General features: G+C 41.1%; 16 protein-coding genes and 2 long non-coding RNA genes across 35 annotated transcripts in view; 10 read left to right on the top strand and 8 right to left on the bottom strand.

The window, feature by feature from the left end:
- LOC144018774 (uncharacterized) overlaps positions 1-2,423 on the top strand; it is a 22,042-nt gene extending 19,619 nt beyond the window's left edge. Inside the window, exons 2-3 of the long non-coding RNA XR_013283512.1 lie at positions 454-537; positions 1,124-2,423. This is a non-coding gene — a long non-coding RNA (uncharacterized LOC144018774). The remainder of the gene's footprint in view (positions 1-453; positions 538-1,123) is intronic.
- Positions 2,424-5,480: 3,057 nt separating this feature from the next.
- anapc5 (anaphase promoting complex subunit 5) lies at positions 5,481-16,440 on the top strand. 3 transcript variants are annotated; one of them, XR_013283678.1, is made up of 18 exons: positions 5,481-5,962; positions 6,040-6,119; positions 7,097-7,206; positions 7,293-7,539; positions 7,621-7,687; positions 9,085-9,186; positions 9,261-9,451; positions 9,526-9,607; positions 9,693-9,785; positions 10,562-10,743; positions 11,616-11,751; positions 11,860-11,934; positions 12,011-12,132; positions 12,207-12,314; positions 12,427-12,574; positions 12,653-12,815; positions 13,747-14,057; positions 14,246-16,440. XR_013283678.1 is itself a non-coding variant. In XM_077522536.1 (17 exons), exons 1-17 carry the CDS (start codon positions 5,765-5,767, stop codon positions 13,968-13,970), a joined length of 2,325 nt encoding a protein of 774 aa, XP_077378662.1. In that variant the 5' UTR covers positions 5,481-5,764; the 3' UTR covers positions 13,971-16,440. The 3 variants fall into 3 exon arrangements, 2 of the variants coding, with proteins under 2 accessions (XP_077378662.1, XP_077378661.1); XM_077522536.1 differs by having other exon boundaries at positions 13,750-16,440; XM_077522535.1 differs by having other exon boundaries at positions 13,747-16,440.
- Positions 16,441-26,867: 10,427 nt separating this feature from the next.
- ggt1a (gamma-glutamyltransferase 1a) lies at positions 26,868-37,735 on the bottom strand. Of its 2 annotated transcripts, none has more exons than XM_077521307.1 (13): positions 37,586-37,735; positions 35,225-35,395; positions 35,014-35,144; positions 34,852-34,941; positions 33,273-33,465; positions 32,180-32,340; positions 31,912-32,061; positions 31,450-31,586; positions 30,574-30,761; positions 29,490-29,617; positions 28,374-28,486; positions 28,181-28,294; positions 26,868-28,090 (listed from the first exon to the last, which is right to left on the bottom strand). In XM_077521307.1, the coding sequence occupies exons 1-13, from the start codon at positions 37,705-37,707 to the stop codon at positions 27,944-27,946; spliced, it is 1,845 nt and encodes a 614-aa protein (XP_077377433.1). In that variant the 5' UTR covers positions 37,708-37,735; the 3' UTR covers positions 26,868-27,943. The 2 variants fall into 2 exon arrangements, with proteins under 2 accessions (XP_077377433.1, XP_077377434.1); XM_077521308.1 differs by lacking the exon at positions 37,586-37,735 and adding an exon at positions 37,252-37,477 and having other exon boundaries at positions 35,225-35,318.
- On the top strand, positions 29,223-36,557 carry LOC144018770 (uncharacterized). 3 transcript variants are annotated; one of them, XR_013283509.1, is made up of 3 exons: positions 29,223-29,634; positions 32,165-32,261; positions 35,912-36,557. It is a non-coding gene; the product is annotated as an uncharacterized LOC144018770 (long non-coding RNA). The 3 variants fall into 3 exon arrangements; XR_013283508.1 differs by having other exon boundaries at positions 35,762-36,557; XR_013283510.1 differs by lacking the exon at positions 35,912-36,557 and adding an exon at positions 34,671-35,747.
- On the top strand, positions 37,601-50,280 carry lrrc75ba (leucine rich repeat containing 75Ba). Its single transcript, XM_077521309.1, has 4 exons — positions 37,601-38,255; positions 41,854-41,982; positions 43,860-43,972; positions 47,192-50,280. Exons 1-4 carry the CDS (start codon positions 37,968-37,970, stop codon positions 47,754-47,756), a joined length of 1,095 nt encoding a protein of 364 aa, XP_077377435.1. The 5' UTR covers positions 37,601-37,967; the 3' UTR covers positions 47,757-50,280.
- A 902-nt stretch (positions 50,281-51,182) lies between these two features.
- On the bottom strand, positions 51,183-61,458 carry ggt5a (gamma-glutamyltransferase 5a). 4 transcript variants are annotated; one of them, XM_077521993.1, is made up of 13 exons: positions 61,220-61,458; positions 60,309-60,644; positions 58,652-58,779; positions 58,453-58,548; positions 57,341-57,542; positions 56,918-57,078; positions 56,264-56,410; positions 54,720-54,847; positions 53,903-54,087; positions 53,735-53,826; positions 52,287-52,393; positions 52,073-52,183; positions 51,183-51,995 (listed from the first exon to the last, which is right to left on the bottom strand). In XM_077521993.1, the coding sequence occupies exons 2-13, from the start codon at positions 60,593-60,595 to the stop codon at positions 51,849-51,851; spliced, it is 1,791 nt and encodes a 596-aa protein (XP_077378119.1). In that variant the 5' UTR covers positions 60,596-60,644; positions 61,220-61,458; the 3' UTR covers positions 51,183-51,848. The 4 variants fall into 4 exon arrangements, with proteins under 4 accessions (XP_077378119.1, XP_077378120.1, XP_077378118.1 ...); XM_077521994.1 differs by lacking the exon at positions 61,220-61,458 and adding an exon at positions 61,181-61,202; XM_077521992.1 differs by having other exon boundaries at positions 60,309-61,458.
- On the top strand, positions 53,005-70,156 carry asphd2 (aspartate beta-hydroxylase domain containing 2). 7 transcript variants are annotated; one of them, XM_077521998.1, is made up of 6 exons: positions 53,005-53,192; positions 61,204-61,369; positions 62,080-62,156; positions 63,966-65,149; positions 66,741-66,854; positions 66,995-70,156. In XM_077521998.1, exons 4-6 carry the CDS (start codon positions 64,285-64,287, stop codon positions 67,123-67,125), a joined length of 1,110 nt encoding a protein of 369 aa, XP_077378124.1. In that variant the 5' UTR covers positions 53,005-53,192; positions 61,204-61,369; positions 62,080-62,156; positions 63,966-64,284; the 3' UTR covers positions 67,126-70,156. The 7 variants fall into 7 exon arrangements, with proteins under 7 accessions (XP_077378124.1, XP_077378126.1, XP_077378129.1 ...); XM_077522000.1 differs by lacking the exon at positions 62,080-62,156; XM_077521999.1 differs by lacking the exons at positions 53,005-53,192; positions 61,204-61,369 and adding an exon at positions 61,809-61,931.
- Positions 70,157-70,906: 750 nt separating this feature from the next.
- On the top strand, positions 70,907-78,279 carry cabp1a (calcium binding protein 1a). Of its 2 annotated transcripts, none has more exons than XM_077522768.1 (7): positions 70,907-72,074; positions 76,526-76,556; positions 76,692-76,835; positions 76,917-77,026; positions 77,103-77,177; positions 77,252-77,324; positions 77,396-78,279. In XM_077522768.1, the coding sequence occupies exons 1-7, from the start codon at positions 71,187-71,189 to the stop codon at positions 77,419-77,421; spliced, it is 1,347 nt and encodes a 448-aa protein (XP_077378894.1). In that variant the 5' UTR covers positions 70,907-71,186; the 3' UTR covers positions 77,422-78,279. The 2 variants fall into 2 exon arrangements, with proteins under 2 accessions (XP_077378894.1, XP_077378895.1); XM_077522769.1 differs by lacking the exon at positions 70,907-72,074 and adding an exon at positions 73,131-74,407.
- Positions 78,280-79,322: 1,043 nt separating this feature from the next.
- mlec (malectin) lies at positions 79,323-88,005 on the top strand. Its single transcript, XM_077522617.1, has 6 exons — positions 79,323-79,757; positions 80,114-80,366; positions 82,095-82,273; positions 82,361-82,537; positions 83,969-84,026; positions 85,185-88,005. The coding sequence occupies exons 2-6, from the start codon at positions 80,156-80,158 to the stop codon at positions 85,427-85,429; spliced, it is 870 nt and encodes a 289-aa protein (XP_077378743.1). The 5' UTR covers positions 79,323-79,757; positions 80,114-80,155; the 3' UTR covers positions 85,430-88,005.
- Positions 88,006-89,132: 1,127 nt separating this feature from the next.
- LOC144019189 (uncharacterized) lies at positions 89,133-93,549 on the bottom strand. Its single transcript, XM_077522087.1, has 5 exons — positions 93,520-93,549; positions 92,471-92,568; positions 90,852-91,198; positions 89,607-89,751; positions 89,133-89,529 (listed from the first exon to the last, which is right to left on the bottom strand). The coding sequence occupies exons 1-5, from the start codon at positions 93,547-93,549 to the stop codon at positions 89,223-89,225; spliced, it is 927 nt and encodes a 308-aa protein (XP_077378213.1). The 3' UTR covers positions 89,133-89,222.
- On the bottom strand, positions 93,498-100,313 carry hps4 (HPS4 biogenesis of lysosomal organelles complex 3 subunit 2). The gene is made up of 12 exons (XM_077522867.1): positions 99,993-100,313; positions 99,478-99,568; positions 99,241-99,384; positions 99,054-99,161; positions 98,699-98,815; positions 98,055-98,149; positions 97,865-97,934; positions 97,278-97,396; positions 95,820-96,354; positions 94,282-94,408; positions 94,027-94,138; positions 93,498-93,864 (listed from the first exon to the last, which is right to left on the bottom strand). The coding sequence occupies exons 1-12, from the start codon at positions 100,022-100,024 to the stop codon at positions 93,693-93,695; spliced, it is 1,722 nt and encodes a 573-aa protein (XP_077378993.1). The 5' UTR covers positions 100,025-100,313; the 3' UTR covers positions 93,498-93,692.
- A 944-nt stretch (positions 100,314-101,257) lies between these two features.
- LOC144019412 (uncharacterized) lies at positions 101,258-102,992 on the bottom strand. Its single transcript, XM_077522450.1, has 5 exons — positions 102,653-102,992; positions 102,414-102,470; positions 102,237-102,331; positions 101,695-101,763; positions 101,258-101,623 (listed from the first exon to the last, which is right to left on the bottom strand). Exons 1-5 carry the CDS (start codon positions 102,915-102,917, stop codon positions 101,486-101,488), a joined length of 624 nt encoding a protein of 207 aa, XP_077378576.1. The 5' UTR covers positions 102,918-102,992; the 3' UTR covers positions 101,258-101,485.
- A 961-nt stretch (positions 102,993-103,953) lies between these two features.
- Positions 103,954-105,771, bottom strand: cox6a1 (cytochrome c oxidase subunit 6A1). The gene is made up of 3 exons (XM_077521963.1): positions 105,619-105,771; positions 104,332-104,474; positions 103,954-104,249 (listed from the first exon to the last, which is right to left on the bottom strand). The coding sequence occupies exons 1-3, from the start codon at positions 105,713-105,715 to the stop codon at positions 104,160-104,162; spliced, it is 330 nt and encodes a 109-aa protein (XP_077378089.1). The 5' UTR covers positions 105,716-105,771; the 3' UTR covers positions 103,954-104,159.
- Positions 105,772-106,216: 445 nt separating this feature from the next.
- Positions 106,217-112,639, top strand: LOC144019212 (uncharacterized). Its single transcript, XM_077522127.1, has 12 exons — positions 106,217-106,373; positions 106,623-106,703; positions 106,784-106,867; positions 106,956-107,024; positions 107,105-107,152; positions 107,278-107,417; positions 108,148-108,263; positions 109,240-109,318; positions 110,933-110,975; positions 111,043-111,199; positions 111,310-111,437; positions 112,463-112,639. Exons 1-12 carry the CDS (start codon positions 106,274-106,276, stop codon positions 112,585-112,587), a joined length of 1,170 nt encoding a protein of 389 aa, XP_077378253.1. The 5' UTR covers positions 106,217-106,273; the 3' UTR covers positions 112,588-112,639.
- Positions 112,638-117,824, bottom strand: prkab1b (protein kinase, AMP-activated, beta 1 non-catalytic subunit, b). Of its 2 annotated transcripts, none has more exons than XM_077522129.1 (9): positions 117,185-117,824; positions 116,317-116,376; positions 115,833-115,972; positions 115,390-115,559; positions 115,226-115,319; positions 114,559-114,673; positions 114,352-114,485; positions 114,203-114,271; positions 112,638-113,720 (listed from the first exon to the last, which is right to left on the bottom strand). In XM_077522129.1, the coding sequence occupies exons 3-9, from the start codon at positions 115,953-115,955 to the stop codon at positions 113,643-113,645; spliced, it is 783 nt and encodes a 260-aa protein (XP_077378255.1). In that variant the 5' UTR covers positions 115,956-115,972; positions 116,317-116,376; positions 117,185-117,824; the 3' UTR covers positions 112,638-113,642. The 2 variants fall into 2 exon arrangements, with proteins under 2 accessions (XP_077378255.1, XP_077378254.1); XM_077522128.1 differs by lacking the exon at positions 117,185-117,824 and adding an exon at positions 116,472-116,917.
- On the top strand, positions 116,976-119,712 carry rnf181 (ring finger protein 181). The gene is made up of 6 exons (XM_077522131.1): positions 116,976-117,398; positions 117,667-117,758; positions 118,553-118,683; positions 118,951-119,066; positions 119,162-119,236; positions 119,312-119,712. Exons 1-6 carry the CDS (start codon positions 117,276-117,278, stop codon positions 119,369-119,371), a joined length of 597 nt encoding a protein of 198 aa, XP_077378257.1. The 5' UTR covers positions 116,976-117,275; the 3' UTR covers positions 119,372-119,712.
- Positions 119,713-119,956: 244 nt separating this feature from the next.
- On the bottom strand, positions 119,957-128,413 carry LOC144018885 (transmembrane protein 150A-like). Of its 2 annotated transcripts, none has more exons than XM_077521513.1 (8): positions 128,349-128,413; positions 126,797-127,091; positions 126,192-126,239; positions 125,978-126,064; positions 125,786-125,853; positions 124,478-124,605; positions 124,235-124,412; positions 119,957-123,424 (listed from the first exon to the last, which is right to left on the bottom strand). In XM_077521513.1, the coding sequence occupies exons 2-8, from the start codon at positions 126,859-126,861 to the stop codon at positions 123,123-123,125; spliced, it is 876 nt and encodes a 291-aa protein (XP_077377639.1). In that variant the 5' UTR covers positions 126,862-127,091; positions 128,349-128,413; the 3' UTR covers positions 119,957-123,122. The 2 variants fall into 2 exon arrangements, with proteins under 2 accessions (XP_077377639.1, XP_077377640.1); XM_077521514.1 differs by having other exon boundaries at positions 127,699-128,372.
- A 2,271-nt stretch (positions 128,414-130,684) lies between these two features.
- LOC144018884 (potassium voltage-gated channel subfamily V member 2-like) lies at positions 130,685-134,564 on the top strand. Its single transcript, XM_077521512.1, has 2 exons — positions 130,685-132,139; positions 133,625-134,564. Exons 1-2 carry the CDS (start codon positions 130,811-130,813, stop codon positions 133,889-133,891), a joined length of 1,596 nt encoding a protein of 531 aa, XP_077377638.1. The 5' UTR covers positions 130,685-130,810; the 3' UTR covers positions 133,892-134,564.
- Positions 134,565-137,199: the final 2,635 nt, after the last annotated feature.

The raw sequence follows: 137,199 nt of genomic DNA, 5'->3' as shown, positions 1-137,199 counted from the left end.
TCTCTTTCCCAGCTCCCGTGTCTTGTCTGTATTTGGGTCTTTAATTGTGCAACTCACGTGACATCAAATGTGAAATTAATTATTTTTTTTATTTTTTTTTTATTTTTATTTTAGCCGCCTATTTACACAAATGTGTCTGTTTGCTTGCCATTCGGAGGTTTGGACAGATTTTGATGTAGTAGTAGCTAACATAATAAGACTCCCACACCAAGTTTCTCCATCCGTGACTTGGCAGCTACGCCGAGCGAACAAAAGCTGCCATTTTCAAGCTACGCAGCAGCACTATGATGTTGAAAAAAGTGAGAATAAAATCATGCTTTTACCTCAACTTTATGGAGGCTCGGATTTTTCTTTATACTCTGTTTGAGAACAAATAACTGCTCACCTCGTAGCAATGCCCGAGCGCTGACCCCGGTCGTCATGGTAACAAAAGCTGTATTTTCCATTATATAGATAGGTGAGATGAGCAGTGGTTTTGGTGAGACAAAATCCTCCCCTGCCAAAAAAAGAAGAAATTTCAACCAGACATCCAAGTATGTAAGTGTGTTGTTTTTGTTGTTGTTGTTGTTGTTGTTTTTTTGTCCTATTTGCATTTTGATCGAGAAGGAAGCTCTATTAACATTTTATGATGAGCGACCAATCACTGATTTACTAAACCAAGATATTCAAAAAGGTTCGTCTCAGGTGATTTATGTCATGGTTACACCAAAGCACGTTTTGTTTTTTTGTTTATTTTTAGTTCTCGTTCTAATTTGCTCCATACGGGAAGTGGCTATGTGTTGATAAATGATATTAAAAAAAATCTTAGCTCTTGGGATAATGCAATGCAGTTCTTCACTACTACCGAAATGATCATGGATCATATAATTGATGGCAGCACATTAATTTTTCTTTGGCAGTCCAAATCAAAACTGAGCTTCTTTATTCACGTTGTCAATGCAGACGTTTTCATACAGCTGGAATATGGGATCACATTAGATTGTTGAGATACGGGACAGGATCGTACAAAGGAGAATAAATTACTTCAACTCACTTAGAAACTCAACTTATTTTCCATTCTTCATTTCTTTTCAAACTGCACACTAATCAGATGCTACTTTTTTTTTTTTTTTTTTTGTTCCAGGATTTTCCCTTGTGGCAAGCATGTCTTTTCGGCTGCCTCATTTTTTATCACTTTGAGGACTAATTACTTTTATTGCAAGAAGAGTAAGCAACATATTTCGGATATGCCAGGCATTGTATTTGTATTGTATTGTATTTATTATTTATTTCAGGCAATTTCAAAACACACAATGGGTATCAAGCTCCACCAAAGAGCAAGAAACCAACAACAACAAAGTGAAAAAAAGAAAGAAAAGAAAAAACCTAACAAAAAGTGAAGATAGAATCCAATCCTGCCTGAAAGGGAGTGGGAAGAAGAAATTTTATTTTATTAATCCCCCCCCATCTCCCATTCAAAATGTCAAGCTACTCTGCTACTGACTTTAACACTCAAAATTAAACAAGTACCCAGGGAACAATGAAATGACCAAGGGGGAAAAAAAATAAAAATACAAATGATATAGCATGGTGGCAGTACCATAAGAGACAATAAGTTTTACAATTTACAACACAAATACACAATTGTAAAAAATAAACAATACTGGCACAGATGTACCAGCAACGTTAATTTACAATATACCAACAATGGTAAGAAGAAACAAGCATATGTTTACATAGACAGAAAACACTGACGTCATCTTAACACAAAGTATTCTCAATGTATTGTGACCAGACCATTCTTTTAAATAACGACTTAAATCTATGAATACTTTTACATTGTTTAAGTTGTAAGCAAAGATTATTCCATAGTTTAACACCACAAACAGACACACAAAAGCTTTCCCGAGTAGTTCTAATTCTTAGTAACGTGAAATTTCCATATTCTCTCAGGCGTGAATAATACTTTGTACAAAATCATAGGCATTTTAAACAAAGAACATGTTGCATGTTCGCCAGCTTTTCAAGCTCTTTTGTTACTTATACAGCCTCATTATGTTTGAAACATACGTCTTTTCTTGAAAACCAAACCCATACATCCATATTCTATAGTAGGGAGAGCGGGGCTAGTTGTATCACGGGTCATTTGAGTGAGCGCTAAAACATCACATCAAAAGACTTCATTGATCTATAATTATATATTAAGAACACTGACAAATATTTATTACTACAGTGAAACTGGAAGAATCTTGAGGGGAAATGCCTCAAGTTTAGAAAATTGCATCAAAGAATGTTGACCCCGATGTAATTTTCCAGATGAATTAAATTGCTAAATATAAAAGAATATCAACAGGAAATAAAAACACATGCAACTGAAATAGACTGATTGAATGTGACAGGATCGCTCTCGATGAAAGGAGAGAATCTCATTGTTGAATATTAAAGTTGGCTGCTTTCATTTCAAGGTTTGTCTTCAAGCACCTTGTGATGTTTTTCCACGTGAACGATGCAAGGCTGCTTCCGTGACAGAATTCTTTTATAAAAAAAAAAAAAAAAAAGAGAGAATTTTTGTGTTTTATTTTGAGTGTTAAGACTATTGAAGAGTGACTGTGCTGGTTTTTTTTTGTTGTCAAAATTAAAGGAAATATATTTGTTTAAAAATATCTTTTAGTGATTTTTTTTATTTGTCAAAATGTACTACTGGTATCGGCAGTTGGTATCGGTGAGTACTGAGGGTCTGAGTATCGGTATCGGTCTGAAAAAAAGTGGTAGCGAACATCACTAATTATTACATAGTCTACTTTTTTTTGTGTCTGAATTTGTTTATTCTTTTTCCTATATATTTTTTTCCCTCACAAACAGCAGTAACAGTTCCACAGCATCCTCATGGGATGAAAAAAAAAAACACCCACACGTCATCATTCGAGGTATGCAGACTATGCAAACACACACGCGCGGGCACACGCACACACAGACTGATCAAACCAAACATTCCTCCCAGAAGAGAAAATCTGCAAACAAGAAAACAACTGTCATGTTTTTTTTGTTTATTTTTTAATTTTTTGTCAGACTTCTCCACCAGCCTAACGTGACTTTGCAAAGAAGCGCTGTGATTGAGCTCAAGGTCAATTCAAAGAGATCTGCAGATCTTTGCTGGACCATTCTTTGCAGTTGAGAGGCTGCATCAAAGCCTTCTCTATGCGCTAGCATAAAAAAACAAAAAACAAAAACGTATAAATACGTCTTTGGGACACTGACAACATTAAAAAAACGTATTTACACGTTATTGGGAGCAAATGAGTTAAGGAATGATCGAGGGCATGGCCACGTCCTCGATGAGGAAAATGGAGAAAGAAAGACGCAATAAAAGCAAAGTAAATCCCTGTGATAGCGCTTGGCAGACGGCGACTTGATACACCTCAGGCTGGATATTAAAAAATCTCCGATGGGCTGTCCAACTGACAACTTAATCCATTTAGAGTCTCTGAGTAAGCAGCGGGAAGCTGAGTCAGGGTCAGCGTGCGCAGAGGTCTGTCATTTCTCACACGAGGCGCAATAAGTTTACAGTATCTCTGCTAATCTGGAAAACACACTCGAGACACAAACAGCAGTGAGGCAGCAGGAGGAGAATGCAATCATCCCGTTGATACCGTCATGATGAAAAGGTGCCCCCGACGCGCAAACAAACCTCACAGATGGCGGTCACACAACAAGTGCTTGGAAAGAATGGCACTTTTTTTTTTTTCTTCTTCTTTTTTTTTTTGACGTTTTCACACAGCAGGCACCAGGAACATTGAACTGTATATTATATTATTATGAAAAATCCTTCAAGTGGGTAAGGTAGATAAGATGACCTTTCCAAAAAAGAGGAGTTCAATATGTTAATTAAAAAGGCCATGTTCCAACCAGGCAAAAGATCAACACAGGGCACAATGGTCTCTCTGACTTTCTTATTTTCATCGCAGGTAGAATAGAAGGTGACATTTGCAAAACAATTTTAGAATCGAGTTGTGGTGTGCCTGTGACATGAAAAAAAAGACAATTTGTGTGCCGTAATGAGAGAAAAGTTATGTGACTTCTAAACAATGACTCAACTGCTGAGTGGGATGCCGGACATTAGAAAAGCACTCTTCAATCTGTTAAGTGATATTCGCTATTACTTGTACAGAATGATAACTTAGCAAATTTAATTTTGCTGAACTGCTTGATCTTAAACTATAGGAAACCATCGTTTATTTATGAAGCTATAATATTGTGCTTATTTGCTCAGCAGGACGTCCTCTTTGTGAGTTGAAATTTGTGAAAGTCCATTTATCATACTTAAACAATAATGAAATATGTTGATTCAATTAAATATGTATGATTGACTGTTTAAATTCCAAAATCGATTATTGTATTATTTAAAGATTATTGTGATTATTTTGTATGCAGCGTTGAAGAGGAAATTGCTGTCAATTCTGTGGAGTTTTTGGAGGCGAATACACTGACTTTCATTTTATTTTATTTTAATTTTTTTTTACAATTTAGTAAAATCCTTAATATATCAAACCCTAGCAACTGCAGCTGGTACTGTTAGCTCACTGTGACTCACATATTGACAGAAGCATTTGCAGACAGTTTAGGCTTTGCGAAGAATGTCAACTCTGACAGGTGTCAGCCTCGTCAACTGCAGTGTGCTCCACAGACAGAGAAATGGAAGGATGAATGCGCGCGCCTGTGTGTCGTGTATGGAAAAGCTCATTAAAGTACATTAAAATCCAGACTTTGAGTTGGCAGTGCCATAGTGCCATCTCCTGGATAATTACCATCCTGTCATGACGCCAAACCTCGGGCACACACCGCCATTATTATTTTTTTCTTCTTTTCCTTTAATTGACAGATTCTGATTGGATTCAACTGTTGCTATAAATAGCTTTGAAAATGCAAAACAGTTGAACGGATTTATAGAAATAAAGTGTGGCTTATCTGCTTCCTAATTATTGTGAGAAATATTTAACATGATCGGTGTTTTTGCATAAATAAATGTAATTAATTGGTAGGAACGACTAAGGCTGTCGCTTAAAAAAATATATATTTTTAGAATTGATTATCCTAAAAAGGTAATTGTCCTATTTTGAGGTAGAAATGTTTGTGTCGACCGATTTGTTCTCCCACTAAATAATAACGTAAACATATGATGATAATAATAGCTTCTGATTAAATGTAATGTAAACAAATTTGTGATTTCAGAAGTTTGCATCAAACTGGTAGCCAAGTCGCCAAGACGTAAACACTGTAAGATTCATGTACTTTTAAAACTGCAATTTCTGAAGAAAAAAAGATTGATTATACCAAATATATTTGTATATACCTCGTGATCAAAAAATGTTTATAAAATTGTTTGTAAAATTCATAGTGGAAAGGTGTCAATTAAGCGTTATGAGTGACATTACTGGATTAGACGTAGCAACTGTTAACCAATGTGCGAAAAATAAAGTTATGACGAAAAAAACAGTGCGTCATAGTGACGTTTATTTAAGTGGACGAAGGAGGGTCGTTTGAAAGTAGAGTAATAGCTTTGTTGCGGATTTTATTTTCCTAAGATATATGCATTAAATGACGAGATAAAAGATATGATTTGATGCCTTATTTTTAAACGGTAACAATAAGCTGAAAAAGTGTCATGCCTTTCACTCGAGCTAACGTTAAAAAGTCGCGTTGCTAGCAAGTTAGCCACTGCTATCTGCTCGACGACTGCTCCGTGCTCGTTTCTCTTCACCGAGACACCGGCGAACATTTTGGAAGGATGGCAAGTGTACATGAAAGTTTGTACTTCAACCCGATGATGACTAACGGGGTGGTCCATGCGAATGTTTTCGGGATTAAAGACTGGGTCACTCCATATAAAATCTCCGTTTTGGCGTTACTCTACGAGATGACATCGTCGAAGATCACTCTGCCAGAAAGAAGACGCCTGAACAAGCTCATCTTACCCCTGCAGCAGGTAGTTTTGAATTACGTGGGCACATTACATTACAGTCCGCACCGGTGGAAATGTGAATGATTGATGCTGCGTTTCAGAGCTCGGACCTGTCTCTTGACCAGTTCCTCAAGACTGTGGCAGAGTGTTGTACATACGCTGCAAATTCCGTCAAAATAAGGTTTGCAACTGTCCCCAAAGCTGTACTTTTTTTTTTTTTTTAATATTCTAAAAATGTTTTGTCTCTATCGTATCGATCATGTAGCTACATAGGAAAGTTGGATATTAAAACGTCTAAGAATTATTTCTACAGAAACAATAATGTCACTGAACCATAACAACCTTTAATACAGTTGTAATATTTTACATTAGAAACCTCTCGACGCAATACTGCAAACTACATTCACAATAATACCTATTTTTAGAAGAAAATACAGTAGAAACTTTCTGACAGTGTCAGTTATAAATTTGCATTATTTACTTTGTAAAGGCAGAATTCGCGGTGCTGCTCTGGAATCGGACACATTATCTCTCATTGTATAGCTCAAAAGTTATATTGGTTGTTGCACAACATTTGCATACTGCGCGGATTTATTTTATATCTACAGTAATATTACACACACAGGTTTTGCATATTTACACACTTCTACCGGTACGTCATTTTTGTTTTTGTAATTGGTCTTTTTATGCTGATGAAAAAGCAATTTACTGCAGAATAAGTATCTTTACTTCCCTTCCATCCCACTTCAACTGAATAGCGCTTGCCTTTGTTTAGGTCGCAGGTGAGCTCGAGTTTCCCAGCTAACTTTGGAAGAGCACACCCGGGACTGGCTATCAAACAATTGCAGGCCACTTACAGCCAAGCAACCATTCACACGTAAAAGAACTTTGATGGACAGTTTTGCAGTCCTCAGTTAGCCAAACTAACTTGAAGAGAACCTATGCAAAGCACAATCACATGCAGAACATGCAAACGCCACACAGGAGGGCCTGAGATTCAAACCCAGAATTTGTTGGTTGTGTGGCAGACATGTTAACCACTTGTCGTTTTTTTTATAATTATATCTGAAAATCACAATGTTGCTTCTTATCCGAATAAAAGCAAAATCTGTGTAATGTCATATTGTTGTATTGTTTTTTTATTTTTTTCATTCAAAGGCTTGATGGAATGGCCGACGGCGAGCTGAAAGACATGGAACATTTCTTCTCCACTCTGCTCACTCCGTTAACGGCTGTTGATTCGGAGGCGTATAAAACCAGTGTTGTGGGTGGGTAGCACTGCAAAAAAAAAAAAAAAAAAAAAACATTACAATGGAAGTGATCCAACTTTTGTCTCTACTTTTATGTGTTTTAGGTCTTTTCATGAGGCACATGCTCCTAGCCTATAACAAGCTTTCCTTCAGTCAGGTGTACAAGTTGTACAAGTCTGTCCAGGACTACTGCCACAGCCTCTATTCCAAGCCCACGGAGGGCAAAGTGCATTTGGTGGTGGCATGTCCTATAAATTTGGATAATATGGATCTCACCAGCAACGAGGATACAGTTGGAGACAGACTCGACAGAGACGAAGGGGACAACACTCGCGTCGCGACTGAAATTCAGTACGAGTTCTATTCAAAGTATCAATTTTGTTTTGACCTGCAGGATAACTGCTCACTTGTATTACTCTGATGGGATTTTAGGCCTGAAAACACTCCAAGTCGAGGTCCCCTGTCACAAAAACAAGCAGAGTACTTTCTTGCAAAACAAGTGAGTTCCTAACTTGAGCATATCAGTTTGCATTTATTTTTTTTTTAGAACAATACATACCACAATCTTATACCATATTTGTAATTTCATGGGTATCTTGTGGCCAACATGTAGCACTAGCAAGCGTTAGGTACCGCATCGGATTGTCGTTCACGTCCTTTTCCAACTGTTTTTTGTTTTGTTTTTTTATTTTGTGCAAAATTTTACTCCAAGTTGGGTTGGAATTCATCGCGCTATGTGCGACAGGCACGTTCTTGAAAATTTGTTCAAACAACTGCACAAGGAACCAAAATAATTACACTAATACAATTAGTTATCGTCTGTTCTTGTATTAGAACTTTGCTTCTCACTTCAGCATTCCCACATGTTATTGTGATTTTTTTTTTATTTTTTATTTTTTATTCTCCACATAATACTTCCAATTTCAACTAGCTTCAAAAAATGATGCCTCCTGGGGTATATATCGCGTGACTCCACATTACTTACAGTATTTGCATAATTTAACGTTTAATATCAACTTTTCCCCATTCATTTTCAATGGGACAGTCATTCAACTTTTTTTAATTATCACTTTGCACACCCACTTCCATACATATAACTTATCATCGTTACCAGGTGTCTGATACTGCTTGGTGGCACAGTTGGCAAAGCTCATTGTCCAGTAACCAGGAGGTTATAATTTGATAATTTATCTCTCAATTTACTTCATAAGCATTCCACATGCATTCAAGTCTCAGCATTCAGCTTTCAGCATTCCCACGCATTTGCTCCAGAAATTGCACTTAGTTTAGTTTGTAATATTAATTTATTTTTGGTATTATTTAAACTTTATTAATGTTATACCTTGTTTTTTTTTCCCCCTCCGCCCTCTCTGGCTCATGTGTTTTAAATTCATGATGTTTTATTATTTGTCAGATTTTATTTAATTAACAATAACTGTTAAAGTGAATGTTCTTTTATAAAATTATTTTATTATTAAATAAATGAACATTTATTAGCACAAACAACAGAACAAAAGTGCTGAAAATTGGTACTGTTCAGTACCGGTATCGATATCCCGATACTGACAATTGGAACCGAACCAGTTCAAATACGAAAGGTACCCATTGCTATTTGAATGCAGTGCATGCAGTTTTTCCAACATCCATCCATGGTCCAATAAATGTAGCAAATACGTTCACATTTGCAAACTGTTTTTCATGACAGCGTAACATTTTGAACATTTAAATTCGGCACCCTTTCGTCCACCGCATGTATTATCGTCCCCCAACCCCATTTGACGAGCGCCTGACGAATATTAACGGGCAAAATTTAGGTCCAAGCGCTTCTCACCTTTTTCACCCCTGACCCGTTTTCATGGCTGGTGATGCACGATTGGTGTATGCGCGCGTCCGCAGGCGTACCTTCTGAAGAACGATGAGAACAAAGCTCTGAAGCCAGCATTGCTGCAGGAGGAGCTCAACAACATGCTGAAGTTTAACCCCGACTTTGCCGAAGCGGTGAGGCTCGCCGTCTCCACCGTTCCGATTTCCACCCTTGGATCCTTTCATGGATGGCTTTTCTCTTTCCTCAGCACTACTTGAACTACCTGAACAGCATCAGAGTGCAGGACATCTTCCTCTCCGCCCACAGCCTCTTACATTATTTCGACCGCCTCATCCTGTCCGGAAATGAGGGAAAAAGCAATGGAGAAGAAGGCTACGGACGAAATCTTCGCTATGCCACTCTAAACTTGGCCAGCCTTCACTGTCGCTTTGGGCACTAGTGAGTCCAAAGCAGTTGAACTCAACGGACAGCTCTTTGGGCTCCTTAAATGTTTCTTTTTTTCCGTTCCCTAGCCAGCAGGCTGGTCTGGTTCTGCAGGAGGCCATCCGCATTGCCCAAGAGTCCAACGATCACGTCTGCTTGCAGCACTGCCTGGTCAAACCAACTTTTTTTGTTTCATGTAAGCGGTTTTGTACAGTTATTAATCATTTCTTTTTCTTCTCGTACCCTGCATCATCAGAGTTGGCTCTATACACTGGAACAGATGAAGGGATGTGACAGCACCGCTTTAACGGAGGATTCTGTCAAAATGGCCGTTCATTTCTGCCTGCCGGTGAGTGCAACATGACCCCAATTGGGGGGGGGTCGAACACTGCCAAAACTCCTCGAATCCTCGTAACTTCATACTTGAAACTTGAAGCCACGCGGTAGTCATGTGGTTGGTAGTAGGAAGCGGAAGTGAACCTAAGTCCGTCCAATTGTGTTAGACCCACCTTGCTCAGCAAACAGAAAAGACGATTGGACTGAAGTACACTTCCGCTTCCTACTCCCAACCACATGACCACCGTGTGGCTTCAAGTTTCAAGTAAGAAGTTACGAGGACTCGCGGAGTTTTGGCAGTGTTCTAACCCACCCCCCCCCCCACCACCACCCCCCCCCCCCCCCCACCCCCCACACTCCACACTCCACCAGGCAGTTCTCCCTTGGTCCTGTGAGCGTCGCTGTTTTGTAATACAATGGGCCTTTGAATTGTAGTTTCAAAACAACATTGAAAACATTTTCAGTCTTTCAACCAATGCCTCGGGAAAACCATGCCAAAATGCCATTTTTGAAACTTGACCGTTTTGAACATCTGAAAATTTTTGGGTGAAACAGTGTAAAGTCAGACTTTAAAAAAAAAAAAATGTATGTCTTTTCTTAGCATTTTTTTTATTTTAAAGCTTTTTCTGTGATTTTTTTTTTTAGTCATTCAAAAAATATTTTGGGAGATTCTAAAAAAATTTTCAGTCATTCAAAAATGTTTTCTGAGATTCAAACCGAGGTTACGAGGTTTCAAACCGAGGTTTCGAGTATTGGCAGGATTCTGATTCCGTACTCTCTCCGCTACAGTACCTGGCATCGCTCGGCATCCAGTCTTTGGTCCAGCAAGGGACAACGCAGGGTAAAACGGCGCACAAGCTGATGGATGCGCTCAAGGACACGGACATCCTGCACTGGAAGCACAGCCTGTCGGAGCTGATCGAGATCAGTTTGGCTCAGACTACATCCATATGGAGGATGTACGGCAAAAGGTCGGTTTTGTTTACATTGGAACGCCGCTGTCAAGGTTTACGCTGCATTTCACAGGAGGACTGAACAAATAATTAGGGCCCGACCGATATGCATTTTTTGAGGGCGATACCAAAAAAACAAAAAAACAAAACAAAACACAGATTACAGCTTAATTTGCCGATTTATTTATTAAAAAATATATGTATATAATGTAAAAAATTAACTCATTCCCCAATTCCTTTTCAATGGGTGCCACTTTCGCACAAACTTTCACGATTAAGATTCTCTACTTTGAATGACAAGTCCATATCAAAAAATGTCATGAAGTATATAAGGTTATTGTATAGATGTATATGTCAGTAATAAAACCATTCTTACTTGTTTACAACTGATGTAAAGCATTAACCTTTTCTTGTATAGATTTTTATCTTGTGCTATTTTCACAATTCTCTTTTCTTTTTTTCTTTTTTTTGCTCCAAATTTTTTCCTTTCCTTGGTCTAAACCAGTTAATGTTACTGTGACTACCATTAAACAGCTTAAAGGACGCTTAAGGACAACAGAATAACATATGCTACAAACTTGCTAGTTGCTAATGCTACGTGAACAAAATGGTTGCGTTCAGAGTACTTTCACAGCATTGAGAGTCATGTTTGGTAGAATTTTGTTAAGTTGATGTAGTGAATGCTTAAAAGATCGCAAGTTAAAGTGTTTAGTAAGTTAATAACAAATATAATGGAAGCAAATCAATAAACTACCTTTCATACAGAGATGGCAAATTGAGACAATACATTTGAAATGCTCTAAACAGCAATAATGGTGCTTGAAATAACTCATAATGACATTAGTCTCCAAAGATGCATTGTTGTCCTCCCATTGTGTTTCCATGTGCAGCACCATGGCTGTGCAGCAGGCCCAACTGCTTCTGCACATGAGCAGCTTGGAGCCGGTCAATTATGGCGTCCAGCAGAACAACACGGAGGCCTTCGCCGTGGCTCTCTGCCATCTGGCTGAATTGCATGCTGACCAGGTAACACCTTTTGGATCTCGTATACAGTACGGGATGTGTCGTTTATGCCCTGCTGTTACACGTCTGATGTGCACGGCGGTTCGCACGCTACCTTTACTTGTGCCGCAGGGCCTGTACAACGCCGTCTCAGACATCCTCCAGCATCTGAAAGATCAGTTTCCTGCTCACACGCAGCACGCCAAGGTGCGCGTCCTCGCCCGCAAATCATTCCTCCGTAAATCGTGTACTGCTTTCAGCTTCTTGTATTCTCCCAATGCAGCTGTGGATGCTTTGTGATCTGAAAATCCAGTTTCAGATGTACATGATTGAGGGAAAATACAATTTGGCAGATCAGCTGGTCACTTCTATTTCTGCTTTAAACAAAACAGAGGGTCTCTACAGGTAATATGAAGGCACACGTGAAGTTCGTTCCCCCCAGTTGGAGTTCAAATTCTCCGTCTGTGTGTCGTTTCCAGGAAAGTCCAAGTTTTAAAAGTTCTCAATCGGACCACAGAGGCTTACAGCGTCTTGCAGCGACTGCAGCTGCACTGCGAGAAGACCAAATGCACAGAAATGGTCATCAGGTAGAAAGGCAAACCCTGTTCCAATGCAAAATTCAAAACTGTTAACATTTTCGCAAAGTGACTTTTGTTGGAGGAATCATCATCATCATCGTCATCGTTTTGTCTGGTGCAGAGTTCTGCTTTCCACCGCCGAGCTCCACTGGGAGTCATCTGGCTTCTCCACAGCGCTTCCGCTCCTCTTCCAAGCTTTGGCCCTGGCCCGACAGCACCACCTACAGGCGCTGGCCTCCGAGACCCTCCTTCACCTGACCTTTACGCAGGTCAGCCCAGACCCATTTGCGTTAAGTTGTAGTCAGTTCAAAGTGTACAAAAGTTTAGTTTTTGTTTTCTTGCCGCAGTTGATGCTGGGCGTACCCGAGCAGGCTCTTCTTGTCCTGCACGAAGCCATCGAGCCTGTCCTGGCCCACGGAGCGCTGGTGGACAAAGGGCGCGCCCTGCTGCTGGCAGCCCGCTGTCACATGGCTGTTGCCGGATTGTGGCCAAATCGACGAGGACAAGCAGGTAACACTCTGTGCCTCAGACGCATTCCTCTGGGAGGAGCTCTTAAGCCTCCGTATCCTTGATGTCCGTCTTAAGGTCCAAGGACGAGAGAGGAGGACCATTTTGGCCGACTGATAGTACACGTTACAAATGAGGCTAAACTGCACTCATTGGCAACTGTGTGCTACTAGTTTCATACTACTGGTGACATTCAAAACTTCTCACTCACTTCACTCGTAGGACTAGAAGTTGCCAGATATCAACTCGTGCACAGGTTTGCCTCACTTGTAATATTTTGTTGGACTACAAGTACGCCAAAATTGTCCTGCTGAAAATAAAAGCATCCTAAGTAACCTAAAAAAAAAAAAAAAAGAACTAGTAGTAGTTAGGGATGTAACGATATCCAAATATCACGATACTGTAGGGAGGTTGGAGATATTTAAAAAAGGTCACGATATTGTTAAAAAAAAAAAAGAGCTCATACTGAAAAAAAAAGCACAATATTGTGCTTTTGTACATAACAATGTTATATTATTATGTTATGTTGTTCACGCACGCACACATTAAGTTCCTCCACATATTGACGCTTCGCAAGCATATTGCGTTCCCCTTCATCTAACAATTCGTGTAGATTTTAAACATAGTAGGGCCAAAACATCCCTAATGAAAATTAAATTGCACTAAAAAAAGAAAGAAAAAACTAGCCACCAGAGGGTGCTAGAACTGCACAAATGGAAATCAACTTGACCGACGATATTGTGGCAGTCTCAATATCACGATATCATGATATCACCATTATCGTTACATCCCTAAGTAGTAGTAACCTAGCCCTAGTGGTGGGAAAGAAAAACTGTGAGGAAATAGAGCGTACTAGCATATGGACCTTACGTTTGGTAACGATCATTTGGAATGGACGCCCAGAGCGCGTTCCGTAAACTTGACCGTCTCCCAGCAGATTTGGACGTCGCGGCGTCGGCGGTGGACATGCTGAACGAGGCTGCAGTTTATTTCTCCAAGCTGAATTGCAAGGAGCGCATGCGACAGGTGCACTACCTGCAGGCGCAGCTCTACAATTCTCTGGGGCAAACAACCCAACGCAACAAAAGCGCCATGCTCTTCCGCGTGTTGGACCAGGAGCTGCAATCACCGGCACTGCCGCTCTCCATGCGCCTCTGACTCGCTTTCAACAAAGAAGACATTTTCACCTTTTGAGAGGACGCCTGGACCGGCCACTAGATGGCAGTAAAGCCCTGTTCCGCTTGGGTCTGTATCGCCCCTTTCACCTTGAACATTTATTTATACCAAATAGGTGACAATGTGAATCACCTGAAAGCACCATGAGTTTGTGTAGAAGCAAATTATAGCACCACTTCTCAAACCACAATTATGATTATGGTGTTTAATTATCTCCTGTAATGTGTTTTTTTTGTTTGTTTGTTTGTTTTTTTTAGCTTGCAATGCAACAGAAGCCCATGTTTATCAGACATGGCTCGAAATGGCCAAAGTTTCACGAGCTGTCATTCCGCTGTGGTTTCAGCTGCGGCGTTTTGATGAATGGCGGTAATCTTACAGTTCCACTGGGCCGGATTATTCACAGTCCGCCAGGAGAATACTGATGATGATTCCGCAGGAGGAGATTGTGATTGCATTTATAATGTAGGAGACCTGCCATGACATTAAGTAGACACCGACCGGATTCCACTTAGCTTTGACATGCTTTGTGAACATCTCTGTTCTCTGACCAGACATCTGCCCCACCACCACCAAAAATATATATACATAAATTAATAGTTTGGTCAAATGAGCGTACTTTGTTTTTGTTCATCTAGTCCGTAAGATCTGAGGACCATTAGAAGCTCTGAACATACACTATGCACCGTCAAAAGAGTACAACATCAAACGAGATGCATTTAAGCTTGTTTTCCATGTTTCTCTCCACTAACACACCTGATTCATGATCAGGATCATTTATCAGACTTCGTTGAAGGAGGGAGATGTGGGAAACAGGCTGGATAGGAGACTCGAGGCTCTTTGGCACCACTGATTTAAGGCTTACAACTGCCTTACGCTACTGTCTTATTGATCATGAAATGAGCTTCACTATCTATCCAGCAACATGAAATAAATCCAAAAATCAATTGTCTCAGCATCTTGTTTAGAAAAATCAGAAGAACATTTATGAGCTCATGTTGGAACCGAGAGAGACCCATCACTGATGTCTCGCCATGCTTCACCGTTGTACAGATTCTTCCACACCAAACCCACCAATTATGTTTTTAAGGCTCTGACGAGTAACACGGGCTGAGGGCTGAGCGGATGTCACCGGAAGTTAAAATATAGATGATGTCACTAACATGTATAATGTGAACCTGTGCCATGTATTAACAAATGAATGCAACGATGCAATGATTGTTTGAGATAATCGCTATGTCACACAAATCTGGTATGTCACACAACACTAGTCTGAAATGTCTTTGGTGTGGTTGTCAACTTCATTAGCGTTTAAACATGCCCCATAATTGGTAAATATACTTGTGAGCCAGCAGCCAGCATAAAACACATATACACATATCCATTTACGGTAACACAATTGCACACACTTTGCACACACAACACGCTCACATGTCAAAGCACATACTTAAATGGAGTGCGGGAGTAAAGGCCTTTTTGACATGTCGCCATGAGATTGCAAGAAACGTGGTTTTGACATAACATGTATTTTATTTGAGTGTGGTTTGAGTTTTATGTGCATATTAATCAGTATTGGTGTGGGGCATTATGAGTAAAAAGCTTTGAAGGGATTTTATTCACAAATGGGAAGTACAGTTTATTTTAAAGTCATGAATGTTTTGTCTGCATAGAAAATTGGACCTTGTCAACAAATGGGTTTTGCAAAGCTGTTAAGGTCGCAGTTTTAAGAGGAACTGAGAAGAGGAAGTAAACACCAGACATTTAGAACTCAGCAGTTCAAACTTTGGTACGGACTGACTGGAACACACTCATCTGTGCTTAGTCATGCTATGTTCAGCATCCCGAGGTTATAAATTGGCGGAGACAAAACGAGGCGTGCGTGCAAAAAAGATCGAGGCTCTCTCTCTGTCGAGAAGGGCATTTTCGTCTCTGCGCCCCATTTACCCCTATATGCTAAATGAGGAAGTAATTCTAACAATCAAAATAGGAGTAATTTGTGGTAGACACATTGTCTTGATTGGCTGTTAGAAGATAATAGTTCCCCTTGTTTTGATCAGTTTTATTAAATTAAACAGCCGGGGTAGTAAATGGTAAACTTCCTCAATTATTTTCTTTGAGCTACTAGTTTAGCTCAAAGATAATTAGGCCCAGGTGGTTCATCACAGAATAGCTACCTGTCGTGACCACCCAGCAAAGGAATAATTCTTTTTCAAAGCTTTGGCCCTTCTTTTTGTTTTTCTTTATTTTTCTTTTCTTTTTATTTTTTCGTGTTTCTTCAATTGATGGTCTGGAGTAAGGAGCAACAAATTTGTGAGTACATGTGATTCTGTTCTGTTTGAATTTATGATGTGACTCATTAATTTTTGTCATTAATCAACATATATTCATTATTGTACAAATTTTGTTTTGCTATTGGTTTGAACACTGATCGAGTAATAAATCAAGAAAGACAAGATGTGGTTTAGAGTTTTCATGTGTGTGGTCACATTAATCATTGATTTCTTGAACCCTACCTTCACTTTTCTACTTTAACCTGTTTCTCTCGCTATCTGAGTCATACTTAGGGATACCTTGTTATATAGATAACAGTTTCATCTACATGTTGGCCGCGTTCCAAAATTCCTGTAAGGTTATTTCGGCTTAAATGAACAAATAAAACAAGCCCTTGCGATTCTAACAAGAATAGCCAAACCCTATTTAGGTCATTCTAAGTGCAATCGATCATATGAAAAGGAGCCGCTGTAAAAAGAGTGTGATTAGATTTATATCCTTAAATCATTAAAGGTTACTCGTTAAGGGTGTAGTCTAAAGGAAGTCGGGGCTGACATTCTAAAACTAGGGCGGTGAGAACCTAAACGAATCCTTTTCGACGCCAGCTTGAAGCACCCCCGTCACCTCCGTAAATCCCGTGTTACTACGGTTGGAGCCAAAGGGGGGTCTTAACCCTTTGTAACGGAGAGTTGGCCAGGTAAGCCAGATCAGACACTTGGCGCCCGAACAGGGACGTGCAATTGATTAAAGTTAATTGATTCATGTCCGTAGGAAGAACCTGGACGGGGAGTAGCTGGGGTTGACTTCCCAGGACCTCGCTACCCCAGAAAGGACATAAATTTAGTGTCAGATAAGCTTAATTAGACATATAAACAGTGGCTGTGAGGAATAGAGTTTCCTGGAACAGCACCTGCAACATAAATATCCAAGAGGGAAATTGTGCTGTAGGCTACAACTGGAATAGGTCTAAAAATAGTGGAGATCAGTCTTAAAGTAACAAATAAAAATTTGTTTGGTTGTTTGAAAGCCTTAGGGTATATAAATAACACCAGTTTATTTGGGCTGACTGCTCAGGTCCAAAGTACGGCAAGGCGGGCTCAGAAATACGCCAAAAAGGCTGATCTAGGGGAATGTTGAAATAGGTATGAAACCTAATTGAAATATCCCACCACTAGTAGTTACTAATAAAAGTTAGCTAAAGTAATAGCCCTTTTGTTAGTAGAGAAGAAGTGACTCTGTAACCAGAGGCATTGAGTAACCAGAGGCTATAGTAAGTCCCTGACCCTCTATGCGCAAGAGGGAGGCAACTGAAAAAATAGCTTCGACCTACAACTATTGTAAAAACGTAAGGCAGCAGAATGCAAGGGCCAAGCGAATCCAGTGAAAATTTAGTGACCTCGGGTCAAGAAGGGCCTGAGGCACTGCAACAGTCAGTTCATGGACAACCTCATATTCAAACACGGCTTTTTCTTCATGGGCAAGGTATAGGAAATTGGCATCATGAAAGAAGAGAAGCAATTAACTGTCTAAACCCGTCTATCCCCCCAGATAAACTCGGAGGGTTGATAGAAGATACTATTCAGGATAAAGGCATTTTTTATGCTGAACTCACAGGACAGGGATATTTGCTAACTGCTGTAGTTAAACATCCAAGTGTTGGACAGACAAAAGAAAAAGGTGAAATATGGCTAAAATGGTGGGTGGAAATATTCAGCGAATATAATGTTGTGCAATTGGTCAGCACCCAACCAGAATTTGATCCGGTGGTAAAAATGCTCGCCGCAACAGCCCAGATAGAAGGGAAGTTGATAAAGCCTAGTGAAACGAGAGCTATGCCCCGCTTAAAAGAGTATCAACCACTATTGGATCAAATAACCGAAATAGCAGTATATCGAAAACAGGGAAATATACTGGAAAGTGGAAGTGAAATTGATTCAGATTATGAACTCACACCTGAAGGAATTACGATGGAAGATACAGACACGGAATATGACAACAAAGAAAGTGAGTGGCAGGCTAGAGAGGAAGTGAGACATAAAGCACTAACTCAAAAAATGAGTCCTCTTCGGCTGCAGCCTCCGCTAATTTCTTTGCCGGATGAAACCACCAAAAAAGTGAATGTGGGAAATGGTATAATGCTATGTCAATTCCATGGAAATGTGTGGGAGATTGGTGGAAGCGCTCTTATTGTTCTCACTGATGTAAAACTCAGGCCGTACAATAGTAAATTCAGGGCGAGTTTAAAATCATCAGCTGGAATAGAATTTGAAAGAGAGAGAAGAGACATACGGAGCCAAGCTCCAATTGAGGAAGTATCTGAGGCAAGGGAATACAGAATAACAAGTGGAGGAAGTTCTAACTTTTACATGATAGTTCATTGCCCAGGACAAAAATGGACTCCAGAATTGAATCAAAGAGTATATATGAAAAATGTGATGAAACTTTTGGAGAGAGCTATAAATGGAGCTATTGATCAGGAAGCTACGCGTGTCGTGATTGATGTAAACGGTATAAGATCAGGAAGAATGTTGTGGACAATAGCCGAGTCGGTGGCCCTAGGGGCCTTTAGGCTGCAGATCGCGACCCCTGTCACCCAGCTTCCAGATACAGAGTTTGTGGTGGCCATATCACAAGAACAGCATAACAGGAGGGAGACCGAGGCCATGGAGAGATGGACTGCACGAGCCTTGCAGGAGGCCAGGCTGCAACTGAAGGAGGAAGCGCAGCGTCAGAAGCGGCGCCTGATGAAATCTCCTGAAGGCGCCGGGTCACCGGCCACGGAACAAGGTATGAGCACTCAAAATGTAACCTTCGGCCCCCACCCTTCCTCTGTCACAGGTTCACTGGTGAGTGTTGCCAAGGAGATGGTGTCCGATGATGAACAACTCGGCCCCAGCGGCCTTCCCACCACGCCTTGGAGGCCCTCGCTACCTGGAGAAGGTAGGGAAAAATTAACGGAGATAAAAAAATCACCAGGTAGAAACAGCATGCAGGATGCTGTGACAGACCCGGGCTTAGCGGCCTCCTCGCCGCAGGGAGTGGATGACTCATATAGGGAGTTGCCTCCTCCGACCCCTGTTACCAAAGAGGTCATGGGTAGGAAAGCGTTGAAGAAAACAAACAGAGACGCTGAGTTGATGGCTCCGCCAATTTCATCTTCATCCGGCGAAGAAGAAGAGAGGATGAAGGGGACACCGGCCCGAGGGCGCCACCTGAGGATGAGAGAGATGACCTCGGGTCCTTGGAGTCATTTGCCCCCCCGACCAGCCCTAACCATGCTCAGCAGCCAAAAGTAATAAAAGGAGCGATCCGCAAGGGGACCAAAAAACAGCAGCCAGTTCTAAGCGTTTTGAAGGCCTCGGAAAGGATAGCCCTGGACACCCGGGTTGGTTACCTGCAGACTAAGGATGACAGGCGTGTGTATGTGCCGTCAGTAGGTCAAACAGAGTATCCTTATCCTGCTGCTTGGTTGGACAAACTCAGCGAAGAAGCATCCCTAACTGTGAAAACGAGTTATGGAGAGATAATTAATGTGTTGATGACCCCCGCATATCGTACATTAATAAATTGTACAATGTTGACTAAAAATTTCAGAGAAGGTTTTGTGACCGTGTTGTATGATGTTTTGCTTAAATTGGTGAAACAGGCGGCTTATTGCAAAGCTCAGACAGAGTTGAGAGAACAGGATGACTTCATAAATCAAGACGGGGCCGGAGTGGGGCCTGCTGGCGCTCAAGCAGGATATGCAACTTCCTCATTGCCTGTCTCAGTCACTGTTCCTCAGCAACAGCAAAACACGGCACAGCCTGTGTTAATAACACAGGCCCCAAATGATTTGGCTACGTTGGATGATCAGGAAAAAAACATGCGAGCATTTAAGGCCTTGAAGGCCATGGTTCGAGATAAAGACCCAAAAGAAACAGTGAAAGAGTATTTGTATGCTACTTGGCCCATGATCAAGGATGCCCCGGGAGGAGAAATAGCCAAAAAGATGTGGTTGCAATTAGTGATTTCCGACCCAGTGATGTCCCACGAAACCGCACAAGGAGTTTATGAACGATGGGTTGATGAAGACGAAGAAGATGAAGAGACTTATGTGACCCGGGCCAAGGAACAACTCAAAAAAGGGGTCACCTTGATGAATGTGTGGTACAAATTGAAGCAAATTATAACACCAAACAGGTACGTTAAAGTCCTGAGAATGCTTGTAGCAGATAAACCAAACCAAGCCATGTTTATTAAGATGGGACCGGAAAGTTCAGTTCTTAAGATTGAAGGGTCAATCAAACAATGGGACAGGCTGATGAAGCATTATAATGAAAGGAGAAAGGAGGCTGACAACCGGCGTGAGGGCGACCAGCTGCGTCAATCTACCCCGAAGGCACCCCAGCCTGTCCAGCAAAGAGACATTTATAGCCAGCAGCCTCGAAGAGCTGCGTATGCTGGCCCGCAGCACACTGGGGCTTCATCCTCAAACAGAACGGGAGAGAGGTTTGTCGCAGTCGCGGCAAAGTTGCCGGAAGCGCACAAGCAGGAGAAGTAACAGCAGTGCTAGAAGGGCTGTCGGAAGTCACAAAAAGACACATAAGTCATGTGCAGGTTATAACCGATAGCTTTTATTATGCACAAGCCCTCAAAAAAAAAAAAAAAAAAAAAAAAAAAGAAGATCTAGCCATATGGGAAGAAAATGGTTATGAGGGAGTGAAAGGTAAAATGGTAGCTCACAGTGAGTTATGGAAGAAAATAGCTGAAATTAGACTTTTATTAAAAATTGATGTTGTCCATCAGAAGGCACACCTGCGGGAAGGAAGCCACTGGCAAGGAAATGACGAAGTGGACCGATATGTTCAAGAAAGAAGGTTAATAGTTGTAGGAGCAGAAAACTGGAGCAGAACACCACAGGGAAAGGTGGTTCCAGACGAGTCCGTGCGGGAGGTGGCTTCGGCTGTACACTAAGCTATAGACCATGCTGGCCCCATCCCCACAAGGAAAGAGCTGGGAAAGCTGGAACTTTGGATTCCTGACAGAAACACGGTCCGACTGAAAAAAAAAGGAATTCAAGGCGTGGAGCAGCTTAAAGCTACATCCAGCTCAAGCCAGGAAATAACCAGGGAATCAGAATGGCAGCGAACATCGCCGACATCCCGCCCTTTATCAAACTAGCTTCAGTCAAGGGTGCGGTAATTACACGCCGCTCGCCAAGAGGCATAATGGCCGGATTGGCAGATTGCATTTTGGAAAATGCAAGGTGTGGATTTTCCACCACAGCAGTGGAGGAATGCTGGGGAAATCCTCTTTTAGAGGTAAGAGAAGCACAGCCACACTGAATCATCAATCACAAATTGATAGGAACAAAATGGGTGCATAATTGTTCAGGATTACTTGTGAATAATACTGTAAAAGGTGTTTTGCAGGTTTGGAAAGAATTTCGCACTCGTGATCTCGCCAGGACCTGGTGGGGCTTTCGAAGCTGGGAAACGAAAAAAAAAAAAAAGGGTTCTGCCTTGCCTTAATATGTCATTTAATTATTGGATTAAATGTCAATATTTGGCCACAGTGTATTCTAAAGAACAGGACACTTATCCAGGTACGTCGCTGTGGTCACCATATTTATATTTTGGCCTCAGGCCTTGGATGATGAATTGCAATTCCGAAAAAAACATCCTGTTTGATTCAGCTGGCCCGCGAAAATTGTGGATCAGTGCCAAATTGGGGTGGGTTTTGCAAAAATAAATATCCTTATGCAAATTTTAGTACTCCTGAAGGAGCCCTTTGGGTCAAATTACCTAATACCAAAATATGGAAAAGACGAATGCAAGCTGACAAACAAACTTGTCTTAAATGGGTGAATGATTATGGGCTTACACAAATTGAATATCCAAAATTCATGCCTGATCGACCTGATGCTTTATTGCAAATTGGGGAGGGACATGCATTTAGAAAGTCGCTTTGCCAGGGTAATCAAGTTTTAGGTTTTGATTGAATTGGACCAAACAAAATTTATAACAGAGGAACTTGTTTTTCCCCTGCTGAACATTGGCTCCAATGTGGACACGGCAGCGACCTTCATGACTGCACGTGGTATGAAAAAATTGAATTGGTATTTGTTCAAACTACAAGAGTTGTAATTGATTCCACATTAAATTTAGATTTAGATCAGATTTATTTTGTGGAACAAGGTCTTGAAACCATTGGTTCAGGATTGTGGCGTGCTATAAGTAAATCAGGGAAGTGGATTTTACTTGGTTTGTTTTTGCTTACAGCAGCGGCCACAGCCTGCCTCCTGACCAAAACATGCGCCAAAGAGCTGCTCCTTCTTATATAGGAGCGTTTTTTTTGTTTTGTTTTTTGTTGTCGTTCCACCCCAGGGAGAGAGTGATGTCAACAGAGCGCCGATTCTGGTGGCTCGTTCTGTCGCTTCACTGTCATCCAGAACTGAGAGGTCGCTTGAACCAGCCAGAATCCCTCATGATGTGTCTGTAACGATCCACCAATCTGGATGAACGGGGGTTCACCAACTGAACAGTACAGAAAACAATAATGATGAAAGTTGATTAAATAAATAGCCGAGAGAAAAAAAAAAAGAGGCTACATTTAACCTGCTGTTGCTCATTTGTTCTGTTATGATTTTATTTTGAGTGGTAATTTTGGTTTTTGTTTTAGAACCCTACTCCACGATGTATCCTGTGTGGAACAATCCACGTGAAATATGCTTGGCTGGTGGGGGACGTGATGATGGGAAACGGCTGTTTCCCCCTCTATTCCCACTCCAATTGGTTCTTCTGCGAGGGGCTGTTAAAAACGAGAATGAAGTTGACATACGACGTGACTTGGCACAATCCGACTTCCATACGGTGGTCTCTGAGTCCTCCGGCACACTGCAGTCGGCCCGAGGAGAGCCTCGGCATCCTGAGATGACATCCGTTGCATTACAACACACCTTGATGATGGCGCATGCCTGCTAATCTCGTCTCGGCGTTCACGCGCTGACTGGAATCCGTGGAGAGGTGGACCTCTCCCCTTGGCGCCTGCAGCCCGGCCGAGGGCTGTTCAACGGGATCCGCCGGTTGCGGTGGAACAGGTCGTTCCGGACGACCCTCACGATGGTGAGGTCACCCCTGCATCACCCGAACCAACTGCTGGGGAGCCTCCGGTTGGGGGTGCGGGTGCTGCTCCAACAGAATTGCTCGTATCCTCCCCTTCTCCTGAGACACTAAGTGGCTTAGGACTTCTCCCTACGCCATCGCCCCTTCCGCTCGATGGGGATACCTCGGCGTCCGAGGTGTTGAGGCGCCTCTTTGACTCTGATCTTTGTGCCTCCCCCCCCCCTCGCCTGGCGGCCCTGTCAGCTACCGTATTGATGGTCGCAGCGGGCTCTTGGTGCGTGTGTACGATCTCTCCGAGCTGGGTGAGGGGATCTCAGGGGCTGACCACAGCCCCATGGTGATTGATGAGGAGCGTGCGGTGAGCGGTTCATCCGGGGTTCAATGTGATGCCTGATGTCTATGCAGGACCTGTCTCTCAGCTGTTGTGTGTTCCCTATCTCATATCTCATGTGGGGGGTGACGAGTAACACGGGCTGAGGGCTGAGCGGATGTCACCGGAAGTTAAAATATAGATGATGTCACTAACATGTATAATGTGAACCTGTGCCATGTATTAACAAATGAATGCAACGATGCAATGATTGTTTGAGATAATCGCTATGTCACACAAATCTGGTATGTCACACAACACTAGTCTGAAATGTCTTTGGTGTGGTTGTCAACTTCATTAGCGTTTAAACATGCCCCATAATTGGTAAATATACTTGTGAGCCAGCAGCCAGCATAAAACACATATACACATATCCATTTACGGTAACACAATTGCACACACTTTGCACACACAACACGCTCACATGTCAAAGCACATACTTAAATGGAGTGCGGGAGTAAAGGCCTTTTTGACATGTCGCCATGAGATTGCAAGAAACGTGGTTTTGACATAACATGTATTTTATTTGAGTGTGGTTTGAGTTTTATGTGCATATTAATCAGTATTGGTGTGGGGCATTATGAGTAAAAAGCTTTGAAGGGATTTTATTCACAAATGGGAAGTACAGTTTATTTTAAAGTCATGAATGTTTTGTCTGCATAGAAAATTGGACCTTGTCAACAAATGGGTTTTGCAAAGCTGTTAAGGTCGCAGTTTTAAGAGGAACTGAGAAGAGGAAGTAAACACCAGACATTTAGAACTCAGCAGTTCAAACTTTGGTACGGACTGACTGGAACACACTCATCTGTGCTTAGTCATGCTATGTTCAGCATCCCGAGGTTATAAATTGGCGGAGACAAAACGAGGCGTGCGTGCAAAAAAGATCGAGGCTCTCTCTCTGTCGAGAAGGGCATTTTCGTCTCTGCGCCCCATTTACCCCTATATGCTAAATGAGGAAGTAATTCTAACAATCAAAATAGGAGTAATTTGTGGTAGACACATTGTCTTGATTGGCTGTTAGAAGATAATAGTTCCCCTTGTTTTGATCAGTTTTATTAAATTAAACAGCCGGGGTAGTAAATGGTAAACTTCCTCAATTATTTTCTTTGAGCTACTAGTTTAGCTCAAAGATAATTAGGCCCAGGTGGTTCATCACAGAATAGCTACCTGTCGTGACCACCCAGCAAAGGAATAATTCTTTTTCAAAGCTTTGGCCCTTCTTTTTGTTTTTTTTTATTTTTCTTTTCTTTTTATTTTTTCGTGTTTCTTCAATTGATGGTCTGGAGTAAGGAGCAACAAATTTGTGAGTACATGTGATTCTGTTCTGTTTGAATTTATGATGTGACTCATTAATTTTTGTCATTAATCAACATATATTCATTATTGTACAAATTTTGCTTTGCTATTGGTTTGAACACTGATCGAGTAATAAATCAAGAAAGACAAGATGTGGTTTAGAGTTTTCATGTGTGTGGTCACATTAATCATTGATTTCTTGAACCCTACCTTCACTTTTCTACTTTAACCTGTTTCTCTCGCTATCTGAGTCATACTTAGGGATACCTTGTTATATAGATAACAGTTTCATCTACATGTTGGCCGCGTTCCAAAATTCCTGTAAGGTTATTTCGGCTTAAATGAACAAATAAAACAAGCCCTTGCGATTCTAACAAGAATAGCCAAACCCTATTTAGGTCATTCTAAGTGCAATCGATCATATGAAAAGGAGCCGCTGTAAAAAGAGTGTGATTAGATTTATATCCTTAAATCATTAAAGGTTACTCGTTAAGGGTGTAGTCTAAAGGAAGTCGGGGCTGACATTCTAAAACTAGGGCGGTGAGAACCTAAACGAATCCTTTTCGACGCCAGCTTGAAGCACCCCCGTCACCTCCGTAAATCCCGTGTTACTACGGTTGGAGCCAAAGGGGGGTCTTAACCCTTTGTAACGGAGAGTTGGCCAGGTAAGCCAGATCAGACAGCTCTTATGCATCATTGGGACACGGACGGTCTTGCTCTAGAACACAAAATGCCTTTTCCCAAACTGTTCTGTTTCTCACATATAATTGCCTGGAAGGTCTTTAAGATTCTGGGGGAACCAGAATCTTAAACCATCTGATCAGAAAAGTGTCTTCATTTTTATGTCCAACTGTTATTTGAAAGGAAATGTTTGAAATGGGGACAAATAACAGCAGCTAGCTTTTTATTTGGCTCTATGTTGTTAGTGTCTTGTTCATTTTAGTGCACTTGCGTGAGTGAATATAAAAATCCTACTATCAGCAGTAACTCAGCTAAAAGGTTTGCTATAAATAGTCTCTTCTCATTGCTCTGAAACGTAATGAGAAAAAAAAAAAAAAACGCAGCCTGATATTTTGGTGGGTGACGTGTGTTCGCAGACGGTGAAATATCGCTTGCTACTTCGGAGCTTTGATTAGCAAGATAATTCCATGGATGAGAGATTTCTGCTTTGAAATGAACCAATTAGTGACTGTGCTCTTGCCTTTCTCCGTGTTCAGTGATTGTGATGAATCACACTGTAAGGTATCAGAAGCGATTCATCAGTCAGCGCCAATTAAACACTGACTAATACAATCTCAATGGCCAGTTTAGTACTTGCACTTGCCACACTGTTTTCAAACATACAGAATGCGGCTTGGGATCGTCTTGCTGAAATAGGCAGGGACGTCCCTGAAAAAGATGTGACTTAAATGGTCCAATATTTTGTTCCAATACTTGGATTTATTATCCTAACGTCCCAGATTTTGGCTTTTCAACTTGGTGCTGTTAACGATACGGATGGTCCTTTTTCCTCTTTGGCCTGGACGACATTAAGTCCACCGTTTCCCAAAAACAAATTGAAATGCTGACTCATCAGACCGCAGCACTTTCCCACTTGCTGTGACTTAGCGCCGCCACCATGAGCCACTCAATCCACAACGTTGATATGAGCTACTCGAGGAACAATTTCTCCCCCTCAAAATCATATTTCAATTTCAATAGATGGCGGCCACTGGCCAGTTCCTACGTTTGCTTCTTTAACTGCCGTTTCTTGCTTACTTTTCCCATCAAAATGCGATCATTGTTCACAATCCTAATGACAAACCTGATCACAAACACAGCATAAAGACGATGCGTTTTATAAAAAATATATTTACAGATGTTTTCAGAATCAACAATACATAAATGTAACAGCTACTCTATGTAAAACGTACAATTTACTGTGAAATAAGTTATTACTTCCAGTTGTTGTAAAGAAACATTCATCTTGTTCATCTTTCGACACATAACAGATGTGATGACAGACATTTAACAGGTAAACAACCTGAGGTGTCTTTATTTTATGTAGAGCAGCTGCTTGCAAGTCTGGTTTTATAACCACATTCAGTGTTAAGATGGCTACAAAAAAATAAACATTTGTCCAACATTCATTGTCAGTTATTTCGAGCAACACTTTGTAACTTGTCACATATTCTATAACTGTATTTTACATTATCATGATTTGTCGTTTGCATTTTGAAAAAATATATACGTCCAAAAAAAAAAAAAAAAAAAAAACACCTTTTACTTAAATACTGAAAAACATTAGTGGCAGTTTATAATCGACGTTTCATAACAGATGCAACTTATTACTAGGGATGTAACGATATCCAAACATCACAATACGATATCATGAGAAGAAGGTCACGATATGATAATTATCACGATATTGGGGGGGCGGGGGGGGGGGGGGGGCTAATGCAAATAAACCACCTACAATCTCTAATAATATTGAGGCACTTACTTGCTAATGCAAGCACACACTGATCGCTTCACAAGCAAATTAGGTTCCCCTTCATCTGACAATTAGCATAGATTTTAAACATAGAAGGCCAAAACATCCCTCATGAAAATTAAATTGCACGAATAAACTAGCCACTAGAGGGTGCTAGAACTGCACAAATGGAAATCAACCTTCTTTTTTTTTAACAGATGTGTTCCTTTTAAAAATTTGTGAACATGACGACAATATTGTGACACAGTTTTAATATCATGAAATCACGATATTGACCTTATCGTTACATCCCTACTTATTGCTTCATGAAACAAAGTTTAAAAAAAAAAAAAAAAAAAAAAGGCAGCAATGCTGGATATGTATAGCTTTTTCTCACAGAGGTATTAAAACTGAGTCATTCCTTGATATGTTTTTTGTTTGTTTGTTTGTTTTGGAAGCACATTCAGTATCCGGCAGGGTATCCTCCTTTCCTGGGGTCGGATTCCGCGCAGAGATGCTCTCCCTGTCGCATGACCACCTGAACCACAGAATCGGGATTCTTCTGCAGGTGTGTTACGTGGTTCTTCCAGATCAGACCTTCTAGGATTCTCTGGTGACACACGCACACGTGCATGCAAGTCTCACCACGTGCGGTTGAGGGTAGCCGCTTTATTATTGCAATTAACATCACATCGCTCACCTTTTCAAAATCCTGCTCCACTACTGTCACATTTGGATTGAGCTGATTGTGCACTCGCGGCTCGGTCACCGCCTTCCTCAAGTCGTACTTAAAGAACAAAGAGTTGAGGATGACCTGTGCGCAGGACAAAAAAAAAAAGGAAGATGCAATTTGAAGAATGTAAATAAATGAGACTGAGTGGGAGTGGTCTTACCAAGGCAGTAGCTGTGGTAATTTTTGTGCCCCCAGATGCTCCAACGACCATTTTCACTCTTTTGTCTTTATCAAAGATTATTGTGGGAGACATGGAAGACAGAGGCCTCTTTCCTATAGTAGATGAACATATAACGCGTCATAGTGATTATGACAGAACGTCAACACCGAGGCCCATAAGGGTCCGTGTACTTTTCGGCCATTCGTTTTTCCTTCTGAAGCAAGGACACGGAAAACGGGAAACAAACCGATTTCCGTTTTTTTATTTATTTTTTTATATGAACAAATAACGAGAAACGAGGCGTCTCCCGTTTTTGTTGAAATAAAAATGAAAATGAAAAACGGGAAACGAGCCTTATCCGATGTTCTATTTTGTGTTTATTTGGCAAAAATCGGGAAATGAAATGTGGCCGTAAACCGTTTTTCGCAAGCTGGTTTCTCTTGACCCGGAAGCCGTTCATCTTTTGCTGCACGTCACAAGCTGCTGCTGCTGCAGTGGAAGCTTGCTGCCCCCTAGTGTCTATTTCGAGGCCTCTGACAGACAATGACCTGAGAGCCACCTTCGGACATTTCTCTCCAAAAGTCCTCTTATAGGACCAAATTGGCTACATAGATGTGTAGCGATTTCACTAGACGTCATGCCGTTATTTTTCATTTCCACTATCAAGTTGTGATAGCCATCTAAAGCCATGTTTGGAAGTCCCGAAGAATAGGCGCCAACGGGGACCTCAAAATAGACACTAGGGGGCAGCAAGCTACTACTGCAGCAGCAGCAGTGACGCACCGCAAAAGATGAACGGCTTCCGGGTCAAGAGAAACCAGCTTGCGGCTACATTTCATTTCCCGATTTGTGCTAAATAAACACATAATAGAACATCGGATAAGGCTCGTTTCCCGTTTTTCATTTTTATTTCAACAAAAACGGGAGACGACTCGTTTCCCGTTATTTGTTCATATACATCAAAACAAAAAAAACGGAAATCGGTTTGTTTCCCGTTTTCCGTCTCCTTGCTTCGGAAGGAAAAACGAATGGCCGAAAAGTACACGGACCCCATAAGTCCGTCGTAACAACGCGCACGCGTCACGACGACGACCTTACGTTGGACGCGGGCCTCACCTGGTTGGATGAAGTTGTTCGGCGAAGGAGGTATTCCGAAGCCATTGGTTATGTACGGAGAGCTGAAGTCATCCATTTCGTCGTTGAAGATGATTCCAGTTGAGCGAGACATGACTTTGGACCCAAAGCTGGATGCACAAATAAGGTATACATTGATATACAGTTAGTTATTATAAAATAATGTTGGCATTATTCACACTTGGTCAAATTTTGATTTGATTTGATTTTTTTGTTTTTGTTGATTAGGTGTTTTGTTTGTTTTTTTTGCAAGAAATGACAAGATGTATATTTTTTTCCAATGGCTATGCTAATATTGTTCACATCTTCACACACACACAAAAAAGTATAAATTCAAGTCATATGTGTCCCTATGTGCACATGCTCCAAATTTGTAGTTGATTAGAATGTTAGATTATGCTAAACGTTAAACGGATCCCAAACAATTCAGATCCTTCAAAATTGTCACAACTTTTCAGTGTTTTCTTTTACAGCTGAAGATATTCATGTAAACATGAAAAAAAAAACTTTAATTTCAAATGTGGCTTTTCGTTAAAAAAAAAAATACACTAAAAAATAAAAATGAAATAATTGATATCAAATTGATTTTGCTTTTCGAGCCTGATAGAGATTCATGAAACCATTAATCGATCATTTTAAAATCTCTTTTTTTTTCCCCATAAATTCATAAACAAACAGAATTTTAAAGGCCACAATTTTTGTATCTTCCCGTTTTCTTGAAATTTACAGTTCACATGAATTCAAAAGTATTTTCTTACATTTATGAAAGACCTGACTTATTGCACTTTAAAACAGTTCAGGATCCTTTTATTTCATATGTGCAATTATTGAATTAGAATAAATCAATATTGGACTGAATTGAAGTGAATCAAAGCAAATCGGGAAAAAAAAATGGAATGGAATCTTGTGAATCGAAATCGAATCAATTGAAGAAATTAGAATCGATACCCAGCCCTAGTCTTTACTGTTGTACAAATTTATGAGCACATCAATACTCGATTGACAATGGAGGTCAAATAGAAGTGAATGTTTGCATTTATTCCGACAAGGCGGATAAGAATCTTACTATAGATTAATGGTGCTGGTGGCCGCCACGGCGCTTCCGTCTTCAGCAATCACCGACAGATGAGCCGTTCCGTGGTCGTCTGGGACAAAATAATCCGGCTCATAGTAAATGTCGGGATGAGTGGTGTCGTCGGTAATTTTCTTCCTTATGCCTTCAGCAAAGTAGGCCGACGTCATGTTTCGGATGAGCTGAGAAGAGACAAATCATTTTTGCAGTTATAAGACTATTAGGTGAACAATTGATCAATAGATTGGTTTTTAAAATGTTCCGATCGGGTGTCAAAAGTCGAAATCAATCCTTTGATTTGTTGTAATAAAAACATTTTGCATATTTGCGTTCAGGATTGAACATTAACACCGGCCAACACACCAAATGCATATTTACAATTAGGCCCAAAAATATTTGGTCAGTGACAATTTTGTTATTTTAGCTGTTGACAAAACCATATCCAGGATACAATCATATCATCAATAGAATTAAAGTGCAGACTCTCTGCTTTAATTTGAGAGTATTGAAATCCAAATTGGAGCAGGGGTTTAGAAATTACAGCTCTTTAAAATGTCTTCTTTTTTTTTTTTCCCCCCAAGAGGACTAAAGATAATTGGACAATTGACTCAGAAGGCTGCAAAAAAAAATAAATAATCAAAAGCCCATCCTGAGGCTGACAAAAAAAAAAAAAAAAGAAAACCATCAAAGAGAGAGCAGAAATGTTACTACCCGTTATTGCTCCATGCTATTTATATTGGCATCTGCTCGGTAAAAAATAAATAAATAAAAATAATAATTGGCTGAGGAAACTATAATCTCCTCAAGAGAACAATCACCACTCATTGAAATTATCAGCTTGCGAAAGGTAGCGATAACTTGAAAGCTTACATCTGTGATATTGAGGAAAAGCGGGTCCCCGAGTCGGCTCCTCTTGGCGTAAGCAAAACGGAACGCCTCTATGATGCGATGATACGTTAGCGTTTTCATCTCGGGCGTGGAAACGCTTGCGTCTGTGAAGTTGTACCCTGAAAAAAAAAAGTCCACAGGGACAAAATTTGGCAGTGATTAAACAATCACCGTTTCTCGGCCAAAATATTTCATGCGGCTTCTTCTTCCTCAACGTGCGAAAAGCCAATTATTCGATTGCATCCACACATTGGCACGTTATGAAAGTGTTGACTCGAGTCAAATAACAACATGGATGAAAAGCGTGTCGATTCATGTTTTCATATAGGAAGCAGATTATCATTCCGACACAAACGTGAGCAGTCGCTTCCTTTTCTGTGACCAAACATGAAGGAAGGACCGACCGCGAGGAAATGTGCCATCAAATTTGGCGAGGCTGCTCACCGTTGACTATGTTGAGGATGAGTGCCAACACTGGGCCGCTGGAGGGGGCGTCCGGCACGTACATGGTGTATTCCCCGACACTCATCGTTAGGGGATTTTCATTTAGTACTGGCTGGTACTCCAATAAATCATCCAAGCTGATAATCCCACCTAGAATATTGATAGAGGAACACGCAATTGTCCGACCTGTTTTGCCAGTTGTTCATATGCATTTTACATGTTCGTTGTTTTTTTTTTTTTTTTCATTTAATAGATAATTCAACCAAACCTGCTGCCTGGATGTCATCCACGAGTCTCTGCGCCATTGAGCCGTCATAGAACACGCTAGGACCCTCCTCTGCTATTCTCTGGTACGTGTGTGCCAGCTTTGGGAATCTTACGATGTCATTTTCCCTGAGAATGTTTTTGTGTGAATCACAAAACACTTCACTGGAAGATGAGAGGAGAAGAAAATGTTTATTTTCTAAAAGTTCAGGAGCCAAAAGAATAGGTTTCTTGTATTGGCTAGATGATGCAAATTTCCAATTATGTAAAGATTAAAAGTAAAATAGGAGAATAAAAAAAATGAAACAAATTAAATTAATTTGTATACAGTTTTGCTATCTATCGATACAGTACATACATTTAAAAATCAATTAAATTACAGTAAATTAAATTCTTCTTTTTTTCACACATTACAATGCAATGAAAAAGTATCTTGCGAGCAAAATACGCCATTTAGGGAAATCCGTTAGCCTTTGTTAGGCGAATGTTCGTAACAAGAGAACTATCCCATGTTTATATCCTCCTGACTACCAGCAATTCAAATGTGTCCTCTGTAGTGGACCTTTTTAAACCTGAATATTTCCCACCCAGTGCAAAGGATTGAATTAACTCCTTTTGTGATCTATAGACGACATTCAGAGCTTTGCTACCTTTGATTGCATCATAAAAGAAAATGGCTTCCCTCAGTGCAAGCACTTTTTCACGAAGAGGAAAAGTAAGTGTATAATACTTTTTATTGAACAAATTTAGGCTTTAAATGTTGCTAGCATGCTTTCTACAAGACTCTTAAGAACACATTAAAGTATTGTTTGAATTATTTTAATTGTATTTGAGCCTAGCATTTAAGTTTTAAAAAAAATGTCCTCTGTAGTGGACACATCATAGCTTCAAAATAAAAACTTTTTTTTTTTTCAAAAATTTCTTTTGCAGTATTCCAGTTACTTCACAAAGATTGGGGAATATCAAAAGAAACATGATTGGACAATATTTTTTTTTCCCCCTGGTAGTCAGGAGTCTATCAAAAGTTATTATACATTATTATATGTTCTCTAAAAATCAACACAAACGGCATTCCCTATTTGCCACATTCAGCTCACCAAAGGTTGGCGTTTCCTTGAATGAAATCCTTGCTTTTAAAGATGGCACGAGCCAAGGCTTTCCCAATCGGAAAGCCTTCACGGGCCAAGGCGATGCTTGGCTCAAACAGTTCTTTCCATGGCAGCCGCCCATGTCGCTTGTGTGCCATCTCGTAGCCGCGAATCTCCCCGGGGATGGCTATGGACAGTCCGCCTGTTATGTACAAACATGATGAGAGTTTTGCATATCATGGCTGTTCTTTGGACCATCCTGCAACATCATTACCGTAGCAGCCATATTGAAATGGTATATAAAGTGTGTTGCTAAACGTACTGCAGTATATTGAGTGTTTGCCAAAGAATCATTCCGTCTGTGCAACATTTGAAAGGGAAAATAAACCAAAACACATTTTCCCCAGCCGGAAAAAAAACAACAACAACAAAAAAAACATTTTCCCCAGCCAAGTATGGAGCCCCTAAGGTGACATGGTAGGAAAAAAACAACTGTGCTTTCCCTCGCAAAGTTGTTTTTTCCGCCTACCGTGTCACCTTAGCTGCGCCGTAAACACTTCCGGGTCATCTTCCATGTCATCAAAAGCGACGAGGATGGAACCTTTGTAAACATGAAACAAAACAGTGGGAAAGCTTTCCCAAAGCGACTAGGATGGAGCATGTATTTTTCCACTGCTTTGTTCACACGTCGCTTTTGCTCACATGGAAGATGACCCGGAAGTGTTTACGGCGCACCTAAGGTCACATGGTAGGCGAAAAAAACAACTTTGCGTTCCCTCGCAATCTTTGCGAGAGAACGCAAAGATGTTTTGCGAGAGAGCGTAGTTTGTTTGTTTGTTTTTTCTACCATGTCACCTTCGGGGCTCCGTTGGCCAAGTGCCAGGAAGAAAGATGTCTCGTTTCGTGCTGTGTCGCCAGTTAATCATACACACGACGTGCTGTTAACGGCTGCGTTTTATTTTCAACGTGTGTAGGACAAGAACAACACTTTGCATACAAGTAAAAAAAAAGAAAAAAAAGAAAAGAAAGATCACCCGACGTATGCTCCAATCAAAAACATGCGCACTTCAGGGACCGCTCGGAAAACATATTCTCTCAGAATATTACAAAAGACACCATTTTGGATGTCCTTAGTCTCCATCAGAGGTGCCCAAGTTTGGTCCTCGAGAGCCCCTACCCAACCTGTTTTGCATGTCTGTCTCCTCCAACGCAGCTGAATCCAATCAAACTCATCATCTCAAGCCTGATAATGACCCTGATCATGAATCAGGTGTGTTGGTGGAAAGAAACATGGAAAACAGGCTGGATATGGTTTCTTTCGAGGACCAAACTTGAGCATCCCAGGTCCACATCCTCTCTTTATTCTTTCTTTTGTTGAATTGCCGCATTTGATGAATTCATTGGCAGGTTTTACTGCCACACAAGGTTGATGTGGCCGTTTCCATCCATCCTGTATACATCCTGCAACAGGATGCCCAAATAGCACGTACGACTCCAAACAAGATTGTGGCCAGCTGAGCTCGTGCCACTTTGTGGAATTGTGGCAACAGTCGAGAGTCGACTAATCCCCGTTGCCGTGTGATCGCACCTGTACGGGAAAGTTGTGTGTTGTTGCCAAACATGTCCTCGGTGGCGTTCTTGGGCGCCGTCTCCCTTGCATCAATGGTTTCGACTCTCCCTGTTGAGGACAAAAATGAGTCCGTTTTGCTCAAACTTCACTTTGATGTTATGAATAATGAGTCACACTCACCCGAAGAAGCATTGTAGATGACAAAGAAGACCCCTCCTCCAATGCCCATACTGTGTGCGTTAAAAAGGCCGACACAGAGCAAGGCGGCAATCGAGGCATCCACCGCTGAACCGTTTTTCTTCAAAATGTCCCTACGGACGTGCGAGAATTATGTGTGCACTTGTACAAACGGACTATAAATAGCACCCTTGATGAACAAACACCTCCTTACCTTCCAACTTCGGAACACTTTCCAGCATCGGCAGCGACAGCGGCCCTTAAGAACAAGTGGCCTGTAGGGGGAGTCATGTTTTTCTTCCCCATGCCTATGAAGAGCAGCAGACCCACAACAACCACAAAAATCACCACCAGACCAGCAATCACAGGTTTTGCAACCATCTTCCTGTGAATCAGACAACAAAGACCATTCGGTGTCACAAAGGGTTTGGTGACAGACATAGCCTATGCATGTTATTCTTAATACTTTTTATTCTCCTTTAAATGTAATACTGCTCAGTTGCTGTTGCTTCATTGACACTGAGGTTAATGTATGGAAGTGGAAACGAAGATACATGGCAACTGCTGACAAATGATCCTCTGTGTTATTTCCTCAGCCAGCAACGTTATGGTTGCGATGTTAATCATTTTTCGCTTATTCTAATCTCACGACACGCCAAGTCATACATGTTCCACTGCATCCTTCAGTCCTGACAGTATTTATGATGCAAGCTTCTCAACAGCATATTCCCTTGTGTGTTACCTCATCTAGTCTCCGTTTACTCCTCATGCTGCTGCTGCTGCTGCTGCTGCTGCTGCTGGGCAAGACTAAATAATGCGGCCGCAGCTGCTCCTGCTGTTGCTGCTTTGATTGCATCTACGAGTAAATCTAATCACAATGGTTCTGTTCTGAATCTCACAGGCTCCAAAGTCTGCCACAGAAATGCCAACGATCATTCACAGCAGAGCAGTACGATTCTGCATCGGCGTTACAGATGACAACAACTCTCATTAGCCTATTTTGTGCTCAAATATATTCAGAGTCTGTATTATTTTTGGTATCCTAGCAGACTTCAAGCAAGACGGTGCATTTCATTGCAAACTATAGCCAAAGTATGACTAAAGTATTACAGTATTGCAAAATGAAAATCCCATAACAATGGGCATACAGTGTATGGGTCATTCCAGAATTGGAAGGCCTTTTCTTTCCTCCACGTGAAATTACAAATAAGCCACCTACAAAATACAGAAACATGCACTCACTGTGTAAATTAAAGTTGTCCTGACCCCTAAGACAGAATATAACTGTAGCTGTAATGAAAGTGCCTCCTACATAAAGTTTTATTTAAAATAGCAACTAGCTCTCTCTTGATGATCAACTCCCATGTAATGTAACAGATCAAATATAATTGGTAAAATTTTAGTGTCATGTCTTGTCTTCATTGTGGCTGTAAAAACATTTTTGTTTTACTTCAAAGTACTATCTGAGGTTGTCTCTCAACATGCACGCAAACTTCTTACTAGAACCTTCCATCTAAGCAGTGATTCTCAACTGTAGTTTGAGCTTTTATCTGTGGCGCTAAAAAAAAAACAAAAAAAAAACAAAACAAGGCATGTTTTGTTTAAAATAGCCAACGTAACGACAATTCTGAACATCATGCTTCATTTCCATGGCATCTTGTATTGCTTTTGCCTATGACAGCCAGGCATATTGTGATAGTAGTCATAACATTTTTTTATTACATTTTCAAATCAAAATAATCCTCACGAATTAAATTACAACGATCCAAAAGCCAATGCGTTCGTTTTTCAATGAGAGGAGAGATGTCCTTTCACCAAGGATAAATGCTGCATTCCATGAAAGTGGAAAATCGGAATAATCCCTCTCGAATTGTGTCAATTCTGACCTCAAAACGTTCGAGGCTAATGTAAATATAAGACATGTGTTCACGTGACACAACGGGATTTTGAATGATTGTGTTCATAAATAATTTATCAGAATCAGCAATCTTTGTTGTTTATATTTGCCACAAACGCGTTGAGGGAAGAACTGGGCCACTCCGAATGGGATAAATCCGACTTCAAACTCTCCTCGAATGCAGCATAAAACCACCATTTTGGCTTGTCACGTAAACTCGGAATTTATAGTTTCAAAAGGCAAATGAGTTTGCTAAACTGCCAAAAGCATAAATGCCTGAGATGACAATGTCCACAAGCCAGTTGAGGCTGAATTAAGGGTAACTATACTTCCCTGTTGCTTACCTAATACAGGTAAATTCCATGTGGGACCTTAGTGCGTCTGTTATTTGACCGCGATCAGAAATTGAGGATCACTAATTAATACTCTGATAATCAGTGAGTCTCAACTGCTGGTCGCTCTAATCATTAGAGGAAGGGGGGAGTGAGATACGTGTCTCAGTGGAAAAGCACGTCACATAACCAAAAATTATAAAAGAAATGGTCCGTTTTTTGTTTTTTTGTGGTTGACCGTTGTGTCTGATGTGTAGGCTACTGTCTGTAATTAATCAGCCAACTTGCAACATAATAGTCCTGCATTTCACGGTGTGTGTGTGTGTGGGGGGGGCGGTTAACCCACGTAGGAGGGACAAGCAGCGGGCTACGCGTGCTGCGATTGGTCAGACGTTCCACGCTGCTCACACCTAAACAGCAGCGTAAAACAGTAGATAAAGCAGCCCTCGTCGTTATCGTCGTCGTCATCACCTGATCACAAGCAACGTAGGACAAGTCAGAGTATAAATTGATAAAAATGAGCGTGAGGAGAACGTGTTTTGGTGCACATCGGTGGCTTTAGTGGCGACCGGCTGCAAAGGCAGACAGCACGACGTCGTGTTGTTAAAAAAAAAAAAAATAAATAAAAAAAAGGAGGCTGATGATGGGTCAGCCCTGCTGCTAATCCCGTTTGACTTGGAACAACAACAACAACAACAAGGCAGCCTGCACCTGCGCCACGCATCGGCATGGGCTCCAGACTGAGCAGACAGAACAGCTTGGACAATGAGAATTTCTCCAAAAAGCGACGCAGGCTCCTCGACGTCGCGGCGGAGGGCGACAACAATCGAAGCGGCCGGGCTGGCGGCGACTTCCTGTTCGCCCTGATGCTGAAGACGGACAAACTGCCCGGGATGCTGCGGAGGACCAACCACAGCCCCTACATGAGACGGGTGGCGTGGATCAGGGAGATCCAGAAGCTGCTTCGCGACCGCCGCATGGAGCAGGCAACCGACGTGCTCAGATTACTGAGGAAGGTGAGGTGAAACAACACGGCGACGACTTGCTGTCCGAGCTCGGGCCTGTTCTTGTTACTGGTGCAATCCAAAAGCAACAGATGGCTACCGGACATCAACATCTGATGAGGTTGTCAGGCACCTTAATTTATTTGCATATATCTTTATATGAGATTTTAAATTTCCCATAGGAGGGAATATGAGTGAGTTGTTGTTCTAGCTCACCCAGGACAAATGCTGTAGAACATGGATGAATGTTGATGTCAATGCAATGCATATTTTTGTAATTTAGATTTTTGTGAGGAAACCACATTTCTGATTTGAGGTATAAAGAAAAAAAAAAGTGAAGTCCTCCTATATGAAACCGGCTTTTACCATATCCAGCTTCATCCTCTGATGATAATTGCAATGTGCACACGTAGCCACTTTCTCTCTCGTGTGTTTATTCTTCTCGAAAGTAGGCCACTGAGCGACATGGTCAAAGTAGCCAACACAGCAAGTGACTCACCACAGCGGTCACTTTCACTCTTAGTCAAAATGGCAGCGTTGAAGAAATGCGTTCCGGTCTTTGACCAGACGGTTCTCTTCAAACGAGGACACGGTTTCCCCCCCCACACAATTATCCCTCTCTTGTTTTGTCCTGGTTCCTTCCACTTGACAGAGTTCCACTCTTGTTAGGCCTTTTTCGACATGCCTGTTCGAGCAGACATCAGCACACTGCACGTGCTCCATAATTGCCTGCACTCTTTGAAAAGAAGGTCACTGGCAAGGAAATATGGAGCTGCCTCTGGCCTTTTTATTCTGCTGTCTGCTCTGATGTACTGATGTCAAATCATTGTCATTTGTGGTGACATATCCGGTTCTCCACCAAATGCAATATGTTTTGCAAGAATCCGTCAAAGTAACAAACACATCAATCAACATGTACTTTTTTTTTCTTTTCTGAAGTTTAGTCTACTTTCAGCCACCAAATTGGCAGTTGCGCCGGTTAGCATGTGACAGGAATGCCTTTGGCCTGCCAGCATGGCGCAGGGCGGTCCACCAAAATCCAAAGCGCTTGGACCCACACAAAAATCAGGACGCGCGCGCCAGTTTTTCCACCCAAGCGCACGTGTGCCGTCTGTGCATATACAGCCCAAGGATTTTAGAGTTTCGAGAGGAAGAGATTCCATCGTTGCTGCCAGAGGTTACATTAAAAAAAAAAAAATTCCCTCCATTTGGCTGGCCTATTTGGCCGGCAGTCATCCGGGATTCCAGCCATATAGTTCATCTGAGATATGTTTTGAGTAGCTCTAAAATGGCTACCATTAACTTCAAATTAAATGCACTCTTTGAATGAGTTTTATCAGCACTTGCACTTCTGATGAAAATGATTGTGAACGATATTAGATGCATACCAGGTTCAGTCGTCTTTAGTTTTCCAAATAAGTGGGTAGTAAACAAAATCACCATATAATCACACGTGACATTAATCTCAACAGTTCTGATGTTCATCTGGGCTTCAGGTTTAGACAATAATTGAGACCTTTATAAACTATAAGATATTTATTGTCTGGTTAGCGCTGTCAACATATCAAAGTAGTTCATCCCTTTTGACTTTCCTTTTCAGATGCTGAGGCAAATGTGCTGTGTCACATGTGTGACCTTGCAGACACTGACAGATGTAAGACACAATAAATATCCTATAATCTACAAGGTCTCGATTATTTCTGAAATTTGTAGCCCGGAAGAACAACAGAATTGTTGGGCGAATGGCCCAATGCAGTTTGACTCTTCACATTTTATTCAATTGAACCCAGAGTCAAGAGAGGATATCGTTTTCTAATTCACGTAAGCGCTATTTTGTGCAGATGCTAGAAAGATCCTTGGTTTAAAGTTGGCCTTTTTGAAATCTTTTTTTTTTCTCACGCTTTCAACCCTGCGGCTTATACTGTATATGCGGCGAATATATGAATTTTTCATCCTGAACCGTAACAAGCATTTGTAGTCATAAAATTAATTAAATTAACACTGGAAGCGAGAGAATATTTGATCTTTTTCTCTTTCTGTGTGGGAGGATTTCCCATCGACAAATTGATTTATTTTCACATTGATATCTTTGGGGATCTATTTTGGACTGTGAATGAGGCCATCGGCGGAAGGATACATGAAAAGAAGGGCGAACTTCTGCCATTAAGTTAAAGCGTGCATGTTCACTGAGCATGTGTCCTTTTTTTTTTTCTTCTTCTTCTTCTTCTTCTTTTTTTGTGCTTGTTTTAGAGCTTAACGAGCCACTTAAAGTTAATTGTTTGATTGACACTAATATGCGAAGAAGACGCGATCAGCTAACGTGGGGAGGGAGAGAGAAAAGAGACGGTGACGTTCAATGAGGAGCGAACGAGGAGCGCACGTCAACGAGACTGACTGACAGAGACGAACTTGATGGAGTTGCCCAGTTTGTTTTGGATACAGAAGGCGAGGACTTTGAGGGATTTGTGATTGATCAAAAGCAACGTGAGTACATTGTTATTGCTCTCTGCCTTAAAAAAAAAAAAAAAAACTAGCGCTAGCATGTGCTAGCGTATGTTTTAGCATACTGCTAATGGCATGCTAGCATGTGTAGCGTCGCTGGGAGCTTTGGAGGCGCTCCCAGCATGCTTTGCGGCACTGGCGATCGAAAGGCTGTGTAAAATGCATGTTCTGTATTAATTATTCTGCTAGTTAGTGGTCTAGCTGTTGTATTGGTTCTGGTAATGCTTTCTAGTTTGTTGCTACATGGTGATTTAATTTTGCTGTGACACGAATGACTTGCCTGCATTCTGCCAGTTGAAAGTGGGTAAGTGAGAGCTTCTGCTTACAATAATGAAAGTGGTCACTGGTCCTCACTTACATAGTACCATCTTTCTTTGTAAATATCTAATTTTCAATGTGGGCACATGCGGCTTATGTGTTGACAAAATGCTTTTTCCTTTAGAAATGTAGTGGGTGCGGCTTATAATCAGGTGTGCTTTATAGTCCAGCAATTACGGGTAGTTCTGTGTGTCTATATGTTGCCCTTGTTTAAAAAAAAAAAAGGGGGGAAAAAGGAGCCAATAACGTGGAGCTGGCAGCCTCCCACTCAATTTGCAATCGATGCGCATCGTGCTGTGGAGAAAACAAAAGCGTGCGCAGGCGTGTATCTGCGTCTCCAAGGCTTTACTTCTTATTAAAGTTGCATGCACCGCCCAAGCGCTCGTCATTGTCGTTTGCCTCATTAGGACTTGTTGATGAGAGCAGTCGCGCGGCTGCATCGCTTACTGACTTACTGTTGCCTTTCTCATTTGCACTCTCGAAATTTTGCATTCCATTTATACTCGGCGATTAGTTTTCATGGTCCATTCAAAGACCGCAACATGAAGCACAGCTGCACAATATAAGATTCAATATCGGTGTATGATGTTTGAAGAATCCTGCTGTTGCAAAGACTCCATTTTTCATTTTGCCATTAATTGAAATTGGAGTTTTCAGAGCAGTACCGTAATAATACTTATAAACTTTAATATATGCGCTTTTAATCTACTTGCCAATACTGCAAATTCTTTGTGTTTTACCACACACTTTTGTCTGCACATTCATTTCTTGTTTTCCTGTTTTCTGTTAGGATCTGGGACTGGAAGGTACCTCCCTAAATGACATCTTATACAAGAATGCTGCCTTCCTCAATCTGGTGGATCCAATTTCGCATGAACTGCTGTTGAGTTTGGCCCGTGAGATGCAGAATCCGAAGAAGGTCAGCCCTTTTTTTTTTTTTTTTTTTCAGTGCTTCTCAATTATTTTCTGTTAGGAAGGAGATCAAATTTTGTTCCCCATCCCCAAACTCTCCAATGGACTACAAAGTGAATCATATCAATTCCCTATAAAGTTGTTCTAAGTAGGGATAGACCGATTATGGGCCGAGCCGATTATCGGTGCCGATACTTTACAAATATTGGCATCGGCCATTTTTTGAATCGGAGGGCCGATTAAAGCTGGTATCTCACCAAGCAGTGAATACTTGCGAACGTCGCGAATTTGGGGTTTTCATCAGGCATTGTAAGACGTTCACAGTCAGTTTTGACTAGTCGTAAACACATTTGAAACATATCAGACAATTTTTTTCACTGCAAAGATCTTTTGTAACATTTTACGAACCCTAACAAAAAAATAAATAAAAAATAACTACATTTCAATTTCAACTTTATAAAAAATAAAAAATAAAAATAGGAAATCCCTACAGTTTTTATTAAAAAAAAAATATATATATATCAAGAAATTGTAGAAATCTTTAGGGATTTATTTACTTGCTTTTTAATTTGAATTATTTTTTTTTTAAATTTAGCTTAACACATGCTAATGACCCTGGCAGCTCTGCAATTTTTGTTATTTTTTTTAAACAAATCTGTCATACTTTAAAAGAATTTTTTTCCCCTATTTTACTGCAAAAGAATATCGGCTTTACTGCAAATGAATATCGGCCTTGAAATATCGGTTATCGGCCTCCTTGACTGCTAATAATTTGTATTGGTATCGGCCTTGGAAAAAAACATATCGGTCTATCACTAGTTCTAAGTACACTGCTGCATAACGTATCTCATTAATGGAAAAGGAAATATGTAAGAAATATAGATCCTTTTAGAACATAGCATGTTTTAGTCTTTACCAAAAAAAATAATAATAATTAAAGTGCGCCAATTTTGCCTAAAATGGGAAAACAAAAAAAAAACATTTTTGGACTGACTAATTGAGCCATGTGATTATCACAGTCTCTCCACTTTTCATCTTAACCAGTTGTTCATGGTTTCTCTAAAGGATTAAAAAAATAAAAAATAAAAATAAAAAAAAAGGATTTTCCACCCTCCTGGCATCACACTGTGCCCCCCTGCCCCACTATTTGAAAAAGACTGCTTAAAGCAACACACCTGATTCAAAAATCCTGTTATAGTTAAAGATCTTATGCTCCCACATTGGCTTCCCGTTGTTCATAATTACACACACAGACTGACAGATTGACAAATAATTTTAGCACAATAATAAGGGCACATTGGTATGCATTTATCTGCTTATAAGGATTTAAAAAATGCACTAATTCTGAGAGTTAAAATGTACCATTGATAAAGAGAGAGAGAGACAAAATACTTTGTATAAAAAGCTCTTGAAACCATCCAAAAGTAAACCAATCATGGCTCATGTTATATTCAACCTTGTCAAAAGGAGCAAATAGTACGAAGGCAAACATTTGATCTGGTCTTGTTTTACATTTACACAGTTTATACTGATTATTCTGCTTGTGACAAAGTCACCTATGCTATTCAACATCCAGCAAAATATATTTAAGTTGACAACTGCAAAGAAAAATAAATTGAGTCCCACAACGCCACAAAAATGAGGCTTTGTGAGCTTCATGTTTGAATCGCTTGCACGCGTTTTGACTCGGCAATTAGATGTCTGCTCTGATTACGGTGTTGTAAAAAAAATACAATAAAAGTGACCATGAAAAAAAAAGTTTGCTGATTAGTCTAATAGTGTGTAATTGAGTTGTTTAGTGCTGGAGATGAGGCGACGCCGCTCAATGGGAAACGACATCAATTCCAAAACAACAACGTGTGTTCTTTGTATTTTGGTCCACAGGATTCTGACACCATCAAGTCATCGGATAAAATTTGCAGGCAGCTGATCTACCACCTGACCCCACATTCAAAATGGCTGAGACAGAGCATGTCCAGACGGAAATCCCAGGCATGGTAAGCCCTCGTGTCCACACATGCACTAATAATAGCAGTGATAATAAATCTGCAGCCCACTTCAACACAACACAACGCAACAACGCAACAACACAACGCAGGGCACGGCTCCACGTCGAGCCGTAGAGATTTCCATCTCCGTAGCCGACATTGAATTAGGACAGATCCGACCACGGGCCGACCTGACGGGGAAGCCACAGTAACCACAGCTGTCAATCATCTTTCCTTTGAAGTGCTTGATCACGTGCTTGCGTGTTGCCGCTGGCTTCTTCTGTCACGCACGCTTCAAAAACGTCACTTGCAACACATTTTCGGTCTGTCTGTTAGCAGGGATTTAAAATCAAGAATACAAAAGAAGCTTTTTTTTAGCTAGCCACTGTAAACAACAGATTCATTTTTTTAATGACAGGATATTTTTGGTTAGAAATAAAGACGCCATTTTGAACCACGTGATGGACAAATGCGATTTGAGCCCGGACAGGATCACGTAGTTCACTTTACTGTTGAACTTTACTGTTTGTTTGTTTGTTCAGTTCAGATTATCATGTCTTGGACAATTCATTCTTAATGTCTTGAAAATGGGATCCATTGTTGCAATTATGTGTTGCAAATCAAGATAGACATAATAACTAGGGGTGTCAGGCGATTAACATTTTTTTAATCGCATGACTTCAATAGTTAACTCACGATTAATCGCAACTTTTATTTCTGTTCTTAATGAACAAGAAAAATTTTTTTTTCCAAGTTTTCATACTCTTAACAAAAACAGAAAAAAATAAACTATTAAACTAATAGAATAGATAGAATAGAATAATAGTAATAGAATAGATAAACGGTAGAATAATCGGTCCAAAAGAAACGGAATGCCAAGTGGCAACAACTTTCTGGTGTCCTTCCTTTGCCACTTAAAAACAATAAAAAGACTTTAGGAGGTCTCGCCAACCATTCAGATTATTAATGGGGGGGGGGCTGTGCTTTGAGATCCGGTGTATGTTTATGACAATTACCATAACAAGTGATGTTATTGATAAACAACAATGTTTCATTGAGTGAAATCATTACTTGCCACATGCATGGTCACAAGACATGATTAACCTGATTTCTTTATTATGCAATTTAAATGTAATTAAAAGCATGGTTATATAATAGATGTTAAGTAAATGACATCAATCAACAAGAGTTTGCTGAGCACCAGTAATTCCCTCACAGTTATTATGTCATTTATAATCTCACTTCAATTCTCTGATTATTCCCCAACCTCGAGATCCTGAGTGATATCGTATCGTTATAGTTTTCCTTTTACACCAAGTTTTGATCATTTTCAATCGACTGCGTTGTGGCGTTGCTATGAAAAGAGCGAGAAATGTGTCTGTGCTCAAAAAATGATCTTTGCGACACGCTTGTCGAACTGCAGATTCGTCTGAAAGAAGGATAAAAATGGCTTTCTAACAGGATCACATCCATTTTTCATGCTCACTGAGCTCCAAAGAAAGCCAGTGTGGGGGTTGGGGGGGGCGCGTGAGGAAACATGCAGGAAGGCCTGCACCAGAAATTGGACATGAGGACTTTTCTGCCTTTTGCTGTGAAAGCCAGCAGGAAGTGCAAGAGTTTGCAACGGAATCATTGCATGCATATATTACATGTTTAATAAAAACATATTGAACTGGCTCCTTTTCCAGTTTTTTATTTGATTATAATTATTATTTTTTATTTTTTTTATTTTATTTTTTACATTGGCCTTTGCTGTCTTTGAACGCGAGTCACTCAGGACACATTTGCGAATCTTTGTGCTGACGTGTCACTCGATAGCATCACAAGTGAGCGAGACGGCAGCGGAGGGATTCAAAAAGGTGCCGACCATTTTTAGAATTCAAAAGATGAATCGACTAACCACGTTAGTAACATCTTAAAAGTAATACACGCTCGCTACATTGAGAGGCTATGGATGGAATAAGTGGCTGTTTTTCAAAATAAAATAGTATGTATAGCTGTTTTTTATTTATTTATTTTTATTTTTGGGCAACAGAAATGGTTTGGGACCTCTAAAAACCATTTTGTTAACAAAATAAATTTAAAATGAAAATGAATTTAAAAAAATAACTGAAGCTACATTTTACACAAAACACAAAACTAAAACTTTATAGCGAAAATGTCTGTTTCAGTTGTTGGTAATTAAGTTAATGCATGAGTGAATGATTTTTAGTATATGAGGGATGATTTTAAGTATATTTATTACAATATTAACTGGAATAAGGACACAGTCACACAGAAGTGACGCCATCTAGCGGCAGCCAATAGAAAAGCGCCTTCAGATGACATCACTAATTTTGCATGTTGGCCCGGTTCGCCTGTTTTTTCATTTAACTCAGCCGAAATGCACAGCTAGTAAGAAATGCGTTAATGTTTTTCATTTAACCATGCGCAAGTTATGACATTTTCTTTAAAAAACAAAAACTAATACTGAAACTAAATAAAACTAAGCCTTTTTTTTTTTAAATAACTAAAACTAGTAAAAACTAATTTAACCACCCTGAAAACTAACTTTAAAAAAAAAAAAAAAAAAAACTAAAGCTAAAAACTAACTAAAATGAAAATTCCAAAACTATAATATCCCTGTTTGGGACTTTATTCTTTGTTTTTTACATTCCGCACAACTCTCATTTATTGTGCAGTAGTCTCATTGTAACATGTATTTGTTCCATGTTTTGATGCATTTTTATGCTTTATTTTTATGCCTTATAAAACATTTATGTCTGAATTTTGGGAAGCTTGGAACGGATTAGGGCATTTACATGGAAAATGTGTCTCTACTTACAAACTTTTCTACTTAAGAACCAATTAATTTCGTAAGTAGAGGTCACTAAAACGAGTAAAAACTAATTGAACCACCCTGAAAACGAACTAAGTAAATTAAAAAAATTACAAACTAAGTCAAATGAAAATTCCGAAACTATAATAAGCCTGTTTGGGACTGTGGCCTATTGATTGTCATCTGTGTCTTGGCTGTGGCGGATGTTTTGGCCCCTCTGCTGCAGTCTTAGTCAGCTTTTTTTAATTTTTTTTTTTTTTTTTTTGCCCCAAGCTCATCCATCCAAACGTTCCCTCTGTTGCGCAACACATGAAGCCAAGCCCGTGTTTCCGGATCAGTGGCCCAACTAACCCTCGATTTAGTTTGTTGATGTGGCTTTAACTTTGACTCGTGTTCCTCTCACTGCACAGTCTCAAGACGACCCTCCAGAAGAAAGTGTCCAACGACACCGTGGACCTGTCAGGCATTCCTCTGTCGGCCCGCGACGTCCGCCAAGTGGCCTTCTACCTGCAGAACAACCGCGACAGCGTGACGTCGGTGGACATCAGCTTCACGGAGCTCCAAGACGAAAACCTGAAACTTCTGCTTCCCCTCCTCGCCTCGCTACCCAAACTCAACACCCTGGCCCTCAACGGCAACCGCCTCACCCTGAGCGTCCTCAAGGACCTGGCCGAGACGCTGAAAGACCCCAAGAAGTTCTCCAGCCTGGCCTGGATCGACCTGGGCAACAACGTGGACATCTTCACCATGCCGCAGCCGCTGCTGGTGGCTCTGCGCCGGCGCTGCAGCCTGAAGAGCAGCCTGCCGACCATCTACGAGTACACGGAGGGTCGACCGTACTGCTACCGGCTGGAGACGTCCATCGAGGAGCCCAGCCGCGACGAGGACGACGACGACAAATACGAGCTGGAGCCGTGGGAGTCGGGCGACAAGCGGCTCTCCAAAGACTTCACGCTTCACTACTGCGAGAGGTGATCGGCCGTCGCGCCCTTTCAACTCCGGCCCCAAATTGTGATCACGCAGCAATCTGTTAACTTCCTTCGCTCGACCGACCTCGACACCTTCCAGGCCCAGTCGCCCCTTTGGAGGCGGCAGGGAGACGGCATCGTGCAACACCCAAACGTCTCGGGACGAACCAACCGGCAGCGGAGACTTACTGTGTTGTTGGATGGCGCTCTTGGGAACAAAAAAGTGGAGGGCTGGATTCATTGGAGAAACGTCTCGCTCGCTCGCTCTCTCGCTCGTCCTCTCGCTCCCCTTTAACTATTTATCTGATTGTAGCAGCAAAGAAACGAATCGGAAGGAGATTTCGGTCACTTGTTTGGCTGGACGAGCAGCATTTGGACAGTATTTCAGTCTGGAAACCAGCGGATTCCCCCCCACGAGTTCTCGCCATGCAGGACTGAGACGATCTCCGGCAGGCAGAGCCTCGCTCCACATTGTGTGTTCTCTGTTAATCTCTCAACAAAAAGCTAGGACGCAAGTTCAACAGACGACCTGTCACGTGACCCTGGCAAAAACTGCTAGGTCAAGACTTTTTCTTTTTTCTTTTTTTTTTTTCCCCTCCTCCTTTCCTAATGTCGACTTGTGAATGCCCATGCTGCCCTTGTATATATGTAAATGAGGAGACAAAACGTAGCTCTGTTGTTACCACACTTTTTTTTTTTTTTTGCACTTTTGGTGAGCAAAGCAATCTTAGATGACGACGAGTAGGAATAAACAATGGTAGCTGTGACTAGTTGTTTTATATACTTGCTTAAAAACGTCACCTTGTGTCATGAGGTCGTCACCACTGTCTCACTTGAACAAACCTTTAATATGGGCTTCGGAATTCACAGTTGTCGTTCATATCTTTGGTCATTGTCATCGGTAGTGTAAGGTGACTCATTTCCAAAAAAAAAAAAAAAAAAGGCCTCAAGATACATGAACCAAGACACGGATGTTGTACATTATAAATATTTTAACTCATTTGCTCCCAATAACATTTAAATACGTTTTTTTAATGTTCTAAGTGTCCCAAAGACGTATTTATATGTTGTTGTATTTTTTTTTTTTTATGCTAGAGCATACAGAAGGCTTTGATGCAGCCTCTCAACTGCAAAGAACGGTTGCAGAAATGGTAGTTATTACACAAAGGGCCAGCAGGTGGCAGCAGAGCAAATGAGAGCAACCAGTGCCATCTAAAAAAAAAAGCTAAATTACTTACAATTTTGAATAGATTTGTGAAAACTGATGAAACTTAGCTCTCTTCTAATGCTAATTGCTGCAAAGCGGAAACAGAAACATTTTTCCTGATAAAAGAAGAGACTTTAATCTTTCTTTTGATAGGTTCCATGCTTTTTTTAGCAATAGAACCCAATATTCTGTGGGCCTTGCAAGATCAGTCACAATCCAGTAAAACAGCCGGGAGCGAACGGGATTGCGAAATGTGAAAATGGCTGCGAGTGAATGAGTTTAAAGTATGCCTTTGTATGGGTAGGGGAAGAAAAAAAAAAAAAAACTCTTTTGAAGTCTCACTTGACAAATGGTTAAATAATGACATAATATTCAAAGCCCAACCTTCTTTGCTCCCATGACGGACTATTGTGGTGGGGGATCGAACTCACAACTGTCTCCAGTTAGCAAGCGCTAACGTGTTACCAGTAAGCTAAAACTGTGGAACACCGGCACAACTATGGACCTTATTTGAAAGCTGACCTACTTTTTCTTTAAAAAATAGAATAAATACTTATAATATGCACCCAAAATCCACCGGCCGCACAGGCAGGATGTAAAAGTGGTCACCCGACATTCGTATTCGTCTCCGTGTGTTCGTCCCCTTCTTCGTTGGCTCGATTTCTGTTTCCGATTGCCATGACTGTTATCTCATGATGAAAGTGACTTTCAGGGTCATGTACTTCGCAGTAGCACATATAATGGTCAGGAAGGTCAAAAAATGTCGATGCACTTTTCTGTTTGTATTTCTCCATATGGGCAATCTCTGTGGATAATTGTTTGAAAGATACATTTCCAAATGCAGAAGCTGTCATCTTTACAGTGCTGATCCAAATGGCTCATGATTGTTAGAAAGTTCCACAAAAAAAAAAAAAAGTTGCTGCTCCATTAGAATATGTAATGTCTAAATGTGCAACATACTGTATGTATATGTTTATCTCACTGGTTATTGTTGTGATTATTTGTGTTTTGGTGTCTTGTCCTATTGGGTGACTTCTATGGTTGCAATTTCATCAAATTGAGCACAGTGGCCTTCTCGTGTATACTGAAAATAGACAGAGAACAAAGTGAATGTGGCAAATGGGTGCGATTATTACGTTAGCAAATAACGTCATTTGTGGCTACGTTGAGAGCAGGCATAATTTATGTTGAACGTTTCGTCCGGGGGGGAGAAGACTGTCCATTTGGTTTTGTCGCGTCTGTTTCGTGTCTGCAAATTCTTCCTTGTCGTAGGTCGTGTTTTCCAAAGCCAAACTACCAATAAAAGAATTGATCCAAACTGCAATTGATGTCTGGCATAATTTGCGAAGATTCATTTATGCAGATTCTGAAAATGATGTGATCTCCTAAAACCAACTTTACATGATCCACCCGTGGAGTTGTGATGTGTCGGTCACGAACGAATCGAGTCTTTTGAACGGCTCTTCAACGTGAACGATGGGAACCGAGTCTTTATCGAGAGCCGTTCATCCCCCCTTACAACCACATATTCCCATTTCTTTGAAAATGACATTGCTATTTTCAAAAAAAGCTTTTACAAAAAAAAACAAAAACAAAAAAACACGAGAGCCAGTCATTTGAACGGTTCTTTTACGTGAATGGCTCCCGAATGAACGGCTCCCCTGAAAGAGCCAAAAGTCCCATCACTACCGTGGAGGTCTGCTGGAAGTTCCTATAAAGATACTTTACACGCGTCGATCTCCTCGTTGAACTCCAGTGAGTCGCGTTCTGCTTCCGCAATGTCAAACGCTGAATTCATGAGAGGAGACGCTTCCATTGGCCGGGAAGCTAGTTGACTGTTTTCTTCACGCACACAACAGCCCGAGCACACGTTTCGAAATGAGCTTGTCTGCGAAAATACAAATAAAAAAAATAAAAAAATCCACCCATGTGCACAATTACGCCGCTCTTTTTGCTAGACTTGCGCTGGGCAAAATAGAGCCCTTTAAGTTGGCCCACTTTAGCCAGTGAGTCAGGGGGGAAAAAATAAAATAAAAAATGAGCATCAAGCAACAACAACAAACGTCTGGTGCTCATTTCAGAACCACACCAACTTTCATGCACCTGTGAAGTTACATCAAATTCAGGAAATGGTTTTAAATCAGGTAACCTGCTGTTACTATACCATGAAATACCGGTTACATTTTACTGAAGCAAAAAAAAAAAAAAAAAGTGATAGCAAGAATATTCTCTGTTGTATCATTTTAATAGTATAGTAAGAGTATGACATCAGACATTTCATGCACAGGTTGACCTGTTTCCTGAGTTTGGTCATGTGACATTGGAAAGCTGAACCGTGATTGGTCATTATCTGAGCCCTGAGTATCGGTGTCGGTGTAAGATGCTGCAAAATCGTATCGGGGTCGCCTAACCAACACGTCCCGCTACAGGACTGGCTGGAAATGATCCATTTGACGATAAACATTGGAAAAAAAATATTAAAGAGGTCATTTAAACCAAATGTATGGACTGAAATTGTAAAAACATAAATAAACCTAAGAATATAACCACAAAATATATTGAATAAATAAAACAGATTGACTAAATGATGAATTCACAAAATAATTGTCTCCGATGTGACAAATATTGTCAATTTAGATTGTTAATGTGTTCATATTATCATTAAGACTGTTTTTGTTGTTGTGATTGATTTGTGAACAGCTAAAAAAAATAAACCAAACCGAAGCTAACGTCGTTAGCGCTGCTGTACTGACGTTACCAGCAAGCGAAAAGGTGCTTCAATCTTTTTTCTTTTTTTTTTCCCTCTCTCTCTTAAAGTATCATGCTTATATATTTTTAGGTTTATGTTAGGTTTAAGAAATCTTGCTTCCGCATGTAGACGGACGCACAGCATCAGTAACCAGCTGCTTCACCCATTTTCCTTGAATCAGACACTGCACTGATACATCCATTCTCTTTCTCCACGGCGTTGACCACAATGAAAAACTTCTTGGCATTCTTGTGTTTTTGTCCCCGAGCTTTCAGATCCTCGATGACATCCTGAAGGACAACGCAAACCAGTTTTAGACGCCACGCGGCGTGGGATTGTCCCGAAAAGCATTCAGTCAGTTCATTACCTTATCAAAGTTGGATTCAAACTGCATCGCGTTTTCAGAGTCAACAAAAACAACTGGAGTGGCGATCGCCTCCTTCAGGCTCTTTTCAAACCAAAGGTTGTTTATGATCGTCTGGAAGGGGAACAGAATTATGCGTCTGCCAGATGGTAACACGTGAAATCGAGAGCGCCCTCTTGGTAGCAGTTCTGTAATTGCACTTAGCATGGACACGCACCGAGGCCATTCCGGTGGTGATCATACTGCTACCAGTTGATCCAATAACCAGCACCTTTGACTTGGACTTGAGCACAGTAGGAGCCATGGATGAAGGAGGCTGCTCCCCTGCAAACACAACAAAAGCCTTGACACTCACTATTCACACAAATGTGAAACGGAAACATGGTTGCAAATGTAATCACGTGGGCGTCTTTTGAACCTTTGGGATCACAGCTGTTTAACGATATCTGTGCAGAGAGATATTTATATCCTCTGTCAAACAGCAAAAAATAAAGAGATGTCAGAGGATGAAAATGGAATGTTTTCACTCGGAACCACAGCAATTGTAAACATCTTCTTTAGGCTGTAGGAATACCTGAATATCTAGCCATTGGAAAAAAACAAAAGAAAAAGAAAAACTTTAGGGCTGAAGTGGCAAAAAGTATCTCGAATGTAACCTTGCCATAAGGCGGACTGATGCTGCATTCGAGGATGATCGAAAGTCGGAAATATCAGACTTGTTTTTCCCAGTTCCGATCTGAAAGCGTTCGAGGCAAAAGTAAACAACCAAAATGGCAGATGGTGGTAATTTTTTTTTTTTTTTTTTTTTTTTGGTTCTTAAAACATTTTATTTTGAAAAGTGACCGGATTCTCTCCGTTTATGACGGACTCTTGACGCATGTAAAGAGTTTTTTGTTTGTTTTTTTACTTCACACCGACTGCTGAACGGAAGCGGTGCGTTTTCCGTATGGCGGCCGCGCCGGGTGCTTTGCGTGTCCGGAAATCTGCACCTGCCAGACCACAAGATTACAGGCGTTCACGCTGGAGAGTTGAGTTCACGCGATAACAACACTTGGCTGTTATCACATCGATATACTTTTTGGACGTTATTTCTGGGACGTCTACAATGGCTCTTCTACCATGGGTAAGTACGTTTTGTGTTTAAATAGTGTTATTTTGTCACGTTTAATTTATTATGAGCTCATTTTTGTCTTAAATGTCCGACTCATGTCGTGCTATGTAGTTAGCTAGCTTCCCTCCCCCCAAAAAACTAGTTCGTAAACTGTTCTATTTTGGAAATATACCCGTTTTACCTTGATGCGAGATGCTCGACTTCTTGTCCAGTTCGTGTCATTTCTACAACCCAGTTCAAACCTAAACTCTAAAACCAAAAAGAGGTCTGAACTTGTCACCACAATTTCAAGTCGGTCCCCACAACGGTAGTTAAACCTGTAAAAACACATGTATGGGCCCCACAATGGAGCAACGACAAAGGTACACACATTTCAACACCATTAGGGTTGAATCCCTGTCAAAAGTATTTTTTATTGTATTTTTTTTTTTAAATATGCTGCGCGCCAAAAAAAAAAAAGAAAAGATATGCTGCGCGCCACTAAAAAAATGGATGGCAGGGCCGTAGTTTGGACACCACTGATTTCCTCAATACTGACATCCACTTGGGCCTACCTGCAAAGAATTTGTCAACTTGTCCACAGAAGTCACACAGATGACTGTTGAGGAGGACTCCGGTGTTTGCAGAAAAAACCCTGGAGCCAAATCTGTGAAGAAAACGAACCAAGTAACATTTCACGATAGCGGAGACGCAACGCGTGACATTTCCTCGGCAATGCTGACACGTGGTTGATGCTGCTGGTCACAGATACAGCAGATCCGTCCTGGGCCAGCACCGACACGTGCGTGGTGCCCAAGTTGTCCACGTATGGCGTCGCGTTGTAATACTGCGGCTCGTGGGACATTTCGTCGTCGATTAAACTGCGGATGTGATCGGCGAAGCTGTCCTCTGTGAGTTTCTTTGTCGGCTGTAAGAACGAGAATGGGTCACTTGAAATTTGAAGCTCCGTGTTCTTTTGTCTGCCCTATTTCGTACTCTACAGTTTGGCGACCTTTGTGAGGCCTGACCTCATCAACTGGAGATTTTATTAGCTGTGGCTTTTGATAAAAGTCTTCCCATTTTCACTCAGCCACGTGAGCTTTGGATCAATAAGCGTTTGGATTCCCTTGCTCTGCTGCTGTATTTTGTGTCATCATACTGCATTGGCTATGTACAACCACTCTTGATCCCAAAGAAGTAAAATGAAGGATTTATCGTATTTTGATAGTTTTTTAAATTCATGCGTGCTTGACTTTATTTTCCTGTTGGCTTTGTGTCTGTCAATAGTCATTTCTTGGCCATCTCTTGTATTATAATGGAGACTTTCTCAATGTTATAGCAGCCTACAACCAATGAAAAAAACAGTTGTGCATTCATACATGCAGTTTTTTTTGGGTTTTTTTTTTGTATGTTTGTTTTATTTTGTGTAGTTGGAAATAACCAACCACAGCGCACTGGTTTTCTGAAGCTGAGCCGTGATTGGTCAATACATGAGAAACTGTGATGTCATTTTCAATTGACAGGAAGTGGCAAAACGGACACCCTGAAGTATGAACTTACTTCTGAACTGAAATCAAGGTCGCGGTTATGTTTCTTTAATCCATTAGCAAACTTGAGAGCTTCAACATAGCGGTGATAAAACAATGTTTTTTGTTCACCCCTCAGGGATGCTGGAGTCAGGTCATATCCTATTGAATAAAAAAACATACATACATAAATAATCAAAACTGGCATGCATATGTTGCGCAGTGTAGCTGAGTCAGTATGCGATTTCAAAGTAAAGTGCAGATGTGGGGGTTATTCCGGCAAGCAGGTTCAACACGTTCCTCATCAAACCTGTGTTCAGAGTTGACTTCTCCTGAACAAGAAAACTGTTGATCTGAATTAGTTCAACGAAGTCTGAGTATGCTCACTTTGAGTTCAAGCTCGCGCATGGTCACAACCAAAAGACATCATCAATAGATCCCCGATTCACCCTTGAAACTGTTGAATCAAGTTGATGAGCCACACAATGAGGTGATCGAAAATAATAGAGGCTACAATTGTCATGGATGAAGTTGTGTGGATGGACCCAAAGGCGGAGAAACACGGCAGGTAGACAAACATGATGGCCAATATAAGGAACTTTTCTTTTCAGTAACTAAGTAAAGGACTGGATGGAATGTGAGAAGACTGGACATGACGAGGACAGACTGGGCATGACAAACATGGCAGGACCAGATAGACACGTGGCTTGGAGGTGAGACACTAGAGCAGACGTAGAGAAACTTGACAAGACGTAGACGCTAGCACACCTCAACTGGACAAAACAAGACAATGCTACCACGACACTTGAACAAACACCACTGACTAATTACAGCACTAACAAGTAGGGGTGCACCGATCACAATTTTCCAGCCGATCCCCGATCTTTTAAAAAGTCTGACCTGCCGAGCCCGATTTTTGCCGATACCGATTTTTTCCCGTGACAAACAGCTTATATTTTCAGTGTTCCAGTCTTGTTTTATTGGAAAACAATGAGCAATATTGGCGAAATAATACAAATGGGTTGTTTTAACTGCACATGAAGTAGTTCTCTCAAATAAAAATACAAATCCTTTTAGTCATCTCAGCAGAAGAGACTTTTTCAGACCTCTGAGGAGGGAGATAAGATTGGTGGAAAAGATCGGTTTATTTGTAAGGGATCGGCCGATCGCCGATCTTCCACAATTAAGGCAATCGGCCCCGATAAATCGGCTGGCCGATCGATCGGTGCACACCTACTAACAAGACACACCTGGGAAACACAGCAGGCAAAGGGCACTAATTAGCAACACATACGGGAAGGGGAGACACACACACACACAGGTGGACGAGGTTAACTATGACCAGACTAGGGGAGACAAAACCGGACAACAGACAACATAAACACCCAAAACTAAACCGCCCCAAAACCGAAACATGACAACAATCAGGACAAAAGTGAGTGACTGAATCGGAATTTCTCTACCCAGCTCTTTGAAATGGATCGTTTCAGCTTTCCCTCATCTGAGGGTCATCAACAGGGTCAAGTGTTTGCTAAACCTGCTATCTGGAATCCCCCGTGGTCTGTGTGTCGAAACAACCTTTCATGATGTTGAGGACGAGGCTAAGAATGTTTCCACCTGCCGGGGGTGGAGCAGTAAACATCTGATATTCTCCCAGAGGAATCGTCCATGCATCGCTCACTGTTGCTCTGTAGGATGCCAAGTCCTGCAATGTCAGTGAGCCTCCTGGGCAAAAACATGGGAACAAACAAATGGTTCCGCTGAGCAAAATTGAACAATTTAATCTCGACTCGCAACAGATCAGAGGCAGCTCACCTTCCCATTTGGCAAAGATCGCGATACCGTACTGCTTTAAAGGCAAACGAAGACTTCAAACGCAAAAGCAGACGTCTCCATTTTTTGTGAAATGAGCCAAATTAGTTTTTTTATTTGTAGTTCCTGGGTAAAGTTTAGGGTTGTCAAAATTAAAACATTAACTCTGGAGATTAATTTAAATTTATTAAAGCATTTTAAAAAAAACTTGGAGGAGTCACTGGCGGGAAAATGAATAGATATGGACGAGAGGACTTTCTGATTTACTTGCTGATTGAAAGATGCTGTGATCGCTTGTCTGCTTTTGCATTTGAAGTCTTCAATTATACAGTGTTTGCTGATTTATAACAACATCATCGTGTCAGTCAGACATAATAAAAGATTGGAAAACAGCTGATGATTGATGACATCTGACAATACCTGCCTCCTGTATGTCTCGGATTAAATCTTCCGCGATTTTTCCAGTGTAGAAGGCATCCGCTCCAAATAGTGCAATTGTCTCCAATGTGTCGGCTAGTGTTTTCAATTTCACAATATCTCCTGTTTGCAGCAGGTTTCCATTTTTATCTGAGAACAGCTCACTAGGGCATAAATACAGTACAAGAACAGTATTCATCACGCGGACAATGTATAAAGGATGTAGCCTACAGTACACTTAGCTGCACAACCTCATATGATATTATAGATCAAGGCTAACGTGTATTGTCGTTCAAACCAAACAAGTAACTGATTGTAACGTTACATCAATGTAAGGACAAAATTGATCGCAGATATTGTACTTGATCACATCCTATTGTCAGAAATGTGTTGCAATTGCTTCTGTGTGTTGGGCGTGCGTCCTACCGCAGTGGCTGCGACTCGTTGGTGTCGATGATAGGCAGGTAATGACGGAGGATTTGTGGAATAGGAAACCCCTGTCTGGCCAGCTGAATGCTTGGCTGGAAGAGGGTTGCCCACGGCAACTTGCCATAACGCCTGTGCGCCTCTTCATAACCACGGAGCTCTCCTGGGATTCCAATCCAGACGTAGGCTGGCTGAGGAGCGACTGAAATGCAACGTGTACAATTATCAGCCTGCTATAAAGGGTGCTGTTTTAAACACACCTGGCCACTAGGTGGCATGATTCACATTTCAAAAGGCCAAACGATATTCAACAAATATTGGCTCCAACACTGACTTTCGACTTTCCTCGAATGCAACATTAGTTCCCTGTTTTCTGTCCGTCTGTGTCGGTTCATTGTTTCTGTGGCCTGTAGTGGTGTGTGGTTTTGGTTCTTTCATATTTATTTATTTATTTATTTATATTTATTTTAGTCTGGACTTTTTCATGTAGTATTCTTAATCCTAATTTGGGGGGTTTTGAGCGAAATGTATATTTATATTTTTTTTAGTATACAGTATCTACTTATACTATACTAATACACACACACACACATATATATATATATATATATATATATATATATATATATATATATATATATATAATATGAAACTTTCTCCTGCTTTGCCTCCTGCACTTATCCTATTGTTTGCTTTAATTACATGTAACATAAATATGTTATAGTATTTTACTAATATTTATTTTGTTTAAAATATATTACTTAATCATTATTTTATTATAAATTTTTATATTTTTAAATATATTAACTAACTTCTGAAAAATGTCCAAATTATTTCAACAAATTATTTCATGGCATTTGATCATGTAAATACTGCAGCGGTCGAACAGAATGGAACGTGGCCTGCAGTCAAGTCAGTTTTCTCACCCGTGTTTTATGGGAATTAGAGACAGCTTTTCTGAAAGGGATGGAAATCATTGCGTTAAGAAGAATTGAAAGAATTGAAAAGTGGTTCCTGTGTGATAACGTAGAAGGAAAGCGAAGAATGTGGAATATGAAGCAGTGAGTGTGTCTACCACTGGCGCACGTGGTCAAAAGACAAAAGTGGCGTACCTGACACAAACGCGTGAGGATCGGGACATGCCTTCAGTGTGTCAGCATGAAACTTCTCAGGGACACGCTCTCTGGAATTGATGATTTGGACTTTGCCTTGGAAAAGAGGAGACGAGAGTTGTTTTTCAGCTCTCTCCGATCTGAGTTTGGCCCATTAGAACTTGGACAAGTGAGTGAGTGAGTAAATGTGACTTGGCACCGGTGCTGTCCATCACTGTGAATATGGATCCGCCCCCAAGGCCCAAACTCTGAGGGTTCAGGAGAGAAGTGCAGAGCAGCGCAGCAATGGCGCCATCTACCGCCGAACCCCCTTTTTGAAGCATGTCCCTGAAAGACAACGACCAGAATGCACCGGTATTACTAGTTTCAGTTTTCAAATCATATTTGTTAGATTTAACACTGTTGCACTGTTAAAGTCAAAAATTAAGAGCCCAATTCTAGAATCTGTCCCTGTTTTGACCCCCTTCCTTTTACAGCCATTCAAATGCTTCAATTGATTTTCAACATGTTCTAAATCGCTGTTTGTTTTTGTTTGTTTGTTTGTTTGTTTGTACACAGACACACAATTACATAAATGGGAGACAAGAGACAGCCTACTAAATGTCGTTGGTTGTAAGAGAGCTGAAAAAAAAAAAAAATGACAACAAATTAGCAGAGCAATCATTTCCGAAATGTGGGTCACCAGCTTGTTGAACCACCCAATTAACACAGCTACTAATTTTTAATAAGGTACCATCAAGCTGTAATTGTCAAAAATAAAAATCCATGTTTTCAAAGATGTGCAATTAATAATAATTCAATAATAATAATAATTCAATGTTCGATTCATGTATTTATTTATTTACCCATTAGCACTGGATGTTGATCTTAGGTGTAATATAGTAGCATTTATGTGTATATATTTAGTTAGCCAATCAGAGTACTTGCTTAACATTAGATTAATATTTTGTATTACTTCGCATTTGATTCAAACCTCATCAGAAAACGGGCTCTTCACCCAGTCTGTTGGATATCTTGTTTAACTTAAAATACAATGACAACTCTTTGACTGCCGAAAACGATTAACAACGATTAGTTAAATCACGACTTATGCCGCCATAAACGTTAAATGACGTCAACTACGTTTTTGTTTTTGTTTTGTTTTTATCAATGGGAAGTGCATCATCTATATGCAGCGCTGCTGGTCAATGGAGTTGTGGAATCAAAAACACCCACTAACTATGGCCAGCAGATGGCAGCATTGTATCTCTTTTCAATGGGCTGCCGGACGGAATCTGATGAAATCTGCTGAAATAGTTTTCAAGGATGACGTGAATGATCAAAGCCTTTGTCACGTTCAACCTAATTCACAGAGCGTCACTAAACAAAAAATATTAGCATCAAAGTCAGTGTTGTGGAAAAAAAAAAGTGGAAAAACTTGTTTTCTCCTTATTTTTCAATTTTCGCTCAATGTCACTCAAATTACCTTTTCAAATGATGATTACTAAAGAACGGAATAAGGTAGTTTCTAATGAAAAAATGGAATGCGACCTTTCATTTGGTACCCACAAGTGTATATGTAGTAAAAGCAGAGCACACAATATTCTGTTTGCCTTGAAAGATGAGTTAAAATGCTTGAAATCGGCTGCCACTGTGGGGGTTGTTTTATGATAACGTGTGGCAGTAAAAGAGTTCATCACTGGGAGCCTTTGAATTTGTTAGTATGATGATTTGCTCATAAAAGTTCACTTACCGGTATTTCTGAACAACTATTGCACCTACTTTGTCTACCTGCTATTACCCCACGTAGCTCTTCCTATGTGTCGGCTTCTTGGCCACTCAGATCCCTTATGAAAGTCAACCGAAATTCCTCTTACCGTCCAATTTGCGAACACGTCCCGGTGTCTGCAGCCACGGCAGCGTGAGAGAAGGAATCTTGCGGGCACTTGCGCCTCCCGACATGACGGATCCACACAAACAGGATAATGACACAGAAGAGCAGCATCAGTGCACAGCATGCATATATTCGCCCCTTTGACCTGACCAGGTGACCTCTCCTCTCAGCAGTCATCAAAACGTGATGTATCTCGTTGTACATGCAATATGTGAAAAGTGTGAACTTATGTGTGTTTCTCTGTGAGTTTGTATGAGTGTGGTGGTCCATAAGTCTTCAGAAAGTGGGCTGAACTGGACAGTATAGGCTCCACCTCTGCCTGCAGTGCGAGAGGAGGAGCAAAAGTTGTAAAACGCGTTTAGTCAAGCTCATTAAAGTCTGTTGAATTCCTCCCAAAAAGTTGAAAGTTATCTCAGAGCTCAGAAACCTAATTATATAATGGTTTAATACTGCTTGAAAACTTAACAAAATGTATTGGAAATATGGCCCATTTTAAAAAGATGTCGGTGCCGAAATTGTCCTCCAATTCAGGAATGACCTTTACACTCAAATTGGGGTGGAACATCAATACAAGGTCCTTCAGGGTAGGAGCCATGACAGCTTTTAAGATGCTCACATAATCATTACAGCGGTGTGCCTGAAGCGAAACCCTCAAGTGGCTTCAAAAGTAAATGTTTGTGGTACTTAAGATATAATTAGGCTACCTCTAAATAATTACAGCCATATATATCAACTCAAAACGCATTATCTAAAATGATCCAGCAGCAGGCTAATTTTGTTTTGCTTACATTCCAAAGTACACGCATAATTATGTAACAATAAACATCTTGATTGACTCACTGGCCTCTGACGAACCTTTTTTCTTTTTTGATGCACAGATTCAAAAGTACAAACCTACTCAGTGGCAGAGGGGCTAACCAAGAGGAACAACTGAAACTAACTGTCGCCACTGTGGCCTTGTGAAGCAGACATTTGCAGGACCACGTAATTGTTCGGCGTCTACTGGTGTGGTGAACTGCAGTAAGACAAGAACATCAAAATGGGGTCTGTCTTCTTCCAATAATCTCATACATCACGGGTGGTGAACTTTACAGCTGTTTTCAAATGATGGACAAGGATGAGTCATACGGAGGAGGGAGTCTATGAAATGATTGAAACAAACGGTGTCCGGAAATGGCAAAGCTTCACTTTCAAACTAAAAGTACATTAAACGATTGGGTGATAAGATGGCAAAATATTTTCACCCACTACTTAAGTAGACGTAAATATTCTTCAGTAATAATACTTTGATTAAATAAGGAATGGAAAGTACAAATATGTACATTTTCAAATGTCGGGTACAATAATCATCAGAAAGGTAAATACTGAAGTGAAGTACAGATGCCTGGAACAGCTCCCTAAACATAACTTTTTGCTCTCCGTTACTTCCCAAGTTATTGGTGTCGTTTATTTTGAAACGTGTAACCGGATGTAGTTGCGCACATTTATCCGACATTGTCTTTACAGTTGATGTCTTTCCGGGTGGATCTTTAGTATTTATGACAAAATTAGCCTGTCAGCGGTTGGTCGCCACTACAGACTCAAAGACAAGAATGCCAAATTGTCGGTAGGGGGGGTGTTATTTTTGTTATTATTTTTTTAATTATTATTATTAGTCAAACATAAGTGTTGTGCTTGCCTGCTTGGATTGCCATCGTGCGTTTCGAAGAAATGTGATTTTATGTTGAGTGATCTCCGTCTCCGTTGCACTGCAGTGCAGCTTGGCCAGGAGGGAACACCTGTGTGCCTTCTCCACTGCTCCCCTGACGCTCACGTTATGAATGTTGAGCAGGTATGGATGCACGATTCAACGTGTCGAACAGAAAACATTCTGTTGGGGGGGGTAACAAAGAAAAGACTGACGTCAACTCGAGTGTTTTGGAGTGAATGTTGCGGCTTATGGGCGGTATGTGTGGCGATCCTTTATATGTATTTGTAGTCGCACGCTGACATATGTGCGTGTTGCAGGCTGTGATTTGACGCTACCAGCCCGTCTTCCCCAAACGCAGTTGGGTGGGTGCGTGAGGGCGGGTTGCGGGGGCGTCTTGAAGCTGTCAGACAGGATGCTGGGGGGTGGGGGGGGGAATTATCACAGAAGGATCACCCGACCATTTTTGGTGAGGCATCGCGTGGAGCTCTGATCGCAGTTGACGCGATGCGCCCCTCAGGGTTTGGCTGTTGTTTTTTATTATCGTTATGTAACCACAACCATGTATATTATTTTGTTATTTCAAACAGAAATGACAACAGGCTTCATCCCACCGCTTTGCTCACCAAGAGGATCTCTTTGTGCGTCTCCTACTGAATCTCAATTATGTGTGTGGGCATTTTTACATTGCTTATATAATGTTATTGTTTGGTATGTGTGCATGCGTATGTACCAAGGGAGAAAAATACCCTGGCAGATATTTGGGTTAAATGCATCAATGTGTAACTGACTCATGCCTTTTTGTACAGTGAATACAGTCCACAATGTGTGAATATTAGATGGGTGTACAGTAAGGGAAGTCTTTCCAATTCTGTTATTTACTTACTAACAGGTAGCATAGCGACTTAGTGGTGAGCACTTCTGCTTCACTCAACTCGAATGAGGAAATGCAGAATAGAAAACGAATGGATTTATTCATACTTTATTGTGTTCAGTTTGCTTCTTCTGAGTGAAAATGACACATTGTTCGTTTCAATACTGTACCCTAATTCTGGGTCGCGGGATGGAAAGTGTGACGGGCGCACATCCATAATGTGAAGTCCTGCCACATTCGATGGTGTTCTGCTCGGGCTCGGGGTTCACCAATTATGGTCCTCGAGGTCCGGAGTCATGCAGGTTTTAGATGTTTATGCCAACCAACACACCTGATACGATAAAGATCAGGATCATTATCGGTGAGCTGTTTATATGAATCAGGTGTGCTAGTGGGCGGAAACATCTCAAACCTGCAGGACTCCGGACCTCGAGGACCGCAATTGGTGAACCCTGTGCTAGATGATTGTGTAGGTAGGCCATTGGAATGGATCCTGTATTAAGATTATGTTAGTTTTGTGACACAGTGTGGTGTCCTGTTTGAAAGAATACACACTGTGGTTGTGGAGCGTAGGAGGGCTTGGACAAAAACAAAAATTGAGGGCACAAAATTACAAAAGAAGCAAACAATGGAAAAAGTAGTGATGTGGCTTGAAGATCCTGGCTTGTGGTTGATTTGACTTGTTTTGTTTCCCTTCAGCATTCCCGGGGTATTGCGCAAGAACTAGGGTGGTCCTTGAGGTTAAAAAAAAAAAAAAAAAAAAGCCAGTCTGGAAACAACAATCATGTCACTATAGATTCCTTTCCTTTTTCAGAGCTCAAACATCTTGAAATGCTTGAAAACATTAAAGTGGCAGTGTGTAGAATTTAGTGTCATCTAGTGGTGAACTAATAGAATGCAACAACCCAAGTTTGAAGCGCGTATGGTGTCTCGGAAAGACCACACTTCACAAGTCCACCAATTACTATGGATGGATGGATGGATGGATGGATGGATGGATGGATGGATGGATGGCATTCCCCTGATGTCACTGACAGCTTCCTCCTCATCCCTCTTTCTGTCTGTTCTTGTTTTTCCAGAGAGTGGATAAACCCGAGGCGTAGCATCTGTCTTCATTTGTGTGAGAGGAGCAGGAGAAGCGCAAACACAACAAGCCCAAAAGCATGCACAGAGCGACCATCCCTTTTTGCCAAGAGCTGAAATGTTAAGGTTGGAGAGCAAGGGTGTCAAATTCGATCAGCAGACTGATTACTTTCAAGTCAGGGGCAGGAAGAGCTGCTTGATCCAAGACCGTCCGCGTGGCTTGATGCCGCCCCCGTTCCCGAACCACAGCAAGACGTGTTAAGCGTTAGCGGCATCTCCTCCCTTTTTCCTGTGAGATTGCGAAGCAGAGCCCAGATGGAGTGGTCGCTCGAGAGCGTGAGGGAGATGGTGGCCGGAGGGATGCAGTCCGTGCGAGAGTGCGAGGTCTGCGCTTGCGCCACGGCGGCGTGTGTCCTGCTGCTCTTCTTGTGGTACTGCTACAGGGTGGGCCGCGATCACGGCCCGAGTCCGTTGCGGGGACGCTATTTGAGCGGTTCCGGCAGGATCGGAGGGGTGGTGGGGGGCTTCATCGGCTCGGACTGTCCGAACAGGGGCAAAGGCAAACCGGGGTCCCTGTTAGAGGAGCAGAACGGCTTCGCTTTCTGCCAGTCGTCCGAGTGTTTCCGCTGCACCAGCGCCGGCGAAAGTCTGAACCAGAGACTCTATCACAGCCTGCAGGAATACGCCAGACGCTACACCTGGTCCGGTATGGGCAGGGTGCACAAAGGAGTCCGAGACCAAGGCCGATACCTGAACAGCCGGCCGACCATCCAGCGGCCCGAGGTCTTCTTCCTCCCTGACCTACCGTCAGCTCCTTTCTTCTCCAGGGAAGTCCAAAGACACGACGTGGAGCTCCTGGAGCAGAGTTTCCCCGCCCTCCTGGCCGAGTTTGAGAGCATCTACAATCAACCCCCGGCCCGCAGCGGCTCCCCGCTGCCGCCGGGATGGAAGGCCAACAAGACTCCTCGCGGCCAGTGGTGGACCTACTACCTGGTCAACCAAGGAGCCCCTCTGGTGCTGAACGTCAGGAGGTGCCCCCGGGCTTGGAGGGTGCTGGGCCAGCTGCGTACTTTCATCGCCAACAACGTGTTTGGAAACGCGTGCTTCTCGGTGCTGTCGCCGGGAGCGCTGATCACCGAACATTATGGGCCAACAAACGTGCGGCTGCGCTGCCACCTGGGTAAGAGGGCGAACGGCGGCGCGAAAACGCATTCAGTCGCGGGTGCAAATTGTTTTTCAGGAGGGATATGTAGGAAGTTCATAGTACAGTGTTCCCTTGTTTATCAACGAGGTTATAGGTTATTGTCGTTTGTTCTAAATAAATACATAATTAAAAAAAAAAAAAAAGGCTGCAATAAGGTGAAATCCGTCAAGTAGAAGTTCGCGTTTTGGGGTTGCAAAACATTTGAACATTGTGGTGAATGAAACGGTGTGTTAGTGTTCGTTTAATGTACTGAGGGCCCAAAAGCTAATTAGAGCTGCATCAGAATAGAAAAATATGCAGCATTCAATACGTAGAGCTTTGTTTTCTTCTTCCTTTCATCTTCCGTTTTGATTCTTTTCTTCATACACTACTTCATTTTTCATTCATCGTTTTTAGACTTTTCTGCCTTTCCGTCAAATTTCTGACATTTTTTTGGCAATTTTCTGGACATATGGTAATTTTCTACCTCTTCCACTTTCCAGCAGTTTTTAAAAACATTTTTCTACAATTTTTTATATCAATTTTCTGACATTTTTGGCTGTTGTGTGGACATTTTATGGTCCTTTTTTGTGATTGCTTTTGTTTTTGGACATTTTATGGTTACTTTTTGAACCTTTTTTTTTTTTTTTTTTTCTTACCCCTCTAGCATTTTTAGCAACTTCATGGACATCTGTATGCTAATTTTCTGCTTTTCCTTTATGGACATTTTATGGTCACTTTTTGGACATTTTTGTTAATTTTAAAAACTTTTTCATCTACCTTTCGTCTCTTTCTTACAACTTAAAAATTTGGACTCTTGACATTTTTTTAATATTTAATTATTCATTTTTATTCAATTGCTAATTAAATAATAGTTTGTCTTAAAAAAATATATATATGTAAAAAAAATTAAATTCTGCAATTTTTTTAGAGATCCACAGGGAGCCACAGAAGAAGGACTAAATAGCCACATGTGGCCCCAGAGCTGCAGGTTGCAGATCCCTGACTCCATTTTGGACTAGCAGTTCGTGTTTTCACTTGGAATATTTATATGTATTTTTTTGTTTGTTTGTTTTTTTTGTTTTTTATGACTGCATGCTCGAAATAAACTTCAATGTCAGTTTTCTTGGCTAGAGATCACAACATGATAAGTGGCAACGAGCTATAATGTTTTATAAACCAAATTTATCCTTTAAAAAAAAAAATAGAAAAAAAATTTTTTGACTGGCCCAACTCGTAAGAAAACTGCAAAATGAAAACCTGCGATCAAGTGAGGCCGTATTAAACGAATTACGATAAAGCGATGGAACACTGTCGTCTCTTACTGTCTGCTGTGCATTTTTAAATTCCATCCGCAATATCGCTTCAAACGTCCGCGTTAACCAGTCGCACAAGAAGTGATTCTTCAGTTGTGTTCAGTTGTGAATCTCGAGTCTTGACGACTCGCATACCAAATCGCTCACATAAACACTCCCAAACTCAAATTTAATTGAGTTGTGCAGGCAGGACAACAAAAGGCAATACGGTCAAATTATTGGTGAAATTAAAAGTCATGTAATTTGATTATTATTTTTTTTTTTTGTGTCAGGTCTCCGAGTGCCCCCCTCCTGTGAGCTTGTCGTTGGCGGAGAGCCCCAGTGCTGGTCTGAGGGCAGCTGTCTGCTTTTTGATGACTCTTTCCTCCACAGGGCCTTCCACGAGGGTAAGAAGAAGGATTTATCTTTTTTTTTTTTTTTATTTATTTATTTTGAAGACCGATTGACCAAAACATCATGTTAGAATCGACTACAAATGAAAAGCAACTCAAATGTTTTGAGACGACTTTCTGGATTGTGTTTGTAGGGGGTCCAGAGGACGGCCCGAGAGTGGTCTTCATGGTGGACCTCTGGCAGCCCAACGTGGCCGCCGCCGAGAGACAAGCCTTAGACTACATTTTCACTCCGGGCCGCTTAGAAGACAAGGAAGGCAAATAGGTGAACGTGTGTGAGCAATCATGTCGAAGCAAGAGTTAGTGTAAGGTTGCGCGCGTCCGTGCCGGAGAACAAAATGTTCCTCCGCTTTCAAGAGCAGCTCTCACATTCACTGCGTGCTTCGTTTTCGTTCTCTTTTCTCAGAGCTCAACTGAGAAGCCGCACAAATTTTGGCCCCATGTTTGTGTTCAACACGACCGCATTTAACAGCACATTTCAATATGTTTACAGTGAGTGCCGGAACTATTTTGGGCAGTGACAGTCGTTTTTTTAGGATTTTTGGCCTTTATAGACCACTACAAAAGGATTTGAAAGAAAACAATCATGATCTCAAACATACTGTGAATGCGACTCAAGATTTTGAAGGCATGCGGCTGTTGGAAAATGTCTGTCAAAAGAACAAGGGGACCATAAAGACTCCAGTTTTTACCTTTCTTTTGGAAAGCAGAAATGATTGAATTTAAAAATACTGTACACGGATGACAATACAGTTGCGATCAAACGTTTACAAACACTTTTAACAAACATATCGTCATGGCGCTCCTGAGCTTCCAGTTATTTCTATGATGCGGATTTTTTTCTCTGATAGAGTAATTGGAATGGATACTTTGTCACAAAAAAAGATTCATGAAATTTTGTTCTTTTATGACTATTAGCTTGAACAGAAAACACGAGCAAATCTGCTGTCAAAAATGTACATACAGCAATTGTAATATTTGGTTGTCAATTCAATTTGGCACCTTTGGCAGCCATGCACAAGGGTACATACGCTTCTAGTTGAATTTTTGACCGCGCCTCTTGACAGAATTGGTGTAGTTCAGTTCAATTTGTTGACTTGCTTACATTGGACTTGTTACTTTACCATTCGAAAACCTTAATACTAGCCGGACTTCGCCGTTCCATGAGCACTTTTGATGTGTGGTTGGGTCATTGTTAGGGATGTAACGATATACAAACATCACGATACAATATTACCACGATATGAATATGGCGATATTGAAAAAAGATCACAATATTGTTAAAAAAAAAAAAAAGGAAAAAAAAAATTGTATTGTATATTTTTGACCCAGCAGATTTAGTCACTTTTAATGTTAACCAATAATAAAGTCATAAAAGAAGCTAACTTTATGGATGTTTTGTTTTTGTTTTTTTGTGACAAAGAATTGTCTGTTCCAATCACTCTATCAGAGAAAAACTAGAGTTGTAGTAACTGGTAACGCAAGAAACTTTAGATCACAATTGTATTTTTTTTTTTTGTATTTTGTATTAACCGTAACAGAAACTGATTATATGAGCAATTTACTTGACCAAATTGTGAGTTTAGTTTTGGTCAAATATATTTGTTACATACTGTATATTCTGGAATGAAATGGGCTGATTGTAAAACCGAATCGAACTTGTGTTTGACTTGCGGATGACAAAACTAAAGGCAGAAAGTGGAGATGGCCACTCTGAAAGTGTTGCAAAGCATTTCCAGGAAAGAAACTCTTGCTAATTGTCCATGAACTGCAGACTGAATTCTTGGCGACATCTGGATTGTTTTATTTCAAATCCGTTGTGGTTTTTGTGTTCACACAAAATACTTCAGAATCTTCATCATTGGTCATGCAAAAACAATGTCTGCTTGTTTTGACAAACATGATATTATACACGAGCTCTTTTGAAAACTGTCAAACAGTCAATTTGATGAGCAAAACTGATCGACTGTATAATTGGACATGATCAGGTTTGATATTTAACCGATCGCGCTGATGTCGAAAGTAGATATTTCGACCAGTGGTCTCATCCATTTATGTTTAATAATTACATGAATGAGGTCGTGACTCGTGCAACTTTGGTCGCTTATTGTGCTCAAACTCCCCACCTGCTTGTACAACATGGTTAAATAAGCACATTTATTTTGTTCGACGGTACGAATCAAACAGTGCGGATACAATGAAGAATCAGTTTTGTTAAATTTGCTAAACTGTGCTAAGTTGGATGTATTCGATATTACATTTGTATTCTTGTAAATATATGGGAGTCGAGGTTAAACCGTGACAAAATGGTCGGATGTGTTTTGGAATAATGGTCTTAAATGCTTATAACTATCGTGTTGTTTTGAGTTATTAATTAACCGGTCCAAACACTATGTTGGTTGCAAATTATAGATCCTTTAGAAATACATATGATGTTGCTACAATGCTGTTCTTGGGCTATTTTACTTGTTTTGTTTTGCATGACCTGCAAACATCCATTAATATGTTTATATAACCCAAATCCATATTTACATACACCATCCAGTGCGTGTGCTGTTTACAAGGGCCTATTTTTTATTTTTTATTTTTTATTTTTTGCACATGAAAAGTAATCTCAAGCAGCTTTTGCGTGTTGTGTGCAATGGAGCACTGATGTTTACAACGTCTAAGAACAATGGCACTCACATTGAGCTGTCTGTTTTTACATTTTGATTTATGGATGACGGTCGTCAAACACAAAGACGAGCGTAAACATCCACGTTCGTTCTTTTAGACTTCATGGTGGAACAACAACAACATTGTGTTTACATTTCGATTTGAGACGGTCACAAGCTGAACTCGCTGGTAGGGGCAACAGCGGCCTCTGCTGTCTGAATTGATAATTACAGGACACCGGTGCCTACTTTGCTGTTGCCATCCACGGGGCAAAGGAACTGCAAAGAGAAGCTATTTCAAGGACTGACATGTTAAGGTGAGATTTTGTGACGCCGTAGTGACGAAGTCTGAGCTTTCTGGCTGACTTAGTAATGCATGTTGTGAACATAGGACAGTGACAGTGCCTTCAGAAGTCCTTACAAACAACTTTTGGAATTAATATCTAATGATGTGGTGAGTTTTGGCCAACAACAGTTTGGTGGCAATATCAACCATCCGTGAACCATCAACGTTGTTTTTTGTTTTGTTTTGTTTTTTTAAATGCCGTTATGTTTAAAAAAAACAAAAAAAAAAACAATATGTTGCTTCCTTGTGTGGATTTTCAACCGTGTATCTGTATATTTAATAAATGGTCAACAACGTTTATGTCGTGACTTTAGCATTCCTTGATTGATTGACTGTCACACGATGGTTTGAAATTAAAGTGAGGAACATTCAGACTCATTGCTAACAATTAATTGTTTCGTATTTATTTGAAATTATATACATAAAATTATAGTTATCGGTGTTTTTGCAAACTTGTAATTGGTGCAACATTCATGATATGAAACCCTTGATTGAGGTTATTGCTGCCAAAGGACGTTCAAAAACTTATTAAATCCATTATTATCCCGTTGAGGTTTACATTATTAGTATTAAAAAAAAAACAAAAAAAAACTTTTTTGGGGTATTAGTTTTAGCACCTGCGATTGGCTGGCAACCAGTTCAGGGTGTACCCTGCCTACTGCCCGAAGCCAGCTGGGATAGGCTCCAGCACCCCCCTGCGACCCTTGCGAGGAGCAAGCAGTTAAGAAATGGATGGATGGATAGTTTTAGCACACTCTGTTACTACATTTTAGGGCCGAATTGTGAAGAAATTTTAGAAATTGCAAAGTTCATATACGTTTTGAGGTCAAATTAAATGATAAGAAAAAAGAAATTAAATTAAAATAATAACCACATCTCATTGTATTATTTATGATTAATTTCAATAATTTACCAATTCACCATTCGTATCCTCCCTCGGGTTGCAGGTGTGCTGTAGCCTATCCCAGCTGTCTTCGGAATACACATGATAAGCCTATGACGGATGGATGGATGGATGGGGGGTTGAATTCTAGACTGGACTTTTTTGTCTTTCTTTTTAACAATTCTAATACATTATTAATGTATTATTCATTATACTAATGTGAAATAGAAAATAGGCGTACATACATGCAGTTGAAATCTTGGATGGGCCAGATTAAAGAACGTTTGTGGCCCGCGGGCCATACTTTGCCAACCTCGCTATAGGGAAAAATACCACAATCCTTGTTGATCATAATCATCATCATAATCATACAAATAAGTTAGTGCAGCCAATTTCTTTCCTGCGGTCTCTGGACCTATTTGCTTGCCATACACGTGTGCCACATGCACACGCGCACACGCACGAGCAGGTACTGCTACTTATCGGGAGCGAGCAGGCGAAAACTGGTCGACAATGGAAAGGCAAGGACGCGTGATGTTGACGATCAAGCCGCCGTCACACGCCAGAGCAGATCCGCAGCAATGAGCTCCTCCTTTCCAAAATCGGACTCCACAACCTCGCTGCTGAAAACCTCCTCGAGAAGATCCACGCACGTCCACGAACGCACGGCGGACAGCCGGAGAAGTCATCATCATCATCAGCACCATCAGCACCGTCCCGCCGCCGCCGCCGCCGCGTTCCAAAGCAATGGAACCGCCGAGGAGGCTTTCTTGTCGGCAGAGAGCGACGTCAGCGCCCGGAGACCGCTGTGCCACCCTTCGCTCACTGGCAACCGCGACAGAGTCGAATCTACGCGGGTCAAGTGTCGTCCCCACGCGTCTGACAGCCCCCTTCCGGACCCCACTGAGGCTCACGGCGAGGCCGGCGGCCGCGGCGTGACGGAACGCGGCGCACACCGACACCACCACCGCCGCAGGAAGCACAACCGAGAGGAGCGAGCGCCCGCGGCAGGACCGCCCGAGCCCGAGCCCGAGCCCGAGCCGCCGCCGCCGCCGCCGCCGGAGCATCGCCGTCGTTGCCGCGCACGTCCTCTCCCCGGGATGCCGTCGCTCTCGGACAGCCACGACGACAGGACTCCCCTGTGCGAACCGCGGGACCAGAAGAAGGCCGGTTTGAGCAAAAGCGGTGGCCAGGCCAGTCGGTCCCCGCCGTCTGCCAGCTCTCCGGTGCCGCTGTCCAGCAACTCCTCTCGCCGCTCCCGGAGGTCCAGTGCTGCTTCTTCTGCTTCGGATGTCAACCTGCGTACAGTCCTCAATTCGCTCTTCGGCCAGGTCAGACCACTTTGAAAGTATATCAGACGTGTTTACCAACCCGGCCAAAGCACACATTTTACATGAGAAAAATTGAGCGGTACGGTAGGAAATAACGCAGACAGGTAAGATTTTCTGTACAGTATAACTTTAACTCCCTATTTGAAAACAAAACACACATCAGAAAGTAGCCTACTTTTTTACTCTTTGTCAAAATAGCTTCGTTACGTTTTTCAACCCATGATACAAGTTCGAGACAAATAAAAGGAAAGTCAAGTGTGGTTGAGTTCTTCATTGGTTGATTGAGATCTGACTTGGGAACTTGAAGTTAGAAACAATGATGATGCAACAAAACTAATTAATTGCTGTTTTGTCAGCGACCAGAATAATTCTTGATGAAGACATTCAAAAAAAAAAACATTCCAACTCATTTGGCAAGACACAAGTTCATCAAATTCTTGAGAGAGAGAGAGAGAGAACATGAATTAACATTTTAACCACTATAAGTGCCCACAAGTCAGCTGAGAGCTAGATTTCATCTGATGTCATTTGGCATCCTGGAATGAATTTAAAAAATAACGTAAAATAAAATAAAACGTACATGTACAATAAATAGGTAAAACCTTACATTGTTGGTCAACGCATACAATACATGAATACAGTTAAAGACATTTTGGAGACAAAATCCACAATTATGTTGCACGGGTGAGGAATATACCACAGTGTTCATATCTTTGCCATTTCTAAAAGCTGCTGAATGCAGAAAATTGAATTTCAAATCGCGACTTGCCACCTGTGACCAATAAAATCATATTTCACACTCCCTTCTTCACATACACAATGCGCACATGACATCACATCGCAAGACAGACGGTGTGAAATTCAAACCCGAATCCAGCCTGAAAACTATTGTGTTATCTACTATAAATAGAAGTTGTTTCAATCATAAATGGTTAAAATAAAAAGGTTATTGTAAAGATATTTTTGGGTAAATTATTACATAGAGAAGCTTTAAAGGTGTATTAATTTTTCTCATAAGCTAATTAAAAAAAAAAAAAAAGTGATTCGGTTAACGTTAGCAAAGCTAGGTGAACGCATTTTCATACAGTAGCATAAAAGTTGAGCGCTAAAACGCTAGCTAGCTCATTAGCACGTGTGACGTCTCAGCAAGAGCGCTAGCCTGCTACTTTTTTGTTGTACCAAGTTATCAAAACAGATATTGTACAGTATATAAATTACAGAACAGAAACATTTTCGTTTTTTTACTTTGTACTTAGATTTAAGACTATCCCTATTTTAGCTTACATGAATTAAATCAGTACTTGTACTTTTACTACGTGTTACACAGTCTGCAAATACAATAAAACCATTTTTATTTTTTTTTGGGACAGACTACAATCAATCCCTGTTGTACAAATGTGTTCCTTATGTAATATATCCTCCTACAGGCCTTCTCAATGAGAACCCTTCCAAGTTGAGGCGCAGATTCCGTACGCGGCCAAATTTAACTTCCTGCATGATTTATTGGGAACTCGTTGCAGAGAACTGATTTGAAAATGCCGCGGGCATCCATTTTGTGCATCATTTCTTTCGGAGATCGTTTGACTCATTCGGATTCACAGAGCCTCTGTCTTGTTATGTTTTATTGATTACATGTACGCATAAGATTAGCCAGGGAAAGAAATGATTCAAGAAGTCAGTGTTGATTTAGTGCTCGAGCTCGATGTCGTGTTTTACACCTGGCATGTTACAATCCACGTACCATCCAGCACTGCATTGACATGCATGTGCAAGTCTTTGTGTGCTCCTCTACAGGGAGCGAGTCTGCTGTAGGTCAGAGTGACCTTGGCTCTCCCTGCAGAGGGCAGAGGACGACATGTAGGCTGCATCTAACATGATGCATGAGATGTGGATGAAATGAACCATTTTGGAGGGCAAATACAGCTCGTCAACACCCAACAATACAGTATTTATGTAAGCGTTTTGAAGCATTCAGCTCACCGTCCTGCCAAATTCATCTTTTTGGTTGATTGTTGCACCTGTACTGGTTTGTATTAGCTTATGTCAGTGCGACATGGAAAGAACGGATCACCGCCCCTTTAACAGGCGTAACGTCCGTCGTCTGCTTTCGTCGTTCTTAGTTGGTCTCACGGAAACACATTCTACTCATACTGCATCAGTAAGGAAGCTTTTTGTGTCGTTCTTCAGTCCACATGGGTCTTGTTGAAACCCGACTTTATGCTCCTCTCAAAAGTCAAGCTTCAGATGTTGCGGAGAAAAGGTCCTCCTGGTCCTTTTTAATGCCATTTTTCTCCTTTGGTATGGGCAACTGCCTTGATTCATCGCTCACATTGGTAAGAGTCTTCTTGTGTATTCTATTTTGCCTTCTTTTGTAATAGTTGTTGGTCTGGATCTAAAACATGGAATTATATTGTGCTGTCTCTCTTTGTTTTTGTAGCTGTAGTTGGATGTGCACACCTGTTTGTGTCGGTGCTCCTTCCAAATCAACTTGTTGAGAAATGTTTGTCTCTTGCTATTTTCTGAAAAGTGTTCTTGTCACCGTGTTGTCTTTGTGTGCTTGTGCGACTGTATTACCGTCGCTTTCTCCGCTCCTGAGCCTGTTTACCGTTCCCGTGACAGTGTACGGTTGTTAAGGTGGCAGTCTGCACTGTACGATGCGTCACGTAAACTGTTACGAGTGATGAACGGAAACTTGGCGGGCTGCCTTTTTAGCGATGCTTTTCGTACTGTACATTCCCTCCGCAAGTGCTCTCTTGCACAATTTACGATTGCGATAAACACTCGTCTTTCATCACCGTATTGTGCTCCAGATCCAAATGATGCTTGAGGAAACACTAGCAACATAAGATGTCAAAGAATTTCGTCCTGTGAGGAGGTGAGCCAGGCAGGCTATCTTGGATTGAATTACAAGTTCATTGTCGACTACCGTATTTTTCGGATTGTACGTCGCTCTGGATTATAAGTCGAACCAGCCAAAAAAATGCATAATTAAGAAGGCAAAAACATATATAAGTCGCACTGGAGTATAAGTCGCATTTTTGGGGGAAATTTATTTGATAAAATCCAACACCAAAAACATACATGTCATCTTGAAAGGCAATTTAAAAATAAAAATAAAAGAGAGAAGCGCGGAGCCAAAGGCTGGCGTTTTATTGACATCAGCTTCTGAGGTCTTAACAGCAACTCCCCACTCAGCTAGAAGCTAACAGGCTAACTCCCCTTTTCCACATAACAAAACCTTCCCACCCGGAACTCTCCCTTCATCCCAATGTTCCGTGGGTGAATTATGTTCCCATCACTACAAGTTATTCATATAACTCTAGCATAAAGAACATGCTAACAAGTTTAGCAAACTATCAGTTCCAAATCACGAAATCCAATGAAATCTTCATCCTCGGTGTCACTTTTAAACAACTCCCCCAACTCAGGAGGTAGACGATGCGCCGCTTCCTCTTCTGCCGGCAATGTTGAACTTATCAACACAGGCCTAGAGCGCCCTCTTGCGGTTTAGTGTGAAAATAACGTGAAATGATATAATAATGTGTTAATTTCACACACAAGTAGCACCCCCGGCCAAACTATGAAAAAAACTGCGATTTATCATCCGAAAAATACGGTAGCCTACATCCTTTGTATATTCCAATGTTCGAGAAACATACTTGGAGTTAAAAGTTAAGGTTTAACACTTGGAAACATTGTTATTATTTATGTTTAAGGCACACTGTCAAACAAGCACCTTTCACAGTGCCACGTGTTTACAATGACCCACTTTTCCACATCACATCTTTCCATTTCCATTTCTGTTTGGTAGTACTCGAACTATCTGTAGGAGCTACCGTTGATAACTGAAACATGACCACCCTTGCACAATATTCGATTCTGTTGTCCTACCTACACTTCATCTTGTCAGACAACTTCTAAAGAAAAGCAACCATAAGAGTAGTTCTTAACTTTTTGGAATGCGGATTGCGATGTGAACTTGATGTGAACAATTTGCTGTCACTTGAATGTGCTGACGTTTGATGACGTGACAGTCACGGTGACAGGAAGTGCTGACGAAACATATTTCGATTGTCTGCTCGACTGGTGTTCCTCGCGTCTTTGCTGTTTCCAGCTCCTTCGGCCGTCAGATCTTTGATTCTGACGTCAAGGCACAATGTCGTGTTTAGACTCCACACTCCTTCGGGCTGTTAACCCCTCTCAGACTTCTGGGACGTGTCTGTCGCCGTCTCTGCCCTTTAAAGGTTGCGTTCATTGTAAACAAGCATTGGGGTGGGGGAAATAGGAGCACATGTTCACATTCTTATGTTAAAACTGTATTATGGTGTGAAATGATGGGCATTCAACTTTTACATTTATTTACATTTATTTACGTTTGGGCATGAGTCATGTTTTGTTTTGTTTCCCCCCCCTCATGTACTGACAAATGATGGATTGTGTTTTCTCACTAGGACAGAGAGCTTCGTCCAGAGGAAATGGATGGTAAGTTGATTTGTTTTTTTCTCAACAATGAGTCACCAAGAATAAAATAATACCCAAGGAGGGAAAGCAAAGCATCGGACAAGATGAATGCTGTTTTCCAGACACTTTTGCACATTTTTTTTCTTTCCTTGACAGAGTTGCGAGACGCCTTTAAAGAGTTTGACAAGGACAAGGATGGTTTCATCAGCTGCAAAGACCTTGGAAACTGCATGAGAACGATGGGATACATGCCGACTGAAATGGAGCTGATTGAATTGAGCCAGCAGATTAATATGAACTGTAAGAACGGGCTTAGTTCGATTGCTATTATCGATTTGTTGCCGTGAAATTTTAAGATGTTTTATTCCTGTTTTATTTTAGTGGGCGGCCATGTAGATTTTGAGGATTTTGTCGAATTGATGGGTCCAAAACTCCTTGCCGAAACTGCAGACATGATCGGAATAAAGGAATTAAAAGATGCCTTTAGAGAGGTAAGAACGTCTCTTTGATATTATCGCTGTGTTTATTCGTCTGCTCAATTAATGTGCATTTTCCACTCTTGCTAAGTTTGACACAAACGGAGACGGCGCCATAAGTACGTCCGAGCTCCGAGATGCAATGCGCAAGCTCCTGGGCCATCAGGTAACGTCTTCTTTTCAAGATGGCCACTGTGCAATTTTGCGCCACTAAACCGCTGCGGCCTGTTTTTTTTCCAGGTGGGGCTGAACGAAGTGGAGGATATTCTGCGGGAGGTTGATTTGAACGGGGACGGGCTCGTTGACTTTGAAGGTAAAAACACTTGCTAATTGATATACCACAGCTGAGAACATGACGAGCCTTCTGCTCTCTTCTCCGCACAGAGTTTGTACGAATGATGTCTCGTTGAGATCATCTTGAAAGTGAAGCCTCACATCTCCGCCATACTTGATCGGGTAGAAGAGAGGACGACGCGTCAAGATTTCTGAGCCATTCACATATATTTTGACTGACACTGGAATTTCAACTCCTTGAATGTTTTGGAGTGAAGAGCCACCTCAAGCTTTCAATCGATAAAAGTGTTCTTCCTGAAATGTCTCCAGTCCAACTGAGGCACAACTTGCTGTAGCCTAGCTGACGATTGTACATTTGTTTGTTTTTTGCACTTTAACTCTCACTAATAACGTCCCGTGTCTATAGATTACCGGTGTTACGTCTCATCTTCTACATGGCGACATTGTTAAATGTCGAGCAAAATATTGCCTTCTAATATACAAGACAGAGTCAGCATACGAGAGTCATTGCTTGAGTGCACTGTTAAATGTTTTCACACTTGATGTGTAGACGATTGTTTGATGAAAAATGTATATTTGTGTTGTCCTTTCTGTGACATCGGGTGCCCCACTCGGGAGCCCTTGTAGCAATACTACATCTGTATCAGACCTTGTGTGTAACTCGCCTGTCATTTGCGCCATTCTCAGATGAAATGTCCAACGGCAGAACTGTGAACTATTTATCACGAATGTTGTTCCTGCAATCAGAACACAAAGCAGTTGACATAACAACTGTTTGATATAAGACTTTTAAATTGACTTCCTGTTAAAAGCTGTAGATGACCAAAGTTTCTGTTGTGGTGTTCAGCATGTGCCACAGTGAATTTAGAGCAGTTTCACCTCACGCGATATTTCCGTGCTCACAAGACTCAAAGTCACCGAGTTGTCAATCGAGATTGCGTCACACGTAATGTCGGAAATCTGTGAGCAGTATTTACAGTGAATGTTAGTGTCAATATGATTGTAATTGTGGTCAAGTCTCTCAAATCTGTGTTGTTGACGCAAAAGCTATGCATGCCAAAGAGAGAATTCTGTTCCGTATGCACATTTGGATTTGGGACTCACAAAATAAATATACTCGTTTTGCCAAATGCAGTGTGCAAAATAAAATGTTATTACATTGCAGGCCAATATTATGGGTGCACTTGTCATTGTGAAATATATTAATTATTTTTGCCTTTACCTTGAACTATATACAGAAAATGGAGTCACTCGTCTGAAGAACAGTGTGGGCTCTCGGCCAAAGCTTCAACATTATTAATCGGAAATCATACCAACATCTGAAACCTGCAGTTTTTCCTTGGGCCCAGTTGAAATTGTGTATCTGGATGGAGTTAATTCATCACAATTCGGATGAAAACAATTTTCAACCTAATTGTATCTGGCTTTAATTTGTGCCACCAAAGGTTCAATCCGGATCATGATCTAAATCAAACTTTTGATATTACAGCTTGATTTTTTTTTCCCCAAGTTGCTCATAAACATCATAAACAAAAAGTATTATTTTCCCAAAAAAAGAAAGACATTCCCAGAAATGATAACACAAATGCTTTGCATAGACGGACAGGTGCCGTTTAGAGAAAGTCGTATGTAAAAAGCGTAGCAAATGTTTACACAAAGTATTAACTGTAAAAACAATTAAACTGTATGAGAGCTAGCTAGCTATAAATGTCACCCTTAATTACATTACCCCGTGTTTGCTTCATTATAAGGTTGACGAGCATGACCAGATTTGTTGGCCAACGGTTGTGTTTAATAAAACGACTCCACTGTCAGCAACCTGTCATCACCGGAGCTGATTAAATGTTACCATAGTAACCCGTCTGGTCGCTCCACTTTGCCCAACCCTCTCGTGTGCCGTGTGCGAGCTGCGTTGGACTCTCTTGATTGGACGAGAGCTCAACCATACACGGAACGATAAATAAAGTACCGGAAAAGGGGGGCGTGGCGAATACGTCAAGGCCACGCGTATAATATTACTGGATAGTTTCGTTTCTTATAATAAATGCTCACAGCTTGCCACTTGGCAAGTCATTCGAGAAACACAATTATTAACCATTTGTGTATACATATACACATAGTAAATGTAGAAAACGTGCCTAGCGTTTCATGTTCGATCGTATCCGCGAAGGACGTCGTTGTGCCCGCCTGCAAATTCGGGAGAATGTGATTGGTCAAAAATATCTGTCACTCACCCGCTGCGTTACGTTGCACTGCAGCTAGCAGCAGCCAGTGCCGATACACACACTTTGAATGAAAGTCGTCAAGTGTTCCAGACCGAGACCGACACCGTCTGACAATAGTGTACGTGAACGCTGCCCAGCACTGTCGTCAAACGTCAGTGCGCGTGTCCAGCGAGACTTCGCCGCGAGTTTTAGGGCGTTCACTTTGACAACATTTTCCCGAGGAGAAGGTAAGACACATGTTAGCCGCGCTCCAGTAAACCACGTATTTCTGGTTAGACAGGTACGTTAGCCCGCTAGCGTAACTGGCGACTGTTACCGTATGTTAATTGCTATTTCCAATTCAATAAGTGTCCCTACATACTAAGCAGGCGCTAAATGACGTACGCATCTTTGTCGTCTTTGACGGGAAATATCTTGGCTTGTTGTGGTGTTCTTTCTTGTTACCGGGTGGCACTGCTAGCATAGCTGGCTAACTTACTCCTATCGTATTGCATGTCATCACGTCAGCCTTGCTAGCTTACTTCAAATTCGTGCTGTTTTCCTTCGTTATTGACTGAAAAGTGTGCCCCCCTCCCGTTGACAGTGCCCGTCTCCGTGTCGGAAGATCGGGAGTGAGTTTGTGGCGATGCAGCGGCTCACGGCGCAGCTCTTCGCCGGGCTGGTTGCGGCGGTGCTGTCCGTGCTGCTTGTGCAGTGTTGGGCTGACGGCGGCGGCGGCGGCGGCCCCAGCCTCGCTGAAAGGGTGATCTGGGCTGTCAATGCTGGAGGGGATTCGCATGTCGACGTGCACGGTATTCACTTCAAAAAGGACCCTTTGGAAGGCAAGCTCGGGAAAGGTGAGTCAACAGTAAGGATGTATGCGTGTGAACCACGTGCACACTATATAGATGATTAGTACGAATAAAACATAAGCACAAAAAAAAATGTTGAAAAGTGACAGTAATGGAGTGCAGATGAATCATAACAGCGCCAGCCTGTGTTTTGCAGCGTCTACCCTCGTGTTTCCCACCATTAATTGAGTCAAGGTGTCATATTTTACCTTGAAAAATCTCATGGAAAGCCACCAAACAAAAATGTCAAAAATCTGACAGGTAATTTATGTACCTTCTGCCATCTAGTGGAAGAGCATTTAGTTGTTGTTCCTGGCACAGATGACCACAGCTACACTATGGCAATAATAACACCAACACTCATAACTGATTATGCAGTATCAGGCCCATAATCATTCTCAGTCATCTTTTTTTTTGCCCTAATTACCGCCGCAATGGATTTCAAATGCAGCGTACAGGAAGTTATTGATGATGTACTGCTAACAAAAGCATCAGGATGGATGCTAAATGGTTTGGGCCAATTATTATCTGCTCATATTTAGCCAAACACCTCAGAACTCAAATCATACATTTTATTTGTGTATGTTTTGCACAGTGAATGGAGAATAATGTCCTGTTTTTGTTTTGTGATAAAATAATGGGAATTTAAATGTTTTAATCCAATTCATTGATTTAACAAATTAATCAATTAAAATAATTATTAATTGTCTAAAAATTGCTATTTTTCTTTTGAAATTAGATTTTTTTTTTTACTCAGTGATCTCATTTTGAATCTCATTTTTTAATGCATTCCTTCTATTTATTACCAAAACCACTACTTTTAAGAAAATCCAACAATTGCCATCTTGCTGAAGCGCCTTAACACCAGTTAACACAAGTATTATATGTTGCAGTTGTATACTATTGTTGTCACATGAGCACGCCACAACCCCCAAATTATATTCAATCGCTAATTTAATGAGACAAAATGGCTCATTTAGCACAGTTATAAATGAAAACGGTACGAGCATGGCGCCCATACAATCCGTGCACATCAAAATCTGTCACACTGAGCCGCCACTGTACAAAAAAAAAAAAAAAAAAACCTTGAATATGTGACAAACACATTTCTCCAAAAGTCTTGATGGATGAGCTTCCTTCAAACGAAGCATTGCAGTGATTGTGTGAACAAAATAAGCCTGCTGAAATGATCTCAACTTAATATTTTCACTTTCTGTTTCTGTCTAAATAAAAATGCAAACTTTCAATATGTCGTGCCTCGCGGTTTCCGCAGACAAAGGGAAGAGGCCAACTTTTATGACAGCTATTTTCAAAACGTACACATAAAAGCTGCTTTACGCAAATGTGACAAAAGTCGCTTCTGCAAAAAGAATAACGAAGAGTCAGCAAATTGCAGTGAAGCACATGAACGTGCGACGCCCTCCCCCAGCGGCCTGCCAAGCGTGCATAAAAGCGGGCGGTGATCGAATTGTCCCCGGAGACCTTTTTTTTTTTTTTAAATATTCTGCTCACAGCAAGTTGTGGCGCAAACTTGCGTTGTAACTTCGCCTTTTGAGACGGAACAGTTTCAGCAAATACTCGGAAAGGTCAGAGCGGACGCACGTGCGTTTACTGTCAGCATGTCGCACGTATGATCGTTTTTTTTTTTTTTTTTTTTTTTTTTTATTTATTTATTTATTTATTTTTTTTTGGGATCGCTTCTGAGTGCAAAGATGCGTTCGCTTGCCTTCGCAGCGTCGGATTACGGGATGCGTCTGCCGATCCTTCGCTCAAGTCCTGAGGATCAAGTTCTCTACCAGACGGAGCGCTACAACGAAGACACTTTTGGATACGACATCCCCATACGAGACGAAGGCGAATATATACTCGTCATGAAGTATGCGGAAGTTTACTTTGCCCAGTCGCAGCAAAAGGTAAACTAACCACGAGACCCTTATGATGCCACCGTTTCATGAATTGTTGTCAAATATGTACCTAAAAGACACATTGTGGTCGGGCAGGTGTTTGACGTCCGACTGAACGGCCACGTGGTGGTGAAGGACTTGGATATCTTTGACCGAGTGGGTCACAGTACTGCGCACGACGAAATCGTGGCTTTCTCCATTCGACGCGGCAAGCTGAGCGTGCAAGGAGAGGTGTCGACATTTAACGGCAAGCTCACGGTGGAGTTTGTCAAGGTGAGTGAGTGGTAACGTGCTAAAGACGTTTGGTTTGGAAAATAAGTTTTCATGAAAGCCTAATAACAGAATTTAGACATAAGCGGTTTAGGCGTAAGAATGTCTGATTGATATGTACTGTCTGATGTATTGTCTTTAACTCTTTGACCGACAAAAACGTTTAATAACGATTAGTAAAATCACACTGTATGCTGCCATAAACGTTAAATGACTTCAACTATTTTTTTTTATTTTTTTTTAAATCAATGGGCAGTGCCATGTCTAAGTGCACCGCTGCCTGGTCAATGGGTTGTGGAATCAAAAACACTCACTAACTATGGCCAGCAGATGGCAGCATTCGATTTTCAATGGTCTGCCGGTGTATGAAATTACAATGAAACATGACAAAATTTTCAAGGATGATGTAAATGATCAAAGCCTTTGTTATGTTAAAAGTTTTTTGTGGCAGTAAGAGAGTTAACAAAAAAAAAACAAAAAACATGTACTTGTTTTTTTTATTTTTATTATTAGTTTTTTTTTGTTTTTTTACTGTTTTAGAATAAAGTGCAATTGCACCTCCACTACATTAGGGGGCAGTGGCGCTCTCATTGGCAGAGTGCGTGCAGGGAGCATTCGCTCGGTGGTGTAGGGGTTTTGTTTGGGGGGGGGGGGGGGGGGGATGTTCTCTTTTTCCTAGGGGGGCATGACAGAAAATAATTGAGAAGCACTGCGTTCGTGGAATATGAGTCATGCAGCCAAATCCAGCAGTTATCAATTTCCGAAGGCAGCCATTTTGCCACTTGCTGTTGCGTGAAAATGACAATCACAGTTGCTCAGCAAAATGAATGCCCCCCCCCCTACCCCGCCCCCGTCAAGATGGTGGACAGTAGCTCATTTGCATGAGACGTGACCGCCCCCCTCAAAAAAGGTTATCGTCAGGAAAGCTGGGGAAATGTGTAAAAAGGGATCTTTGTGTTCATTGGTCATCTTGGCGCTCGCGAGTCCGCTGTTGCGTTATTGGACTTGCAACCCGAGTGCGCGCGTCTTTTTATTTGTGGCCCGTACGCATGCACGGCTAATCTCAGCGCTGAAGCGAGACGGTCTTTAAGTTTAAAGCGTTCAGCTTGCTTGAGGCTTCACGTTTACAAGCGACAACAAACGGACGATTTTGTCTGCCAATCACATGATGACAAAAATTCAACAAAGCCTCCATTCTGCCCACGTGCCGATAGCCAAAGTAGTTCGTCCGATTTCATGACTTTGATTCATTGAGTTTGCTCTCGCTGTAGAAGTGGGTCAACCTTTCACTGGTTACATTTGTCAAGCTTTTGCACTATGAAATTGCACAGATTTTCATCTTCACGTGGAGCGATATGTATCTCGTCATTTGAAACTACCCAACAAGTGTTGACTCGCTAACAAAAAGAAGCGTTGACCTTTTCTGTATTTCAGGGCTATTATGATAACCCGAAGGTCTGCGCGCTCTACGTGATGAAGGGAACACCAGAAGGTACCTTTCTTCATTCATAGATGGACTTTTTTGTTGATTGTACACACGTGGACAAAATTGTTGGTCGCCTTTTGTTACTTGGTTTTCCATGTTTAGTGTGGTACACACCACAAAACACCCTTTAAAGCGATCTTTTCAGCAGGAAAAAGTTCATATTTTGTCCAAAATGAATTTGATAACTTCATTATTTTTCATGTACAACTAATATCTATGGAATTTTATTTATTTTTTTGTCAACTGAAGATGACATCACCCGTGCTGAGGAAGTAGGCAATGACCAATCATGGCTCAGTTTGCAGACCAAACCCAGAAAACAGGTGAACATGATTGGTTGTTACCTACTTCCTCATCACAGGTGATGTCATCTTCAGTCGACAGCAAGAGGAAAAAAATAGTTTTTAAAAGTATTGATTGTGCAAGAAAAATGATGAAGTTGTCAAATTAATTATGGACAAAATATTAACTTTTATTTTACTGCTGAAAATGGCTCAATGATTCAACTATCCCTTTAAATAAGTGGACTGATTTTTCATGGGTACTTTTTTTTTTTTTTTTAATAATAATTCTGTTAAATCCACAATTCAAAAGCAACATCTGATTTTCATTGAGTTTCATTTATTGTTATTTCTGTGATTTTTTTTAGTTATTATTTTTTTTCCACACATGTACTTAAAGGATACTTAACTCATTTAGCCATTTTCAGCAGTAAAAAGTTAATATTTCGTCTAGAATTAATTTAATAACTTCGCTATTTTTCACGTACAAATAATACCTTTTAAAATCACTTTTTTTTTCCCACTTGCTGTCAACTGAAGATGACATCACACGTGCTGAGGAAATTGCTAACGACCAATCAACGACTCAGCTGTGTTCTGTGTTTGGTCGGCAAACTCGGCCGTGATTGGTCGTTGCCAGTTTCGTGAGCACACGTGATGTCATCAGCCGTCGACAGCAAGTGTCAAAATGAGTTTTAAAGGTATTGTTGATGAAAATATGTTATCAGGTTAATTATAGACAAAACATGATGTTGAAAATATCTAAATGAGTCAAGTATCCCTTTAATTCTAATCAAAGGGCCCCGAAAATTGCCCAAAAAAAACGAAGCTCACTTTTGTGCGGCGCTCTTTTTTTTTTTTTTTTTTTTTTTCTTGTGGAAAGACGTGCCGAAGCTGCAGCCGCACCCCGGCTTGGAGAAGCATGAGGAAGAGGAGGAGGAAGAGGAAGACGGAGAGGGAGGCGACGAGGCGGGCAAGAAGAAGCTCCCGCCGGATTCCAAGCCCAGAGTCCAGTCGGGTCCGCGAACGCCGAACCCGTACGCCGCCGACAACAGCAGCCTCATGTTCCCCATCCTGGTGGCGTTCGGCGTCTTCATCCCAACCTTGTTCTGCCTCTGCCGGCTGTGAGGCGGCCGCACCGACACCAGACTTCTGACAGGTGAGGGGAGGGCGGGGCTGTTGAGAAGGTACACGCGAGTCCGAGGACATCCGGACCAACCGCAGATGACGACAAGCGCAGGAAGAGGCGAGAGACGGCGAGCCGAGCGAACGTTTGCCTTGCTCGGAACGACATTCTTCATCCATTTCATTTCCCCGGCGCTCGGCCTTCATCGCCAGGGGGCGCTGTTCCAACTTTTCACTAGTTTGCATGTGGAAATCCATATTTTGTCTCACGCTCTCCGGTTACCTGGACACGCTCGGGATTAGGCTCCATATGGAATCAACCAGCAGATGAATTTATGGGCGTAGCAGCCGCCATCTTGTTTTCCGCTACTTGCCGTTAACGTCGAGTTCATCCACTGCACATGTGGCGAACGCCGTTTGAGCGTTTATTCAATCGTTTCCAGCTGTAAGTCCACGTGACGAGACAATTCGGCGCACTAGGACATTTGACTAGTGTGCTGAATTGTGGACGTGATGGAAATCATAAGCAGAAATCATCTTGTTGATTGGATGGATCCATTTGAAAAAAACACACATTGTTATGCAGTTTTGTTTTGTTTTTGGGAGTTTGACAGCTTAAGACTTTCGATTTTGACACCTTAGCTTGACAGTCAGCTAAAATTCCGACTTTGACTTAAGTCGACGGCAGAACAAAGATGGAGTTTTATGTTGACGATGGCGGCTCGCGTGTCCAACGTGACGTTTGGCCGTTCGATTCCCAAAAGGCACCCGCGCCGGCCGCCGCGCCCTCAAGTGGCGCTGGCGGGTTTTCCGTTGCCATAACATGAAGAAAAGCACAAGAGTCTGTCGGTTCCAAACAAGCGTTTACTCCTCATCCTTTCAATTCCCAGCAGCCTTTTCAAAACCTCTTGTCTTAAATCGTATCTAAATGTCCGGACGATTTTTTTTTATTTTTATTTTGACAACTTTGAGGTTTAGTTCAGATGTAGTTTGTGGTTGTGAGCAAACATTTTTATCTCTGCAACATCTTTGATAACCAGAATTCTATTTGCAAACTATTCGTCATTTTGACAACCCTTTGGCCGAAAAGTGTTGTTGTTTTTTTTTTGTTTTTTAAATCTTGCATTCACCCGAATTACAAATTTATAATCTGTGGTTCCTTACACGCCCCTCAATTTTTTTTAAATTTTTTTTTGACTGATAGAACACAAAGTCGTTCATGCGGTGCCATTTTCTTTTCTTTGCCTTTTGCAAACATGGTTTTTGATTCAACACCAAATTCACCACGATTGCTGATGTCCACGTCACGTGTGTGTGTGTATATATATGCTACAAGATGACATTTTGTCGTTCAACGGTTCCCTCCTCACTTTTTTTTTTTGTTTGTTTTTGTTTTTTTTGTCGGAACTGAGGTGCTGGTGGTTTGTTTGTTTGAGTTTTTTTCTCCGACAGAGACGTGTGGCCTTTCTTTCCTTCGGAGAGGAGCAGCTGTTAGGACACGGTGTGACATCACAGGAATAGTTGTCACAAAATCAAATAAATTAGCTTCTATCTGCAAATGTGGGCTCTTCCATTTGATGGTGTGTAATTTAAAATCTGGGTGTGGCTGATCTGGACAATATGTCGTTAGACATTTTGGATTTAGTGTTTGCCGCGTTGCCTCAGGATTTGTTTTTGTTTGGATTCGTTCAACGTTTTTATTGGTGTGACCTTTTGCACTGCCTTGCGTGTCGTTTTGTTGTGTTGCCTTGAATTATTGAAAACGTTGTGCTTCACCATCATTAGCCTTCTTTTCCCTCTTGTGCTGAGTTCTTCATTCCACACGGAAGCTTCATCCGTCAGCGGAATTTCATTTATACTTGGTCATATTTTTTGTTCCACAAGCAAAATATGTGTGAAATGGAAGACGTATGTGAAACCGTTTTTTATTTTTAGACATCGGTCCCGGTGTTGTTAGTTCGTCTCACTCAGAAAAAGGCACTGGAATGGAATGAAGATCTGTTCTGTGTCTTTTTCACCACAACCAAAGACTTGTCGTCACAACTCTTTTTAAACATGGCGTCCTATCTGATTCCTGTGTTCAATAAATCAGGGAAGTAAACCCCGGTCATGTTCAAATCTTATCGCTCCCCTCAAATCAGATTCTTTGGAAATGCTATATAATTAAGGGGAAATTGTTTTTCTGATCATTTTCTGATTTACTGTACCCCATTTAGCTGAAAGTCCTGCCTTGCCCCTCCCCCATCATTTTTTTCCCCCCCCTCTTCCAAGCAAGCATACGTGAGGTCATTTTAAGCGGAGACAAAATTTACACAGCAAAACCTCAGCCAGCGTCTCCACCGTCCGTCCAGGCGGCGCTCAAAAGTCCGCCCCCGACCTCAATGTGAGCGCGAGATGGCCCACGTATGATCCGACTTGTACGCCCGTGTCCGCGTTTTGGAGTCGCGAAATGAAATCGGCAGCAGGCGGACCTGCGAAATGTGCTCAAGTCTCGCTCACGTGTCCTAAATCTGCAAAGTGACAAAAATGCTGATGAATGCCGTCTCTTTTTAATAAATGTGCTATTTTATCAGACTGTCGCTGCTGTTTTTGTTTTTGCTTGCTTTCAATTCCTTAAATCTCCCTCCTGTTCTTGGAAATGTTTCCTGCAGGGGGTGCACTGCGAAGTTTGTCCAGGTGTTATCATCGGCCCCAACAACTGTGAAAACGTTTCTAAGCTGCACAAAGATAAAGTATTGTGGACCAACCCCTTTTACATTTAAATTCTTTACAATATGTCCTCTGCAGCGCCACTCGTATAAGCATCGTATTCTGATTACTAAATTTGTGGAATATAAATTAAGCAGCAGAATTATCCACCAGATTTTTTTTTACCCAACTCAGGCGGCCATTTTGCCACTTGTTGTCGCCTGAAAATGACATCATGTGACGACCAATTACGGCTCGCCTGTTTTATCTATTTTAGTTTGGTCATGTGACATTCACAAGCTGATCTGTGATTGGTCGTTACCTGAGCCCTGAGCAACTGATGTAATTTTCAGTTGATGGCAAGAGGTAAAATGGCCGCCGCCGGGCTCTGAGATGGGATAAAAACAGGTTGATTTTGCTGCTATAATCACAATAGGCTACTGTGATAGGGATGTAACGATAAGGGCAATATGATAGCGTGATCCCAAAAATATCATCGGCGTCATGTTCATGATATTTAAAAGGCACACATCTATTAAAAAAAAAAAAGGTTGATTTCCATTTGTCTAGTTCTAGCAACCTCTGGTGGCTAGTTTTTTTTTTTTTTTTAGTGCAATTTAATTTTCATTAGGGATGTTTTGGCCCTTCAATGTTTAAAATCTCAAATTGTCAGTCAATAATAATATTAAATAAAATAATAAAAAATACAAATAAGTAAATAATATAAATATAAATAAAAATATTATATATAAATATAAATAAAAATATTAATATATATATATAATACATTAAAATAATTTTGTTATGAGAGATTGTAGGTGGTTTATATGCATTGCTAATATTGTTTTTTTTTTTTAAATATCGCCAACCTCCCCACAATATGATAATTATTGTATCGTGATGTTTGGATATCGTTACATACCTACTTGTGAGTGGGGCTGCATAGAAAACATTACACAGAAAAAGGTTCATGTATGTGTGTGTATATATATATATATATATTTATATCATTTGTACAAACCATAATATTTATAAGTTAATATATTTGATTAGGAAGTGCATCATTTCAGAGGAGTTAGAAAGTGAAAGTCTCAGTGTCAGTTTGACCTCATCGGTAGTAGAGGGCCACAAAAGGTGCACGTAGGAGGCCGACCCCGCTGCTTCGGCAGAGCACGCCGACTCCGGCTCGACTGCAGCCTAAGGCCAAGCCCAGCCCCCCCCACACGTCGCCATCGTTGTCCTGAAGGTCCACTGAAGTCAGCTTTTTATGCCAAGAGGAAAGCGTGACCTTCCGCATGTTCGCCAAGCGACCGCCACCTCCTCCGGGGCCGCCCGCCGCCGCCTGAAGACTCTGGAAAAGGAACAGCAGATCCACTCGCATCTCCACAGTGTTACCATGGGACTTTGTAATAAACCTGCGAGAGGGAACAACATGGAGGCATTCAGAAACGAGTTCTACGAACATACCGGTATTACAAAGACGAGCTTCTACCTTGTCGGAAGGTTGCTTTTTGCCCTGGACAGAAGCGCAGGACGGACGTCCACCTGATGCGGATTTGTAAACTGAAGGTGAAGCTCAGCTCTCCTGATGCTCAACGAGAAGATCTCCCTGCTGAGGAGCAACTCGACATCCGAACCTGAGGACGAACAGGCAATTCTCATCAGTTTTTTTTTTTTGCGAAACAGGCACATTTTATTTTTTTTTTAAGTGTTACTCTCGATCCAGCGGATCCGAATGGCTTGTTTTCACTCCGAATGCTTTTGTTAATGTGTCAGCAGGATAGCTCGACAGCTGTTGGAGAGAACATGAAGCCTGCTGAGGGTTATTTGTATGCAGATATCATTGTCTCTTCTGCACAACTGAATTAATCAAGCCATTAACGTGCCTTGACAAAAAATAAATGCTGAGCTTGCGAGGGCACTTGCCATTCTTTCAAATAGCTAACTTGGGTTTCATTGATTTATTTTAGGCTTCCATGTTTGTTTTGTTTTTTTTCATTTTGCTTGCATTAGCTTTTACATGGAGACCAAAGAGCATGTGGGGGGGAAATACTGGTGGTTTCTGGAGGCAAAAGTTGATACGTAAGATAAGAAATCTGCTCTGCACCAAAATGTAAATATGTCAACATAATGGGTGGGCAAAGTATGGACCGGGGGCCTCACGCGACCCACCGAGCATTAAGTGCTGTTAAGCCTTTTTCTCACGTACCTATAATTTATTGATTACAATGTTTTGATCATCTGTGTTCATTTTACCATTCATTCATCTCATTCAAATATGTGATATATTGTTAAAATTAGTCAAATAAACAATTTTGGAAAATAATGTACTTAATAAGCCTATAAAATGGAACATTTAATTTTCCAAACGTGTAAAAATGTTTCATCAATTTTAATAACTGGTTAACTTCATTACATAAATACAAAGTATCTATAAACCATCTGGCCGTTTCAAAAATCAAACTTCAACAAAAGTTTACACAATAAGCTTGTTCTTCATTGATCCCACCTGTCTTTTTTGTTTTTGTTTTTGCATAAACCGACACATCACTGTGATATTCACTTGAAAAAGCGTAGTAAAGGTTCAATACATTTGACGAGGAGTTTAACTAGAATATCTGACGTGATAAAATCGATTTTTTTTTTTTTTTTTTTTTTTTTTTTTTTAGTACACAAACGAACTAATGGCGACCAAATAAACGAAACAAAACAAAACGTTTCCCGTATCCCGTCTCACCTCGTCTCATGCGGCCCTGGAGCCCTTTGACGCTCATGCAGTCATGTCCGTCCTGACAGCAGCGGTAGACCCGCCGCACGAAACTGAAGAGCGGCTTCTCCGGGAACACCAGGCCCGGGGAAGCTCCAGCGGACAGAGGCCGGACACTGAGGCGCACCACGGTCGAATTCTCCCGGAGATTCCGGTGCCAGCTTTCCTGCCAGGCCGCCGTGAGCTCGGCGCAGCGCTCCCGTTGAGCCTCCGCGGTCGCTCGCCTCCAGCGCCGCAGGAGCTCCGTGCGTAAAGGCGGTCTCGGCGACCGAGTCCACCTCCCCGGCGACGGTGCTGCCAATCCATGCGCGACGTCGCTAATAATCACCAAGATGAGAAGAAGTAAAGCAATCCAAGGGTGGGAATGAGTGGAGGCCATGTTGGGTTTTTTTCTGTATCCGAACTGCGCCGGCTTGGCCGCCTGTTTTATATCTCCGCTCACAATGGGAACAACTTTCCAGTTTTGAATTTGAATCCCTGCCCCTCTTTTTGTTCGTGCCCACTTGACCCCCTGCTAACTTTCTTTTAGTGCGCTCGCATAATGAGACGCCCCAACGAGCGCCGACCCATCCATTCATATTCAGCTACTTAGCTAATGACTCTATCATGACTCCGTATTTGGACCATCGGCAGGTTTGCGAGACGCACAAACATGAACGATGTTAAGAATGAGTTTTCGCTTTTGAAATAGCGCACGTAAGCTTGTTGGAACGTTTGACGTCAAAATGTTAAGGAGGTCGATTGTCAATTGTCGGCCAGTTTCCAAACAAATCGCTCATAAGGCATGATCACATGATGTGTCTGTTCTGTCAACTTCCACTAATTATGGCTAGCACACCAATAATCAATATGCATTCATTTGTAAAGGCAAAGTTTTGAACAAACACGAGCGTTGGGAACTGGCAAGTAACGAAGTACAATCATTTTGTTAAATGCGCTTGAGTATAGTTTCTGTATTGAAATATTGACTTTTCTGACTTAATTTTACATTTTACTGCCTACTTTACAAATCATGTCTATAGGCTACTCTCCTTAAACTTCGTCAAAATACGCGTACTTTTTTCAACCATAGGAGACTGACAATACAAAAGAAAGAGAAAGAGGAAAGAAAGAAAGAAAGAAAAATAAAGAAAAATAAAGACCACCACTTTCAAGTCAAGTCAGGTTGCTAGCATTAGCCAAATGGACATTTTTTTTTTCTAACTCAGATTGGCTCGCAACCAGTTTAAGGATTTACACGGCCTCTTGCCCAAAGTCAGCTGGGGTAGGCTCAAGCTCAACCATGACCCGAGTAAGTATAAACAGTTATTGCAAACCGAAGAATGGAGTCCAGTTGTTTCGATAGCACTGAAGTTGAAATCACGCTAGCTAGCTCTTAACATGCGAGACGTAATGTGACTGACTGCTTTCTTCTGTAAATTGAAAGCCAACCCCCACATTTTCTTTACAATATGTTCTATGCAGCTCCACTAGTCTTAAAATTGTATTCTGATTCATGCCGTTTGTCGAATATGAGTTAACTCAACTTTATTTATAGTGGCAAAATCATCTCAGCTTCGGAACACAGGTGAGCCATGATTGGCCGTTACCTGAGCAGCTGTGCTGCGATTGGCTGGCAACCGGTCCAGGGTGTCCCCCGCCTACTGCCCAAAGCCAGCTGAGATAGGCTCCAGCACCTCCCGCGACCCTTGTGAGGAATAAGCGGTCAAGAAAATGGATGGATATGAGCAGCTGTGATTGTCATCTTCAGGTGACAGTAAGTAGCAAAATGGCCGCCCCCTGAGATGGATAAAAACGGATGGATTTTAATGCATAATTCACATCCCACAAACATAATATTAATCAGAATGTTGTGATTAGGCTCGTGGGGGCACATACAACATATTGCAAAGAAGTTTAAAGTATTTTTGGACTGACTTCTCTTCAAAGGGATACTTTGACTCAGCGAGTCATTTTCAGCAGTAAAAAGTTCATATTTTGTAGTTAGCAATTTCCTTAGCACAGGTGATGTCATCTTCAGTCGACAGCAAGTGGCAATATTAGTTTTTAAACTAGGTATTAATGATTAAAAAAAATGAATTTATCGCATTTATTATAGACAAAATATCTTCTTACTGTTACAAATGGCTCTGAGTCAAGTATCCCTTAAAAAAAAAACAGAAACTAATTCATACACGGACTGCGTGAAGGTTTTTGTTTTTTTTGTGCCGTTATCAAAACAGATTGTATAGAAATTACAGTTTTGTTTTGTTTTTAATTTTGCACTTGATTAAATTGAAGTCTATTTTTAAAGTACAGGAGTCGAATCAGTACCTGGCAGTCTTTTTTTTTTTTTTTTTACACAACTTGCTATACTGTACTTCTTACGTACAGTGTGAGTACTTTTTCAACCTCAACTGATTTTAAAAAAATATTTCCCAAAAGTTGTGTAACTGATTTCATTGGTATCTATACAAATACAATAAAATTTTCTAAGATAAGCGGAATTAATGTCACCAACACACCGATGAGGCAAGCGTAAATGCCGAAAAGCGAGAAACGTGCACGGCAAAAAAATGTTGAGGAACGCAGGTGACGAGCTTGTGCGCTTGATCATAAAAAGGCCACACAAAAAAATGCGCGTGAAATTGCGACTCACAAGTTTAATACCATCCTCAATGCAAATCATTTGTTAAATAAGCGAAGTGAGAGTTTGAAGACATACAGTGAGAGTCTATGTAAATATTTTGACATTCACGTGTACTAAAACGCGTCGAAGAGGCTCCAAATAACACTTGAAGTCCTGCTGTGACGTGTCGCGGCGCTGTCACGTCAGAGGAGGTTCACGCCATGTTTGAGCAGCCGGTGCCGAGCCTTGCTAGGCAAGGAGAACGCGCTGTCCTGGTGGTTGGGGACGCCCGAGTTCCTCGGCGCCACGCCGTGCTGCAGGAAGTACGTCTCGTGGGCCGCGCTGCGCGCCGCGTACACGGCGGCGGAGGCGTTCCTACGCTCAAAAAAAGACAAGGCAAGTGGCGAACGTTGCCAATGCGATGATCGACTTGATGACAGATCCTTACCCTGCCCCCGACCCTGTTTTGAAAAGAGCCGTGAAAAGCCCCAACAACCCCCCGCCGCCACCACCGTCAGCGGTCCCCGGCATACTGACCTGATAATAGCCTCCTGCAGAGTTTCAGTGTTACAGAAATGCGAGTGAAGAAGTGATGCGGCTCTGACAAAAGGACGCTCGGGGGCTCCCCCCGCTCCGCCAGACAGGTTGGCTACAGGGACACGCAAAGAACGGGCGTCAGCGACCACATTCACCGGGACTTGCTGCGCTAAAGCAACGCTGATAACAGCGGCAGTGACGAGCTCCAATCGCGCAAACCCGTCATTACAAACGGAAGCTGATGAGGCCTCTCACTTGTGAGCGTGCTCTGAGTGCAGTCGAAGTGGGCGAACACGTAGGGCGCCGCAGCGGCCGGCGTGCCCGGCGAGACACTTCTCAGATGGGCCTCCAGTCCGTTTAGCGACGCCAAGCAGCTGTGATACTGGACACAAACCAGAGAAGGCAGAGCTGACTGGCTGACAAAAGGCCGTAAATTAGCATCACAAAGCCAAAAGTTAGTGCACTCGTGTACTTTTCAAAACCGCCAGCGGCCATTTTTTCACATTCGAATTTGAAGGGTTATAAATATTGTAATGCGACATTTCATTAACTCATTCACTCGCAGGTATTTTCACTGAAGCAACTGGATTTTGACTGATTTTGTAAGGCCCGCAGAATATTGTGTTCTATTGATAAAAAACATGGAACCTACCAAAAGAAAGATTTGTCTCTTCTTTCATAAGTTAAAAAAAAAAGTGTTTCCATTTTGCAGCAACTAGCATTAGAATATAGTTACATTTCATCATTATTCACAAACCTGTTGAAAACACTGCGAAAAAGAGCTTGTTTTAACATGGCCCTGGTTGATCTCTTATACTCTGTTACCACCTGCTGGCCTTTTTTGTCATAACTACCATTGCTTTAAGCAACCTCTTCAGATCAGAAGCTGCATCAAAGCCTTCGACAGGACTGTCTCAGAAAATGAGAATATTGTAATAATGTCCTTTATTTTCTGGAATGCAATTAAATACCTTGACAGAGGGAAAGATAAAGAAGCTACAAATCAACTAAAATATTTCAAGCCTTTTATTATTTTAATATTGCTGACTATGGCTTACAGCTTAAGAAAACTCAAATGTCCTATCTCAAAATATTAGAATATTTCCTCAGACCAAGTAAAAAAAAAAAAGAAAAAAAAAGGCCATAATCAGCAATATTAAAACAATAAAAAGTATTGCAAGATTTCAGTTGATTTGTAATGAATCCAGAATGTATTGCATTTTTCCTTATTTAACTGCTTTACACAAAATAATGGACTTTATCACAATATTCTCATTTTCTGAGACAGTCCTGTATGTGCTATAGCATAGAGAAAAAAAAGAAGTATAAATACGTTTTTGGTAGGGAAGGACAAAGTATTTTAAAAAAAAACGTATTTATACGTTTTTTGGCTTTCAAATTTAAAATCTGATTCTTACCGATAAAATGTGCACGCAGCGCTTCTCTCAGACTTATTGGTACGTCTGTTATGTCATACATGGTGGCAGAGATTGACGCAGAGATGGAAAATAACAGAGAAATCAATGTATTCAAGTTAGGTGGCCTTAGCAAGTGGCAAATAAGATGGCCGCCGGTTGGCTTCACTTCTGCCGACGGCAAGTAACTTGAACGGACCAGCACGTTTCCTAACTATGATGATGAACGCAACTTGTCTACACAGAAATATCTTAAAGTCTTAAAATAAACAGTACAAAGATACTAAATTTGAAATAGTCACTGAAAGTTGCCATATTATGAATATATGCTTCACGTCGGCGCCCGTGTGAACGTGTTTATGAAATGTTGCTTCTTACCACTTCCTCCATGGCAGCTTGATCACATAAGAAATGGGGCTCCACCAGCAAGGCCAGTACAAGACCTTTGACCCTGTGTAGGTACAGCGTCATGGGAACCAGGGGGGTGTCATCTGGGTCGACGGGGGTCGTCTTGGACTCCCTTCCACCGTCCTGCTCATTGCAGTCCTCCGTCTCTCCCGAGTCAAACACCGTCTCACATTGTGCGCCGCCACGCCGCGAGCTTGCGTCGAGCTCCGAGTCGCCTCGCTCCCTTCCGCTGCTGTGAAAAGTGTCAGAGTTGGAATTTTGTAGAACTTTCTCCTCAGCTTCATGGGAAGCCTCTTCATTTGGTCCGGGGCGGACTGCGTCAGCGGTGCTCTGCGATGGAGCCGGGACGAAAACGGAGTCGTCCGACGCAGACAAGCGTTGGTTCAGGGTTTCCTTTTGGGAGGAAGGTGGATCTGAAGGCACAGATTCCGAAGAGGTCGTATCCGACGGCGTTGTTGACAGGTTCGTACGTAGGGAAGGGTCTTTCACTGGAGTAGACTGGGACCTGGGGAAGAACGAAATGCACTTTCTGAATATTTTATTTGTATTTTTAATAATTCAGTTCTTTCAAGGTTGCCATTTGATGTAAAGTACTGAACTAGTTTTAGCTAGAAGTGACCAGGTACTTGAATAATAAATTTCAATGTTATAACACCTAAATGTACGGAGCCCTTCTGGTGTCAGGGTCTGATTTATTTATTTTTTTGCTAATCTGTACCCACAGTTTAGTCAACCATACCCACGGTTTACTAAACCGTACACACGGTTTAGCGCTTCTGCGGCGTTATGTAATACGCATGCGCACGCAACGTTCTATTTGTTGCTTGACAGCAGTATTAGCAGCGAACGGCTGCTTCTTTTCATCTTAAACTGTAGACTTTTGTATTCAGTCGATGTGTAATGTTGCTCTTGTGCCACTGTGAGGCGCTCGAACACTTTTCTTCTTTCTTTCTTTTACTTCCGTGTTAAGCCTGAAGGCTGGTGAAATGCAGACGTGTTTTGTTGTGGTCCGCCATTAATACGCCACACTTGGCTAAAGAAACTTCATCTTTCCGTCATCCATTCATCGCTAAGCTACCAAAACTAGTCTACGGTTTAAGATTAAAAAAAAAAAAAAAAAACATCCGTTCGCTGCTAATCCTGCTATCAAGCAACCACTCGAACGTCGCGTGCGCATGCGTATTACATAACGCCATAGAAGTGCTAAACCGTGGGTGCGGTTTAGTAAACTGTGGGTACAGATTTGCAAAAAAATAAAATAAAATAAAATTCAGACCCTGACACCAGAGGGGCTCCGTATTTAAATGTAATCAGATCTCACATTTTTAATTGGCTATTGCACACAACAGACAAGTAGATGTCAAATTTAAACCAGGTCACAGACTCCTTCTGACTGTAAAAACTGAAATGTGCTCTACATGACAGTACCATGATTCTCTGTCAACAGGCGCAGACCGCAGGTACTGAAGTTCAAACATGGTGAGGAACACGGAAGTAGAGCTGACAGCATCACCAAATACACTTGATGGGCCTTCGGGCGCCTGCGCCTGAATAGAAATGTAAAACACAGGTGTGTCTCTTTTCTGTTAGAAAAAAAAAAGGTTATTTGGATAAAGTCTGAAAGAGGTTAATGGTGGTTATATGAAAACAAATTTGGACAGAATTGCTTGTTTGAAAAAGGTCCAAGTCACGTGACGACAGGATCTCTATTGAATTGCCAATGGTCGCCGGACAGGTGTAGCCTCCCTCACGTAACTTTGGCCGAGAAGCTGATGACACATTTGACTGGTCGACAGTCAACCACAAGGCACGTAACAGATAAACGACCGTTCACATTCACAAACAATTCCACTTCAACTGACCTAACACGCATGTCATTAGGAATGTGGGCGGACCCGGAGAAAGCCACACAATCACAGGGAGAAATACACGACGACACACATTCGAACCATGTATTCGACTGAAGAACCCACCTGCCGTGTTAATGTCGGCCAATAAAATAATGAATCATTCACCTTGAAGGTTTCGCTCTCATGAACCATCACTTTCATGGTAACATCCGGTGACATCTGTGTGCTCACGACTCTGTGGAGGGGAGGACAGCATATCTGTCATTATAATTCGATTACAACATGCACAAAAAAAGGAGATTTCTTACTTTTTTTTTGTGCGTAGTGTATTGTTGGAAAATGTCATTCAACCTACCTTCCTCTGAACAGAATGCAGCCTGCTAACACTAGGGGGCAGCGCTGACAAGCCTGTAGAATGAGGGCGGCCTTCAGCAGCAGAAGAGGGTCAACCTGAGGACCAAAATATTGCTCATTACCACATACCAGAACAAAAACTCAAATGAAAACAATCATTCGGTTTACACTGTAATAATGTCAGCTGTACAATGAGTACAAGAAGATGTGTGCCGTGTTTGTATTTACATCATCACTGCTATCATGTGATGCGTTTCAGGGCCGGTTTTGCAAAAAAGCTTGCGGCGTGGCCTTTGTTAACCCGTGGGAGCAAAATTTGCATGCACGCTTCACTCCGGATCAGACATAATAAATGCAGAAGTGTGTCTTGGTATTGCGCAATAACACAGTGACAGTCATATCCTGTTTCTACTCATGCACGACAGTTCAAGTTGCATCAAGACTTGCATTCAAATAACACAGACGTTCTGTTTGAAATTAGTTTCTTTTTTCATCCCATGCGCCATAAAAAAACAAACAAAAAAAACATTTTGGGTTCATTGAAGACTTTAAATTGTGGGTTTGAATGTGATTGTGACTATTTTGGACTTCACTTCAGCCACAACCCCAAAGAAGACAAACAACAGAAAATGCATCTCGACGTACATTTGTCGAGTCAATAGTGGTCAAGGAGCTGAAGACGTGATGAAGCTCAGAAGGTCCAGCTAGCAGGTGTGACAGGTACCGTGACCACCGAGCAGCCAAGGTCTCCCGACGATGAAGCTAAGAAAAAGAAAAAAGAAAAAAAAAACACGGTCTACAATAACATCAATGATAAATGCTAATTGTAAACTGCACCAGATGATGTACATGGTAAAGCTTGCATCCTATGGCGGTGAGATTAAGAGGTGGATTAAACCGACCAAGCACCCACTGAAGGCCCCTGTGCCAAATTTCACTGCCGGCAACTACTTTAATTACTTCAAGATTGTTGTGCAATACTAAAAAAAAAAAAAAGTACCTGGTAGCTTTGGCGTACAGAGCCATTGTAGAAACAAAAGAGGTTTATTATCTTATCCAGCAGCTCACAGACACTGACAGTGGGAGTTTGCATGGAGCAGCCCAGAGCCTGAAAGGAGTAAGAACAAGTTAAAGGTCGTCTATCACAGACGAACAACAAGGTCTGGAGACATCATACAGCCACCCACCCAAAAGAAGTCCTCGTTCATGTGGATTGCAAATTTATGGCGACGCAGTGTCAGAAGGCGCACGGGGGAGGAAGAAAGCTCCGTAATGCAACGGCCCACTCCGGCAAGTTGGCCACAAAGCAGCTCCTGTTTATCTGTGGGGGTCTGCAGCGCAAAACATCTCTGTTATATGATCATCATCCTTTGAAACATCAACAAATTCATCGGGATGAGGCGAGAGTTTTCCAGGGGTCAAACCTCTTCCGGGTAGAAGTAACAGATGCCCTTGCTAGTCGGATCTCCCTCTCCCTTCACCTTGGAACCATCATATAAGAAAAAATAATTGCACCTGCAAAAGAGCGTGACAACTTTTAATGATAGATAGATAGATAGATAATTATAGTCTAATTATGATTCAGACATTATTGACAATTTGACAAGTGATATCGAGTATAACGATTGATGACTTGCAATAGACCCATTATTTGTATAAAACTACAGTATTCCTAAATACTAACAAAAGGATGAAACAATTGGAACGGCAAAGAATTAGCAAATTTTACACGTTAAAGTATCACCGTGGAGTATGTCCTCAACTTTAAATGTCAAGTTTGTTAGACGAATTTCAGTTTAATTAACGAGTGGAAGAAAATTGAGACGCAAGATGTGGCGCATAAGAAAGTAGTAAAGTATCTCAATGTTTACTAACGTGAGTAACAACGAAGTAGAGACGGGGGGGGGGGGGGGAAAGTGTGGTGGGCGAAGGGTCTTACCCTCTGGAGTCCGGCGGAGTAAGCTCCGCCATGGTCCAAATTGATGTACAGCACTACGACGTCATCAGTCCTGTCAGGTCTCCTCTCGTCTCCACCACCAAAACACAAATCGAATCGATGATGTTGTTCCACCTCGCGTCAAAACAAAATGCCCTGAAAATCCAATGATAAATTCGTGACGCGAGAGGACAAAACTGTCATTAAAACTGCGACGGGTAGTTTTCAAGTTCTGTTGTGGTCTGTCCGCCGGTGAAAAGAAAGTTTTGACAAGAGGAACGTAACTGGAGGAATGCAAGTCAGTCACACGCAAAGTAAGTCATGTGAAACTACGGCGTGCGGTGAGGGACAAACTAATGGATGAATGTTTTGAATGACAAAATAGTGACAATACAGTACATGGATCGTTACTTTACATAATTTGATACAAGTATAGCACATGCTGTTAAGCTGCATCCAAACGTAAGTAAAAATGCATTTTCATTGTAATAATCATTATTTATCTGTATCTTTGGTCATCCATCAATCCCCGCGTGTTCCCACTAGATGGCAGCAGAAGGTACAATTGAGCTGAAATAATACATTTTGATCAACTTACCTTCGATTTTATAAGCGAAAAAAAAAAAAAACATGTTCAAGATACTGGGTTACTCATGTGGTCCTTGAGGGAGACCTGGTGCCCATCACAAGCACCATATTGGGAATTGGGATGGGACGTCTAAATTATCCATCTACTGTATTGCCATTCATACAACAGAGTAATAAAAACAGATTTCATTCTGAGTAAATACATTTGTGAGTAAATTGAGAAAAAGGGCTCATATTTCAGTTCATATACTTTGTGTGTGTGTGTGTGTGTGTGTGTGTGTGTGTGCAATGAGATGTTCCTAATGAAGTAGAAAGTTGTTCTTTTATTAATCTGATATTGATGAAGATGATGACTTCTAGAGACCTTTCAAAGCCAATTTTGGTTTTCAATCACAACTTCAAGGCAAGTTATGCTTGCCGCTTCCGACTAAGCCGAGGGTGAAAGCCAGCTACATGAATCACTATATGGCTACCTGGCAAAGTAAACGATTCTGTTGTACGACGTAAAAAAATGGGATGCATGGTTAATTGTACCTTCTGCCATATAATAATTGTCCTGCCTGTCAATGTCAATTGGTTTTAGATTAAGACTTTTATTTAAAAAATAGAGATATTTTGAGCATTTACTGTAAGTGAAATTGGATCGTTTCCCACAGCACACAAATAATAAAAAATAAAAATACACAAAAGATGAAAACTTTATTTCATCAATAAAAAACATCCAAGAATCTATAACAGCCCAACAATGATGGACAACCTGAAATGGTGGGGCGACATAGGATGGTGCACTTCCTAGCCCGACATATGACCAAATTCATAAATAAAAAATAACGAAAAAGCCTGTATTAAAGGATATTATTATGGCAGCAATTTTTAAAGCAATAGAGCACCAACAAAGAGAGTCTTAGTCACATCAGCTGCTTATCTAGTAGTAAAAGTTCCTTTTCCAACTTCCTCATTTTCAGAGCTCTGTAGGCAATCTCTTGGTCACGGTTCGCAATCTCCTTTTTGAGGTAGGAGCAGTAAAGTGTTCTTAAATCGTCAGCCTGTAAAACACAACATGCACTTCGCTGATATCGTCCCAAATTATCATCACCAGTTGACGACCTGACCTCACCTCTTCAGCTCTGTGGACGTACGAAGCACGCGATGAGCCGTTCCCCCCGCGGCCCCTCCTTTTCGCCTTCTATGAAAAACAAGTATGTTACAGTTTGTTCAAACACATCGTGCAGGCTCACCGTTCGCCACGTCGCGCCAACGACGACGTGAAATGGGGAGTAGCAACGTAAATATTGTTACGGTCGCCACATTGGCGTGGCCAATTTTGTCATTTTTGGCGCAGATGCCACTTTTATTTATAGGAACTTTGCCCATTTCTACCACTACAATGTGCAGTTAACCATCAAGCTATGCGTAGAACACCCCCCCCCCAAAAAAAAAATGTGTTTGTTAGGTGGTCTACAATGTCTCTGCCGTGTGCACGCATGAGTGGTGCACGTAGTGAGATATCGGCACATAAACATGTGATGACATGTCGTGGCTAGCTACACTCAAATGTGGCTGGCAGAATTTTATACTGTTTAGCCATATTGGCTAAAAGGTTTCATGAGCCAGCTCCAACCCTACAAACACCAAAAAGATTCTTTTTGAACAACTTACCTCTGATAAATTAACATCACTAACGTCGGTGTCACCACTACTCGAGCTCCCTGGTTCCATCTTTAGCGGCAGCAACAAGACAGGGTGGGAGGCCACTGCAGAGACGATATGTAGAGTTTAGATGATGAAATAATTGGCTTTTAAAAAGGATTGCAGAGATATAATATTCAGACTTACCATTAACAGAAGAACCATTAATGATCTCAAAACGGGGTCCTCCTGGTACGACCTTTCCTTCAAAGCAAACGTAAACAATTAAGCAAAGATGATATGGACAAATTCAACATTAGAGCCAAGATGAATTCCAAGATTTCATTCATTAATGAACCATCCACATCCGTCGAACATCTCGTAAAACTTCCGTTTGACTTGTGAGCAAGCGAGTGAGAACCGTGTGTCGTATGAAAGCAGTTTACCTTCCTTGCAGTCGCCACGATCAACGGCGTTTCCTCTTGTGCTTCTGCCTTGTGCCTTTAGTTGTAGCTTGGCGTGCGCGCTGTTTAGATGCTTCAAGAGATTCGAGTTACTCACAACGGATGTAGACAGACATTTCTCTCCGGGGCATAACGTACACTTCACACGTATGTTCTTGCCTCTACACTCGAGCATTTTGAAGTAGTGTCTGTATTTCCATCCATAAAAAGCCACTTTTACATCGACACGGTGGTTTGGTGACTCCATGATGCTAAAATGTCGTGTGGCTGACTGTGTAGCGTTTGCTAACTGCCGCGCGTTGTGGCAACACCCTCCCTCGCTGAACTCTCGCACATGATTGGTTTAGCTTGGTACTGTACGCGACCTTTAGCCAATCACGATTGTGCCCCTAACAAAGGAAGGCATTTAGCAGCTTATCATTGGCCTACTGCCGATTTGCTCCTCCCACCTCGCGAGCAGACATATACCGGTCGTAGGCATGGAAGGGGCTTTGTGCCGGGGTAGTCACTATTTTTTTAACAAGTTAAAAAATAAAATAAAATCAACAAGTGGATGGTATGTGCTGCTTTGAAGAAAACTTTTTCTTTTATCGCTCAGTTCCTTAGACCCCAATATTAGATTTGGCAGAGGCATCTTTTGTTGAATTACAGTTATAATCCTTTAATTGAAAAATTTACGTTTCCTCCTGTAAACATCATTAAGCATATAATTTATACATATATTTAAGGCAAGTTGTAAAATGTCTTGTCATCTTATGTTTAATAAATTTAAAACACCACAAATTATGCTGTTTCTACTAAGTACTGACTCAAATATTCTCCAATTTCGATACTGTAAATGTATAAGGACCGTATGACGAGAAATGTTTCTTGGGATGAGCAATATGGCGGCCTGGCGTCTTCAAGAGCCTTCTTGGCCTATCGGCTATTCAGTCAACTGCACGTGACCCCAGGAATAAGTGTGTTAGCGCCTCACAAGTGCACTATAACAATTTTCTAGTCAAATTATAGTCATGGCAGAGAGATAGGAGCCAGGAGGCACAATTTTATTTTATTCGCCCTAAATCCCAGGAAAAAAAAAAAAAAAAAGTCTTGGTTACCATGCCTGCCCACCTTTGATTTTTTTTTTTTTTTTTTATGATTGGAGGAATTAGTACGCCGGACTTTTATCCACATTTGGAACTGGCCTGCTTTCTATCTGGTCACGGTGATGTGCAATTCCATGCAAGATTCTTTATAAACAATACATTAAAATTGAATCACAAATATACAACATTCAAAAATAGGAGTAATAACATTACTTTATTTCCGTTATTTCAGGTGAGATTTTACTTAATACAGAGCAGAGAACTGCTGGCTCAGGTCCCTCGTGTTAAGAGGGAAACACAGAAAAGGAGTCAACTGTATAAGTGTGTTTGTGGTCCTGGAGAGAAAAACCTACGGCGGGAAAACTGGTCACTGTAGCAGTTATGATGTGTGGAAAAAGGATCTAATCATCCACATCCTCATAGCCTTCAGGAAGGGCGTTCATGTGGGGATTGTGGAACAGCGTATGGTTGCCATCTCCCCAGGGGAATTTCTGTTTACAAATAAAAAAATATATAGACCATTCAGAGACATGAAAGGCAAGTCAAGTCAAAGCAATGAAATGTTAGACCAACCTTGGTTCGAATGCGGAGGTGCGCGTAAGGTTTGAACTCTGGCCGTTCATGGGGGTGCTGTGTCCGCTTCAGGTACACGTTTAACGCGCACACCGCAACGCCAGGCAGGGCAACCACATAGGTGAGTATATTCCATAGCCGAGCTGGAGAGTTGGAAAAACAGAGGAATTTCTCTAGTTTAACGGACAAATTCAGTCGTTCGTTATTTCAACGGGTGAATGTTATATGGGTCCGTGTCTCTTTTGGTCATTGGATATTACGCTTGGAAACAGATATTAAAAATAGAAAAACGACTCGTCATTTGATTTTCGTTTTAAAATAGAATCACCAACATTGAGAAATACAGCTTGATTTTCTCGTGTGGCTGTCTGGAATGGGTAAGGAAAAACAAAACAAAAAAAACAGAAAATTTAATGAAAATGAGACATTGCTTTTGAGTTGTGGCTCAACTTCTTTATTAAAATAAAAACATGAAAGAGACCTGGACAAAAAAATGTTGGTGCCTAGATTGAAAATAATTTGACTCCAGGAACAGATTCAAATTGTGTCGATTAGCATCACAGATATCTTTTGCTTAAAAAACAAATATAAATTGTTTGCTTGAGGAAATCAGAACAGTATTGACATTTGGTTTAAGTTACAATTTTACAATAACACAGAATAAAGATTTTACAGTTTTTTCTGAACCACAATTTGAAAAGCAATGCCATAAATTATCTCCACGTGTGGTTACAGTTTGTGGAATTTTGGCTGGAGATGGTCATACAGAATAGTTTTTAGATGCCGGTGTCGCCATCTTCCGGGCAATATGAGAAATGCTCGCGGTGACAACTTCCGGCAATGAAAAACAACAATACGGAAAAAAACGTTTTTTCTTTCGATTTGTTTCTGAAATAAAAATAGAAAATCAAACTGTTATTGGACTTTTCCTTACCCGTCCCAGACGGCCACACGAGAAAATCAAGCTGTATTTCAATGTTGGTGTTTCTATTTTACAACGAAAATCAAACAACGAGTCGCTTTTCTATTTGAATTTAATATTTGTTTCCAAACATAATATCCAATGACCAAAAGAGACACGGACCTGTATGGATCACATATTTACGTCTTCGCGCAACTTGTCCTGCATGTTGTCGAGTCAAGGATACCAGGCTAATGCTAGTGTTAACGTAGCTAACGCCAAGGCAACAAGGTCACTGTGAAATCATAGCCCATTTGGCGTAAAAAAATAAAAAATAAAAATGAATGGCACTATATTAAAGTGTGGTCTTCAATCGTCACACTCACCAGAATCATGATCACTAGCAGAGGCAGAAAGTTGGCGACGGCTCTGAATCAAGGAAGACCTCAGCAAGGGTTGAGGCAGTCGTCTCAGGGACGCCATCTTGGTTTCAAAATGACTCGATTCGAGACAGACCGGAAGACCGTTAAGACGAACGGGCACGGAACAGGAAATCCATACGCTTTTACATTAAAATAAAAATATTTTTGTTTGTTTGTTTTATGTCATTTTGAACCAATGTTGATTATTATTTTTTTAGTCTGTTTTTTTTTACATTGAAATTCATGTTAAGTTGTTTGTTATGTAAATGATATAAAATGTAAATAATGATAAATGAATGAATTGTGTGTTTTATTTGTCAGAAACGGTTTAAATCCTTTCAAATATAGTTGGAAATGGATAAGCGAAATCATTCATCACAATTACTATGTTTAATAAATGATTCTTCTTTGATATCGACTGTTACAAACCACTAGACTGAAACGTGGAACTGGAGCTTGTGCAGGCTTATTTAAAACAAAATACAAAAGTTAAACAATAAAATGAATTCATAAGATCATCCTTAAATTTAATGTTGCCCGTCTCTGTATGTCACAGGTGGCAGGCGGGCCCGGACACACAAGCAGATCGATACTAGTTGACTTTATTAAAGAGGAGTTCATGGTCAAAGTCCAATCTCAAATGCGCTGTACAATAGTACAATTTCTTTTTGACCAAGATTCGTGGGGGGTAAAAAAAAAAAAAAAAACACTTCTCACTGGTAAGTACATAGTCCTATGTGTCGGAAAAATGTTTAGTGTTATTTTCATAAAGAACAGAGCTCAAATGTTCATTATTCTTGCTGCAGTTAGATCTATTTACTCAGTGAATGTTGATTTTAATTGATTTTTTTATGTTGCAAAGTTGTCAATTGGCAAATCTTACGATGATGATGATTTGTGCTCATTAACAAGTTCAGCATATTGTGATAATTGTGAACATGCCATTGAAAATGAACGTGTTTTTCAAGTGATGGAAGCTCGGTACAACCAGTTTGAGTCCACCACTGAGAGATTTGAGCTCGCAGATCACAATGTGACTTTGCAGAAAGGTAGAATACGTTGCAAGTCGTGCGACTGAGTTATTCCAGATGTCTCTCTCGTCTATAAACATGCCATTTGTCATTTATAGGTATGAGGAGGATATTGTTATATGCCCTCTATGGCATCCTTGTTGTCCTGCTTTTAATTCAGCTGATGGTAACTGGGATCAAACGTATGTCTTTAAAGTAATCCCCTTCAATAATATCCGGGCAAATTCTGACAATAAGAAATGTCTTATTATGTTTTTCCTCTGTTTAAAGTCACACAGTTAAACACGGAAATCACTGACGTCAAACTTCATCTTCAAAATCTCAGCCATCGAGCCTTTGGTAAAGAACGTAAAGACGGACGTAAGATATGAGGTAGCAACAATGTAAATATATATTTTTTTTTCACTTCACAATTGAAGGTAACAGGATACAAGATGTTCATTTGGAAAAACGTGTCCCAGTTAGAGGTAAACGTTAAGGTTTCTCAATAACATATGCACAAACATAGAAAATGTCCGAAGAATTTCCCCACAGATAAAGTCGTGATTTCCCAGTCATCAACATTTGACTGTATGACTCCGCATCAAACCAGGAACATGTAAGGAGGGCTGGGTGTCTTTCCAAACCAGTTGCTACTTGTTGTCGACCACCACGGCCACCTGGAGTCAAGCTGAGCAGCAGTGCCTTTCACACGCAACACATCTGGTGGTTGTGAACGGCGTGGAGGAACTGGTGAGCTTCATTCACGTCCAGCTCGTTCATCCAAGCGCAACGTAAACACAATTATCTCTTTGACTGCCAAGAACGTTTAATAACGATAAGTGAAATCGTGATGTATGCCGCCATAAACGTTAAATGACGTCAATTACATTATTATTATCTTTTTAATCAACATCTAAGTCAATGGATTGTGGAATCAAAAATACTAACTATGGCCAGCAGATGGCAGCATTGAATCTCTTTTCAAGGGGCTGCCGATGTACGGAATTTCAATGAAACTTGGTGGAATCTGATGAAATTGGATGAAATCAAACGTTTTCAAGGATGGCGTGAATGATCAAAGCCTTTGTCACATTAAACCTAATTTGCAAAGCGTCACAAAACAAAAATATTTTGTGTCAATGTGACCGTTCTGGAGAAAATCTTCACAAATCTTCACAAAAAGCTTATTTTCTCATCTTTTAAATTTTTTGCTCAATGTCACTCAAATGACCTCTTTTCAAATGGTTATTATTACTAATGAACGGAATAAGGTAGAAACATTTTTTTTTCTAATGAAAGAATGAAATGCGATCTTTCATTTGGTACCCACATTGTGTATGTAGTAAAAGTACACAATATTCTGTTTGCTCTGAAAGATGATTAAAATGCTCAAAATCGGCTGGCACTGTTTGTTTGTTTTTTGATAATGTATGGCAGTAAAAGAGTTATGAAGCAATCGCAATAACCTTGTATTGTTTAGGATTATCTTTCAGAAATTTCTGAAATCACTTACAAATACTGGATTGGACTGGTGGAACGAAAACATGAGGGCGCGTGGAGTTGGGTGGACGGAACGGACTACGCTATAACCCCAAAGTAAGTGTCACTTGCAAAGGCTATTCATTAAAACGGGGGGGCTCAAACTCATGTTAGCTCAGGGACCGATCCTTGTCATATCTACCGTATTTTCCGCACTATAAAGCGCACCGTCAATGCAGGACACATTTGCAAATTTTTTCCATATATAAGGCGCACCGCATTATAAAGCGCACCATTCAATGAATGACATATTTTCAAACTTTTTCCATATATAAGGCACTACAGTAAAGGCTGGGGTTACGTTATGCATCCATTAGATGGTGCTGCGCTAAAGGGAATGTCAACAAAACAGTCGGATAGGTCAGTTAAACTTTATGAATAGATTACAAACCAGCTTTCTGACAACTCCATTCACTCCCAAAATGAATAAACAGCTGTTTTATTATTTTCTCTCAGGTAAAGTATTAGTATTAGCTAGCGATCCAAGATGGCGGGATCTTCTGCGCATGCGCGTCGCCGATCGTGATTGGTCACCGATGGCGTCTTGACAGCGAGACCTGTTGCGGCTCAATATTGATCCGTATATAAGGTGCATGGTCAGCTTTTGACAAAATTGAAGGCTTTTAGGTGCTCCTTATAGTGCGGAAAATACGGTATTTATTGAATTTGTGTCGTATTTAACACATTTGTCGGTCTATGATTAAAAAAAAAAAAAAAAAAAATAATAGTAATAATAATTAAACAAACCGTAACTAATTTACGTGTAAAATAACGACATCCAAGACGATTCCTCCGTACAAGGACTGCTTGTGAAGTTACAAATTTGATATATTTTGATTGTGGCCGACTGATCAATTAGTCCAACATTACAATTTTTTTTTTTTTTTAGCTTTACAAAATCATCTCGCGGGCCGGATTAAACCCCTTTGCGGGCCTAATTCGGCCCGCGGGCCTTATGTTTGACACCCCTGCAGTAAAAGCACATGCACATTCTAATTGTTTTTTTTTTTTTTCTTTCTGCGTGTGTTCTTAGGTTCTGGGACGTAGATCAGCCTGACAATTGGGCGTTCAGAAAAAATGGTGAGGACTGCGGGCAGCTTCACGCTACCGACGTACGCATACGCAGACGCTGGAATGACGCTGACTGCAATATATCATACAACTATATATGTGAATTAGGCATATGAGTCTGTCTTCTTACATGACAGACCAAAGAAGAGTGTATTTTTTTGTTGTTGTTGTTGTTGTTGAGGTTTTCACCCATTTTTATAAGTTAAAAAATAAATAAAGCATTTTGTGTGTCCAGTGTTTCAAGATGAACTATAAAAGTGATAAGACGACTCAAGTGTTACGTAAGACTACAAAGACGTTTTATAATCTGCAATTTTCTCATGTAATGGCCAAAATAAAATCTGCTGTGAGTCCGAGTGGCACAAAATCATCCATTTTGTATACTGTAAGGATATCAGGTGCGCCAAGGTGCACTTAAATAAATAAACAAACATTCACAAACCTATATGGCCATTAATTAGTCTTCAATGAATCTTATGTTCTCGTTTCTGCAATGCAGGTCGAGTCATCTTTATTTATGTAGTGCTTTCAAACAGCCTTAGTTGTCACAAAGCGCTTTACAGAAACACAACCAAACAAACATAACACAAAACATGAACATGAATAGTGTTGGAATACTTGTCTATTGCAACAACAGGAACAGGGAAAAAAAAAAAAAGGATATCATAAAATGGCCGGGTTTCCCTTTATAAAAGGATACTTTACTTATTTAGCCATTTTTGGCAGTCCAACATGAATATTTTGCCTCTAATAAATTTGATATTTTCATTATTTTTCACATACAATTAGTATGTAGTATTTGTATTTATTTTTTGCATATTTATAGTATTTCTGTTTTTTTTTTAGTTGGTCTTCATATTTTTTTAAATATTGAAACATGATCTTGTTTTGTACCAAAAATAAATAATCGTTTGAACAATCGCGATTTCAATTATTGCCATAATAATCATTATTATTATTTTTCCCATAATCGAGCAGGCCTAATCTCAAATGATGCGGTGCTGGCAGTCAATTTAAAAATGGGCGAGAAACGCCAATGGTGGACGCAATAAAACCTATCAAGACTTTGTTTGTTTTGTTGTGTTTCTGTAAAGCGCTTTGTGACAGCTAACACTGTTAAAGACGACTTGACTTGACTTGACAATGACAACAGGGACACAAAGAAAACATCATTTAAATCTAAAACCAAATCACAGATTATGACAACATACTCATACATGTTTTAAATTGCAACATACTAAATTCCCTTTTCCCGCAAAAGTAGGTTGAACATTATCAGAAATGCTTGGTGGACCGATTTGGGAACTGTAGCAAGTGTTTGCTGTTTACACAGCTGTGACGAGCAAGACCAAAATGCTAAAGTACAGTCGAATGGAGGGGGGGGGGAGGTGAGCGAGTATAAGAGTATTATTCATGAGAGATGACTGATTTGCGGATATTACATCACATTCAATGAAACCAGGTTTTCATTCATGATTCAACAACTAATTAAGAGAAAAAAAATGTTGGATTTGAAAGTTGAGAAGTAGTTACATAAGATTCCCAAGTCCAAAAAAAAAAAAAAAAAAAAAAATCCACTCCTCCCCATGTAACTCCTTATCACCTGGTCTACAGTATAAGTACAAGCTGAGACGATGTTTCCCGTTTCTCTGCAGGCAACCATGAACCTGACGGCTCCTCTGCTGCTGCTTGCCACCGGTGAGACTTCTTAAACCGCGACGCCGCTTTCAAACAACAAAACTCATTTTTCCCCACTCGTTACCAGCTTGCGCGGTCGGCGGCGCTCGACCGCCCAAGGCCTTATGGCAGTTCGGGATGATGATCAAGTGCGCCCAGCCGGGAGTTAACCCGTTCAAGTACAACGATTACGGCTGCTGGTGCGGCATCGGAGGCACGGGGAGCCCACGGGACGAGCTGGACATGTGAGGACGAGATGACGCCCAAAAAGCTGCATTCAAATTATAACCAAGAAAGACCAAGAAAGTGATGAATCTTTTTTTAAAAAGAAAAAATGCTAATCTGCTTATTTTAGGTGCTGTTACGTCCATGACAAATGCTACGAAAGCAGCAGAAAGATTCCTGAATGTACGGCCATTAGTGATCTCCCATATGTTCAGGTTTATGATTTCACCTGCTCAGATAACCAAGTCACCTGCTCAGGTGAGTCTGCCACACGATTCAATGTTTTTATAACATGCAATATGCTAAGGATATAAATACAACAGAGCAACTACTAGAGTGATGAACGCAGAGAGTTAGCGGCTAATCCAGTGGCTAAAAAGAGCGGTTAGCGGGAGACGCTAGCGAAAGCTAGCGAGAACAAAGCGGAGGGCGCAAAGCAGCGGGAGGGAGCCCGAATTATGGGACGACCACCTGCAGGACTCGGTTGTGGAAGGTAAGCGGCGGTTGACCCATTGAGTTCAACACTAGATACTAGCACTCACTACCAGGGCTACTTCTACGTTAGTGAACTCGTCCTTTGGGAATCCATAGCAGGAAGATGGTGGCAAGACATTAGCCTCTTTTAAGGTGCGGGGCTATAGCTATGTAATATAATTAGCGATTACTAGTCCTACGATTTATATATATATATATATATATATATATATATATATATATATATATATATATATATTTTATTAATGTGATAGGATTTTTTTTTTTTTTACATATTATTTAAATCAACAGTGGGTATTTAAAACGAATTACCACTAGATGATGCTAATTATTACACACTACGCCTTTAACTAGAAACAAGGTTACATATGTCACAAATGAAAATCCACGACAGAGTGAAACCGCAAAGTAACAAGGGAACACTAATATTGAAGTTTTGAGTGAGTTGATTTTAGTGGAAAAATGTAAAAAAAAAAAAAAAAAGAGTTCCTGTATTTTATCTTTTCTTGTTCAACAGTCTTGTGTCATCCTTGAACAGTATTTATTTTTATTTTTTTTTGCAAGAAAGGCCTTAGTACTGGGGAGGGGGGAGGTTATTTTGTTATTTGCTTCAATTAATTTGTTGTTGGGTTAAGTCAGTTTTTATTTTTTTTAATACATGCATTAAAAATGTATTATCAAAAATGTAAATGTAAAATAGATTAACAGCATGCATTTTGTCCATATCAAATAGAGAACATGATCATCTTGGAGGTCGACGACATAATGTTTGTGATGTGTCTCCGCAGCCACGAATAACAAGTGCCAGGCGGCCGTGTGCGAGTGCGACCGCGTGGCGGCCCATTGCTTCGAGAAGGCCAAGTTCAACCCGAAAAACAAGAACCTGGATCCAAAAGTCCACTGTGTCAACTAAGCATTGAGCAACATCGTCAATAAAGAAACCGAGTTTTCAGTACAGTCGGCTCTTATCAAAATGGACGTTTATTTATTGTCTGCACACAAAATGAACATTTGGAAATGAATCAGTTTTGCAAAAGGCAACATTTTTATTGCTTTGGTTTGAGACTCAAGGCAACTTGGACTAAATTTGGTTTAATGAGACGAAAGGTTCCACAAAACTTCTCGTAAAATTACATAACACACCCAAAGAAAAAGTCAAGGGAATGTCATTGAAGATCTCACCGGGTGTTGGTCACGCTTGAAAATATTTTGGAATCAAATTAAATTGAAATTAAAAGCTCCACAACATTATAAACATTATGAACAGCGAGTTGTAATTGACATAATCACAATTTGCCTTATTCACATACGCTAATCTGTGAATATCTTCATAGAAATTGCATATTCTACTGAAAAAATTAGAACCTCCTCAGACCATCTGTATGCATAAATAATGAAGCTTTCGGGGGAAAAAATAATAGCATAACATACATTTTCCCCAAGATGCACACTGCGTAGCGACAATGACTTACAATTACTAATGAGCTAAATAACGCGAAGGAGATTTTTCATCACCCTCATGCTGCTCAAGTGCATATATGTACGATATGAACAAATCTGGAATTATTTAAAAATGATAACGTTATTATATGTTGTCAGTTTGCGTGTTCAGCAAGCTTCAAGATGATGCCAATGTTTTGAAAATTGGAGAAAGATTCAGAAAGTTCCGTCTTCTAAACCGTTGACGTTGGCTGACTGCCCATTTATAGTCAAATGTCAAATGTGGGTGGGGCATATGCAAATTAGAAGCATTTCTGCACGTGTCGTGAAACTGACTTTACAATTTTACGTACACACTTTTTGTGCGTAGAATAAGAACGTTTCAACACATTAATGAATGAGGTCCATTGTGATAAAAATAAAATCAAATCAAATTATGAATTTAAAACAAGATCAAACGGGAATGGGCATTTTTTCCGAGTTCCAGGAACCATGACATCGCCGTGACAATGAACTCCAAAACTTAAACTATACAGGCTTGTACAGAAGAGTCGTCACATACTTCTTTTTGTATCTGTGTGTTGCGCTCAGAACCATTACACCATCCTGGGAACAAAATAAAGCATCAATTACTTAGAGAAAGAGGGGGAGGAGTTACAATGTCAGCCATTAATAACATGATTGCTATTGTATTGAATTACGGCCTGACCGAGTGGATGTAATTCTTAATGTTGTGTGTTTAGTGCGGCGTCATTAAACAGCTTAAAGTACGCTTAGAGGACAACAGAATAACCAGAATAACATATGCTAGACACTTGCTAGTTGCTAATGCTACGCAAGCAAAATGGTGCATTCAGGGTACTTTCACAGCGTCGGAAACTTCGGTTTCCTTTGATAACATTTTAAGGGGGAAATAATCGGCCATTTGGCCGACGTTTGAAGCCCAATAATCGGCCAATTATAATCGGCGGGCGATTAATCGGTCGAATCCGATTCCATTTTGCCGTAGCTGATTTTGTGACGCTGCGCATGATTTCTGTTTGTACTGTGTACAACTCCAACAATGAGGACGCGGGTGTTTGCGTTACCTTGATGGAGAGGGCGTAGAGGTGATTGAGCATCACGTGATTGGGCTCGGGCAGCAGGGTCGGGTCACACTAGGGGGAAGGCCGACACAAGATTGACTTGAGCTCGTGGTTAACTGCTTGACGTTACAAATGGCGACGACGCGACATACGGAGATCCCCGTGTCTTTGTTGAGCAGCACTTGGAGCAAGTGTGGAGGTAAGATAGGAGGATGTTTGAGTTTGTCTTCTGGCTTGACCGTGTACGCGTCCTGCTGGTAGGGACCCGGAGGGGAACTGGACAAGTCTGGGGGGGGAAACAAAATAAATAATCGGCTCACTAAGAGTTGCTCAAAATTTAAAAAAAACAAAATTCGTACCTGAGATGTCTGCAGAGTCTTGAGAGTCAATTCGGAGGGCATCAAAGACCTCAAAGTCGGTCGTCTTCACCTGGATAACGTTATTTACAGTCCCGGTTTTGGTCGTGATCACGGCCTGTAAGAAAAACACATGGAGGTAAGTAAGTACTGAAATACTATCAAAATATGACTTTTATGTAAACGTTTTTTTTTGTTGAATGTAGGGTTGTTTGATACCATTTTTTCCCCAGGACTCAACTCTTGAGTAGCCTCCAATATCCATACAAAGCACCGATACCGCTCATACTTTTGTTACATAGAATTTATTTTTCACCAATGACAGATAATTCTAAAGAAAGACCGATATATCCCAATATAACATTTTCCTTAAAAATGGCATGAATTAAATGGCAATTTTCGATTATTTTCCATTTAGTCATAAAATACATATTTTGTATAGAACACAAAAGTACGGAAGCGTATTGCATCACTTGGGGGAAAAAAATTCCTGTTTTTCTGACTAATTTTTGAGAGGAGCTTTGTTTTTTGTTTTGTTTTTTTTTTGAGTATTTTTTTTTCCTGTTTTTTTCTTTCTGTCATAATAACAAATGTTTAGAAAAAAATATTCGGGAAAACAGGAGAAAATAAATAAAAGTAAAAAATATATATTTATATTCATTTTTCTCACCCCTGTTGGATCCAACGTCCACTGTCCGTCGACACAAAACTTGTACTGGTGTTCTCCCTCAGGCAGGTCCATGATTGCCACAAAGTTGTTTTTACTGCGTCACCATTCAACAGAGTCCTTCAATTATACCTCAAGAAGAAGCTGCAAGATTCAAACACTTCTACCTTCTATTGAGAGGGATCTTGGTGGCCCAGTTGTTAAAGGATCCGGACACAAAGACCTCTTTGGCGTTCCCGGCCCAGCGGAACACCGTCGGCCTGGCAAGGGTCGGACATTTGTTGTCGCTCTCCAGGTCCTGCTGCCAGGCCAGAAACTCCTGATCTTCCTGCGGCGCCTGTACACATGGTGGTTTCCATAATATTCATGAGAACATTAAGGAGGGTCTGTCTCACTACGCTAGTTTTACACTTTCTGACTTGATAGAACGATAGGGTGCGATGACTGTAATTTATAATGAATTAAAATTCGACAAGTTGTGGCCATGACCCTAAAATTTCACTTTCAATATCAATTTATTTCGCGCAACTGTTGCTGAAATTAGCTAAATGGTACATCTGATATTGTCATTGTCATCAATTGCATGGCACAGGCTCAAACTTGTTGTTACCTTTGTATCTTCCCTGTGGAAAATGTCGGCATCCTCTGTGCTGTCCATCAGGATGTTGGGACGCGCCTCCTTCCCTCTTTCACCCTGACTCCCGCTGGCTCTGTCACTGCTGCTGTTTCCCATTCTGACAGCATCTAACACTGGGAAACGTACACCACTTTATTAAGTGTACTTTCACAATCCAATAAAATCCAATGCGAGAGCTTTACTGAAACATCTACCTTCGGTTATGATCAATGTATGTATATTATTGTAATTTGCAGTGGAGCACAAATAAAGTGACACTTTGTTTGGTGTTGTGAGATGTTTTGAACTCGTGTAAAATGATTTTCTGCATAAAAATTGTGAAACAACAGGCGTCACTGTACAGCACATCTTCCTGGACCGGCCACTAGGGGCGCTTTGACACGCTCCTACTAATCTAATGTAACGACAGTTATGAACTTTTGTGCTATTCTACTTTAGTTTATAGTATGTTACTCACCTTTAATTCTTAGATGACGTCTGGATGTTTAAACTCTCGGGCCAAGAAGAACATGCGGATCTGTGCGGGAGTAGATGGAGACGTCTTTTGTTCGCCGTATAGTTTCCGTCTTAGTGCAGCAGTTTTCTCGTTTTTGAAGACGAAGCGAAAGTCACCTTAAAAAGTAACCCGAAACTCTTTTTCCCAACCTTCCCTCTACTTCGATTAGATCTTTAAACGTCCCGTGATCCAGAGCAGCCAGTACGGACTCGTTCCTGGGGGACTTGCAGTTGTGTTTGTTTGTATGTCCAGACGAAAAAAAAAAAACACCTCTTCCGCCTCCTTTTGGTTTTAACCCAATTTGTGCCGAAGATCGGTCGTTTGTATTGAACACCAACGACATAGAAACAGAATGAATGTGAGTGAAATAAGAGCAATTTATGTTTTGTTTTTTTTTCTAAGTTTGTGTGTTAATGATGGTACAAGAAGACGTGTCTATCGTGTTGTTCCTACCCGGACAGTCAACACATTTCTGTCCATTGGTTGAGCTATAATTAATTACTTTATGCTTTTAAGTTGTAATTATTTCCAAGTAGCCTACTAAGGATTGTATTTCTCAAAATTCCCCTAAACGGTAAAAAAAAAGAAAAAAAAAAAAGGTAATTTTTGTCAAGTTTGCAAGAAAGTGAAAATCGTGTTTGTTATTTTGTAATAATTAAAATCATGGTTTAAATTTACAAGAAGTTCTTGCTTTTATTATTATTTTATTATTATTATTATTATTATTATTTGTGGCATATATACAATTTCCCGGGGTTATTATAAATTCGTGAAAATGCGTGACTACTAATAGGTGACTGGTACCACAATTTCAATTCATTATGCTCACCCCAAGTCCTCTTGTTTATGCGAAGCAAATTTAAAACATCACAAACCATGCTGTTTCTACTTCTACTGTCTCAAATGTTGCGAGGAGCAATATGGCGGCCTCGCGGCTTCAAATGTCTTGGCCTATATCGGCTATCCAGGCATATATTCCGATCAGTGGTTCTACCCGGAAGAATGACAAACAGCTCTTGTTACAAGCGATCTCAATTTTTAAGGTAAGAGTCAATTCGTCTATGTGGATTCTGTTCTAGAAGAAGCATAGTTAGGAGAAATTTAACAACTGCGGTTTTTGATTTCTCCACGAAACCAAACATTTTAGATCCTGCAGCAATTTTGTTTTAACCCACATTTTGACCGGTGCCTACGTTTGAACTCTTCCATGGCACTTTTGGGGCATGCGACATTTCTTCGTGTTATAATCACGCGTTAAACTTGAACATTTAGCATTCTGTCGTTTTCCCCTCCCTGTGTTTGAAACTAAAGGACAACATGGCATCCTACTTTGACGAGCACGACTGTGAGCCCACCAACCCTGAGGAACAGTACCGCCAGAACGCTCTACTTGAACTGGCCAGGTGATGATCTACTGGTCGCTAACGAACGGGAAGCCATTTCAGCATTTTAATATTTTCCTTGAGCTCCATCTTGAGGTCAGTGTACTAGCACGTTCTTTGTCCTCTCTACAGTAGTAGGACGACCTTGGCAGACTGGTAGGACAACTACATGTTACTGGTGAAGTACAATTGTGCACCCAATTGGCATCTGCGCCTGCGCGCTCCGAGTGAAGCTGGAGATGGTCGTGGTTCTCAAATATTTTACATCAAGTGCCACCTAAAAATATAAATGTCCAATGTGACTAAATGCAATTATCAAAAACGAGTCTAGGGTTTTATTTACAAGAAATACATTGAATAAATAAATCATACTAAATAAATACATAACAGCAATGCATATAAACCATCTACAATCTCTAATAATATTGACGCACTTACTTGCTAATGCAATCACACATTGATTGCTTCACAAGAAAATTAGGTTCCCTTTCATTTGACAATTAGCATAGATTTTAAACATAGAAGGCCAAAACATCCCTAATGAAAATTAAATTGCACTAATAAACTAGCCAATAGAGGGTGCTAGAACTGCACAAATGGAAATCAACATGACTTTTATTTTTTTTTATTTTTTTTTAACAAATGTGTTCCTTTTAAATATTGTGAACATGACGACAACGATATTGTGACAATTTTAATATCGTGATATCACGATATTGCCCTTATCGTGACATCCCTAATCATAACCATAGCGATCATTTCTTTTTGACTTCGATTGACCATTTTACACTGGCTTGTGTGTTTTGTGTGTGAAGGTCTCTGATGCAGGGTTTGGACTTGATGGACTCGGGGGATTCATCAGACTGGAACCAACGTCTTCCTCCCCCTGCCGCTAAAGTTGCTGTGCAGACCCTCAATATGGTCGTTGTTTCTCCCGAACAAGCAGGTGACACGTCAATATGCACGTAATACAAATATTTAGTTACTTTTTATTCTGCGGTCATATTCAGCAGCAAAAATGGCTTGCAAAGAATCAAGAATTGTACGACACTTTAACACCCATTTTGTTTTTAGGGCGGTTCTGTCTCATGTAAGTGAGACTGGACAACATGCCCCATATATTACGTACATGTTGTACATGCTTAGTGTGGGACCCGCCCAGCTGGTCTCTTAGTAATGTTAACTTTTTTTTTTTTTTTTTAAACTATTGCAGATAAAGGCCTTAAGTGTCCCGTTTGTTTACTGGAGTTTGAAGAGCAGGAGACCGTTCGACAAATGCCTTGCAAACATCTTTTCCACTCCGGATGTATACTGCCGTGGCTGGGCAAGGTACTAACGGCACACACGCAATTTGTGTTCAGTCTGTTAGTTGCAAAGCAGGGTTCTAGCTAGCATTTGTTGTTTTGTTTTGTTTTGAACTCAAGACTAACTCCTGCCCGCTGTGTCGACTCGAATTACCAACCGATAATCCAGATTACGAGGAGTTCAAGAAAGACAAGGTGAGCGCGTGGATGGCTGTGTACACGTTTTGTGTTTGCGCGCAAGTGTTTGCTTAATGTGTCTGTGTCATGTAGGAAAGAAGAAAACAGAGGGAGCACAGATTGGAGGACCTTCACGGAGCAATGTACACATGACAGTGACCTTTTACCAGTACTAAATATTCAGGAAGTTCTTAACCATCAACATGAAAGTACACACACTTCATTATGCAGTAGTGGCTCATTATTTTTATACATTTTCCTCAATACTGTATATAATTTATTATATAAATATTATCTTTGATTTTTTTCCCCCCCATGTCCCATTCATATTTGTTCCAATCGTATATGAAAAGATGTCTGAAAATGTAAACCAGTGATTTTACACCAGATGGATTCATTTTGCATAAAAGTGGTTTAATGCAGAACTAAGGACTTGAGTTTTGTTTTGATGTATTTTTTTTAAAACCGACTTTCAAATAAATCCATTTGTTGTATGATTCTCTAAAGTGTTTGACTGACTTGCGGCACCGGCCAGATCAAGCAGTTCTATAATGCAACATATTTGCTAGGATGACTCCAAGGTAACCAACAAACAATCATCCAAGAACACATTGTCATAATTTAAGATTTTATTTCATATTTGAATATAAATCTCTGTCAAATTAAAATATCTAAATGATAAACAAAGCATACATTTGGAGAATGTAAAGAAAACAAAAGCATGTCTGATGATCTCAATTGAAGAGAGAAGAGATGATTCAACTTTTAATAGTGTGTGATAAAGAGTTCACGCCAGCCACCATTTTGTATGCGGCTTATTGTCACTTGGGTTACAGCTGAGCTGGCGCTGACTCGGGGTTACACCCAGAACTGGTTGCCAGACAATCTCAGGGGAGTTCAAGCCATGTCAATAAATACATACATAAATAGGGACTTGTTTTGCACATTTTCTACAAAAAAAGAAAACAAAAGATTAAAATCCAGTGTTGAATGTGGCATATTGTACTGATGCTGATACAGAATAATAAATCCAACGCTGCTGTGATGGCTCATACAAGCTGCCTGTAGATGTCACTCTGTGACTTTGGTTTCAAAATGGTGAACATGGCTAAGGCTCAACACAAATACTCAGACAAAAGAAATGCGTTTCCCTGGCACATATGAGGGATAAGGCGAAGTCTGTTTACGGACAAACAATCAAAAAATGTACACTTCATGAAAACAACAAAACTAAATGAAAACTTAAAACTAATGACATGGACAACAGGCGGCTTTGAACAGAATATTGTCACTCATGTACACAATGGTCGAATCAAACTAACAAAAGTAGTCCATTTCAGATGGCAACTCACAACAGATGTGCGTACTGGTCGTTACACATTTCAAGGGTCATTTCGTTGGCCTACACCAGTGCTTCTCAAATGGTGCCCCCCCCCCCTTCGTCAAGGGGGGCGAGTTTGACCTCGGGGAACATGCTTCTTTATTTTGATTTTTTTTTTTTCAACTGTCTTAGAATAAAGTGCAATTGCACCTCCACTACATTAGGGGGCAGTGGCGCTCTCATGCGCGCTTTGCACACAGCATAGAGTATTAGTATGAAGTGTAGGTACGTAGTGTAGCAGATCCTCAAGTGACACAATTAAAAAATATTTAACAGAGATGAGAAGACAGGCGGAGAGAGACGGAGATAAAGAGACAAATGAAAGTCGCTCGAAAACTAAGACGAGGAAATATGACGAATGTATTGCGGAGGGGGTTGAGATGCTTTCTTCTTCCTCGTGGGGGGGGGGGGCATGACAGAAAATAATTGAGAAGCACTGGCCGACACGGACACGGTGCGGTAAGTTTGTTGCTTGGCAAAATCAAAGAAATCAACGGTATAATTAACAGCTATTTGTCAAGAGAAAGGACTGGAACAGAAGAGGACAAAACATAAAAATTGAACTGTGAATCAATTTTAGACGGGCACATGAAAGAGGCCAAGTACTTGATGTGGCAATCATGCACGACTTGTAGTCCTTCCCGGTCTTGACTGGCAAATTTTGAGGTCAAAAGGTTAAGTCAGCCAACTTGCTGAATGCTTTTCCCTCCATAACAAGATGGAGGCACTTCAAGATGACAACTCCCGCATTCAAGTGGTTCTATCAATACATAGTATAGTAGAAATGAAAGCAACTTTACAGTAAATATCCAATGTGAAACTGTATTAGCATGTGGATGTGTATAGCAATCTAGAACATTTTTGACTTTTCTTGGTATGTTACTTGTTGAAACAGTCCGATTTGATTCACATCTGGACAGGAATACTCCAAAGAGGTCATTCTTCGGATTGAAAGCATTCAGATGACATACAAGGCCACAGCAGCCAACAAAACAAAATAATGTTTAAAAAGATTTAAAAAAACAAAAACAAAAAAAAAAAACTCCTCCATGAAGGTAGCCCAGTTGCCCACCTATGGGTGGGAGCACCTTCCAGGTACACTTCCAAACACCTGTGGAATGTTGCCCAATTCTACCTAAAAAGATTTCTCTTTCCACCAACTTTGAAAAAAAGTGACTTCATTCTACGTAAGCTCATATCTTCACTGAGCGGCGCAGGCTTGCAAGGGTGCGCACAGGTAGCAAATGTTGCTTTTTCGCTCGTCTTCAGTGTTTTACAAAAACGGGAGGTGGATTACCACATTTGTGGTCCCTTATTTTTCCACTGATGTTTTGGTTTTTTTTTGCCTTCATTTGGCTCGATCGGGAATGTTAACATTTGTCAACTGTGGGCATGTGAAGCCCTTTGAGGCTATTTTATGATTAAGGGCTATAAAAATAAACTTGATTTACCTTGAAGGAAGCCTACCAAACAAGCAACACTCGCTACGTGCGCGCACCCTCTCAAGCCTGCGCCGCTCAGTGAGATACGGGCTAAACAGATGCACGCATGTTTTTGGGTGGTGGGTTACAGACTAAGCCAAATAAAAGTAAAAACATCATTCCTAGAGTATCACTACAAAACCCTTTTTGCAGACGAATTTAGTGAGATGTCATACAAAACGTTATGCACTTAAGTCATTCACTCCCAGCCATTTTCACACAAATGGTCCCGTTTGCTCCCGGCTGTTTTACTGGATTTTGACTGATTTTGCAAGGCCCACAGAATATTGTGTTCAATTGCTATAAAAGCAAAAGAAAGATTAAAGTCTCTTCTTTCATCAGGAAAAAAAAAAAAAAGTATGTTTCTATCTGTTTCCGTTTTGCAGCAATTAGCATTCGAAGAGAGCTAAGTTTCATCAGTTTTCACAAATCTATTCAAAATTGTAAGTAATTGAGCTTTTTTTTCTAGATGGCCCTGGTTGATCTCCTTTGCTCTGCTGCCACCCGCTGGCCGTTTGTGTAATAACTACCATTTCTGCAACCGTTCTTTGCAGTTGAGAGGCTGCATCAAAGCCTTCTGTATGCTCTAGCATAAAAAACAAAAAACAAATATGTCTTTGGGACACTTAGAACGTAAAAAAACCCGTATTTATACGTTATTGGGAGCAAATGAGTTAATTAGGGAGTGAAAGGACTATTTTGGGGGGATGGGAGTGTGTGAATGAATTAAAGGGGAAGTTGAGTCAAAAATATTATTTACTAGGGCTGAGTATCGATTCAGATTTCTAAAATCGACTCGATTCAGAAGGTCCCGGTTCGATTCGTTAGCTGGGCCGCTTGTGGGTCAGGGTGACGTGTATAGCGCTACACTTTTTGTACGACTTCCTTAAATTCTTGTAACACTGCAATTGTGGCTAAGATATTACAGGGTTACAGAAGGGTGTTGGTTGAATTTGCTGTCGAACGAGTCTCTCTCTTGGCATGCTACCTCAAGTCACGGTTCCATGTTGCAGGTGTCCAAACGGAGCTCGTCCGCGCACAGCTACAACATGGCTATGCTCTCGGGGGTGCAGTTGAGATGCGTGGACGTGCTGCTCCCCCCGGGGGACTTGAGGCCCTTCGTGGCCCCGCTCAGCGTGGAGTCCCGGGCCACGGGGCCCAAGATGACCCCCGAGCCGTGTCGGAGACACTGCTGCAGGCCAGCCATCATGGTCTCGACGGTGACCGTGCCAAACTCGTAGGTGAAGGTGCCGTAGAAGACCAGGATGTCCACGGTGAAGACCCACTCGCAGATGGCCGCGGCGTGCTGGAGCGTGAAGCTCTCGTGCCAGAAGAAGATGCCGCCTGGGCGGGAAGAGGTTAAGGGGCAACGAGGCGACGGGAGCCGCGTAGCGTCAAAAAGAATGAGTGACCCGAGACATCTTGAGTGAGTAACAAGTACCGTAGATGATGTCTATCTGCAGTTATCATTATTGCCAAACATAGTCATGTCATCACCTTTTGTCTATTCATAAATTATATAAACATTAGCGCCCGAATGATTTAAAAAAATTTTTTTTTAAAGCCAATGTTGATTCCTACTTAGCCCCTAACGTGACATGGGGGAAAAGATGTTTTCTTGTCCTAATGACAAACTGCTTAGGATGAGACTAGGGGTGTGAATTGCTTTGTACCTGACGATTTGATCCGTATCACGATTAGATTAGATTAAATAGAATCGATTTTTGGATATTAACTCTTTTACTGCCACACGTTATCATTCATGTCATCCTTGAAAACGTTCTATTTCGTCAGCTTTCATTGTAATTTGATACACGGGCAGCCCATTGAAGAGATACAATGCTGCCATCTGGTGGCCATGGTTAGTGTTTTTGATTCCACAACCCATTGACCAGGCAGTGCTGCACTTAGATGTTGCACTGCCCATTGATTTAAAAATAAATAAATAACGTAGTTGACGTCATTTAACGTTTATGGCGGCATACATTGTGATTTTATTCATCGGGATTAAACGTTTTTGGCAGTCAGAGCTAAATATCGATTTGATTAATAAATGAGAATCTCGACTCTTTTATGAATCGATTTTTTGGCACACCCCTAAATACGCAAACAAAATGAGTGCCACCGGGCGGCCCGTTCAAAGAAAAGGGATACTGAGCACGAGGGAGACCATGGCTGCGAGTGCCAGAGCCACGCGGAAGTGCGCCATCCAGTAGTCGAGGGCGGTGACGGCCACCCGATAGGTGAGCACGCACTGCAAGCAAACGAACAGCAGCCCCGCTGGAAAGGCCACGCCGGCGCCCACGTAGTGAAGAGATTTGGCGTTGACAACCTGCCACACGCACACACAAGGATGTCCAAGATGTGGCGCTCAAGGCGAGGAAGGGGTGAGCTTACCTGGAAGTTGCCCACCATGACCAGACCCAGTGCGTTGGTGCAGCCCGACACCAGAGCGCTGGTGTTGACCCAACATCCGGGGCTGTGTTCTATCACTTGGGCGTAGCGCAGAAGGCACACCATCACCACTGCCGACAAAAAAAACGCATATTGATATGAAATCTAACAGCACACACGCCACCCAACAAACATTTTGTTGTAGAGTATTACGCAATACAATCAAGGAAATCTGCTCCAAGATGCATTTTGTTGTATTTAGATATTGACTCAAATTATGTGGAATAAGAGTAATGAAATCATGTTCCGTTCTCTTTTCCGGAGCGGCGATAATGTTCCCACGTGTTTCATTATAACGCTGTCAGAAGCGGTGGTTTGGAATACCCCAAAACATTGTCTCAAAAACGTCACTTTAAAAGAAGAATAGCTTGCGTTGGCAATCAGCTGACTGACAGCATCGATGCTAATTTCTGCTAGCCTGTTGATGGCGCTTTGCATTTAATGTTAGCATTAAGCTGGACTTTCGTGAATCTCGGGGGGGGGGGGGGGGGGGGGGGGTAGAGAACGTTATCTCCCCCTTCCCGGTAAGGGGGAAAAAAAAAAAAAAAATGGTGTTCCTGCATGACCGTAGAAAGTGGAGTAATGGAGGAAGGCCATGGAGGGTGCATGAAGGAGCGAGGGCAGGGGGAAGGAAACCGCATTCATTATTGATTTCGAGAACTCAGGCTATTTCAAGCCCCTCTGCAGCTTCTAGACGCTGACATGGGCACCACGCACACACGCACACACGCACGTGCATACATTTTGATATGATAATGACAACGCACTGCTCGATTGATCCCAATCTTGTGCCTCTTTTAGATAGCAAGCACGTTTTTAGCTTGGCAGGAACTGAAAGAAGGGTCTCAAAAGATTACTAACTGTAATTCTTAATTCATATAATGGGTGTTTGTTTTATGTAGAATTTTGTGGGGAAATGAATTGAGGCCATTTTGGAATAAGGATGAAATGTGGAAAAAGTGAAGCGCTATAAATACTTTCTGGTTACCTCAATTGAGAGTCAAATATATTCAGAACAGCTTTGGGCATGATGCAATACACTTTTACGCCACTATACACGGCAGGCAACCACAATAATCAACATCTTGTTAATATTAGCATTATTAAATTTGTAAATAAAGAATAATTTTAGATCCGTGATTTCCTGCCTGTAATATGAATATGAAAATTCATTTTCAGGTCAGATGAGTTCTAGCGCTGCTTCATCACGATGTTTTGCGTTTGGTTCATCTCATTGATGATTGATCTTACCCATGAAGGCTCCGACGTTGCCGATGAGGCTGAATAAGCAGCTTTCAGGTGGGAAAGAACCGCATGTACTGAAAAAAAGATGAAGACAAAACAGGGCTGTTAACAGGACTTCACATACTGTACATAGTTCATGGTAATAAAAGAAAACAGATTTGCCATTGAACAAAAAGATAGTGAGGTAGAAGAGGACACCTGATGAGGGGGATGTCCTTGATGGTGCAACAGGTCTTGGGAAAGCCCACTCGGGGCGGCTCTTCCGTGCAGTTCACATTGTAGGACCTGCAGTCGAGACACAACCAAATCAGGACAGTTCATACGGGAACAAAAATTGTTTAATTTGATGGAGAGAAAATGGAGATATGATAGCACATGGCTACTTATGTCAAATGACATAAGTATCACTCACCAGTTCTCCACAGGACAAACATGGTGATTCATTACAGCCATGGCATACCTGCAAGAGTAAACAGTGCAAGGTCAAATGTCATGTCACTCACTCAGTACGTATGAACATTATTAGAAGAGGTTACTCATTAGAGGTGTGCCAAAAAATATATATATTCTCCTTTACTACGATTCAGAATCAATGTAAATAAAGTTTCAAAATGTGTTTTTAAAAAAAAAGGTACTAATTGTACATGAAAAATAATTAAAGTATCAAATTATAGAAAAAATATGAACTTTTTATTGCTATCATGGGCTAAATAAGTGAAGTATCGGTTTAAAAATGCTGCACAATTAACTCGGCACACTCAGTAACCATTCATAATGATATGATCGTTAATAATGGGTGTTTTCAACACTTGAGTCCATACACTGCATGTCATGTACCGTACTATAAAAAAAGAAGTTTCTGAAAGCAGTTAAAGGAGACGTCAATCCAAAGATGTCCTCTTTAAGTTGAAGATGGCCATCGTCTTGCGTTGTTTCGACAAACACAACAGACGAGGCCACTTCAGGCCTCCGGTCACAACGTGTGAGAAGCTTTCAAGGCATGCGTGCGCCACTCACACTATCCATATTCCCGTGATGGAGAAGGCAGACAGGCTGACCGGCAGGACGATCCAGGCAGTCATTGGGCTGGCAGTGAGCTGGCGTTGTCCCAAGCATGGGGTGAGAGGGCGGCTTCGGGTCGGAGTGGCGGCACAACACGAGGGGGGGGGGGGGTCAGATGGGGTCGGGTGGGGTCGCGGGGGTCACGAACACACGGGGGAACACACGGGGAGGGGGAGGGGGGGACACGAGAGGACAGAAGGGGGAATGACACGGCGCGTCTGCTCCAGGCACCCTGCGACACGCTTTCAACCTGACACAAGAAGCAGTTAGCAGTGTAGCAACTGTACCTTAACCTTTGACCTTGTTAGGAAGCCAACATTTACATACTACTACAACCACAATAATGAACATAATGTTATATTAATAACTCTTTGAAATTTGCCATCTTTAGAATGGTAGATTTTTTATTTTATTTTTTAATATTAAAGCTTCTCGAAATTGAGATGTTCACTCTTCTGCATCCAGACCACAAATGAATGGTGGCGGTGCAAGGGTGAAGCCACCACAGGATGTCTCATTTTACATCACTTCAGTGACCTTCACCAACCTTCTGCATAGAGATGGGGCCTTTCCGAGGACAAGTAACCAAGTATAGTTATTGTTTTTGTATCTTGTTGTTTGGAAACCTTAAGCTATGTACTTGGACAAATCATATTGATTATATTCTGGCTAGATACTGCCAACACTTCTGCAAATACAACTTTGGTTTAGTAATTACTGACTTGGTGGACTTGTGTAAACCAACTCTTCTAAAGACTTGAAAATCCTCGATAATCAATAATAACACTGTCGAAAAAAACTGTAGTACATTACTGCGAAGTGCAAACTCCGACTACAATAATAAACATTTTACTTACTACATAATGAATACTCCCACGGCACCAATCCAAAAAGGCACAATGGGAATTGTGAAAATTCTGCCTTTAGGAAACTGCAATTCATAAATAATCATAACGAGTTACTTTTATTATTCATTTGGGGGGGGGGCATAAACCAACTAATGAGTTTACTGCCCCTTCAAAAGGGACACAGGTGACGAGCAAGCATGCATCATAGTCATATGACACTCTCTGCAAAGAGAAGAAACGATCCTGCATGCAGGCAACAACGGAGTGTGCATGTCCTTATTTATTTGTTGGGGGCCACCATAAACACAACTCGAAGCCGACCCGGGCTCACCAAATCCGACACCGCTTGGGTTGGCTCACCGGATAGACGCAAGTTAACTTCATGGACGCCAAACGTAAACGTAAACGCAGCCGCGGGACAAAGTGGAACAATATTCTTGAATTGTCCCGTCTGCGCGGATGAACCGCGCAACTGTTAGCCGCGTTAGCTTTCGACATCGCCAGTTCGAGGGTGCACTTTACCGGCTGGTCTTTTACGCTCGCCCGCATTTTTGTGTCCGTTAACCTCCGCGATGAGCCGCTCATAAACAGATTAAGTCGAGGACAAGTATGCGGATGGATCAATGCAAGTAATAAAGTATTCGTGAATTTGAACCTACCACCAGCCTGCAAGTCCCTCGCCGCTCACCAACAACCTTGGTCTCCCTTTAGAAAAGCGGTTTCTCAGCTAATCAAGCGTGCCACAAACTTGCTTCCGTTTTGTCGTTTTCAAAATAAGTCTTGGGGAGTTTGTTGTAACGTTTCTACGAGCGTCTGTTTTTTGTTTTTTTGTTTTTTTTTTACCCTGCTTTTTTTTTTGTATTGTTCCTTGGTAGAATTAGCACGCACTGCGAACAAATTTATATATGTTAAGTAACATATTGTATGACTTTGAAGGTGGCCATCTCCTGATTTTGTAGTTGACAGCTGGTGGTCACCTCCACAATACAAGACAACATTGACATACAGCAGGCAATACATATCCTATGCAGTGAAATAATAAACGCCAGTGTAAAAAAAAATAAAAAAATACCAGTTTTGCCCAAGCTTTTATTTTTATACAATCGCACATATGTTGGCCAGTGTTGAAATGTAACTTGACGCCCGTGGTTCGGCCCTCTTCTGCATTATCCATCCATCCATTTTCTTGACCGCTTATTCCTCACAAGGGTCGCGGGGGCTGCTGGCGCCTATCTCAGCTGGCTCTGGGCAGTAGGCGGGGGACACCCTGGACTGGTTGCCAACCAATCGCAGTCTGCATTATCCAACAAGAATAATATACGAATTTGATTCAATTAGTAAATGTGCCAAGTCCCATAGATAAAGAAAGTTAAACACAAAATGAATGTAAGAGGGGGGAACTATCAAGAGCAAAATAAAAAGGATAAATGTTTGTTTTTACAATGGTCATTCAGTTTAATGTAAATATTAGAAGTTACATTTGTACAGTATTTATAGGTGTGCAAAAACTTATTTGGTTTTCACTGTATGGGGGAAGAAGAGAGGCGCTTATGGCGAGGTGCTGCAAACATACCAACCAGATTTTGAAACACCTTTGAAAAAGGTAGACTCACTTTGTTGTTAATTTATTTATTTTTATTATACTGGTTATGGTCACTCAAGGTGAAATTAAAAAAGTTCTATTGTATATTTGTGGTGTACACCACACAGAAAGCAGACCAGATCACGAGTGAACTATAACCAATCCCATTTGACTTTTTGAATAAACAAATGACCATTCACACTCACACACATGCATGATTTTGGAATGTGGGGGGGGGAAACTGCGATACCCAGCAAGAAGCCATGCAAGTATGAGGGGAACAATCTAAACATGCTGAACACTCAACAACGTGTTGAATGTTACATACATACTGCATCAGACTAAAGGTCTCTAAACAATGCAGTATCCAGTCCCGCCCCCCAGTTAGTACATGTGGGCCAGAGCTTAATATCTTGATCCTCTTGTTTGCATCTGCTGCCTCAAAAGAAGCGGAAACCTCCCAAACTGAATCTAGAGAATTGCTATGTAACCACCGAGCGATTGACTATGAATGATTCATAATTCTTGAGATCCTCAATATGTTTGTAATCTCACAATAAAAACATTTGCACAGTAATTTAGGGGTGTTAAAAAAAAAAAAAATCGATTCGGCGATATATCGCGATACTACATTGCGCGATTCTCGAATCGATTCAATTAAAAAAAAACGTGTTTTTTTTTTTTTTTTAAGAGCTTAGAATTGTTCATTCGGTAGTCTTACCGATTCAACGTCTTATCATCATTGCCTTTTTTTTTGTTGTTGTGTGAATCGATTTTTAAACTTCCATTTTTAATGGAAAAATATTCAACAAAACGTCTGACTTCGAGTTAGGATTCACACCTTGAGCATGGAAGAATGTTATATGAACGGAACATTAAGCCTTAATATTTTATTTTAATGCTGTTCAAACATGAAACAGATTACAACCTCTATAAGACTGAAATTTCAGATAAATAAAGAATACATTTTCATATAAATCTTACACTCTACAAGCTTACTGATTAGTATTTTCTAAATTTGAATGAAAAAAAATCGCAACAATCGACTTATAAATTCGTATCGGGATTAATCGGCATCGAATCGAATCGTGACCTGTGAATCGTGATACGAATCGAATCGTCAGGTACGAGGCAATTCACACCCCTAGTAATTTCTTTGTGTAATTTGAGAGTGCTACAAAAAGATAACAGTACTGTATAACACACTCATGACATTATTTGTCTTCATAAGGAACATCGTTGTCTTTAAAGCGCCGATCTTAACAGTGAACACAATCAATCAGTGTCAATGATAGTTGATGTAAAAATGGGCATGGGTGAGGGTCATTTGCCACCCTTGTCCACATTATCTCCACTGTGGAGATCAGCAGGGGATAATGGTATTTAAATGTCTGGTAAGCACATGGATCCTCTCAGTCAGCAACATTAATGGGGCCATGAGGCATCCTGCTCATGTCTTCTGCTGATGTAAAAGCGTATTAGACGGAAGTAACGCTGGCAGGCAGGCAGCTCTGCCTTCCTTCCAGTTTGCGCACTGACATGGGGAGCACTGGCAAGATGTTCCGCTTCTTTAACAGGAGACAAAGTCTTTTCCCCAACTACAAAGTCACGGGTCCTGACGTTAACCGGCGATCTTCGGAGATAGTTTACCCGTCCGCAAAGGAGAGCTGTGTGAGGACATGGAACTCCATGCAAGACCTGAGCAAGGACATCTACGACATCTACGCCGAATATGAAGACGAAGGCGACGACGGCCAGCATGGATCCTCCAAACAGATTTCCCCGTCCAAGAATTACATGATCAACATCAATGTCGGCGGGAAGCCCTTCCAAATCGCCTACAAGATGGCGGCGAAGTATCCCAAGACCAGGATTGGACGACTGGCCACTTACACCGACCACAACATGAAACTGGACCTGTGTGACGACTACAACGTGACCAGCAACGAGTTCTTCTTCGACAGGGACCCCGACATCTTCCACAGCATCTTCAATTTCTACCGGACGGGTGTACTGTGGATCAAGGACGAGCTGTGCCCCCGCAACTTCCTGGAGGAGATCAACTACTGGGGGGTGAGGATCAAGAACACCCACCGCTGCTGCCGCATCTCCTTCGAGGAACGGCAGGACGAGCTGAACGAGCAGCTGAAGATCCAGAGAGAGCTGGAAGCCGAGGTGGAGATCGAGGAGAACCAGGCGCTCTTTCACGATATGTTCATGGGCCACAGGCGGCGAGCCGTTTGGAACTTGATGGAGAAGCCGTTTTCTTCGGTCGAGGCCAAACTGATGGCGGTGACCTCCAGTCTGTTCGTGCTGATCTCCCTGGTGGCCATGACGCTGAACACAGTGGAGGAGATGCAGTACAGGGCTCACATGGGCCAGCTCAGCGGGAAGACGTACTGGGAGTACGTCGAGTCGATGTGCATCGCCTTCTTCACCATGGAGTACCTGCTCCGGCTGGTCTCCACCCCCGACCTCAAAGCCTTCGGCCGGAGCGTGCTCAACACCGTGGACCTGATCGCCATCCTGCCTCAGTACCTGCAGGCCGTTCTGGAGTTCTTTGACAACAAGGAGAACTACACGAAGCACGAGGCCGACATGCAGGCGGTGGGGCAGGTGGGCAAGCTGGGCCAAGTCTTGCGTATCATGAGACTGATGCGGATCTTTCGCATCCTGAAGCTGGCCCGACACTCCACGGGCCTGCGGGCGTTCGGCTTCACGCTGCGCCAGTGCTACCAACAGGTGGGCTGCCTGTTCCTCTTCATCGCCATGGGGATCTTCAGCTTCTCCGCCATGGTTTACACGGTGGAACATGACATGCCTCAAACCAACTTCACCAGCATTCCTCACGCGTGGTGGTGGGCATCGGTAAGAATGTCTTCAGAAAGTGAAAAGTCACTGGAATCTTAGGGTCACAAAATGGGTCATTCATCCCCTTTTTCTACCAACATGAGGTTTCAAAATCGGATGGGATTTAATCACCTCATTCAACATGTACTACGACTCCCTCTGTTTTGTGGCTCACAATTCTCCCAAGTTCTGTCTTTGTCACTTGACAGATCTTCATCATCTGTTCATGCAGTCATTAGCTACTCTCCCTCATCAGGCTTCAAGCAATCGACCCAGATGTAAATCATGATGGTGGCAATGATTACACACTAAGTAGGCTACGTTAAAACACACCCCAAGTTTCTCATTTAGGGAGATGTTGCAAGGTCGCTGGAAAAGCCATCAGCTGGGTGATACTGCCCTCTCATGGATTATCCATGCAATGCATGTGTCAGATCATATACGTCAGGGTTTTAATGGGGGGAAAAAATATTATACTCATGAAAGAGAGGGATCAAAATGTTTTGTATTTAATATGATACATTTGGCATTATAGGTTATTAATCCCGTAACGTTTGTAAATACGAGGGGTGTGAATTGCCTAGCACCTGACGATTCGATTCGTATCACGATTCATAAGTCACGATTCCATTCAATACCGATTAATCCCCATACGAATTCATAAGTCGATTGTTGCGATTTTTTTTTAATTTTTTTTTTAACTAAATTTTAGGGGTGTGAATTGCCTAGTACCTGACGATTCGATTCGTATCACGATTCACAGGTCACGATTCGATTCGATACCGATTAATCCCGATACGAATTTATAAGTCGATTGTTGCGATTTTTTTTCATTCAAATTTAGAAAATACTAATCAGTAAGCTTGTAGAGTGTAAGATTTATATGGAAATGTATTATTTATTTATCTGAAATTTCAGTCTTATAGAGGTTGTAATGTTTCATGTTTGAACAGCATTAAAATAAAATATTAAGGCTTAATGTTCCGTTCATATAACATTCTTCCATGCTCAAGGTGTGAATCCTAAAAAAAAAAATAAAAAAATAAAAAAAATAAAAAAAAAAAATAAATAAAAAAATTCGATTCTGCCGATTATTGAATCGATTCGAGAATCGCGCGATGTAGTATCGCGATATATCGCCGAATCGATTTTTTTAACACCCCTACTAAATTTAGAAAATACTAATCAGTAAACTTGTACGACTGTACACTGTAAGATTTGTATTAAAGTGTATTATTTATTTATCTGAAACTTCCTAACTGTGAGCCACTGCATTTAACAAACATGTTGTAATCTGTTTCATATTTGAACAGCTTTGAAATAAAATATTAAGGCTTAATGTTCCATTAATTAATATAACATTTTTCCATGATTAAGGTGTGAACCCTAAACATTTTACAACTTGCCTTACAAACATGTTGGCAAAAGTGTAACAAAGACAAACAACAAGAATGAGCTGAATTATTGTTCTGTTCCTCCTAATGTGCCCCTGAAAACCCGCAGGTCAGCATCTCCACGGTGGGCTACGGCGACGTTTACCCGGAGACCATCCTGGGCCGCCTCTTTGCGTTCATCTGCATCGCTTTCGGAATCATCCTCAACGGTTTGCCCATATCCATCCTCTTCAACAAGTTCTCAGACTACTACTCCAAACTCAAATCCAATCAGTACACGGCCTCGCTCAAGAATCGAGGGAAAGTGAGACTCGTCCAGAGGACCGTGCAGAAGCTGAACGACTGCTTCGGAAACGACCACCACCATGCCAGTTAAAGAAATTAAGACATTTGTTAGAGTGGCAGTGACACAATTTCTTTTGCACTCAACAGATTCTTGACTTTATTGCTTTAATAAACTTGAATCGAGGCCTGATGCAGATAATAAAAACCTCTTGGCAGCACAAATTAATACAGTTCGGTGAAGATTAAAAATCTGACTGAGCTCGTCAGCATTTGCTTTTGAACGCAGAAACGTTTTTTTGAATGAATAGCCTTGTTTTTTTTTTTTAAAGAAAAAAGTTGTTAGTGACAGCAAAATCTATCATTACTTGTGAAACAAAAACATGACTCAAACACGGCTCAAATGCAAATGCATGCTATTCCCACGTGTGCAGTAAAGAAAAAAATGGATTGGATCTTCTTTTTCTCTCAGCATAGATTTTTTTTTGTTACTTCCATTCCTATGCAACAAGCATAGTTTGAATCTTCATGTTGTCATCGTCCCAACTGAATTTTCAGAACATTTAGTCCTTGAACTGACGTTGTTGTTTTCATTTGCAGCCTAAAATCCTAAATTTTATTTTTTTAATCTTTCTTCTAGAAAGATGATGCAGAGTAATGAACCTGTGTACCTCCAATGGTTACGCAATGTGCAGTAAGGCTTAAATGCTTCATTTAGTATTTACCAAATACGCACTTCCATAAAATGTACTTATTGGCATAAATATCAATATTTTTTTTTGTATTGTTGCATTTTGTCAAACACAGCACTACTTATGAAATATTATTAGTATTAGTATGTACTCTACATTACAGAACAAAATCAAGAATATTTGGACACATGGCAATCCCATCCACAGAAAATGAAAATGGATACAAACATACGGTTGATTTTTTTGCAGCTGACAATAAGCTACTTTAAATTATCGGTTGAAGTTTGTCTATAGGAACTCATGTCCAGACCAAGTCGGAGTGTCCAGAAAAAAAAATCCACGTAAGCATAAAAAGAACATGGAAACACTTGCATTTATTCTCTCTTTAGCTGCTGTTGGCTTCAACTTCTACAAAAAACACACACGCGCAGACTAACCTGTCATTCAGATTCCATCTTCTGATGTCATTCACTATGCCTTGCCTCCAAAACGTATAGTAATTACACTTTATAAAACCAGTTGATTTCATTCTCTTTAGATGTTCTTATACAATACAGTGATATTTTTTTCTTTATTAAAAACACATTAATTTAAAAGCTAAGAGTTTTGTGGCTGGAATAGATTAATAACGACATTTCAATGAATTTGTTGTGATATTGGACAAGCTTGACGACGGAATAACAGTAAACTATATTGTGATCGTCCAGAAGGTGGCAGCACTCTTAACAACGACACGACACCGCCCACCCTCGCTCATTGAAGAAGTCACCTCCCTCTCCCACAATCCTTTGCGGCGATAAAGTGACCTTACCGATGCTAGCTGCTAGCCTGCCGCTAAACCATGGCTCCCCCTGTTGCTGTGTCTCCACTGATTAAGGTTTGTTTGCTCCCGTAATATTTTCTACTATACAATTTTAACGTTCGTTGTCAAATAAATTGTATCGTATCTCTGTTTAGATTTAGCAGCACGCGTTCTAGATCTGTCACGGGCGTCCGTCCTCGTTTTACGGCGGGGTTACGTTGGGGACGTAACCGGAATTTTAGTGGGTTATGCGAACGCGTCGTACGTATCATCAACAAACGTTAACGCAGAAGTACAGCTGTAAATACGGTTAAATGTATCTATTGAACGCACTTGTAGGGCGTAAATGTAAAACAACGCTGCTCGATAATTGCCGTCGTTTATCTCGAAACCTCGTATGTCGAGGACTCCCTATCTCATTAAACTCAATTAAATACACAGTGCGGTTGTGGTGGACGCCTTTGCTGATACTTTCTGAATAAAGTGAGAGAATGACCTGATGACTTGCCAGTGTGTTTGTGTTTGTATTCCAGACTGCCAGGTATTCAGCTTTGCTCGTTGGCATCATTTATGGCAAGAAGAGATATGGTAAGTTGTCCCCTAAAAGCATATTTACTTCACCGCGAATTCCATTGAGTGTAAAACGTTGTAAATGTTTTGAATGCACACCTCTTCTCTCTGTTCAGATTACTTGAAGCCGATTGGCGCTGAGGAGAGGAGGATTGCGGAGGAAGAGAAGAAGATCCGTGAGGAGCAGGAGCGCATTGCCAAGGAGCTTGCAGCAGGTAACCGAATATGTTCAACGATGTTTTTTTGGCATGCTGAAATAATGTGAAACCACAAACGTATTCAATGAAGCAGGACTGTTACTTAAATATTCTAATCTTATCGTATTTTTTTTTTTTTTTTTTTTTACTTTTGTCATGACAGCAAATGAAGACACCATCCTGAAGTGAACGTGAACGTACATGTACAAGTTCCTACCTTGTCCCTCGTCATTGCGCAATGGGCAACGTCGGTGCTCGGCTGCTGAAACGCTCCCATGTTGTAGATATCTTCACTGTTGATTTGGAATCATTTATTCCTCTGGGTTGCCAGCTCCTGCTCCTGTTAGTAAGGTAATCATGTAAATAGGTTGAAGTTTTGATTGTTAAAAAAATAGCTGCATGTGCAAACTCCACCCACGCCCCACTATTGTTTTCCCATCCACTGTTACATCATTGAACTATCAGTTTGTATTTACAAGACCACACATTTCATTTACTTGAATAAATGCAGAGTGGTATGACAAATTGTTGTATTTGTATTGTTTTAAGGTTGCACTATGTTCATTTTAGACGAGAGAAATGTCATGAAAACGGCACAAAAGAAAACGACTGAAATCTTGAACAAGTTTTTCCAAACTGTCAAATGCTAGAAAACGTGTCGCCGGTCCAGACGAGGTGAGGTCACGACCCGTTACGTCTCGGACAGGGTCAGGCCAAGCCAGCAAAACCAGACTTACTTAACGCCTCGGCGCAGGTTGCCAACAATAGCTGTGCTCGTTTGCTATTCATTCCTTGGCTAAACTTAGCGCTCACCTACTGTAGGCAAAAATAGTTGCGCAGAAATCTTTTAGGGCAATTTATAGTATTACTGTTGTGATTTTTCAGGTGGAATTTCAGGGTGAGCTGAAAATGCACTATTGCTGGTGAACCTAATTTGACCTGTGACCTTTTGAATATTCAGCCGTTCAGTACTTTTTGTACAACTTGCTCTCCTTGAACAAGGAGCTGAAATGCAAAATTTTCTTCCATGAATGGACCAATATATTTCTAGGATGAATTACAATTAGTATTTTTGTATACTTAGTCAGGGTCGCGTTTGACCTCGGGGAACATGCTTTTTTTTTTTTTTTTTTTTTTTTTT

This window comes from Festucalex cinctus, chromosome 5 (assembly GCF_051991245.1).
Source record: "Festucalex cinctus isolate MCC-2025b chromosome 5, RoL_Fcin_1.0, whole genome shotgun sequence".
NCBI classification, from domain to species: Eukaryota; Metazoa; Chordata; class Actinopteri; order Syngnathiformes; family Syngnathidae; genus Festucalex; species Festucalex cinctus.
Note: the sequence above shows the minus strand (reverse complement) of the source record. Positions and strands in the feature narration are given on the sequence as shown.

Coding starts and splice junctions, on each gene's coding strand:
- anapc5 (XM_077522535.1), top strand. CDS start 5,765: ATGGCAAGTGTACATGAAAGTTTGTACTTCAACCCGATGATGACTAAC. Junction 9,452..9,525: donor CACTGTCGCTTTGGGCACTA/GTGAGTCCAAAG, acceptor TCCGTTCCCTAG/CCAGCAGGCTGGTCTGGTTC. Junction 12,575..12,652: donor TTCACCTGACCTTTACGCAG/GTCAGCCCAGAC, acceptor TTCTTGCCGCAG/TTGATGCTGGGCGTACCCGA.
- ggt1a (XM_077521307.1), bottom strand. CDS start 37,707: ATGACGACGACGATAACGACGAGGGCTGCTTTATCTACTGTTTTACGC. Junction 32,341..33,272: donor CAAGGAAACGCCAACCTTTG/GTGAGCTGAATG, acceptor CTCATCTTCCAG/TGAAGTGTTTTGTGATTCAC. Junction 28,487..29,489: donor GAACAACTTCATCCAACCAG/GTGAGGCCCGCG, acceptor CATCTACTATAG/GAAAGAGGCCTCTGTCTTCC.
- lrrc75ba (XM_077521309.1), top strand. CDS start 37,968: ATGGGCTCCAGACTGAGCAGACAGAACAGCTTGGACAATGAGAATTTC. Junction 38,256..41,853: donor TGCTCAGATTACTGAGGAAG/GTGAGGTGAAAC, acceptor GTTTTCTGTTAG/GATCTGGGACTGGAAGGTAC. Junction 41,983..43,859: donor AGATGCAGAATCCGAAGAAG/GTCAGCCCTTTT, acceptor TTTGGTCCACAG/GATTCTGACACCATCAAGTC.
- ggt5a (XM_077521992.1), bottom strand. CDS start 60,595: ATGGACCACCACACTCATACAAACTCACAGAGAAACACACATAAGTTC. Junction 57,543..58,452: donor TCCTCACGCGTTTGTGTCAG/GTACGCCACTTT, acceptor GTTGCATTTCAG/TCGCTCCTCAGCCAGCCTAC. Junction 52,394..53,734: donor AGTTGACAAATTCTTTGCAG/GTAGGCCCAAGT, acceptor TTGTGTTTGCAG/GGGAGCAGCCTCCTTCATCC.
- asphd2 (XM_077522003.1), top strand. CDS start 64,285: ATGGAGTGGTCGCTCGAGAGCGTGAGGGAGATGGTGGCCGGAGGGATG. Junction 65,150..66,740: donor GCGGCTGCGCTGCCACCTGG/GTAAGAGGGCGA, acceptor TTTTTGTGTCAG/GTCTCCGAGTGCCCCCCTCC. Junction 66,855..66,994: donor CCACAGGGCCTTCCACGAGG/GTAAGAAGAAGG, acceptor TTGTGTTTGTAG/GGGGTCCAGAGGACGGCCCG.
- cabp1a (XM_077522768.1), top strand. CDS start 71,187: ATGCACACGCGCACACGCACGAGCAGGTACTGCTACTTATCGGGAGCG. Junction 72,075..76,525: donor TCAATTCGCTCTTCGGCCAG/GTCAGACCACTT, acceptor TTTTCTCACTAG/GACAGAGAGCTTCGTCCAGA. Junction 76,836..76,916: donor CCAGCAGATTAATATGAACT/GTAAGAACGGGC, acceptor GTTTTATTTTAG/TGGGCGGCCATGTAGATTTT.
- mlec (XM_077522617.1), top strand. CDS start 80,156: ATGCAGCGGCTCACGGCGCAGCTCTTCGCCGGGCTGGTTGCGGCGGTG. Junction 80,367..82,094: donor GGAAGGCAAGCTCGGGAAAG/GTGAGTCAACAG, acceptor TTGCCTTCGCAG/CGTCGGATTACGGGATGCGT. Junction 82,538..83,968: donor TCACGGTGGAGTTTGTCAAG/GTGAGTGAGTGG, acceptor TCTGTATTTCAG/GGCTATTATGATAACCCGAA.
- LOC144019189 (XM_077522087.1), bottom strand. CDS start 93,549: ATGATTTGCATTGAGGATGGTATTAAACTT. Junction 91,199..92,470: donor ATCGCAGCACAGCTGCTCAG/GTAACGGCCAAT, acceptor GGTGATTATTAG/CGACGTCGCGCATGGATTGG. Junction 89,752..90,851: donor CCAGGGCCGCATGAGACGAG/GTGAGACGGGAT, acceptor GTTCGTCCTCAG/GTTCGGATGTCGAGTTGCTC.
- hps4 (XM_077522867.1), bottom strand. CDS start 100,024: ATGGCGGAGCTTACTCCGCCGGACTCCAGAGG. Junction 99,569..99,992: donor ACTCCGCCGGACTCCAGAGG/GTAAGACCCTTC, acceptor GCTCTTTTGCAG/GTGCAATTATTTTTTCTTAT. Junction 99,385..99,477: donor GTTACTTCTACCCGGAAGAG/GTTTGACCCCTG, acceptor TTTGCGCTGCAG/ACCCCCACAGATAAACAGGA.
- LOC144019412 (XM_077522450.1), bottom strand. CDS start 102,917: ATGGAGTCACCAAACCACCGTGTCGATGTAAAAGTGGCTTTTTATGGA. Junction 102,471..102,652: donor TCGTGGCGACTGCAAGGAAG/GTAAACTGCTTT, acceptor TTTGCTTTGAAG/GAAAGGTCGTACCAGGAGGA. Junction 101,624..101,694: donor ACGTCCACAGAGCTGAAGAG/GTGAGGTCAGGT, acceptor TGTGTTTTACAG/GCTGACGATTTAAGAACACT.
- cox6a1 (XM_077521963.1), bottom strand. CDS start 105,715: ATGGCGTCCCTGAGACGACTGCCTCAACCCTTGCTGAGGTCTTCCTTG. Junction 104,475..105,618: donor TGCTAGTGATCATGATTCTG/GTGAGTGTGACG, acceptor CCAACTCTCCAG/CTCGGCTATGGAATATACTC. Junction 104,250..104,331: donor ACCTCCGCATTCGAACCAAG/GTTGGTCTAACA, acceptor ATTTGTAAACAG/AAATTCCCCTGGGGAGATGG.
- LOC144019212 (XM_077522127.1), top strand. CDS start 106,274: ATGGTCAAAGTCCAATCTCAAATGCGCTGTACAATAGTACAATTTCTT. Junction 106,704..106,783: donor CAATGTGACTTTGCAGAAAG/GTAGAATACGTT, acceptor TGTCATTTATAG/GTATGAGGAGGATATTGTTA. Junction 110,976..111,042: donor TCTGCTGCTGCTTGCCACCG/GTGAGACTTCTT, acceptor ACTCGTTACCAG/CTTGCGCGGTCGGCGGCGCT.
- prkab1b (XM_077522129.1), bottom strand. CDS start 115,955: ATGGGAAACAGCAGCAGTGACAGAGCCAGCGGGAGTCAGGGTGAAAGA. Junction 114,486..114,558: donor AGACTCTGCAGACATCTCAG/GTACGAATTTTG, acceptor TTCCCCCCCCAG/ACTTGTCCAGTTCCCCTCCG. Junction 113,721..114,202: donor TCTACGCCCTCTCCATCAAG/GTAACGCAAACA, acceptor TTTTGTTCCCAG/GATGGTGTAATGGTTCTGAG.
- rnf181 (XM_077522131.1), top strand. CDS start 117,276: ATGGCGGCCTCGCGGCTTCAAATGTCTTGGCCTATATCGGCTATCCAG. Junction 119,067..119,161: donor TACTGCCGTGGCTGGGCAAG/GTACTAACGGCA, acceptor TTTGAACTCAAG/ACTAACTCCTGCCCGCTGTG. Junction 119,237..119,311: donor AGGAGTTCAAGAAAGACAAG/GTGAGCGCGTGG, acceptor TGTGTCATGTAG/GAAAGAAGAAAACAGAGGGA.
- LOC144018885 (XM_077521513.1), bottom strand. CDS start 126,861: ATGACTGCCTGGATCGTCCTGCCGGTCAGCCTGTCTGCCTTCTCCATC. Junction 124,413..124,477: donor TCATGGTGGGCAACTTCCAG/GTAAGCTCACCC, acceptor TGCGTGTGGCAG/GTTGTCAACGCCAAATCTCT. Junction 123,425..124,234: donor CATGGTCTCCCTCGTGCTCA/GTATCCCTTTTC, acceptor CTTCCCGCCCAG/GCGGCATCTTCTTCTGGCAC.
- LOC144018884 (XM_077521512.1), top strand. CDS start 130,811: ATGGGGAGCACTGGCAAGATGTTCCGCTTCTTTAACAGGAGACAAAGT. Junction 132,140..133,624: donor ACGCGTGGTGGTGGGCATCG/GTAAGAATGTCT, acceptor GAAAACCCGCAG/GTCAGCATCTCCACGGTGGG.